General features: G+C 37.1%; 7 protein-coding genes and 1 long non-coding RNA gene across 13 annotated transcripts; 4 read left to right on the top strand and 4 right to left on the bottom strand.

Annotated features, from left to right (window-relative positions):
* Positions 1-9,939: 9,939 nt before the first annotated feature.
* On the bottom strand, positions 9,940-19,690 carry LOC126975586 (snRNA-activating protein complex subunit 3). 3 transcript variants are annotated; one of them, XM_050823539.1, is made up of 7 exons: positions 19,149-19,283; positions 18,493-18,635; positions 18,189-18,402; positions 18,006-18,107; positions 16,532-16,684; positions 14,801-14,986; positions 9,940-13,671 (listed from the first exon to the last, which is right to left on the bottom strand). In XM_050823539.1, exons 2-7 carry the CDS (start codon positions 18,501-18,503, stop codon positions 13,345-13,347), a joined length of 993 nt encoding a protein of 330 aa, XP_050679496.1. In that variant the 5' UTR covers positions 18,504-18,635; positions 19,149-19,283; the 3' UTR covers positions 9,940-13,344. The 3 variants fall into 3 exon arrangements, with proteins under 3 accessions (XP_050679496.1, XP_050679495.1, XP_050679497.1); XM_050823538.1 differs by lacking the exon at positions 18,493-18,635 and having other exon boundaries at positions 19,149-19,689; XM_050823540.1 differs by lacking the exons at positions 9,940-13,671; positions 18,493-18,635 and having other exon boundaries at positions 14,841-14,986; positions 16,521-16,684; positions 19,149-19,690.
* A 4,848-nt stretch (positions 19,691-24,538) lies between these two features.
* LOC126975591 (immediate early response 3-interacting protein 1) lies at positions 24,539-27,515 on the bottom strand. The gene is made up of 3 exons (XM_050823544.1): positions 27,357-27,515; positions 26,112-26,213; positions 24,539-24,729 (listed from the first exon to the last, which is right to left on the bottom strand). The coding sequence occupies exons 1-3, from the start codon at positions 27,442-27,444 to the stop codon at positions 24,674-24,676; spliced, it is 246 nt and encodes an 81-aa protein (XP_050679501.1). The 5' UTR covers positions 27,445-27,515; the 3' UTR covers positions 24,539-24,673.
* A 10,584-nt stretch (positions 27,516-38,099) lies between these two features.
* Positions 38,100-47,364, top strand: LOC126975587 (zinc finger RNA-binding protein-like). The gene is made up of 7 exons (XM_050823541.1): positions 38,100-38,239; positions 38,428-38,567; positions 39,999-40,174; positions 42,251-42,383; positions 43,939-44,032; positions 44,779-44,905; positions 47,063-47,364. The coding sequence occupies exons 1-7, from the start codon at positions 38,190-38,192 to the stop codon at positions 47,348-47,350; spliced, it is 1,008 nt and encodes a 335-aa protein (XP_050679498.1). The 5' UTR covers positions 38,100-38,189; the 3' UTR covers positions 47,351-47,364.
* An 11,090-nt stretch (positions 47,365-58,454) lies between these two features.
* Positions 58,455-63,675, top strand: LOC126975589 (spermatid perinuclear RNA-binding protein-like). Its single transcript, XM_050823543.1, has 4 exons — positions 58,455-58,577; positions 59,459-59,554; positions 61,245-61,350; positions 62,001-63,675. The coding sequence occupies exons 1-4, from the start codon at positions 58,470-58,472 to the stop codon at positions 62,072-62,074; spliced, it is 384 nt and encodes a 127-aa protein (XP_050679500.1). The 5' UTR covers positions 58,455-58,469; the 3' UTR covers positions 62,075-63,675.
* Positions 63,676-71,993: 8,318 nt separating this feature from the next.
* LOC126975517 (alpha-tocopherol transfer protein-like) lies at positions 71,994-93,854 on the top strand. 3 transcript variants are annotated; one of them, XM_050823455.1, is made up of 7 exons: positions 71,994-72,048; positions 74,210-74,345; positions 76,112-76,265; positions 79,190-79,294; positions 80,999-81,146; positions 81,712-81,928; positions 92,563-92,732. In XM_050823455.1, the coding sequence occupies exons 2-7, from the start codon at positions 74,216-74,218 to the stop codon at positions 92,715-92,717; spliced, it is 909 nt and encodes a 302-aa protein (XP_050679412.1). In that variant the 5' UTR covers positions 71,994-72,048; positions 74,210-74,215; the 3' UTR covers positions 92,718-92,732. The 3 variants fall into 3 exon arrangements, with proteins under 3 accessions (XP_050679412.1, XP_050679411.1, XP_050679409.1); XM_050823454.1 differs by lacking the exon at positions 92,563-92,732 and adding an exon at positions 82,330-82,767; XM_050823452.1 differs by lacking the exons at positions 71,994-72,048; positions 74,210-74,345; positions 76,112-76,265; ... (1 more) ...; positions 80,999-81,146; positions 81,712-81,928 and adding exons at positions 84,678-84,794; positions 85,816-85,960; positions 86,626-86,779; ... (1 more) ...; positions 89,443-89,590; positions 91,218-91,434 and having other exon boundaries at positions 92,563-93,854.
* A 1,063-nt stretch (positions 93,855-94,917) lies between these two features.
* LOC126975505 (poly(A) RNA polymerase gld-2 homolog A-like) lies at positions 94,918-112,203 on the bottom strand. Its single transcript, XM_050823435.1, has 10 exons — positions 111,830-112,203; positions 111,449-111,745; positions 109,821-109,988; positions 109,059-109,177; positions 107,962-108,136; positions 106,698-106,829; positions 105,738-105,866; positions 104,541-104,679; positions 99,212-99,315; positions 94,918-97,437 (listed from the first exon to the last, which is right to left on the bottom strand). The coding sequence occupies exons 2-10, from the start codon at positions 111,732-111,734 to the stop codon at positions 97,298-97,300; spliced, it is 1,392 nt and encodes a 463-aa protein (XP_050679392.1). The 5' UTR covers positions 111,735-111,745; positions 111,830-112,203; the 3' UTR covers positions 94,918-97,297.
* A 2,378-nt stretch (positions 112,204-114,581) lies between these two features.
* On the top strand, positions 114,582-125,387 carry LOC126975502 (uncharacterized). 2 transcript variants are annotated; one of them, XM_050823432.1, is made up of 3 exons: positions 114,582-114,600; positions 114,676-116,346; positions 118,027-125,387. In XM_050823432.1, exons 2-3 carry the CDS (start codon positions 114,847-114,849, stop codon positions 118,150-118,152), a joined length of 1,626 nt encoding a protein of 541 aa, XP_050679389.1. In that variant the 5' UTR covers positions 114,582-114,600; positions 114,676-114,846; the 3' UTR covers positions 118,153-125,387. The 2 variants fall into 2 exon arrangements, with proteins under 2 accessions (XP_050679389.1, XP_050679388.1); XM_050823431.1 differs by having other exon boundaries at positions 114,584-116,346.
* Positions 117,284-119,177, bottom strand: LOC126975531 (uncharacterized). The gene is made up of 2 exons (XR_007731743.1): positions 119,053-119,177; positions 117,284-117,502 (listed from the first exon to the last, which is right to left on the bottom strand). It is a non-coding gene; the product is annotated as an uncharacterized LOC126975531 (long non-coding RNA).
* Positions 125,388-144,179: the final 18,792 nt, after the last annotated feature.

The following is a 144,179-nucleotide window of genomic DNA, read 5'->3' as shown; positions in this document are numbered from 1 at the left end:
TATATGATAGCTATGTGTGAGCCAGTAAGTCGACGATACTTTTTAGGCGCGTAGCACTAATAGTACCTACTGTTTTTGTAATGGTCGAATCCTGCGAATCTTGCGCTTCAGATCTGACTTCGACAAGCGAGCATCCTCAACGAACAGTTTCTTGCACCCGTTCTTCACAGGTCTGACGCAGTCATTTTAAATGGGTGGTACCTAGTTTTTGACGTAGGATATAGACGTAGGATTCAAAAAATGTTTTGAATCCTATTTTGAAACAAAATATTTGAATTGGACCAAAGAGTATATTTTAACATTGTATGTTTAATTGCTGTACCTGTAGCTTGAGATAGATATGAACATGAACCTCAACTGTTACTAACACGACATTATCTAATTGCCTAAAGCCTCATGTTTGTTCATCGGTGCGGTTATCCATCTTTTGAACATATTTTAACCTAGTTTGCTGCCTCCGTTATAACTAGGCCATACTAGAACATGTTACAAATTTGATAAACAATATTTAATCGTGTTTGATAATTTTTCACTTTAATCAATCTACGTCTTAAAAATAGAACTTAGAAATACACTTTTGAGAAAGATGAATCTCTTCATGGTGTTTATATATCCACTGCTAATTCAAATTCTCGTTCAAAAGCATATAATTTGAAATATTGAATAATAGAGTGATTTGATAGAAATTTAAGACAAGCACGTATACATCCCTAAACAGAGAAACACAACACAAGATCTGTTATTCAGTGGAACATGGTATAATAGTTTTGTACTTAGTGCTGTTTAATAATTAAAAAAAAAACAATGTAGCTCTTGCAAAAGTTCTCACAAAAATATCAATTTATCTTGTAATTTTCTTACCAATTAGAACAAGCGTATTGCAACGCAACAATATTACATTAGTTAATATAATAAATAATCAAAACAGATAATAATAAAATAATTGATATTTAAATTCTCTATATTCTAAAATCTATATAAGTACCTACATATTGACGACCTGTATAGCCGAGTGGTTAGCGATCCTACCTACTAAGCTAGAGGTCCCGGGTTCGAATCCCGGTAGGTGCAAGCATTTATATAATGAATATGGATGTTTGTTTCCCAGTCATGGATGTTTAAATGTATTTATGTATGTTTATAAGAATTTATGTATGTTTAAGTAAGTATATTGTATTAAATATATCATTGTCTTGTAACCCATAACACAGGCTATATATATGCTTAACTTGGGGCAAGATATTTTGTGTAAAAAGTGTGTCAATATTATTATTATTATTATATTGTAAAGTTTATCAAAATACAAAAATTGTCTAGCAGTAGTTGTAGTTATAGTTACATAATTTCGCAGCGCGAAGCAAATGTTAGCGAAAGATTTACAATGTGTGTACGAGTGTGTTGATTACAGCTATGTATAATATCAGTTTCGTACATAATAACGTTATCACTGAACTTATGTTACGATTCTAATTCTATAGTTATTCTATTGTTTTATAATGCGCTTCTTCTTGATATGAAATTAACTAATCATCATATGTAGACCAGTGTCGATAATTTTTATGAAACCAAAAAAAAAGTAGTACTATTTACATTTATAAACAGATTTGATTAATTGTAATCCATATTATTGCTGCTACGAAATAACATGTATGAATTCTCTATGAAACGCCTTTTGATGGGCTTAAATTTTCCAAACATTTACTATAGTAATTTATATTTTTTTTTTGCACTATCGGACAAAAGAGATTTTGACGAACAGAAAACAGACATTTTTTTTTGAAAAAAGCTGATATTCTGACGGGTTCTTTTTCGATATTTGAGTCAAAATAAGGTGAAAAAATAAATATTTCAATTCTAATAAAATACAGTGTATTTGTGACATAAAAAGGTAAATTTTCATCAAATTTCGTGGAAAAAAATTAGTTTCAGAAAAGATAAAAATAAAAAACCAAATACTTGGTTTCCTCACATAAATTTTGAGGTTATATGAAATCATTGTTGTAGATCTTTTTATTACCTACAACTTTGCTATTTAACTTTTTCCCATAGGACTTGCAGTTTTGCCGGAAATCGAGATAAACCGTTTTTAAGCCTAAAACACCCCCCCTTTTCAATTTCCCGACCTCAGATCGCCCGTAATTTATTTTTCCTTTCATTTTTGTTATATTCTCTTCCGTTTCCAATGGGTTTCATTCTACTTACGAAAGTAAGTTATGCATGTGGTAACTAAGGCAAAGTAGTGAACAGCAGAGGGGAGGACATTAAAAAAAATCCTCAAAATTATTTAAAAATAGAATAGTAACTTTTTCTAAAAGAACCCCTTTTTAAAGAGGTTATGAGTTTTTAAGTCAAATACTTAAAAACTTCGGCTATTATGTGTTCTGCTAACTTTATCGCAAAATACCCATGCAAACGCACCGGGGCGTGTGGATTTTGGTGTAAAAATAAACTAAAACAACTCATATCAGAATGATCAAAATACACCACGCGAACCACCGCAGATCATTCCAGATTTGAACGTGGAATGATCATTAAACCCATCCAGAAAATTAGACCACTAAGACTTTAAGGGCACAAACCTTAAGAGAAACCTGGATAGAAGATACTAATATCTTTAGTCACTCAACGATCATTTCCCGTGCCGGTCTCAATAGCTGGTGAGTAAAACATCTCCATCAGTATCAACGGTATAACAGTGCAAGTTGAAGACTTATAACATATCATACACACATACACATAATATGATACACAGAAGAAATAAACTTGTGAACTCCATGCGCTTGTGGGAGTCCCCTTTCTAGGTGTAGCTATCAATTGGGGCTTACTGTTGTTTCCTAATACTAAATCATCAGCGACACTCATTTCTAAGAGAAAACATCAGAACAGTCATTGCAGATTCGGAAGATGCATTTTTAACCCCATTTTTGATGAGGAGAGGAACAACGAATAATAAAAGTCATAAAACTCAAATAGTTTCCCTCATTACATAGTTCAGGTGATTGCAAGAGATTAAATTATTTAATAGTCGATTGCTATACCAGCATCGATTGAACCTCGTCTTTGAGTTGATGCTATTATCGCAACGGAATGAAACAAGCTTAGGATTCTTGACACAAAATGCGACAGTCATTGTAAAGTTTATGGTAGTGGCGCGGGCATTCAGCGCAACGAAAACATTGTAATTGGGTCGCGCTCGACTCGCGTGCCGATCAAATGAATCTACGAATACAATATGACTGTAGACTGTTAAGTACGCTATATAGATTTTACGATTTAGATGACGAAAACATCAATTCGGATACTTTTGCCGTGAATACGTTTTCTTCAATAGTAGGAGGCAATCCAGAAAATTAGTGATTACAATATATGGATGTACAGTTTGGTGTTGTAGCTATAGAATATTATCTATCATCCACATCTAAAGCTGAGTTATACATATATTTTAGTTATACTCCATAGCAAAAACAATCGGAGTTGTAACGTTGAGTGAGGACTGTAATTTATTGCACCTCGTGGAAGGGGAGGGATTTTCGCTGCATCACATGATATGTTGGACACTTCCAACAAACATTGCTATGCAGATGTCAGCACGGGTCATCACCCGAGAGAAACCGTACACACGGGCCATGCCGGTTTCTCTCGGAAATCATCGATCGGTGCCTGAAGAAACTTGTGTCTTCTAGTTCGAGTTCTCTCTTGAGAAGGTCGTGGAATAGGGTAAATTGAACCTTGTCCAATTTAACCCCCGGAAGACTCAAGTTCTCAGTTATTTGGAGGGCAATGTCAATTGGCTTCAAAGAAGCTGGGCGTCAAAAATATTTCGTAGAGACGTCGCTTCACAGTGTGTTTTCTACCGCATTTATAGAGAATGTTTGTATTTGAAAAGGCAATTCCAAAAGCAACCTAATGATCACACCAAGATGTGACGGTAGTGCCAGGAACGTAAAATAGTGAAGGCAGCTCAGCGCTTGAACTATCGCATCAGTAGGTATCTGCAGTGAGAGTGTTTTGCGATCCTTGGAAATACCAACGGGAAATACTTTATGGAGTAAAATACGAACTGTCCTTCACATCCATAAAAAATGAACTTTGTTATGTTATTATAATGTTAATCGAAGAGGGCAAGTAAATGCCATGCCGGATATTCAAGGAAGAAAATCCGGAGCTTTCGGTGTAGTATCATCATCATCAGGCGGAAGACGTCCACTGCTAGACAAAGGCGTCCCTCCAAAGATCTCCATGACAATCGGTCCTGCGCTGCCCTCATCCAAGTTATTACTCATATTTCGCTGCATACCTATTCCTTGAAAATTCTAATCAAATTTCTTAAGCCTTCGTGAAAACTCACATAAGTGATGATAGTGTTTTAAATGACCGCTAAACCCTAATTAAGAAGAGATCCAGCAAAATATCTCCGGGAATCGATTCTATTTGCGCCACAAAGTAAACCAAGTACCTAGCATTAAAATATGAAATAACAATTATCTACAGCTCATAGCTTTAATTTGATTATAAATTATAATAAGTATTTTTTGTGAAGAAGTTGTTTGAGCCATAAGTTTGACAAATCCCAGCCTTAGAGCAATGATTTCGAAATAACTAAGCCTAATGAGCCCTATTAATATGAAGTCGTTAATTAAGGCACGTCTACATAACCCGGTCACAGTCGGTTTCTGGGTCCCCGATGATTTCTTAACGTGTTGATAGTGAAGATAGCACTAGAACAAACAACCAACAAACTGTACCAACAAATACGACGTGACTATATCAAACAAACAAACTTATTAACCTTGATAAAATGAAAAAAAAATACAAACATAGGTACGTATACAACGACTGTGTCCCAGAGGAGTATGCAAATGTGACGACTTTCCGTGCCATGGCCTCAAACTTTTGTTGATATTGGTATTCCTGACCTGTCCCCCTTTTAATAGTTCCACGACCTAATTATGGAATGTAGCTGCGTGGTCGACTTTTCCTATACCTGCTAACATATTTGAAGCATACACTTGTGCAGTGTTAACAGTTGTATCGCCATGATGCGTCCTAAGGGTCACAACCGAATGGGCCTGTACGCACGAAACACTTTCCCACTTAAAACCGACGTGAAATAGCGGATTTGCCTCTGTTTTTAAAATCCCGCAACGTATCTCTTGATGTTGCGCATGTCCATGGGCGGTTGTCTCCTTCGCATCACATGAGACTCACGTTTGGCGCAAGAAACAACATACCAAACCATATTCCTAACATGGAGAATAACATAAAAATACTATTTACAAACACAGACTTTAAATCTATATTTTAAAGAAGGAAGTAAAATTAAAAATCTTCTTGCAACTTTTTGGAGTAGGGTAGGAGATAAAATAATATTTATATTTTATAATTTGCAGGTATCTTATTATTTGTAAGTAGGTAGGTAATGTGTATTCCGTAATTTTTGAGTATATTTAGATCTATTAGATAGGTCTCTATTTGGGTAAGTATATCAAGTCCAAAATTATCTTTAATTTAGATTAATCTCCCTGAAGTCTTATTAAAAACCTTACATAACAGTTAAAATTAAGACATTTTTGAACTTGTTGAACTAGCCTATATTTTATACTTTATCTCATTTTAAATAAAGATCAGAAGTCGGTATTTTCAAAAAAAGATGACTTTGCAAATAGTGACGAGTCGCAAGTGTTTCTAATAAGTAGACGACTGTAGGTAACGGGAATGAACACGTGTGGCACAGGACGCGTCGCCCCCGCGGAACACCTGTCTTATCGCAACAATTATCTGCAATTGTAACTATTTCTGTCGATTGCCAGCTATTTCTCACTGTTTGCCAGCTAGGAGGTCTTTTATTGTTGTATACTTAAGCATACAATCAGGAGCCCACGTCCATTTCCGTCGTTGCAATTTATCACGGATTACTTTATTATAGTGTTGTTGACAACTCCTCTTGCATATCAGGGATAACATTAAGTAATATGTCCTGTGTTTAATATTAGAAGCATGTACCATCGACAAAATTCATTCATGACTTTGCTGAGAACATGTAAAAGTACAAGTTTAATAATTTCGTAAAAATATGTTTATTTTTGTGCGAAAAAGATTGTATAAAATTGGTGTACTAAGTCAGTGTGTATTATAAATGATACCAGTTACTTATGTTCATGCGAATTTCAACCAACTTGTTTAAAGACTTATGTAGGAAAATGAAGGTGGGTGCTTTGCATGAAGATCAGTATGTGTTCAGGCAACCTGAACACAGTGCCTGTGTTCAGGTTGCTCAAATATAAGTCTTTTATCTTCCTATTTTTTATCTATCTTCTTCCAGATCTGGGTCTATCGTAAAGAAGCTTGCCTAGACGATCTAGCGGAAGACGCCTTGTCCAAGATATATCTGCTCCAATGAAGTAAAGAAGATCTTAGTACACTTCAAGTGGAGATTCGAATTCGAATAAACTGACATAAGAAATTGTCAAAATATATTGTTGCATTGTTTTTGAAAATACAATTGTTTTCCATGAAAATTATGGTTTAGGGCTTACATCATTTATACGTCTAGATAGACTATGTATGACAGCTGTGAATACGTCGAAAAAAAAATTATTGAAATAAGCGTTACTTTGCGGAAATCCATAATTATTAAAATGATTTGAGTTTTCTTTAGTGTTAATTCCGCCAATATTTGTCTTTAAACAATTCGACACGTGTTTCGCCTCTACACGAGGCATCTTCAGGAGGTGTTGTCCCGCCAAAATCTGGCACGAGACTCAGCAGTGCCGGAATTAACACTAAAGAAAACTCAAATCATTTTAACGTCGAAAAAAATTTAAGTTGACAGTTAAACTCTATTTTGAGCAATCCACAAACACTAACACAAAGTGGCACACAAATCGCGAGCGTAACCCCTCGTTTACACCAAGGAATTATACACGTATTTGACAAGTTTCATGCAAATTACAAATTCAAGTTGTATGCAATGTTTTCAAAATACAAAAAGATAATACTTGTCGTAGACAATATTTGTATGAAACTTGTCTGATGAAATAAGTTGTCTACATGTATATGATCTCATGTTTTATACTTGTTGTAGGCTTGTAGCTAAACTTGTTTAAGACATGTCAGTGCAGAAGTAAATGAATTTGACAACACAATTCACTACTGGTACAGACAATAGAAAGTGAAGGTACTGAGGAACTTTGCTTCTTGAGTGCAGTATACTTACTTACATCATATAGAATGAAGGAAATTCAAGAAAACCACGCAAGTACTGGTCGCGATCATTTTTGAGGAGACGACAACAAAATTTTTTTTCCTTAACTATCGTTCCTTATTGAATGATTTAAGAATAGAAGACAGAAGTGGATTCATAAATTTTGTTTAAATAAGACCAGTAAATTTGGAGAATTTCCGTCAAAAAGTTGCACCATACTTTTCAGAGCAATTATTTTTTTATGGAAAAGGAGGACAAACGAGCGTACGGATCACTTGGTTATAAGTGATCACCGCCGCACACTTGCAACACCAGAAGAATCACAGGAGCGTTGCCGGCCTTAAAGGAAGGCGTACGCGCTTTTTTTTTGTTAGCTGTTTATTTGAGATTTCTAGCAACTGGTGACTCATACTTTTCTTTGTATTTGCATCGGATATCAAAAGCAAAAAGTAGTCAATAATGCTTGTGAAACAAATGTGTTGAAAGAGTATCTTAATGTAAGCCAAGATATAAAGTTTGTTTCTTTGACCACTCCAATTATATTCTTCTTTTCATCTTTTAAAAAAAATGCGGTTTGTCTGGTAAATGTTTAAAACATCCAACAAGCATGGATAGAGTATAAAACTTGTTTTAAATAAGCAGTATACATCAAATTTAATAAAATTAAGAATACTTGCTATAAACATGCGGGTATGTTTTATGTTGGTGTGAACGCTGTCAATGTATGAGACTGTATCAAACATGTCTCAGATCTATATGTGAATGTGTTTTATACTTGTATAAAAACTTGTTGGAAACAAGTGTGAACGCAAGAATACAATACATGTTAAAAACATATAATTATGTTTTGACAAGTAAAACAAGTATTTGACTTGTTTCTTGGTGTAAACGAGGGGTAAGACGAAGCATTGTCACGCAGACTGAAGTAGTAAACCTGGCCAGTTTTCAACAGTAGTCTAACAGTAAGAGGCTGTATCTAGACGTATAAATTATCTACGGTTAAGGTTGTACCTTTTGTATTAGCGGCTTAAAGATAGTTGAGTAGGTACCATCGTACTTCAATTCTTTTGCTCCTTTGTGACCAATATAATATTCAAGTATTCTAAATCTGCGTCACTATTCGTAAAGTACCGTGTAAAACTATAATGGAGCACAAACACGCATGTCGGATATTAGGGGCGGTACTGATGTCTGAATTAGTCTGACATCACATAACATTAAATCTTCATTAGTTAGTTCTCTTTATTTTCCAATTCACGTAAATTATTGTAGGCTGGAAGGCCTTAACCTAAAAGATATTCCCGACGCTAGATCAGCTTACAAATTAACACATGTACACAAATACGGCCTTACAAGTAAACTTGGATAAAGTTATACCTGATAATAAACCAAGGATATTCAAAATGTTTACTATATCGCTGACAACACTGCCAATACAATGATAATTCTGAAGTTTTCCGAATGTCAAGCAGCCTTGCAAATAAACGCGGGAAACATTATACGTCCGAAAATAAACAATCATATGCAAAACGTAAACATTTTACATATTATTGGTTTATTCCTAGGTATAACTTTATAGTCTGGCCAGCGGGTCGTGGCAGTCGAAATAGCGGGAAATAAAAAAAAATTGGGCTCGCAAAACTGAAAAATTATGTAAAATTCGTTTTGATACTTTGATTGTTTCTGAGTTTTCTTGTCTTGTAATAATTCATTGACAAGGTAAACAAAAGGTAATGTTTGTTTTAGTAAAAAGGGAATTATTAATCAAATTTTCTAATATTCATTATTATTCGGTTTCATAAACAAAATCAGATTCCAAATATTTAATTCCAATAAATATCATCCGAGCGGCATATAAGCGGTTCAAATGCAGTACCTGAAATCCTATCCCCTCTCTTTATATTAATCTTCTACATTTATTTCGTGATCTGTATACTTTTTTCAGTCTTCTGGAGTTACCTCTGAAGAACAGTATTTTATTTACTGCTCTTTTTTCGTGGTCCACTCCTAAATTTCTGCTGGCAATTTTTCTTTGAAATTCAATAGCATTGAGGTCACAGTGATAAGGAGGTAATTTTCTCACTTCATGACCTTACTGTTTCAACAGTTCTTCTGCTTCATATAAAGGTGCTGATTTATTCTCTTAAACAAAGTATAGTAGTTCAATAATCAAAATGGTATTTTATTTTCAGCAAGCCATTTCTGTATATCAGATTTAAAAAAAAATTACATAGGAGCCTTATGAAATGTCAATCAATATTCAAGACATGATTCCAACTTAATTTCTTTTAGAATATGGACTCTTAATTGTCTATGACATAATTGTATGACGAGTGGATATGTCTTATTTTCGATCTAGTTGTAATATTTACGAAAAAACAATAGAATTAGCTACCAAAAAATATCTCGAGGTCTCACGAGCTTTTACAATACCTACTTCGGGGGCATAGAATATATTACTGTTACCCACAGTACAGGCTCTGCCTAGGTTGTGGCCAAGAGCCAATATTATTATTATTAGGTACGTGGGTACGTGTTTGATTGATTTATTACAATCTTTGTTCTTGATATCACACCTAGTGTATGGGTCAACGAATGTTAAATGATCACCGCCACCCAATTTCTCCTGCAAAAAATCTCATTCCACATTGGTTGGTAAGATAATATTTATAACTGAGAGTTAGTACTACGAATTTCTATATATGTAGGGAGTAATTTAAAATAAAACCACTAGATATTATTTCTTGCAATTCTTTTAATATCAATTTTACAGCTATTTATTTTTGCAAGTTTTCGCATTTATTTAATGTTTTTTGCTTTAGCATGATGAAGTTTTGAAAGGTATTCGCAATAAGATTTAACAAAGTTGATGAAAAATATTCGTATCCTCACTGGGGTTGTGACACTAATAAAGAATTAAAGGATGGTTTTAAGAAAAAATCTATAATGAAAGAATTTAAAAAAACGAACGTGCTTTAATATAAATATAAACATTGTAATGATGCACCGCTTCGCTTGAAGTTTTACTGTAGGCAATATTACGCCCTATCATTGATTTCTGAAGCGTGACGTCATAACCGGCCGCCATGACACTGAGCTTTTTCGGGCGTAATTGTAAGCAGATCTATAAAAATTAATAATAAAATAGTAAACGTGTATCAACATTATTAAAGAAGAAAACAAATCTGTCATTACCTATTGTAAGCATTCTTAGATCAGGAGAGTGCGCACTAGTTCGGATTTAGGTACGATTAATTACTGCGATTTATAAAACGATATAAAGTTTCCAATAATACTCCCTTTATGGAATGAAATAAACTCGTTGTTGATAAATGACCACAACTGAAGCTTTACAGGTACGTCGATGACTTTCCATAAGCGTATTTCGGAGGTACTCATGTCCTATCGTCCTGGAAACATCGTCAAGGGACATTCAGTTTGTTTGTATGTGAAGAAAGGTCCCTAAAAATCGCAATGTGGTAACCAAATTGGGTACGAACAAGCTGCGTGCCTCCAACTCGCCAATTATACGAGACATTCTATTGCCCATAAGTGTCAGTATCGTATCAGCTCGAACCATTAGGTCGTGTGTAGGGGTGTTTCCAAGTCCCACCAATATTAACCCGCGAGCACTCGCGCTATGAGCATTTTGCTCACAGCAAATTTAAAACACGCGCCATTTTGTCAAATTTATTCGTACGTACATCGTTCATTTGGTAGCTGTGTTTTATTCCGTCCCCCACCCCTGTATGCAGTTCACTTCTCGCCAGTGTGCGCCAGTCACTTGGACGAGGTGGTTTGTTACGCCGTGTACCATCAGGCGGCGTTTTGCTCATCGCGCGGGTATCGACGTAAGTACCTCCTTTTTTTTACTCATGACTTAATTTTTTTTCATCTTAAAGACAGTTTAACTGCTACTTTTATGTAATATTATGATTTTACATTACTGAAATAGTAATCTATTATGTATTTCTATTATAGATGGATCGTGATCAAAGAGACGAACAAGTTTTTCCATGGTTGATGGAGGAAGATTTAGAAGACATTGAGGACCCGTCTTTTAGAGCCGATGATATTGAAAGCGATAGAGACAGTGAGCACAGTCATCATTCTACTAACACCGAACAATCGTCATCGGAAGTAGAAGGTGAGGTTTCTTCAATTTCACTGGGCAATCAGCTGTGTTACTTAGGCAAAGATGGGTGTACAAAATGGACCTATAATCCACTTCGTTCCAATGTGAGAACAAGAGCTCACAACATTGTCGAAAAACAACCAGGGGTAAAACCAGTGGCTAAAAATGCTAACACTATAATGGATTGTTTTCTCCTCTTTGTGAGTGAAGAAATGCTGACTGATATAGTTCGCTTTACAAATATCCACATTAGAAAAATCAAGGACCAATTCTCAAGGGAGAGAGATTGCAAAGAGATTGATATTGTAGAACTAAAAGCCTTTATTGGTATTTTGTACATGGCTGGTATAAAAAAGATGAATCACTTAAATTTGAAAGAGATGTGGGACAAAGATGGCACGGCACCTGATATTTTTAGAGCTGCTATGAGTCGCAATAGGTTCCTTTTGTTGATGAGAGCTATAAGGTTCGATGACATAAACTCCCGCTCCGAAAGGTCAAAGTATGACAATATTGCTCCAATTCGTGAATTATTCGAATCTTTTATCGCAAAGTGCCGAGCCAATTACCAAGTAGGAGAGAACGTCACTATAGATGAAATGCTCGAATCGTTCCGAGGACGATGCAAATTCCGCATGTATATAGCAAACAAACCAGCTAAGTATGGTATAAAAGTATATGCTTTGTGTGATTCAAAGAATTTTTATACAAGTAACTTAAAAATTTACCCGGGAAAGCAACCGAACGGTCCACACAAATATGATAATACTGCATCTGCAGTGGTGAACCTTTTATCACAAGATATTTTGAATACAGGCAGAAATATTACGGCTGACAATTATTTTACATCGATTCCACTGGCCGATGAATTACTAGCTGCACGGACTACTATCGTTGGTACACTTAGGAAAAATAAAAGGGAAATTCCACCATTTTTTCTCGACATCAAACAAAGACCAAAACCTAGTAGTATCTTTGGTTTTCATAAGAGCAAGGTTCTGGTGTCTTACGTACCAAACAAAAAGAATTAAAAAAATGTTCTTATGATAAGTACACTTCATAACGACGACCGAATCGATCCAACTACTGGAACTAACGCGAAACCCGAAATTATCACCTTTTATAATAAAACGAAAGGAGGTGTTGATGTTGTGATCGACTAAAAGAAGAGTATTCTGTGGCAAGAGTGGCATGTAGATGGCCGCTGAGATTATTTTTCACGATCCTAAACATAGCCGGAATCAACAGTCAAATCATTTACAAAGAAAATACGGGTATAATCATCACGCGCAGAGACTACTTGAAACAACTAGCTCTTCAACTAATACAGCCACATATCCAAAGAAGAAGCACCTTCCAAAATATTTCATATCCTCTGCAGCAAGTGATCAAACGTTTTGTACCAGAATCTGAGTTACCAGAAGAAGAAAAACCAAGTGGTATCTGCGCGGTTTGCCCAAGACGCAAAAATCGCAAGACCAAAAAGAGCTGCATTTATTGTCAAAAATTTTTATGTACCGAGCATAGTCGTACATTATGTGATATGTGTAAAGCTCGCGTATATGACGAAGATTAATTATTTATACTTAGTTTAGAAGTTTTTTATTTTTAATTTTTTTTTTCATTTTTTCCGTAAGACTGCCTTACAAGACTGGCAAATTAGTTCCTATGATTGTTAATTAAAATAAAAAAGATTAATATTGTTAAATTTTTCAATATATATTTTGTAGAATAAATAATGTGTATTTTATTTAATAAAATATTTTTTTATTCATATTTTTGGTAAAACTTGCATTTATTGACATTCATAAACGTGAGCAAAATGCTCTACACGCGAGTGCTGATGTAATTTCTTGAGGCGCGAGTGCTGGCGGGTTAACAGCTTTTGTATTTCCTTTCGTGAGACTACCATGAGGTGGCGTGTTCGCTTCTCCTGTCCGATAAAAACGTGTGGATGACCACAATACATCCAAATGATGAGGATTGTAGGCTGGGCGGCAGCGGGTTACCGCGCCATCGGCTTGAGCACGTTGAAGTCGAAGTAGCCCTTGTAGGCGAAGGCCTTGAACTCGCAGATCTTCTTGCCGTCCTTGTAGAGGTAGCGGCGGAAGCACGTGTCGCAGAAGAACGTGGGGTCGAAGGGCACGCGCTCGCAGCCGCCCACCAGCCACGTGCTCGCGAACTCGGCGCACGACGCGCAGTACACGGTCTGCGAGCTGGTGAGCTGCGTGTGGTGCGGGTACAGCGACGGACGCAGCACGTCCATGGCGGACAGCAGGCGCACCACCGAGAACGTCAGCAGGTGCTCGCAGTTGCCCTGGTGCACGAACACCTGCAAGGCGCCCGCTGGATCAGATCACTGGACTTAAAGAGGCACCAACAACACATTCAAATATTATTGCCGCTTCTGTCTACGCGATTTAAATGCAACAGTATGAACTAAACCGCCTCTCTTGCACGCAGCTATTCATTTCACCGTGAAAAATTGTATATGTTCAGAATACATAGTAATTTTTATAAAAAAATGTTTCATCTATTGGCTTTAGTTAACCGACCTCATCAGTTTGCAGTGAAAACAAAAGATTGAAATAACGCACAGTTAATCCTTTAGTATACGTATCTGCCATCAGGAGTGACTCTACATTAGATAAAGAAACACGATGGTTCATTGGGTAATACTGCAGCGGATGAACTGGCGAGGCGGGGCTCAGTGACTGGTTCCATATTGCCACTACCCTTCAGTCAAATACATCCATGGATGCACTTATAAGCTAAGAAATTCCCTACAAAATGCTCGATTGGCATATTTTAAAAGTGCTGGCAGTCGAACGATGCTATAGCTGTACTATCGCCCAGACTGACACGTCGACGCGACAACTTAACTAACTTGGACTTAATAAGCACAAATTCAAGAAATATATTATCTAAAGCTTCTTTGACAAGGAAGGCTTATTATAATATAGTAGATTATATAGAGGGTAATGATGCATGGTTATTGTCTGGTCCTGCGCAGGCCACCTAAAATATTATATTAAATAAGATAAGTTGTTATATGATTTAAAAGATGGGCTGGGACTTTCTTATCAGTTCTTCTCCCCGTCTCATAGCCCCTTTACGAACTGATATAGCTTCATGACGTTTATCAAGTGTTATTGCAATACGATATTATTATTCTATTCTAAACACGATATCGCATATGGTCACAGTGGCCACGTGTCAAGTTTTGCTTGAAAGAAAAGAGTGATGCCGAAAAGATATAAAAAAAAGAGACATGATTATGAAAGTGCCCAGTTCCAGAAACATTATGCGCGCTATATACATAGCGGAACAAATCAGCGTTAATAAATAAGAATTTCACATTTATGCTATTGTTTGTAACTGTCACCACATCTCGAAGTTCAAATGAAATCGTCCTCGGTGTAACCTAGTGTCAACTGTCAAGTGATGAGAATGTAACTCACGTCAGGATGCCCCAGTCTGACGTCGACGTCCCGGAGACGTGTGGTGTTCATGCTGCGCGTAAGGAAGCGCCCGATCTTCTTCCGCTCGGCCCAGTCACGGACCACGCGGCTGATGTCCTTGCAGCCGGGCCGCTCGTCCACGTAGAACGTGTTGCTAATGAACAGGAACGACGACGGGAAGATATCCTAACGACATTATTTATTCATTACCTACTCTTATACTGCGAAATTTAAAAAGACAATACAAAAATTGTTTTGCGAAACTTAAAATGACAACATGTTATAACAAAAAATATTATGTTTATTGCTTTTCAAAATACTCTCCTTTACATTTTAAAAAAAAATTCATGGGATCGAACCATTTTTTAAAACAGGAGGACCACAGATCTGAAGGCATGTTTTCTACGTGCTGATTGACCGCTATCACTGCCTCTTCGGAATTGGTAAAAGTGAAACCTCTCATCAAATCTTTGATTTTGGGGAAAATACAGAAATCAGAGGGTGACGAGTTGTACTTTTTCGGAAGCTAAAAATGACTTAGTTTTTTTGGTCGTGTGTGAAGAAGCGTTATCATGATGGAGAAAGCGGCTTTTTGGTCGTCTTTCGCGAACTTTTTTAACACCCTGGGTTAACAAATGGTAGAATTCTACTTGGCATTAACACTCTTTTGATCTTCAAGTGGAATTGTGCAGATGGGACCCATAGCTAAGAAAAAAAATGCGATCATTTTTTTACCAACGTTTCTCGCCTGCCTCACATTTGTTGGCCTGTTCTCATTTTCAAACAACACAAGAATGCTGTTTTTTTTCGGGTTCAAAACAATAAATCCACATTTCGTCTCCTGTGACAATGTTATAAACAGCATTAGAATGTCCGTGGTCGTACTTCATTAGCATCTGTGAGCACCATTCCACCCGAGCCCGCTGTCAGTTCATGAGGGATCCAACGACATCAAAGTTTCCGAACTTTCAATTCGTCGTGTAAAATTTTCTGAATTTGGCTCATACCAATCTCCAATAGTCCTCGTATTGTCTCATAAGTAATCCGCGGATTTTCTTCAATTAGCCGCTTAACAGTAGCCACATTATTTTCGTTGACAGCAGTTGAAAGCCGCCCTTCACGAAATTCGTCATGTAAAGAAACCCTACCTCTCTCAAATTCAGCAAACCATCGCCTCACGGTGCTCAAGCAAGGTGCTTCTAACCAAAAGCATTTAGAAGACGAGCGGCAGTCTTGCTGAGAGAGAGAACTTTTAAAATCATAAAAAATTATCACTCTAAAATATTTTCCACTTATCCCATTTGCGTTGCGTACGTAGAAATTTGATGTGTGATAAAAAATAATTGACAAAGGATTTCCCGCCAATTGTTTTTTTTTAATTACTAAGAAAAAAAATTGTTCAAATACCAGACGATTACTATTACAATACGATTAACAGAAGTGCAAAACTTTTAGTGTGCCCCATGTATTACAAGACATTGTGCTATGACATCAATTTATTGAGCATACATAGAATACAATAGAACGGCTGTTTTATAATTTATACAAATTTTAAATAACTATTTCACGCAAATTTTCGCATGCGGTATTCTCCTTACAAGGTAATGCTTTTAGTAATAAGACCTTTGTAACTGAGCATAATTAAAAATGTAATATTGTAATTACCACTGGTGAATATGAATAAATAAATAAACCTATTATTTTTCCCAAATCCCCGCACCTGCAGGTTACCTTGGAGCAGGCGGCCGGGATTTCATCCGGGTTCTCCGACACGTCCACGTTGGCAGCTGAATCGTTGGGGCAACTGATGCGGTCCCGTAAATCGGAGAGATAATGCCGCCCTAATAACACCAAGTCATTGCTGAACACGGTGTAACGGAAACCCTGAAATATAATTACATAATTGCTTCACAACATAAAAGACGAGTTACGACATTTTTGTCAACATCTCCAAGTAAGATGGATGTATTAGAATTATTTATGGTTGCCTATTTTGTGCTGAGCAGTTTACTTCCACACTTGTTTGTGATTCAAGAAGTCTTTAATGGTATAGTCAGGCCTGTCTCACTACGCGTTTAGGTATACGAAATCGTAATTACGTGCGGCGTCCTCTACAGCGTAGGCCCAGGTAGTAGGGACTCACGAGCGAGCACTGACGCACACGCGCGATTTGATGTCACCCACTTTACAGATGCGACCGATATTTTAAAAATGGAGAAACATTAACTAGCAAAGCATATTATAGGTCATTGTGATCCAAATTTCAATTTATTAAGCTTCCTAAAGACGCTGAAACAATCTAATTTAAAGTCATTATTATTATAATGAAATTACCATGCATGATGGCTACCTATTTATTTCCTTTATACTAAGTAGGTTTGATTATGTAGTGGTCTTCATTACTATTGGCAACTAATGTAGGTTTGACAACGAAGAATATTAATTAAAAATTACGATTACATACCTATTTTATTATAGAAATAACTGAGCTATTTTTACAAGATGACCTTATACTAGGTAGGTACAGTTGTAGGTAAAGATGGCAACCCTAATGTCGTAAGAAGAGGTAAGGGTCATGCGATAGAAAGAGAGGCAACTTCTAGGTGAACAAAAAATGTAGGCTAGTAGAGCTATGCGATCAGATTTACACCTTATTGCATGAACGCAAGAGTCTCTATTTCTTTAACTGATTTTGCGAGTGAGACTTCCATACTTGTACTAATTAATATTTGTTGGTATAAATAATAGTAGCCTTTGTTGCATAATTTTTGTGTGATGGTCAAGTTAAATTTGTTCAAAGGAAGCTTCGAAATGGATATATGTATCAAGTTGTAAATACCTTGCCGATATATGTATCAAGTTGTAAATACCTTGCCCCACGAACATGTCAGTCACTTTTCATAGCCTGTGGAGAGTAGGCACCAGTTTATTCTTGTTCTAGTACCATCGAAATCTTGCGGAAATTCGACAGAGCATGTATATTTAACAATCCAAAAGAGTGTAATGAATACTATGTAATTTTCTTGCTTCTTTGTATTTGGGCTCAATCATTTTCAAATTTCCGTCAAGGTCTACATGAATGAATCTCTAAATGATTTGGCTTAACATTAGGAAAAGACTTGTACCAGATGAGAAATTAGGAGTGCATTCATAGAAATAGATCATAGTACCATAACTCTAGTAACAATAATAAATATATGCATACCTGTCTCTCTTTTAGTGAGCAGTGGAAGGGTCTATATAGCCTTACTTGATATAATACATCCTTTCCCGGCATCAATAATTGTTCAGACTCTGTTGAGTCTTCCTAAAAATTAAGGTCATCACCTTAGATTAGATTAAATAGATCAGACATATTATTTTATTTAAAAAAAATTAAGGAACTTACATCTTTTGGCGGAGGTAGTACTCTAACACCCCTGTACTTCAATCTTTTTGAATAGAGGTTATTTCTGTCATTATCGATTCTCACTTTTAGCTTTTTCAGAATATTGAGGTTGGTATCATCATCAATTTTTTGATCTTCATGTGATGAATAGGCAACTGTGGTTGGATAAGCTGTTGGCATTCTTACTTCGTTTCCAGTTAGCAGATGTTTGGGGCTGAAAAATAGCATCACATTAATCCCAAATTGACATTGTATAAATGCAGTATGGCAAGATTTCAATTATTCTTATAATATTAATACAAACCAATTGCACATATAGTAATTCTATAAGGCAAGCTTATTCCACCTATGAGACAAAATGGCTTATGCAAACAGAAAAACTTTACTAATTTCTCCTGCAAACCAGGAGTCACAGGAGTGTTACCGGCCTTTAAGAAATGTTGTATCCTGGAAACAGTACAAATGAGCTTGTTCCTTAGTTTGATTGTATGTGGAAGAAAGTTAGTGGAAAACCAAATGCATGAAATGAAGATGGTGAGGATGATATCCTATTTTGTGGTGTGTCAGAGATGACAGCAATACATATAGAATGTTGCCAGACCAACACTTTGCTATATCCAGACTAAATGACAGGCTTTCTCCCTTGAAAGCCACCACCCACCTATGTGTTAGGAATACCAGAAGATCACCCACCATGGTGATAGCCAAACTGTCGGTCATTGATCAACTCGTGACCCTCTAAGATAACAGTTTTCTGCCTGAACTGGACCTCCGGCGGCAAGTTCTAACAGTGCGAGTTGTCGTGTTTTTCTGTCATTGTCAAGAGAATTGGAGGCATAAAGAGTGCTAAGTAGAAAGTTTTTCTCTTTTGGAGTATGGTTAAGGGTGTCATTGATCATGAGCAGCAGTGGTAAATATGGCTGGCTTTGTCACAAAAAAATAATACAAATAGGTACTCACTTGCAGAAAGCCACTAATTTTTCGAATTCACAATCACGCAATTCCCTACCCACAAATTCCCTGATCTTATTTTCTTGAAATGTTTTTAGGTCTATTGCAGGTTCTGGTTGGCCATGAATTGGCAGTGAATTAAAAAGTTCAGGCAAATTGGAAGCAATAAGTGGAGGTGTCACGAAATCATCCTGGATGTTATATATTTTAGGCCCGTCATCGGGTGCAAAAAGTGGAATACTGTTGCTCACATCGTCATTGCTGGTCTCCTTTTCCAAATCAACATTTTCGGAGACTGATGGATTAATTTCAATAGTGGTTAAGTTCGAATGTTCAGCAACTATTTCTATGTCATGCTTTTCCATAATAAAAGAGCAAGTAGCAACTAGGTATGAGGTTACAAGAAAATGTATTATACGTAACGAACGAAATATATGTGATAGGCAACAAAACAACCTTAGTAATTTCTATTTTGCTTTGGTAAATTCGATTTTGTTTATCAATGAATATTTTTACAGTCGGTTAAATAATTCGAGATCAAAAATGTCAATAATGGTGTTGCTCACTAAAAATAATAACCTTGTCCATTGTGCGTGTCGAAATATAATAAAATATCATTTTAAAAATAAAGTGTAGTCTAAATACATAAAAATAAATATTATATAACGTTTTCTCTTTGTAATATAGCATAAAATACATCCTAAAATTAAAATGTATTTTTTTTTGTGCAAATTTTGCTCTGACACTGGCAATAAGATAGAAGCCCTAAACATTTGGCTCGCGCATAGAAGAAAAACGTAAGTAATTTTACAAAAAGTTGAGAGGTGTCAAGGGACACCCGGATGGAACGAAGTTCCTTTCGGTTAATTAGTGAAGAAATTGTAATAAAATTTTATATATATTAATTTTAAATTGTATTTTTTAATAATATAATTAATTATTAATACTTAAATTAAATGAAATTTTCATTTTAAATTATAATTATTTATATTATATATATATATATATTATTTATATAAATTATTATAAAAAAATTATTAATATACTTAATATTATATTATAACATTTCTTATAATAATTAATATATATATTAATAATTAAATTGTTAATTTATTATTAAATAAATTAATAATATTATTATTAATATAATAATAAAAAATATTATTATTATTTAATATCCATTCATAACAGACAGACAGAGAAACATGCGCACACCGCACAGCTTACAATAGTTTCTATAGCAAAAAGTGTCGTGACAACTTTTCGTAAGATTTTTTTCCGTCTAGCCCCCTTTCACAACGCGCGATAAGGAACTTCGTTCCAATAAAAATCTATTGGTTATAGTGACAGAAACGTAGTGATTATATTCTCTTTGGTGACGGGTCTGACTGGCTATTTTTTGTTTGTTGTCAAGTTTTCTTTATTTATTTATCTTTTTTTTTTATTTAATAAAATATAGTTGTCATAACAAAACGAATCATGGATGCTGCGCTAGGTGGACAGGATATGCTGTCACCTCCGAAAAAAGGCAACGCTATTTCTGTGCCTGAAAAGGTTATGATGAATGCCTTTAGGCATGGTTACAAAAAAAATATTTTAACAAAAAACAACTGACTTCAAAAACACTATTCCAAAACAATAGATATAATATGCACTAAAAAGTATAAAAAATAATTGCGTATTTTTATACAATCTATTTAATTAATCTAATTCTAGTTTCGATTATTGTAATTTTTGGAATCGGTGTCCTTCCGCCACGACCCGCTCTCGCCTCCTCACCTATAACTATATATAGTTATGGGTGAGATGTGCTTGAGTCGTGAGGAGGCGAGAGGATGTGTCCAGGATAGGTTTGTAACTACATACATACGTAGTTACAAACCTATCTTGGATGACACCGACTCTAAAAATTACAATAATCGTTACTAGAATTAGATTGTATAAAAATACGCAATACGCCTCCTTTTTTGAAGTCAGTTAAAAATTGGCCTAAAAATCAGTATTGATCTTAAGGTGATTGCGCAAAGAAGACCCTAGAGATTATCGGTGTTTCTACTGTGACAGTGAGCAAAATATTAAATGAAAACAAAATCACTGAAGAAGTTAAACCACCTCGGCTCAACCTGTCCTAAAAAGGATATAAATATTCGAGACAAAGATGGTGAATTTACTTATTCAGCAATAAGATGAAAAGCACATATCTCTTTTACAGAAGTGAACCTACAGTAAACAAAGTTAGTATGTTAAGTGTTAATTTATGTAAAACTTAATCTGTGATAATTATCTATATTGTTATGATAGTTTGGACATTTGGGTATTTCCTGTATGTTGGCTACTCTAGTCTATTCTAAGTTATTCGATTTGGGTGATTAAAATATTAATAATGATTTAAGATTATTAAAGCTGTAAACTCTGATCTTGGTATGCCTGATATTGCAATGCACACGATGAGAATCGTCCTTAAATATATAAATTTTAAATATGCTACCCACAAGCGCCGTAGCAGTTTATGTAGCGGAGAATTGTGTATCTCCCAAAAAACTGGAAAGTGAATGTTTTGCTTTTATACAATATGGAGATTTTTATGATTACAGTTAATAATGGTAAATACTTTTACAAGACGAAAATGTGGTTTGATACTCAAATTAAAACTCTTTAACAAGAGGGGTTTGCCACAGGCTGAAAAGGTCCAACGAAAAAGGAAGGCGTCTTATATTATGTCATATAGGCAACGAGAACGGATTTGTAGATGGAGCATTATTAATGTTCGAATCCAAAAAAAAAAGCGAGTCTTCAACTCGCTCATTTTGAAAAGTGGTTTTAAGGGATACTGTCAAAGCTAAAAACCAATTCGGTATACGTTTAGATAATGTTCCTTACCACTCCCGAAGGTTAGAATAGAACCCCATAACTGCACTAATCATTGAATGGCTCATATCGAAAAATATAAATTATGAAGAAAATATGATAACAGCTCAGTTATTAGAAATCGTAAAAAGAGAAATATCAAATTAGCAAACTATTGCTGAGAACAAGTTGGCTACGGAAAATACAATTTATAAGAGTAACCAATTCCATCCATCCATCCATCGTCATCGATCTCTTCAAACCCCGAATCAGAGAGCGAATATTAATAAAGAAAGTATTTCTTTATGTTTAGTAAATATTATCAAATAAAGACATTTGTAAAAAAAAATATTTTTTTGAATGAATGAAAATGTTTTATGAATTAAAATAAGTTTGCAATAATTAAACTACTGATACTAGAAAAATGTTGATAGCCTCTGAATTATCATGTTGACAGTGACATTGCTTCACATTTTTGATCACGAATAATCGAAATTCGAATTACATTTCCGACTATACTTAGTTTAGTTTGTTTTATTATTTATTCATTTAGATATACGAATAACATTTATAAACAAATTATGCAAACAAACTTTAATGTTATCGCTCTAACGGAGACCCGGCTTAATTCGGAAATAAAAAATGGTGAATTCATAAACTCAAATTACTGCATAATATATCATAGTGATAGGTCATGTTGTACTTCATCAAAAACGATGGAGGAGGGGTACTTAGGTACTAAATGGCATAAAAAAAGACATTCCCTCAATACGCGTTGAAGTATGGGAAACTGATTGCGAAGATATTTATGTGTACTTCTCAATTTAAATAATAATAACTACATCCACCTCTTAATCTTGAAGTGTTATGGAACCATCTGGACAAAGCTAACAATGCTATGAGCATGGTTGATAAGGTTTTAATATTGGGTGATTTCAACTTACCGTTCCTTAAATGGCTAAAACAGAAGAAACTTATCGTAAGGGGCTACTAATGACAATAACTAACTGGGATATACTTGTATCGATTAATAATAATAATGCCTTTATTACAGTTAACAAAACATAAAAATTTACTTACTAACTAATACACATACTATAAAACATTTTAATTAATTAACTTTATCGATAACATAGCGTTAAATAATTTGTACCAAATTAATCACATAGAAAATTCTGATGGAAGGCTATTGGATCTGGTTCGAATGAATATAGGGAATGCATATGTCAATAAAACTTTGGACATTCTGCGTGAACAAGATAATAGGCATCCTGCGCTAGTTATAAATATTCCAGGTGACTACAACAAAATTGTAAGCTAATTATGCAGGGTCGAATGGAACTTCAGATTTGCGCAATGTAGTAAATGAAGTCGTGTCATTGTTTTATCAAATATTGTATGATGTTCGAGAGAAATTTATACCAAAAAAGAATCCTATAAAGTCCAAATTGCCACTGTGGATTAGTGTGTCTTTAATAAATAGAAGACTTGCTGAAATAGAAAAACTCTGTAAGAGGTAGATATCCTAAATATAATAATCCAATCGATATGATTTAATTTGAAACTGTCCATGTTCATTGTGTAAAGCTTTTTCATATTTGCTATAATCAATACAAAAGTTCAATTGAACAGGAAATAGCTAAAACTCGAAGTGCATTCTGGCGCTACATTAAATCACAAAATAAAAATTCCACATTACTTCCAGTGACTATGATAGCGACAACACATCTGTTGAATCCGGGTCTGATATTACTAATCTTTTTGCTAGCTAAGAACTCTTCACAAAACACGCCCAATGATCATTTCATTATTAATAGTAATGCTATTAACAAAATTACTATAAATAAAAGGGAAGTATTAGCTAAATTAAAACAAATAGATATTTTTAAGGGTTCTCGCCTCGACAGTTATCCTCCTGTTTTTGTTAAGTGTTTTAGTTCTGCTATTGCTTTACCATTAAGTATTATTTTAACCGCTCTTTGGCTGATGGATGTTTCCCAGATGAGTTGAAAATGGACGAATATTTCCATTGCACAAAAAAGGGAATAAGGCAAACGTAAAAATTATGGGCCAATAGCTATTCTATCTTGTTTTCACATGTCAAACATTCCCTTTCTGTTGATCAACATGGATTTCTACCAAGTCGTTCCACTGCAACAAATTTAGCATGTTTTTTAGCAGATCTTTGCGCTGGGGTGATGAAGTAGATGCAATCTATACAGAATATCTATAAAAACTATACCATTTTCGAATAACGGTTCACTCCTCAGTTGGTTTCAGTATTACCTAGCAAAAAGACTTTAGATTGTGTCAATGAATGGTTACGATTAGCAGCCTTACTTTGCTATGTCTTGCGTTCCTCAAGGCTCTCACCTCGGTCCTATATTATTTTTAAGTTTTATCAATGATATTGCTCTGAAATACATTATTCAAAATTTTTGTTATTTGCCTAGAGTTATCAGGTGTACAATAGGTGATATCATAGCTGTTTGGTGTTTGATGACATATTTTTATGCTATGTTATGCAAAAATACTTAAATAAAACTACAAAGTCAATATAAAATTAAAAATATTTTATACATATTTAAAAAAATACAATAACCTTATAACATGTTGTAGTCTTCTATTGCAACAATAAAAGTACAATTAGAGGTCTAGCACTCTGTGTTTTTTCATCATATTACTTATTAACCTAGGAGCAATTTGAACAATATTGTTAATATATTCAAAATGATGAGTGGAACTGTAAAGAAAAAATAGTAGCATTAACATAGTAGTAACACATTGTTTAGTTTTATTAAACTAACTAAAATCTATGTCTATTATCTAATCTAAAATTTAGGAATTTGAAGAAAATTTTTACTCAAGGGGCAAGCCAATGCTTTAGATGATTAAATGGCCAACTTTACTATAGTCAGATGGGTCGAGTCGATGCTCTCGGTAGGATTGTAAAATTGAGGCTACATGGTGTATCTCTGATTTTATGATCTAGTGTATCTTGAGACAGTAGATCTCGTACCTTTTATAGAGAGCTCTAATATATAAATGGTGCCAACACAATAAACTGGTGGTTCATGCTGAAAAGACCGTCCTGGTGCTTTTACTAGAAAGCAGAAAAAGGATGGCCTCACATCCCCTTAATATGTAATAAATAAATAACCTACACCGTTTTCCACTAAGATAAAATATCTGGGACTGACATTATTGTGCAAAAGGAAATATTTGCCTGAAGTCTGGCTATGTGATCTGGTGCAGGAAAATTACCCAAATAATGTAAATTAACGAAGCTAGACATCCACTCCCAAACTCGCTGCGGCTGTTTGAGTAAACCTTACTGAGATATCCTGTAGTAGACATGGTGAGTGAAGCAATGTTTCCGAAATTCGCGTTCATCAGCAACTTTAATATTGAATTTACCTCAAGAGAGCCCTGTTTATACAACTGAATTACCTTGGAAAACGAGAGCATATATAATAAATATATTTATATATACATATAATAAAACAAAATCATAACTCCTAAAAAAGCAGTCCACAAACTATAATAAAATCATCCACAAACACAAAAATATTCATAAAATGAAAACTATGGGGCCAAACTATGTTTATGGGACCAAATGGCAAACATTCCGCATCAAACTAAAGAAGAATCACCAAAATCGGATCATTTACGATCATAAATCAACATACATACATAAAAAAATAACCAATTGAATTGAGAACCTCCTCCTTTTCAAAGTCTGTTAAAAAGTAGCATTTATTTGGGTTGGGTCAAAGTTTAATTCTTCATTGAGATATGTCAGCAAAAGATATTATAAGATTCATAAAGATATGTCAGCTCACTGCAAAAGGTCCAAAAAAAATCCATGAAAAGAATCAATCTGAGCAATGAGCTATAGTTAACTGGACTACATGTCAGAATACAAAATTCCAACCATATAATGTTGTCATCTGGCTTTCTACAACCACACTCTGTGTGAAATACCTTGCCTTGCACCACCACTTTGTGGAATCAATTACCAGCTGTAGTTTTCCAGATCCAATATGACTAAGGGGTCTTTTAGATTACAAGTTAAAGGCCGGCAATGCATCTATTTGCTGCTTCTAATATAAACACATTACTTACTTCTAGTAACAGTCCTTATAGAACGAACCAAATTTAATATTTGAAATTTGACAGATGATTGATCTTCAAAGCCTTGATTCTGTGTGTTAGCTCCCCATCCCACTGAAACAAGAGATGTTGTAAATTACCACCAACTGACAGGCCACAATATGATGATTCTATTCTATTCTTCCTAGTGGCTTCTGTGGAAGGGGCACCACAACTCGCCAATGTCACGTTTCAGAATATGATGATCCTAACATCTTTATATAAAGGTAACAATATTGTCAATATAACCTAGGGACTTGAAATGACACATAGGCTGTTAAAATAACAGACAAGAGGATGAATTTTCATTAGAGGATTTAATGCTTCAGCAACATATCAGGGGTGAGGAGCTGTTACTCAATAGATATCATGATGCACATAAATATTTTGTATATATGTTTTTAATAATGCAAAACTAGTGAGCTAATGAAATATTTTTAATTATAATTTAATGTTTAAAAATTAAATTATGAAATAAATGAATCTTAATATAGCAACTATGAATGATAACCTATTATTATTAGGCAGACAGTTAATCTGGCAAGAACTGTATCTCAACTTTCCTATACCAGATCCAGACACAATCTAAGATAGGCCATATTTATACACATTATATTATGTTTACACATTAGTGAGTAACAGCTGTATGCTAGTGTATGATAATGTTTGTGGTTTTAATGTTGTGTACCACTATAATGCAAGTTTAAGCCCTTTACATCGAGCTATTGTAATATATATCAATAGATTATTACATTGGCCTCATGTGAATTAGGCTTATATTTTTGGCACTGTAATATAAAAGACAGAGACACATTCAGAGATGACTGATGAAAGTAAATTGACTGCATAAATTTATCAGGCATATGTGTTAGGCAGTGTTGGAAAAGATCAACCTGGGTGTAGATCACAATTCTGTTGGAAGGTATTTCAGGGGCACAGGTAGTAAAGCAAGAATAAAAGTGTATGATGGGTTTCCTGCATAGAAGAAGAACCATTACAAATGGACATCCAAAACTCTGTGTAACCCTCTGGAAGACTGGTGTTATTGTTTATTTTCTGTTTACTAAAATACTTAATAATTTTAGTACATATTTACAATAAGTATAAAATCTGATTTGTATCATTATAATATGTAATAAATACTATACTAAAAACTTTATAGTTTCTAAATCTTAAATACATAATCTAAAACTATACAAAGATATAGAAGTAGCTTACTTTTTTGCATAAACCTTTCTTCATGGAGAACACATACAGCATTTAAGCATAGCAGTGAAGCTTCAAAGAGATTCCAAAGTGTTATCATGATCGATAAGGTGCAACTGCTCTTAAAACAATTTTGATTTAATTGCTTCCAACTATTACAAATAAAAAAATCTATGGACAAAAAACTATTTCTAGAAATAACGTATTAAGTATATTATATTAAATGCCAATATTTCTGTTCTCATTAACTATTTTAAATTACCAATTACAATTTCTATTTTTTTAACCAAAAACTTTCTGGTAAAGTAGTTAGTTAGAGTCGAAGTAAACTTAATCACTTTGTTGATCGTTCAATTTGAGTAAAGTAATAGTGTACTCAGTTCTGTAATCTGTTTCTGTGCAAGTACTTGGTAAATGGGAGCTTAAGCTTCAATATTAAATTCTTCAATAATATTTAAATAAAATTATTCTCACTGAGCCAAAAAACAGCTGGGCAGTGGCAAAGAGAATATGATCACTCGTGGGCACTGGGCAGCGGCTTCAGGCTTGTTAGAGTTATCGTCACGTAAGTGTTCTGTGGGCAGCGGGCGCAAAGAATAAAGGTACCAAAGAAGATGTAAGTAACTAAATACAACATATAAAAGGCGGGATTCACTGACCTCTATGATTAAACCACTGGGCAGGCTGTTCCATATGTTTGACAGCAATTTTTTTGTGCCTATTTGAAGCGCCACTAGCGAGCGTCCAGAGAACAAATTTTGACGTCTGTGAGAGAAGCGTATAGTACTCTGAAATATTTTTGCATTTTGAATTAATTTCCTTCGATTTCCACGTTATTCATACTTCAGGGATTATATAAAAGATATAAAAAAATAAGGTCGTGTAAGCGGCGCGGGCGCTACAAAACTGAAAAATCATTCCAGGCATATTGTACTCTAGGTCATATTTATTATCAAAAATTGGCATTTTACGAATAATTTCATGCCGTATTTATTTTTATTATATTAACTTTCAATTATGTAAGCAAACATTTGTAAAATACGTCTGAATAACGATTGTTCTTGTTTACAATTCTCATTACTAGTGCTCGCATCATATCGAAAGTTTCCTTATCGATAGTATAATATCAGAACTGCATTTTGACACAGGTAGTGAAGCAAGAATAAAAGTGTATGATGGGTTTCCTGCATAGAAGAAGGTTGGCAAACCCTTCAGATTCACTACAAATGGACATCCAAAACTCTGTCTAACCCTCTGGAAGACTGGTACTATTGTTTATTTTCTGTTTACTAAAATACATAAGTAAGTACATATTTACATTAAGCATAAAATCTGATTTGTATCATTATAATATGTAATAAATACTATACTAAATTTAAAGTTGACAGCATATATCCTCCCCAACGAACACACATACCTATATTATTATTCACGCCGGTTTTCTGTGCGAGTATGCAACTTAATCCGAACGATTCTAGCCCGATCGTTCTGTCATCATAGGACGACAGCATAACTCTCCCACATTCAAAAACCCATGTAGTCACTCACAACTCACAAAACAGTATGTTCGTGAGTTTAATCATACAAAAAAAATTATCTTAAGGTTTATCCAATTTATAATTTGTTAAAATTATTAATCTAAAAAGTATCAGAAAGTATAATTGCGAGTTATTCCCAATTCAATACGTATTTCTTTCTTTATTTTGTGTGTTCACTACTTTTATTTTATCGCGAGTCTTCTGGGTGAATAGATTGTGTTTGCCTTTCGAAGAAGCTAAAATGGACACTTATTCACTACTTGACTCTTGCAAATGTGTAAATTTTTTAGTTTTTTTAATTGTTATTGCTTTTTACGGTGTATTTGACATTTATTTTTTCTGTATGGGTCAGTGTTTTAAAAGATACAACACAATTTTGAATATAACGAGATAACTAATCAGTTAGTCCGAAATAAAAAAGCGTTCGTAAAAATGAACATAGTGAATTTTTATTCCGTCGCAAATTTATTTATTTATTTAAGATTACCTACAGAAACTACAACATACATTCCACTATAATTACAACATACTTAAAAAAATGATAATTGCAATTCTACTTACAGGCAATCGGACATGCATGAAACATAATTTTATGACGATTGTTTGTCGGCTATAAAATAATAACAAATTATATAAATCTAATAAATATTTTACATTTACCTCTACACATATAAAAAGAAAAATATATAAGAACATATTTAAATTAAATTAGTAAATAAAAAAACACATACTTTTTTGACGTTAATTGTCGGCTAGATACTAATAACGTATTATATGAATCTAAAACATATTCTACAACTATTTCTACACAAATAAAAAGAAAAGTACACTTAAAGAACAAATTTAAATTAAATTGAATTATGGTTAATGTCTTAACCCTCAATCCTTGAAGATAGATAATTGTATGACCGCGAAAGCTTTACTAAAGTTGAATTGGCTCCAAGCCTCGTTCTGCGGAGTGGGATTTTAAACAATGCAGTTGCCTTACGAGGAGGTCGATGGGGAATATTGATGTCAAACAAACTCAAGAGAGCAGGACACTCAATTTTACTGTTTATTATTTTGTACAGAAAAATCATATCTAAGTATAAACGGCGGGATTTTAATGAAAGGGTTTGAAAATGACGCAAACGATCGTTATACGAGATCAAGTCTCGTACGTCAGGCGTACGGTAGGTGAGGTAGCGGATTATTTTCTTTTGAAGCCTTTCAATCCTGTCACTGTGGATATTATAGTCAGGGCACCATACTTGGGAACAGTATTCCAACTTAGATCTCACAAAGCTTTTAAATAGGGCTCTTATTGTGGATATTTTTCTAAAATCTTTGGCGTTTCTCATTACAAATCCTAGAGACTTAGAGGCTAATGCAAGGATGTTGTCAACGTGCTCAATAAAATTAAGTTTAGAATCAAGTGTTACTCCCAAATCGCGTATGCTATGGACTTTAGGATACTTTCATTTAGGATACTGTATTGACTAATTATTGGATTGATCTTGCGCGTGAATGATACATATATGAAAGCATTTGGTTGCATTTATTTATTTATTTATTTAATAGGTACACAACAGAATTACAACAAATACATAATAAAAAAATAAACTATCAGCTAAATACAAGATAGGCTGCAACTCCACGAGGGTGTGTACTCAGCATGTTTAGCATAAATTAATAACTATGCAAATACAACAGTAATAGCGATTTTAAAACTAGTTTTAGGTAATGTAGTATTATAAAAGAAAAAGATAGAGAGAATATATATTTGGACAAATAGAAGTGAATAATTATGGTAGTTATATTAAGATGCTTTTTTAAAAATTTAAACTAATTAAGGAATTTATATAAACTAGATTTCCATTTACAAACAGATGAACTGTGGATGTCAGGTACTTCACTGATTTCGAGTAGTAGTGCATTGTATTGACGACAAATTCTACAGATAGGGTTATGGAAGGATACGTTATTATTGCAGAACGGAATGATAAAAGGCTGTTCATGTCTTGAAGACCGATTGGGAACTCTGAGATGAATATTCGACAAGAGGGAAGTAGAAATTGTGCCATCCAGTATTTTGTATAAAGTCGTTAGGCCATGCAATTTGCGACGACTCTCGAGGCTCAGTAACTTGAAGTGAGATAGCCTTTCCTCATATGTAGTCAGCTCCCTTTTTAAACCAAACCTAATCGTCAATACGCGAAGAAGACGTCTTTGAATAGACTCAAGCATATCAGTATATGTATTATATTGAGGTGACCAAACAATGGAGGCGTACTCGATTTGGCTCAGGATTAGCGATTTATAGAGTAACAGTAAACTATTTGGTGACTTGAATTCTTTAGTAGCTCTGCATATGAAGCCAGATAGCTTATTACATTTCTTGGCTATTTCTTCATAGTGATATTTAAAAGTTAGTTTCGAGTCAAAAGCCTACCTAGATCCCGTAAAACAAACTTCCGCTCAAGTGGTATATTATCAATTTTATAGTCAAACAAAATTGGGTTTTTAATACGAGTGAAAGTTATAATGGAGCATTTTTTTATACTCAAACTCATACTATTAGCACTACACCAATCGAGTAGAGTATCAAGATCCAATTGTAGATCAATACAGTCACTAACAGTTTTAATTCGACTAAAAATTTTAAGGTCATCCGCATAAAGCAGAGAAACATTTCTTAGCCTAGGGATCAGATCATTAATATATATAATAAACATCAATGGGCCGAGATGGGATCCCTGAGGAACGCCGGATATTATAGAGACTCGTCGTGAGTAGAATCCCTTTAGAGCTACTAATTGACTACGATTGGATATATAAGATTTTATCCAACGTAAGAGGCAACCATGCAGACCCATAGTCTCCAATTTACAGGCCAATATTCTATGATTTACTCTATCAAAAGCCTTTTGGAAGTCAGTATAGATAGAGTCAACTTGACCATGATCGTTGAAAGCTCTACAAATAAAGTCTGTATATTCCATCAAGTTACTGGCGGTTGACCTTCCTTTTAAGAAACCGTGTTGCTTCTGAGTGATATGCGGGATAAAGTGGTGGTATAGGTGGTCGTAAACTAAGGACTCTAATATTTTGGCAAAACTGGATAAGATGCTCATAGGCCTATAATTAGTACAGTCGCTAGGGTCACCCGATTTGTGTATTGGTATGATGTGTGCTTCTTTCCAAGCATGAGGAAAAACACCAGTTTGTATAGATTTGTTAAAAATCAAGTAAAGAGGGTCTATCAGAGCCTCTGAGCAATGCTTAATAAAGTAGGGAGGAATGCCATCTGGCCCAGCTCCTTTATTAGGATCCAATGCATTGAGTTTCTTTAAAATATCCTCTTTAGATATGTGCACTGAAAATAGAGGATAATTAATAGTAGGCTGACTTGATAAAGAATCGTTCATGTACCTATCTGGTTCAAAAACTGATGAAAAATACTCGGAGAAGAGTTCGGCTGCGGCTTCACCACCAGTTGCAATTTTGTCACCAAACTTAATGGTCTCGGGGATTGACGGTCCAAGTCTTTTACTTTTAATATAAGAAAAGAATAGTTTGTTTGAATTATTAAGCGACTCTTCCACACTTAAAAGGAATGAGTTATAACAAGCCTTAATCAGAGCCTTGGACCTAGAGCGTAATAACCGAAACTCGTCGAAGTCCCTCGGATTATTGGTTTTTTTATATTTTTTATGGATACGATTTTTCTCTTCTATACAGGCTTTCAAAGATTCTGAAAACCAAATAGGATAGTTCAATCGACCTATTCGCTTATATTTTGTGTTTCTTTTTATTGTGTCGTTAAGTATTTCATAAAAATATTTAACACTCAAGTTGACATCACTATGGCTTTTATTAAGTTGTAGTATACAACTTTTTGTGTCACATTTACGAAAGTTAGGCACCATAATAGATTTGTTTTGTATATTTTTAATATTGGATTCAATAGACACATCGATCTCAATGGCTGGGTGGTGTCGGTCGGGCACACATAATGGGGAACTCTCAGATAAAGATACGTCTGTCAGATCTGTCATAAAAAGGTCAAGAGTACGATTATTTGAATTGCGAACATAATTATATTGCGACAGGCCACCCACCTCCAGTAGATCAATAAGTAGCGAAGATTTGGTATCGTAGGCTTTACTAGGGCACAGACGAAGAATGGAAATGTTATCGCACGACCATGTAATACCAGGCACATTAAAATCACCGAGAATAATAGTTTTAGAATTGTTTAGATTTAAAAGCGTATTACAACAATTATCATAAAAAGTGCGACATTGAGTGACATTTAGATCGGGAGGTAAGTATACAAGGTATATATTTAAGTTAAATCCACGAGGTCCTCGGTTCTCTCGTACTGTTATCCATATATCCTCTAATGAGCTTTCAAGTTCGGGATGTCTTATTGCAAATAGATTTTTCTTAAGTCCAAACAGAACACCCCCACCGGATTGCTTTGACAAACAAGTAGATTCGCGGTCTCTACGAAATACGGTATACCTGTCATCCACAAATTCACTATTAGAGAAAGAGCTATCTAGGTTTGTTTCGCATAAACAGATAATATCATAATTCTCAATTAGGATATTTTTGTACAATTCCGTTAATTTACTTCTTATTCGGTTAACATTCTGATAAAATATTTTCATAATAAAAACTGATATTAAAAAATCCAAATAACGTAATAAACGTATAACCTTAAAACTAAATATTTATACAAAACAATAAGTAATATATATCACAAAATTAGCTTCTCAAGACTCATGATATCTTTAATGTAAATAGCGGTTGAGGTGTCGTCTTTTCTTATATATACTCGGCCGAATTTAACCCATACGTACTTACATCCCTTATCCTTAGCCAGATGTCGCGCGGCTGCATGCAAGTCCTTACATTGCTTTGAAAGGTGTTCACCCACGAAAATAGGTATTTTATCTCCACTAACTCCGATGTGAACGGAATTTAGATGATCCATCGGATTACCCCTGTTGTATCTCTTGACGCCTGATATAATTGCATCACGGTGACGTTCAGATGGAAGTGTTACAAGTACATTTCGAGGCCTGTCAGATGAGGGGTTAAGTTTGGCAATTCGACGACACGAGCGTATATCACTGTCCGATATGGGCATTTTTATTTGTTCACAAAGCTTCTTAAACAACATGGCTAAGTTCTCATTCCGGCGCTCTGGAATACATTGAACCTCTAAGTTACAGCTCCTTGAAGCTTTTTCGGATTGACAAAGACGATACTCCAACTTAGCCATATCAGATTGTACCTTGGCTTTCTGTGCTTCGAGTTCAGTAATTCTCTTAATAGCCTGATCAAGATTTGTTCTTGTGTCTTTTTGTTCTTTAGATATAAAGTCTGTAGTTTCAGTAAACTCTTGTTTAATTGTTTCCACAACAGCTTTCACAACAGCTTTCACTTCAGATTTCACTTTTTCCTGAATTTCAAGGGAGAGTGTAGATCTGATACTATCTAACTTTAAATCAATAAGCTCACTAAATTGTCTCATGTTGATTGTAGCTCTTGAATCAATATTGAGTGGTTCACACCCATTATTCGAATTAATTGATTTAGAAAAAGAGTTATCAAGTGAGTCATTGCTTGAAATTTTGCCATGAGAGGGTTGGGAAGCAGGCAGTGATTGAGCCGAAGCCACTGGAACATTGTTCAGCCTATGTCGCGATCCTACGGGAGTATCATCATTTCTAGTTCTACGAGTAATATTTGCACATGACTCGCAGCGCCACGATCGATTCAGTTCTCTAATATTTGACTTAGAATATGATGACGAGTAATCAATGCATTGGTAGTGATAGCACGCTTTACATGCAACACATTTAAGTAAGTCAGACTGGCTGACAGCTTTCTTACATCCCAAGCAGTTCATAGCTAATTAGCGGTAAACACAGTATCGTAACTTATGACGTAGACGCGGAGTAGACATTGAGCTGCATGTTGCTGATTATGCACCACTGAATTAAACGATCGATATCACTTTGTAGTAGCTGAGCATCTGCAGGGTTTCTAATCACTCGTAATAGTTTGAGATCATCGGCAAATAAATATACTTTTGAAAATTTAAATATGTTACTTATGCTGTTAATAAAGACATTGAAAAATAACGGTCCGAGCACTGATCCCTGAGGAACTCCAGATGTTGCAAGGTAAGGTTTTGAACTAAATCCATTAAGAACAACAGTGTTGGGTCGCTTACAAAGATAAGTTTCACACCAGTTTAACAGGGTATCAACAGATATTAATATATAACAATCCCAAAATTCTTTGACTGTGTTAGTAGCAAGTTGTGGTTAACTTTATCAAAAGCCTTTGAAAAGTCTGTGTATATTGCATCTGCCTGCTGATTGTTGTCTAGTGCATTAATTACTTCATTGGTGAAGCTAAATAAATTAGTATTCGTTGATTTACCTTTGATAAAACCATGTTGATGAGGAGTAAAGTTGTTTTTGATAGCTGTAGTGCTCATCTACTAGGCTTTCGAAAACTTTTGACGCTACGCTTAAAATTGAAATTGGTCGAAAATTAGACACGGAGTTATTGGACCCTTTTTTAAATATAGGCACAACTTTTGCTTCTTTCCATTTGTCTGGAAAAGTACCGGTGCTCAAGGAGTAATTATAAATGATTGCTAGCGGAACCGAGAGAACTTCAGAACACCTATTAAAGAAGAGTGGAGGGATATTGTCCAGACCGCCACCTTTGGAACAATCAAGTCTTTTTAGTTTTTTAGAGACGTCACCAGCAGTAAGATATATATTTCCAACATATGTCTAAGGTTCACTGTTAGTTAGGGTTATTCTATTATTTAAAGTTGAGCTATTGTCGTAGACGGAAGAAAAATGAGATGCAAAAAGCTCAGTGATATTTTGAGTGTTAAGAGGCTGTAATTGTACCTAAATTCATTGTGGAGGGATAGTTATTAGTGCTCCTACGCAAGTTCTTAATATGAGTCCAGAAGTATTTGGGATTATTAGCTATTTTTTGTTCGATTGAGCAAATGTAATTATTGTACGAGGTAGTTATTAAGTGGTCACAATCTTTTCCTTAATATTGGAATTCAATGCTATCCATTGGGTTATTGTATTTTTTTAATCTTTTGTGACATTTATTTTTCAGCCTAAGCAGGCGTATGAGATTAGGTGGAAACCAAACAGGATATTTACAGCTGCGTGGTTTGGTTTTAGGCACGTGCTTATTAATTACAGATTCTAGAATTATATAAAATTTTTCAATCATTATATTAACATTCGTGCATTTGTTCAGTTCTTCAAGCCAATTCACTTGGTTGAGGTTATTTATAATATTTGTAAAGTTAGATTTGAAGAAATTGTATCTGTATCGAGATTTCATGAAACTGTTGTATTTTGGTAAGCTAGTACGTACATTAATATGAAGCGGATGGTGATATGGGTCTACATCCCGCAATGGAGATACGCATTCAGTTACTGTTACTGTATGTTCATTGCCCAATACGAGGTCGAGAGAATTGCCCTTAAAATTTAGCACATCATTACATTGAGTGAAACCACTCACTTGGAGAAAATCAATAAATAACCTATTAATGGCAGAGTTTCCATTGTTGATAATATTTTTGCTACCGTCTTCAGAAAAACACGTGATTGATTTCAAATTTAAATCGCCTTGTATTAAGGTGGAGTCTTCATGCGATTCGGGAAGGGAATCTAGAACCATATTGACATTTTCAATAAATGCTTCAATTGTTGTCTTGCTAACAGGTGGTGGAAGATAAATGCCACATAAATTAAGTTTTTTTATTCCTCCTATACTGATTGAGACCCATAAATCCTCATTATTACTTTCCCATTCAAGCTGCCGTTGAGACTGGAGCAGTTTAGATACAGCTATGAGAACTCCTCCACCCGAATTTTTATGTTTCGCTAAGGCAGAAGTTTCGCGATCCCTTCTGTAAACCACATATCGATCATCAAGGATTTAGGAATCAAAAACGCTACTGTTCAGCCATGTTTCAGTTAAGACAATTAGATCAAAATTATTACAAATAACTCGCTGTCGAAAGTTTTGTAGAGTACAGTTTAGACCTCTAACGTTTTGATAGTAGCAACTAAGGGATTTGACTTTGTTTGAATATAACTGAGGGATAACCATTCAAGCTAAGCAGTAATATTGTTCAGGCAATCGGAATCTTTAATATACTTATAATTAGAATTAGGACACTTACGCATAAATATTTTACCGTTTTTGACCCAAACAAATCTGTAATTAAGTTCTCTAGCTTTTATGCGGGCTTTGGCGTGCAATGTTTTAACTGCAAGTGGCAGATGTAAATGGGTTTTTTTTCACCGCTAATACCTAGATGGCTTGTGTTCAATTTGTCTTCGTTGCACTTCACTTTTCTATTGAAATTTAGAGCAGCGGCAAAAAATGAGTCACGAATCCTAGGGCTAGAAAACTTCACGAGGACGGTTCGTGGTCGAGAGGATTCCTTGTTAGTCTTGGCAATTCTTGAACATGCAACTCCGTCCGTATTGGATAGATTAAAATTTATTGCGGTAGCAAGTTGATTAATTGTGATTGGTAGACTTTCAGTTTTGAATTCAGGGATGCAGTGAATTTCTATGTTTGCTGCACGGGATTGTGTTTCCATAGACACTAATCAGGTTTCCAAAGCCCTTACTACTGTTGTCAGGTTTACGTTATCAGTTTGAAGCTGGATTATTAACTTGGTTTTTTCAGACAGATCTGTGACAGTAGCTTCGTACTTCTGCTCGAGAAAATTCAAGGAAGCTGTGATGCAGGACACACAGGACACAAATTATCATAGAATCAAAGTTGAAGCCAACGATTTGCCGCTTTCGCGCATCGTTCCAGAGGTCAATGTTCACTCTTATCACCTTTATTAATATTTATCTTGTCTGAATATTTCACTTCTTCAATTTAAAGTATTTTTATTAAATAATTAATTTTGCGATACTTCTGTGGACAAGTATTCTTTATTTCTATTTATTTGATATTTTATGCAATCCATACTATATAATGCTTGTGAGAACGTATTTGTTCTTTTTAAATTTTTTTATTTTACATTTTTTTAAATAATCAATTATCAGAGTTGGCAGCACTTGTCGCCATTATCGTTGTTTTTTGGCCTATGGACTTGCATCCCGTGCCACTAAATAAATTAAAAAAAAATTATCGTTGTTTTATCTGTCAAAGACCAAACGCCGGTGACTTGATGTGTCGACTCGTTTTGCACAGTGAGGAATTTTTGTTTTATCGTGATTTGACTGGATGAATAATGGCTGCAAATAACTATTTTGGGTTCACACATGGTGGAACCCAATATGGGTAAGTCGAGTTTTATGAATTACTTGAGATATTGATTAGAAGCGCATTATATCGTCATATAGCCTGGCACGCAGCCTGGTAAGCATATTCTGTGTAATCAAAATGGCGTCTTATTAGTATTGATCCCTGTTAATTTTGTTAAAACCTGGAGTATTAGTTGTTTGAATCGTGTATCATGTAATTTTTAGCGCGGCAACAGCCAGTGCCGCTTACGGCGGTCAGACAGGGTACGCTGTGGCGCCGGCTGCGACAGCCGCGACTTACGGGACCCAGCGTGCTGCAGCCACCAGCTACGATACAGCGTACCAGGCAGCCGCTGCTACACAAGGTATGGCGTCAAATTTAAGTTTCAGATGCGTAACAATACATTAGTTTGTTTATATCATACAAACAACTCTCTGGCTTATCAACAAACGACGCCCATCATGGGTAATTAATCAGCTTAAGTGTGTCTTATATTTGTTGGCCATATATATAACAAATAATTTTTAAATAAGAACAATGTATTAATATAGTAAGAGATTAGGGGAGAGTTGGCATGAAAGGGATATTTCTGATATTGAGGCCCTAGCAAGTGTTTGGGACAATATTTAGAGCGCATTGGAGTTGAATGGGAGGCCACCATTATTATACTACTGAAATAAAATGCACTAATTCTCTTTTCTTTAATCTTAGTTATTTAACTCTAATTTTTGTTTTATCCCAATAATAGTCTATATTGAAAGGGATACAATAGTTTATAAATGGGACAGTACATAATAGCAAGGAAAATCAGTTTACACTGTAAAAATATGATGTATGTATACAATAATAACTTAAGTATATTTCATAATCAAAAAGGTGACTGGAATTATCATTAGTAAAAACTGTTTTTAATTTTGAGACACACTTATAACTTTCATCTGACAGACTAGCAGAATTAATAAAATTTTACCCCTCTATTATTATATCACTTATTAGCTGACCTGACAGATTTTGTTCTGTTCATAATTAAAAAAAACTCTTGCGGGTGGAATTTTGTAAAATCTGTTCTTAGTTGACCTCTATTTGGCGAATGGAATATTCCTACCAAATTTCAAGTCTTTAGCTCTAATGGTTCCAGAGTGTGTTCCATAGTGATGAGTGACTAAATATGTGGAAATCTCTTATATATATATATATATATATATATATAGATTTGTTGTTATTTGCTTACATATGAAGTGATAATTCTGGGTCTTCTTTTGTTCTGGATCAACAAAATACTGCTACACATGACATATTTTTAACTTTTCAATACATTTTTAAGAAAACCAATGAAATTTTTTCATGCACCAAATTGCAATGTTTTGACCAACTAGACTGACTTGGTGTCACCCAAGCTGACATAATTTACATGGACAGTACGTTGCCAGCTTTTTTTTAATTAACATAAGGGACGAGACGAGTAGGACGTGCAGGTACTTGGATGGTAATTGATACGCCATACCCATTACAATACAGTGTCTCTCAGGATTCTTGAAAAACCCAAAAATTCTGAGTGGCACTACAATTGCGCTCGTCACCTTGAAACATAAGATGTTAAGTCTCATTTGCCCAGTAATTACACTAGCCACGGCACCCTTCAGTTCGAAACACAGTAATGTTTACACATTACTGCTTCACGACAGAAATAGGCGTCGTTGAGGTACCCATAATCTAGCCGGCTTCCCGTGCACAGGAGCCTTACACATAGGACACATAGTTTGAGTGGCACCAAGTCTAACCCCCCGTGTGCCAGCAGCGGCCCACGCGCACGCGCACGCGGCCGCGGCCGCCGCGTCGGCGTACGACGCCAGCAAGAGCGCCTACTACCAGCAGGCCGCCGCCGCCTACCCCGCCGCCGCGCCGCAGACGCAGCCCGCCTACGACACGGCCGCCAAGCCAGCCTACTCCACGCCCGCCACCTACGCACAGGTAATATTTTATTTTATTTATTTATTTATTTTAAGCAAACTTTACAGCGTTTCTATTCTACAGATTAATTCTATAAACTATATACATGTATTGCCTTTAACAAAGTTTGGCAGATTAAATTATAATGAAATAATAACGCTGACAAATAAATGGTACGTAATTATATAAAATAAAGAAGAAAAAATCCTGAATAGTGTGTGCTTGTGATACATGATTATTAAATAGATATGTGTATAGTGTGTATGAATATGTGAGAGTGTTATGAGTTGTGAGTAGTGTGTAGTATTCAGTCTAATGGGCATCGTTGTCAGCTTGGGACATGTGCTCGATCACTGAGTTAATAAATTTATTATGGCTGATGGAAAAAATGTCAATATCTTTAATTTTTTTTTCGTATAAATTTACTATCCTGTGCAAAACAGAATGTCTGCCATAATTAGTACGCGGTTGACCAACGTCGAAAAGTCGTCTAGTCCGTGTATGTGTATATATCACATTCATCATCAGCCGGAACATGTCCACTGCCGGACAAGGCCTCCCCCAAAGATTTCCATGGTAAATGATAGGTACACAACATTTAAAAACTCAAAGTAGAGTTACGGTGAACATTGTGCAAGGATAATTATTGTAGAGCAAACTCTACAACTAGACACATATCTCTGACAAGTTACGTTGTTCAGCAATCATTTAATATTCTTAAAACTTACTCATATTAAATTCATTTGTGTGGTAGTAGATAGTCGATTGATTCGAAACAAATACCTGCATAAAGCGGTTAGCATTTTTCATGCTCTATTTGCGAATGATGATACATCATCATTTTTTTCACCATTATCCCCCAAAGATTTCCACGACGATCGGCCCTGCGCTGACCTCATCCAACGTATTCTGGCGATCTTGTCCCGATCGTCGGTCCGTCTTGTGGGGGGCCTCCCAACACTGCGTCTTCCGGTACGTTGTCGCCATTCGAGGACTTTACTGCCCCGACGGCCATCTCTCCGTCGAACTTTGTGCCCTGCCCGCTGCCACTTGAGTTTCGTAATCATTTGGACTGTCGGTAACTTTGACTCTCATCCGGATCTCCTCATACCTGATTCGATCTCGCAGGGAAACTCCGAGCATAGCCCTCTCTATTGCCCTCCGAGCGACCATGAGCTTTCTTATAAGACCCATAGTTAGCGACCACGTCTGTATACCGTACCATAAGTCATTTCTGGCAACACATACTGGTTGAAAACCTTTGTCTTCAGACACTGTTATGGCTTCCAATCCTGCTAGATGTTGGATTACAGGCGCGGAATACGCGGGAATTGCGGGATTGAAAAAAACTTGCATGCGATGCAAAATAGGATAATCTGCATGAAATAGTATTCTTAATAACTTAATTTGTTAACTGTTTCGTGTTTTCGTGAAGTTAATTGATATATTCTTTTAAGGGTTTGTACGTGAATGAATGTTTCATACCGCCCACAAGTGTGGAAGCAAAAAGGGCATTTTCTGCTGCTATATTGCGTCTAAAATACGCAGTAGTTTGGCAGACGACTGTTTGGACGTGTCGTGTTTTCTTTGCAAACAGTTTCAGTTTCAAACTTAATAATTTATCACTTTAAAATGTATTGTTTTTTTTGGGTGATTTTTAATTTCGCTTGGTGGAGTTTTGAAAACGATTTGTTTTGTTTTGATTTGCTTTTTATTCAGAATTTGTTATTGTTTTTTTTTTGTGAAAAAAGCAGTGTCATTTGATTGATGTTATTTTAATAGTAATATAGACGTAAGTAAATGTGGAGTTGACAAATTCATTGTTTTAAAATATGCATATTTTAAATATTCGGGATCCCGCAAATACCGAGATTAAATACAGGCCGCGGAATTGGAAGCCCTACACCCTGTGTTATTTATATATCACATACTCTTTAAAAGTGACATGCATTATAGATGCAGTGACATGGTTTCATCGTAATATTATCTGTGTGTACAAATATGAAGTATAAATTGTTGAGTAAATGATAGTCAGTAAAAGTGTCACAGTTTTAATGTTTAGATAAAGACCAAGTTGAGTCGAGGTGTGTTCCGCAGAACAACATCATAATCCAGGGCGGCGGTCGCGGCGGCGCCGCCAAGCCGGCCTACGGCAGCGTGTACACGGCCACCACGGCCGCGGCGTCGTACCCGCCGCAGTACACCGCCCCCGCCGCGCAGACCCCCAAGCGTGAGTTACCACCTCATTCTGATTCAAATACACTAAATAACATTTATCTACACCCATGCTTAAATCCTCTATTAAAGATTCCGAAACAGTTAGCTTATTGCCAACATTAAAACACCATCATCCAAACGAGTGTTGTAATGTTGTACTGAATTTCATAACAACAGTCCTATATTTTTTTTTTCGATTCCTTTATGCGCAAAGAGTTTCAACAGACAGCCACATTCTTAATGCTCGATGCGTGGTATCTATACGAATTTCAAAATAACAACATTTTCTTTTACTAGCGTTCCACACTACCAGAACGTCGCGCGCCGTAAAAAAGTAGGTTATTCGAATCCCCGCCATTTTTCTTCGATGTTTTTATTGTTTAGTTTACAAGAAATGAGCGATTCATTTAAAATCCTGCAAAAGAACATTATATTCGAGTGAATTTTAATTATTGCAATGTAAATTACTACTTAAATAAATAATTATTTCATTAATACTTAGTTATTTGTATATAATCAGTATTTAATGATATTAGGTTACTACTAGGACTGGTGTTATAATGTTAGCAGTAAGCTAACTTTTCCAGAATCTTTTAGAGGATTCATATTCTGGGTGTAGATAAAGTCTGGTATGCAAGTGTTGATAATTAGATATTAAAACACTCATGTGATACTATTATCACACTCAGCTTCGATATATCAACATTCATGTTTTAATACCCCTTATTACAAAACAGTTGCATAAATAACTTTTATTTTCTTAACTTCACTGTGTTATATTCCCATGATTCTAAATCAGTGGTGACAACTTTCTGTTGTCCACTCTGGACATAGCTGTCTCTGGCTTCTTTTTTAATTATTCTCTATGATTAAGGTTCTGTAAAAGACAATAGCAGAGATCCGCTTACTATTTGATAATACTGTATTGAATTGCCTACCTATAATTTTAGTAATAAGTAAAATGAAATTTTTATTTCCAACAAATATATGTGTTATATTATTATGTGGGTTTTCTGTGCGCTTCAGATTATTTTGTTTTGGAAACAACATCCAGACATTTTTACAAAACTAAAATCTAATAACAAGCCTCCACGTAATATGTTTGAATGCTTTGTCAAAATAAAAATTCCATGAAACATTTTAATGCAGAATATATTTAATAAACCAAAAAATTATTATAAGAAGTTGTTAGCATGAATAGTTTCATTGTTTTTAATAGAGAACAATCTTAGGTATTTAGTACTATAGTTTGAAGTGTAATGACTAGCTTTCATATCTTCTAAAAGCTTTCGGGTTCGACTCCTGTTTGCTTGTGAAAGAAACATCATCTGCTGATATGATATTGGGGCAATGAACTGTTATTATTATATTCAAATAATTTGCACTTTTTGGCTTCAGTTTTTAATCCTACCCAAACCTTGATGTTTCACTTTCTGTGTCTCTCATGGAAGGAAGTATGGGACAGCGCAACAGTCAGGCCTAAATTAGACATGATCAGTTATTTATTTTGTATTGAGAAGCGAGTGTAGTGTGTAGTTCGCACAATGAGAGCGATGGTGGTGTTATAGCGGCGACTAACAGGACCACCTCTGCTTATGATACAGCGCTCTACAACGCAACAACCATGTACGTCGCGCAGCAGACCAAGCCAGCCGCACCCACGTGAGTTTTCTTTCCTTACTTATATTCTACATTGTAATGGGATATGTACCATAACCTTCACAAAGATTTGTTCATGAATTGCAACCCATTCTTGATAAATATATTAACTCGGTTTTGTTAACCTCAAAATAACAAAAATAATGCAGTATCCTATTACAATTCATAGCATTGAGAAATAGTAACGTATCATTGATAAAATTTTGTGTGATTTTTTCAATTCTCAACCGTACTCGTGTAAGGCATTGACTATAAAAACTCGACAAGTAATTTTGGCCGTCCTCTCTTTATGTTGCTGAAGAGAGTAAAAAATGGAAATCGAAATGTGCAATGTCAGAGCTATATAGCAAAAGAAAAAGGATTAACATACCCCCCAGACAAATTATCATAATTTTTGCTGAGTAGCTAAAGATGTTTGGTCTATCGTGATGAAAGACCTTTTTTTATTTGATTTTGACAGACCACACGCCATCGCGTAGTCTGTGGTGCGTAACCTGAGACATTCGGCATTATGCCCGTTGAAGTCACCCAAGACTTTAAATTCAGCAGAGTGGGGACGGGACCCCCTACCTTGATTTCTTGTTAGTTCCATTCCAAAGCGTGGCGTGTAAAGTTGTTTGTTTTTCTTTCTTCAAGAGCCACAAGATTAAAAAGATCCAGGCTTAACATATTAGCACCTAATTACATAGGCTTCTCTTTGAATTGGTGAATAATATAAGCCAGTACAATGTAATATGTTCAATGTACAGCGGGGGTTGGAAGAGCTACAACAAGAGCGGAGTGGGTGCCGGGCAAGCGCGCCGGCCGAAGCCTCCGCCCAAGGCGCAGCAGCTGCACTACTGTGACGTGTGTCGCATCTCCTGTGCCGGGCCGCAGGTGAGGGGGCCGAAACATACAGGGGTTGGGACAGAAATCATGAAATAGGAGTAGTTGTATTTGTCAGCATGCGAGTTATAAACTTACACTGCGGCGCCACTTGCTGCAGCTAAACAGTATTGTGCCTAGGGGCGTGCATATCATATACATATAGGTAATTAGGCAGTGCCTACCTCGTTATGAATCTACATAAATATAGCACTAGTGTTAAAGTTAATTTAGTTTTGTTTGGTTCTGTTATTTTATTACTAAACTTCTATTGAACACCTACTCATACAATTTTTCCTTACGCTTAAGCTTTGCTTATTCCAAAGCTCAACTACGACAAATTAGATCTACAGTGCCTACCTTGATACGAGGGCTGCACTAAAAGTATCGGGAATGGAATTTTTCCACTGTTCCTGTCATATTTTAATCTTTTTAATTGAAAACTCCTTGGTTTTTAAAATCGAATACCATTTATTTATTTAAAATAAGATTATCGGTCTTGTCACAAGGTCTTTTCAAACTTGTTTAGTCGTTGAGAAAATGGAATTGACTCGAGAAAATTCTAGAGCGATGATTTATTATGACTTTCGAAGTGGTTTAACACAAAAACAATGTGTTGACCGGATGATTTCTGCATTTGGTGATGAAGCCCATCGAAAACCACAATTTATCGCTGGTTTGCTGAATTTCAACGTGGACGTGTCAAGCTCAGTGATGATCCCCATCAAGGTCGTCCAAAAACTGCAGTCACCAAAGAAAACGTTGATGCTGTGCGTAAGCTGATTGAGGAAGATCTACATGTGACAAACTGTGAAATTCAGGCAACTTTAGACATTGGCATGAGTCAAATACAAATAATCTTCATGAACAATTAGGTCTAAAAAAGTTGTTTTCCCGATGGATACCGCATTTGCTCTGTGAAGAGCAAAAAGCGGCTTGCGTTATTGGTGCGTCAGAACTCTCGAAAGATTCCACGCAGGATCCTCAAATGCTGTATACAACATCGTATCAGGTGACGAATCCTGTATATACACGTACGAACCCGAAACAAAAAACCAGTCACGCGTTTGGGTGTTCGAAAATGAGTTAAAGCCAACAAAAATTGTTCGCTCACGGAGTGTTGCAAAAAAAAAATGGTGGCCACGTTTGTCTTCAAAACCGGCCATGTTGCGACTATTCCTCTTGAGGGACCAAGAACGGTTAATGCAGAATGGTATGCTAGCATTTGTTTGCCACAGGTCGTTTCTGAACTCCGTAAAGAGAACTGCAACCGCCGCATCATCTTCCATCACGACAATGCGAGTATTCACACCGTTTTTAGAGCAAGAAAACATAGAATTATTAGACCATCCGCCGTACAGCCCCGACCTAAGCCTTAATGATTTCTATACTTTCCCTAAAATAAAGAATAAATTGCGTGGTCAGAGATTTTTGTCACCTGAAGAAGCGTAGGCGTTCATAACGCCTACAAAACGGCCATTTTGGACACCCCAAATTCCGAATGGAATGGTTACTTCAATGATTGGTTCCATCGTATGGAAAGATGTGTCAAAATTCGCGGAGAATACTTCGAAAAGCAATAAATTCATTTTTAAATAGTAATGTTGTGTCACTTCCTTGATTCCCGATACTTTTAGTGCAGCTCTCGTAGAAAGTAAATGCACGCCTCTGTTTGTGTCAGACCTGTTTGTTTCGATGTGACATCGTGTTGCTATACAGAGTGGTTTTGAGAAGGGTGGTGATAGCCAAGTCGCGAACAACGAGACTTAGAGGAAAGTCGTGAAGGTAGTCTTGCCCTCGATTTATAAGAAACCAATAAATGCATATTTAGTTTTTTAAAATATCTTGAAATTTTGACGGAAATCGATCTGATTGATTTAAAAAAAAATCCTGTATTATTGGACCAATGGGCTCTGTTGCTGATAAGTATCAAACTTTGCATAGAAGTGAATTACTAAAATAATTCGGGTCGAATTCCGTCAAAAGTTCAAGAAATTAAAAAAAAATGTAGTTATTTGTTTTATACAAATCGAGGGCATGAGTCCTTTCACGACTTTCCTCTAAGTCTCGTCAGCACCGCTCCTCTCAAAAGATCACCCTGTAGTATAGTTTTTCCTCACAGTCTCGTCACTTTATATCGTTAAATGGTTCCCCATAATCGGTACTCAGACCTACAAGGAGCACCTGGAAGGCCAGAAGCACAAGAAGAAGGAGGCGGCGGCCAAGGCGAGCAGCAACGCCGCGGGAGGTCGCGGCGCGGGCGCGGCGCTGCGCTGCGAGCTGTGTGACGTGACGTGTACGGGCGCCGACGCGTACGCGGCCCACGTGCGCGGCATCAAGCACCAGAAGGTCGTGAAGCTGCACACCATGTTGGGCAAGCCCATCCCCTCCACCGAGCCCACCAAGCTGCAGCCAGGTACACACTTGTGTGAACATGACGACTGTGTGAACAGTTAATACCATCGTCAATTGTGGGGCTGACCGAGATTTGATTGAGGGCAAATTGGCAAATTATTCAGTATTATTTTGTATTATGCTTTTATGGCACTGAAAATGTGTAGAAAAATAGCACACTGAACCTAAAATTATGTTATTCTCAACCCATTCAGAATATTTTAAATTATTTATTTTTGTTATTAGATAGTTATATTAAAAGAATAAAGAATTCTTTAATGGTCAGTTTCTTGGGATTGCAATAAATAATAGTAATATAATAGTTTATCGTGTAAATTTTATAGGGCATAATAATCACAGTGCAAACAGCCTTGGGATCAAAACTATTTAGAAAGGTTACGTTAAAATAAGTATGACGATGTATTACAAATATTTAAAAGTATCTTAATTTGAGATATGTAAAATCGTATTCGCTAGCTACTTAACATGTATATATATAAATTTAAACAATTTTAATTAAGAATAAACTAACAATGCTAACAAAGATGTTCCACAATAATATTTGGGAGCATGTTTGTGCCGACCGTGCTGAGCCCGACCAAGGCCCGGGCGCCACAACGTCATATCTGTATCGCGACCGCCCGCCCGCCAAACTAAATTATTAGTATTCTTTATATCAATCGGCTAAATCAAATTTTCTCGCTACAGATATGGAGTGTGTCACATGGGCTTTTTATGTCTTTTGAATCTAAGTATTGGCTGTTAAAATATAAAATACCGCCATTCGACCCTCACAATAACGGTCGATCAATTATATTTTCATGAAAACTGAAAGATAGCGAGACCTGATTTTCTTCGGGATTTTAATTTCCTTCCGTATCTAAATACGCACAGTTAACGAAAGGCCCACCCCAAAGAGAAAATTTGATGTTTCCGTTAGAGAGCGCGGCGGTGGGCGGCGCGGCCAAGATAGCGTTCGTGGCGCGGGGCGGGCTCAGCACGGTGGGCGGTGACGGTGCGGCGGCGGCAGGCGACGAGCCCGACGACGACGACGTGCAGCCCGTGGGGCAGGACTACATCGAGGAGCTGCGCGGCGACGACGGCAAGCCCACCAGCTTCAACTGCAAGCTGTGCGACTGCAAGTTCAACGACCCCAACGCCAAGGAGATGCACATGAAGGGGCGGCGCCACCGCCTGCAGTACAAGAAGAAGGTTGGCCACACCCACTCACTCACCCACTCACTCACTCGCCGCCGCCGTCCGGTGATTACTTAGTAAAAGGTTTGAGGCGGTCGTCGAGCCTGGCGACCCCTCGGGGTTGCCAAGAGTTCCGATTGTCGTATGATTACAACTTCATATGAGGATGGTCATCTTACACTTTGAGATTGTTCCAATTTCTTACATATCACAAAAAATAATCAAAACTTTTTAATTACTGTTTTAATTCATTTATCTCAAAAATTAAACGTGCTAATGTCAAAAACACATTTTACCATCGACCACTACTCCCAAATCAATTTTATTTTAAATACAATTTGTACAATCTGATGCAAGAGTCTCCAAACATTTACACTTCCACTTGTGATTTCTGATGACACAGATTGTATGTTTCATATTATTATTTAATCTGCTGCGTCAAAGAATTTTATACTTTCTATTCGTATTTTAACACTTAGGTTATTTTCTAGTGTTAATTGGAAAATTATATTATAATATTTTCTGCAAATTAACGCCTAATTCAAGATATTTTCTAAACTACAATAGCATAACTACAATACATATATTTGCCATTGTTACATTTGTTAGACAATATTATTTAATAAGTTATGGCACTTCAAATTCGAAGGTACTTTGTACTGTAGCTTTCATTTCACTAGTGATAGAAAAAACTTAACTCTCCTTAATGTTAAATATTCTCTATTAGTGAACAACTAAACATTTCATAAATTTATTAAATACATAAAATTTGGACTTAGTTCTGTTTAATTGACTGTTCAGTGTAATTCCTAAGCTTTGATTGTTACTATTGTTAATTTTTCTTATGCAGGTCCAACCAGACCTGGAGGTGAAGGTGAAGCCGTCCATGCACCAGCGCAAGTTGGCAGAGGCGAAGGCGCAGCGTATGATGGTGCGTGACGAGATGTGGGCGCGCCGCCGCATGCACGAGGTATTTCAGCATTAATTTCTTTTACAAAAAAGACAAATTCACTCATATATGCAAGAGACAAAATATATCCAATATATCCTTCTATTATAATAATACATCTGTGATAATATTATGCAAATGTGAAGTTATCCTTCGCATGAAGGATTTGAAAGAAAATAAATCAAAATGTATTTTTCTGCAAAACATTGAACTGTTTAAAAAGCGTAGAATGGTTCTCCGCCTTACTGCCGCATTGTCCGTTCACAAACATCGGCTCCGAGAGGAGGAGAGCAGATTTTTATCATGTTTAAAACAGAGTTTTGAATCATTGTTGGGAGCGGCAGACGATGTCGGCTCGTGGTGGTCCCGTGCCCCGCGCCCCGCCGTGGAGGCAGGCATAGGTCGCTGGTTCAGATCCGGCTCGAAGGACCACGGTGTATGGTGTTCTGATTGCCGAACAGATTAATTTATCGATTGATGCTCGAACGTGAACTGGGGGAAAATGTGGAAACACGGCACGCGCCAGCGCAACCGCTGACAGGGCGCAACGTGATGTGCGATGTTCCACTCGTACAATTGTAATAACGTTTATTTTTAACATTTCACTTTTTTGTTATTGAGAATGCTTGAGAGCAAACCTACGCGCTTAGTGTGAAATAATAAGAGGAGCCGACCGACTGCCTCTGATGTAATAATTGCTCGCGCATTCGACCGTTTCCGATTGCTATCTAAATGAAATTTAATAAATACACAGTACAATTATTTCAGTAAAACAATATTTTAAATAGAGTCGTAACATTTGCCTGGTGTCTGTGCTCTTTGTATATTTGACAAAATTTAATTGGTAATATTTAATTGAATTCAATGTAATTGTGAAATATTTTTCTTTATTTTTATTTCATGGCTGATAGTAGACTTATTAAAAAAAATATTTTAACTTTATCTAGTGGAGTTGTAGTAGTTGGTGACTTCGTAATTAATTCTGTCAGGGAATGGAGGAGGAGGAGCGCGCCTACTGGGAAGGAGGCGCCGACTGGTGGCCGCGGGGACCGCTGCCGCCGCACATGCACCATCACCATCACGTGAGTGTACACGTCCATGATATCACAGGGAATCGTTACACCTTCATCAAAGCAATCTAAGCTTTAGCCTTTCCCTGTATGTTTGTAAAAATTATAGTAGTTGGTAACCATTAAATTCTAATAAAATGTTAAATTATTTCAAATTACTTACATCTAAAATTGACACAAATTGTCGATTGTCAGTTATACTTTTTCTTTTGAATGATGCTCTATATCACGGTGGTAACACTAACGCTAATGTAGTCTGTCATGTGTCACGCAGGGAATGGGCATGGGGGGCTACAACAATGTAGGTCGCCGGCCGGAGACGTCCGACGACCGGCACGTGCTCGCCAAGCACGCCCTGATCTACCCCGAGGAGCAGGAGCTGCAACAGATTCAGCGCTGCGTATCGCACACCGAGCGGGCGCTCAAGTCGCTCTCGGACGCGCTCGCTGAGCGAACCCACAAGGTGACGTCATTTTCCTTCATAGAATACCAGCAGTAGCATCGGTACCACCTTGAGTTGTAGTAAGAAGGTCTGCATTCTGCAGCATATATTATTCAGCTCCTATTAGTTCACAACAAAGTGAAGGCAGAAGTTATTTTATATATTTAAAGTATGCGCTTTGATCATAGCAGGAATTAATTGTAATATTGATTTACAGAATCAAGCTGGCAAGGCAGGTGTTAAAACAGAGGAAAAGAAAGATGACAAGCCGGAAGGCAAGGAGGACGGTCGGGACAATCAGTTGTGAGTGTACTATCACATAGATGTCCAAAATTATATCTATAGATATCTGTAGTTGTATTCAATTTCTTTATTCCCCAGATTTATTTCAGGGATTCCCTGAATTACTTAAAGATTAGATTACTTTAAAACAAAATTTGCACCATTGATAATTTCCTTTGTTGGGACTCATGATGGCGGTTGAAATAAAATATTTATATTAAATTTTATATACAAAAAAATTATAAATGTTATTTCCATGAACCGGAGTGGAAATCATGAATGAAAAGTTGTGAGATGAAATTTACAGGCCAATGTCTATTATGTTTGGCCAGGTTCTCGTTCATGGGCGAAGGAGAGGGCGGCGGGTGTGCGAGCGGCGCGACTGCGGGCGCGAGCGCGGGCGGGGCGGCCCCGACCGTGAGCGAGGCGGGCGGCGGGCGCGCGCTCAAGGGCGTGATGCGCGTGGGGCTGCTGGCCAAGGGGCTGCTGCTGCGGGGCGACCGCGACGTGCGCCTCGTGGTGCTGTGCCACGACCGACCCACCGTCACGCTGCTCAAGAGGGTGGCGGCCGACCTGCCCGCGCACCTGGCGCGGCTCAAGGTACACCGACAGCTATTAGCTACCTTATATGTTAATTTAACTTTTTTTATGGCAGAGGAGGACAAACGAGCGTACGGGTCACCTGGTATTAAGTGATCACCGCCGCCCACATTCTCTTGCAACACCAGAGGAATCACCCAGCTACTACTACTACTGCTTACCCAGCTAGGAATGTAGTTATTAACCACCACTGCTTGAGAACGATTATTAATGTATGGTGTAAACCATCTAAGCAATTCACCACTAATACCAATGTCACAGAGTTTAGATAAAAGCAGGTTATGGTTAATTCTATCAAACGCTTTGCTGTAGGCTGTGTATACGACATCGACCTGTCCACCATCCTCAATAGACTCAATTAGTGAATTGTTCAGCAGCACTAAATTGGAAACCATTGAAAACCCTTTAATGAATCCATGCTGGTTGTAGCTCAGGGAATTCTTTAATTACGGATATATATAACTGTAATCCCACTTTTCGAATACTTACGTTATTATACACAATTTAGATATCGGCCTACAATTAGTAGCATCATTCTTTGGGCCCTTTTTATATACTGGCGTGATAAACACCGTACTCATCCAACTGAGAGCACGCAAACTCACATGATGTCTTTAAGTCTACTAAAAGGTTGGCAATCCCTGATTCTACTTTAAAGAACAACTTTGTTATATTGTGAACACACGACTAACGATGAGTCACTACGCAAAACCAATAAAGACACTTGATATCTCCGTAGCGGCTTGTATACAAGAGGTGTTGCGTTACGGCTGTATAATGCAAATTCGGCCAACGACTTGAGACACGAGGCGTATATTGATACGCCGTAAAGACAGATCACGTCGACGTCCGCTTCTAATAACGTTGAAAATGTGACTGACCTATTTTATTGGTATTTATTTAGTTCTATTCACGTAGAATAAATTGTACTGAATAATGTCGAACGTTTGGATGAGAACAGGCAATGCTAGGCATGTATACGAAGAGCCATATTTTGTCATGTGACCCGCAGAGCCCCGGCGAGGACAGCAAGTACCGCGTGGAGCTGCTGCCGGCCGAGGGCGGCGTGCAGGTGTCTGACGGCTCCGTGTCGGTGCTGGTGAGCCTCACGGCCGCCGTGGTGCGCGACCCGCCAGGTGAGCCCCGCCCGCTGAGCCCCGCCCGCTGAGCCCCGCCCGCTGCCGGCCAGACTTTGCTGCTCGCTGCTCTTGATAAGCGCCAATCACCTACTTATTCAAATAATTGCCATTTGATGCCCATTTCCCATTAAATGCTGGAATTGCCATTGAATAATTTAGGCAGAATGTCTTGAAAGAATCCGGTTATATTTTTATTTTGTACCTAAACTATTTGATAGTAAATTACTCATTTTATAAATTAGCCATCGAAAAAGCAATATTAAATCTGATTAGTCTATATATATATATTTTGTTGTACTAAGTAAAGAATTGCAATAAGAGCAAAAAGCGAGTAGCGATGTCCTCAGTATATACAGGATGCCGCGGCCGCGGGCTAGGCGCGCTCGCCCCACGCGCTATGTCCCAATAGCTTGGAGGTTCCCAACAATCTATCTCTGGTCTGGGGATGGAAACGACACTGTCTTTGCCGCACTTGTCCTTGTGAAACATAGGCTACGGATTACCATGATAGTGTTAACATCGTTGGATACATTATTGGGAACTGCCACTGCTGGTGCCCTGGTATTATTCACATGAGCGGGCGGCCAAGGCCGTCTAGGACGCGGCCGCACCCGCCCAACTCCTCCGATAGAACTGCCCGAACAAACTATCTATAATATTAATACTGCATTCTCATTTCAATATTTATAACCCTGTTTAAATAAAAGTTTTGTTTGTTTTAAAGGAGATAATTTGTTCAAAGTTTACCGCCCGCCCGGGCATGTGTTGGATGGTTATTTTTAGGTGTAGCATAAGGAGCGAGAAGAAAAGGCTTTTTGATCATCCCGTGATAACATACCACCCGCGACCCGCTCGCGGTGGTATCCACCCCCCTCGAAACGGAGCAAACATCGCCCTGCCGCATACATGTGCAGCATTATAACATTAGGTTGATTCATTACAGACCTTTTCATTGTAGATATTATATCAATGGGTTACACTTTTGTTGAAACACGAGTTTTTAGGGCCAAGTAGGTAGTTATTAATGGTAAAATGTGATCTGTTATGCATACATCAATGGGATAAGCATTAGAGAGAGATTCATTGAAAATTAGAGAGAGAGTGAAATATGGCAGGTCTCCGGTTGAATGTGTGAGTGGCGCACAGAGTGGGGTAGGCGGGGTAGGGTGATGTTTGCCCCGCGTCGAAGCCGCCGATGGTCAAACACCCTTTGTTGTCGCCAGAGGGCGGCGACGTAAAGCGAGACGACAAGGACGTGCTCCCGCGGCAGAAGTGTTTGGACGCGTTGGCCGCCCTTCGGCACGCCAAGTGGTTCCAGGTACATTTGCCAACATTACATTTGCGCTCCGCCGCGACCACGACCATACCCTCATCCAATTATTCATTATAATACATCGCACGCCTCGAATTCGCGACATATTTCCCCGGTGATATCGCTGTGATTATTGTTACTCGAATTGATTTTTATTACCTAGTTTGGCTGAGGGCTAAGATCGTTGATTCGCGCGGCGGAGCTTTATGTGCGTAATATTTCTATTATTAAACATAATCCTAGTTAAGTGTTGGCTTTTCGAAACGGCAAGCACTGTCAAATGTCAATACAGTAACAGGCAGGAAAAAAATAACATAAATTTAACAAGATTTATTGCGCACGTATTTTAGTCACATGTTTGCTTTAATTTTATTTTTAAATTTAAATATTTGAGAAGTAGTTATAATAGTTATAATGAATATATAATATTTTGAATTAAGTAAAGTTTCCCGTCCTTGAACATGTGGCTACAAGTGCTCGCCAGTCTGCGTTTGTGCACTTTCAGAGCCTACGGGAAACGGAAGCGCTCTGGGGGCCAACGGTATTCCGGTCAGGCACAATTAATGTTTGCTGATATCGTTGGTGTAAATGAAAACCCAAGACATACTTTTTCATTTCAATGTTTCAATAAATGTGCCTTAATTTTTTTTAAAGAGTGATTAAAAAAATTCTTGTCATGGGTTTTTATATATCAGTAGCAAAATTATTGTTTGCGATTTTAAGAGCGTAAGCACGAAGCGTAATGTCGTTGATTTAAAACGGGCGGCGGATTGAAATCATTTGTGTCGCAGGCTAGAGCGGCCAGCCTGCAGTCGTGTGTCATCATCATCCGCATCATGCGTGACCTATGCCGCCGCATCCCAAACTGGACGCCACTCAACCCCTACGTAAGTAAAGTATATTTATCCATTTTTAACTACAATAATACGTCCTCTTTTCGGTGGCTGTTTAATGTAATCCTGTATACATCCTTACACGAAAATTGATGATAAGTCAGCCAACTATACTTCCTTTTTATCTCAAGACGCGCTGATCACAAAAAAGTACCTAAAAGAACGGCCATTCCTGTGATACCACTTAACATCAGGTGAACCTTACAGGTACGCTTAAATTAAAACAACAGATTTCAACTTAAGGCTATAGTCCTAAAAAGTAACATTTTTGCGTATACCGTATCCGAAGAGGTATAATTTTGTTCGGCGGCCATCTTGGATTCCAAAAATGATCCCATAATCGTTCTCTGCACCCTCGAGAACCTCGGACACGATATCCATATTGCGGAAATCATAATTATGAGCGGCGGCCATCTTGGATTTTAAAAATGATCCCAAATTCGTCCTCGACACCCTCGAGTACCTCGGATACGATATCCATATTGTTGTTATCATAATTTTGCGGGGCGGCCGCTTGGAATTAAAAAAAAACCTGCACGATACAAGGCTAGTAGGGAAGATGTTCTACTTACTAGCGGCCGCGCGCTTAACCTGCACGATACAAGGCTAGTAGGGAAGCCCGAGAGTAAGAAATACTCTGTGTCAATCGCTCTCTCCCTTGAACAAAAAAGTCTCAAATTTCCGTGACGTTCTTTTCCGTTTCATTTGTTAAAAAATTACCCTCATGCGCCTAAACAAGTTTCACTTCAAAATGCATAAAAATATCACAGCACAGCATTTCGTACTCTCGCGCAACCGTTTTTATAAAATATTACGCGGTCCTTCCGGGGTGGGGTCGTTGACCCGTATCGCTCGACTAGTGTCTCAGCCATGCCCGCGTCGAACGTACTCGTATATCTAACGCTATAGATAAATACGTTCGAGTGATTTTGTCAATGTTATTATGTCAAACACGATCTTTCTAATTCTATGCATATTAAATTTGTGATTATTTAAATTTTTCCAAAATTTTTTGTCGGTTATCTTTATTTACTTTTAAACGTCCCACTATTAGAGTAAACAAAACAAAAAATATTCAAATAGGTCAAAAACGTCCCACTATTAGAGTAAACAAAACAAAAAATATTCAAATAGGTCAAGCCGTTTTTTGGGTTTATGCGAGACCAGCGAACGGCAATTGATTTACGTACTCGTCCCGTCCCGCCATACGTTATGCTAATAATTGTGGGTAGGCGATGGAGCTGCTGGTGTCGGGAGTGATGCAGTCTGCGGGCGTGGCGCTGTCTGCGGGCGAGGCGCTGCGCCGCGTGATGGAGGCCGCGGCCAGCGGGCTGCTGCTGGAGCACGGGCCGGGCCTGCGCGACCCCTGCGAGAAGGAGCTGGTGGTGAGTACCAGGGACTGGCTCCATGTAATATGGTTGGTGTCGGAGTGAAGGAGGCCGCGGCCAGCGGGCTGCTGCTGGAGCACGGGCCGGGCCTGCGCGACCCCTGCGAGAAGGAGCTGGTGGTGAGTACCAGGGACTGGCTCCATGTAATATGGTTGGTGTCGGAGTGATGGAGGCCGCGGCCAGCGGGCTGCTGCTGGAGCACGGGCAGGGCCTGCGCGACCCCTGCGAGAAGGAGCTGGTGGTGAGTACCAGGGACTGGCTCCATGTAATATGGTTGGTGTCGGAGTGATGCAGTCGGCGGGCGTGGCGCTGTCGGCGGGCGAGGCGCTGCGCCGCGTGATGGAGGCCGCGGCCAGCGGGCTGCTGCTGGAGCACGGGCCGGGCCTGCGCGACCCCTGCGAGAAGGAGCTGGTGGTGAGTACCAGGGACTGGCTCCATGTAATATGGTTGGTGTCGGAGTGATGCAGTCGGCGGGCGTGGCGCTGTCGGCGGGCGAGGCGCTGCGCCGCGTGATGGAGGCCGCGGCCAGCGGGCTGCTGCTGGAGCACGGGCCGGGCCTGCGCGACCCCTGCGAGAAGGAGCTGGTGGTGAGTACCAGGGACTGGCTCCATGTAATATGGTTGGTGTCGGAGTGATGCAGTCGGCGGGCGAGGCGCTGCGCCGCGTGATGGAGGCCGCGGCCAGCGGGCTGCTGCTGGAGCACGGGCCGGGCCTGCGCGACCCCTGCGAGAAGGAGCTGGTGGTGAGTACCAGGGACTGGCTCCATGTAATATGGTTGGTGTCGGAGTGATGCAGTCGGCGGGCGTGGCGCTGTCGGCGGGCGAGGCGCTGCGCCGCGTGATGGAGGCCGCGGCCAGCGGGCTGCTGCTGGAGCACGGGCCGGGCCTGCGCGACCCCTGCGAGAAGGAGCTGGTGGTGAGTACCAGGGACTGGCTCCATGTAATATGGTTGGTGTCGGAGTGATGCAGTCGGCGGGCGTGGCGCTGTCGGCGGGCGAGGCGCTGCGCCGCGTGATGGAGGCCGCGGCCAGCGGGCTGCTGCTGGAGCACGGGCCGGGCCTGCGCGACCCCTGCGAGAAGGAGTTGGTGGTGAGTACCAGGGACTGGCTCCATGTAATATGGTTGGTGTCGGAGTGATGCAGTCGGCGGGCGAGGCGCTGCGCCGCGTGATGGAGGCCGCGGCCAGCGGGCTGCTGCTGGAGCACGGGCCGGGCCTGCGCGACCCCTGCGAGAAGGTGCTGGTGGTGAGTACCAGGGACTGGCTCCATGTAATATGGTTGGTGTCGGAGTGATGCAGTCGGCGGGCGAGGCGCTGCGCCGCGTGATGGAGGCCGCGGCCAGCGGGCTGCTGCTGGAGCACGGGCCGGGCCTGCGCGACCCCTGCGAGAAGGTGCTGGTGGTGAGTACCAGGGACTGCCTCCATGTAATATGGTTGGTGTCGGAGTGATGCAGTCGGCGGGCGAGGCGCTGCGCCGCGTGATGGAGGCCGCGGCCAGCGGGCTGCTGCTGGAGCACGGGCCGGGCCTGCGCGACCCCTGCGAGAAGGTGCTGGTGGTGAGTACCAGGGACTGGCTCCATGTAATATGGTTGGTGTCGGAGTGATGCAGTCGGCGGGCGAGGCGCTGCGCCGCGTGATGGAGGCCGCGGCCAGCGGGCTGCTACTGGAGCACGGGCCGGGCCTGCGCGACCCCTGCGAGAAGGTGCTGGTGGTGAGTACCAGGGACTGGCTCCATGTAATATGGTTGGTGTCGGAGTGATGCAGTCGGCGGGCGAGGCGCTGCGCCGCGTGATGGAGGCCGCGGCCAGCGGGCTGCTGCTGGAGCACGGGCCGGGCCTGCGCGACCCCTGCGAGAAGGTGCTGGTGGTGAGTACCAGGGACTGGCTCCATGTAATATGGTTGGTGTCGGAGTGATGCAGTCGGCGGGCGAGGCGCTGCGCCGCGTGATGGAGGCCGCGGCCAGCGGGCTGCTGCTGGAGCACGGGCCGGGCCTGCGCGACCCCTGCGAGAAGGAGCTGGTGGTGAGTACCAGGGACTGGCTCCATGTAATATGGTTGGTGTCGGAGTGATGCAGTCGGCGGGCGAGGCGCTGCGCCGCGTGATGGAGGCCGCGGCCAGCGGGCTGCTGCTGGAGCATGGGCCGGGCCTGCGCGACCCCTGCGAGAAGGAGCTGGTGGTGAGTACCAGGGACTGGCTCCATGTTATATGGTTGGTGTCGGAGTGATGCAGTCGGCGGGCGAGGCGCTGCGCCGCGTGATGGAGGCCGCGGCCAGCGGGCTGCTGCTGGAGCACGGGCCGGGCCTGCGCGACCCCTGCGAGAAGGAGCTGGTGGTGAGTACCAGGGACTGGCTCCATGTAATATGGTTGGTGTCGGAGTGATGCAGTCGGCGGGCGAGGCGCTGCGCCGCGTGATGGAGGCCGCGGCCAGCGGGCTGCTGCTGGAGCACGGGCCGGGCCTGCGCGACCCCTGCGAGAAGGAGCTGGTGGTGAGTACCAGGGACTGGCTCCATGTAATATGGTTGGTGTCGGAGTGATGCAGTCGGCGGGCGAGGCGCTGCGCCGCGTGATGGAGGCCGCGGCCAGCGGGCTGCTGCTGGAGCACGGGCCGGGCCTGCGCGACCCCTGCGAGAAGGAGCTGGTGGTGAGTACCAGGGACTGGCTCCATGTAATATGGTTGGTGTCGGAGTGATGGAGGCCGCGGCCAGCGGGCTGCTGCTGGAGCACGGGCCGGGCCTGCGCGACCCCTGCGAGAAGGAGCTGGTGGTGAGTGCGGACTGTTGATAAAGGTGTGGTTGAAGGAAAGAAAACGAAAAAGTGAAATTCTTCAAAAGTAACTCTTCTATAAAATTAAACTCTGAACTAAACAAGCATTATTTCCAGAGAATATTTTGTGTGGTTGCAGGACGCGCTAGGAAACCTATCGGCGCAGCAACGTGAGGACCTTACTGCCTCCGCGCAGCAGTTCTTGCGCCAAATCGCCTTCAGACAGATATACAAGGTAATTTGCTTCGGCTAAGTAAGTAAAATAGTATAGTAACAATATCTTATTATATTTAATTATTTTTAAAGGCCTCCATTGTAAGTTTTGAGAGATTTTGTTGCATCACTTCTCATAGATTGTAATTAGACTAGTATAGAATGGGAAAGCTGTAAATATCTCTCTGAAGCTGTAAATATAGCTCTGTCCCTGAGTTACGGAAAGGGGCATTTATAATATATGTACTGATGATGACATAAGAAAGGGTCTCGGTCTGAAATTACGAATTATTGACCAATTTCAAAACTGCATCATTGCTAGTCTTTGAGAGGATCATATATAAGCAGTTGTATGCTAACTTAAAAAACACCTTTAGTCCCTTCCAACATGGATTTCTGAAGCGTACATCTTCTGTTTCTCATCTTTTACTTCTCAACAGTTATATTACAGACTCTATGGATAATGATATGCAAGTCGATGTAATCTACACCGACTATAGTAAGGCGTTTGATAGTATCGACCACAGTACATTATTATGTAAGCTAACTCAGTCGGGAATACGGGGCGACTTGTAACGATAGTTCTCGTCATACATAGATAATCGTTCGCAAGCTGTTGTACTAAATAACTACTTTTCTAGTAAGGTTCCAGTTCCTAGTGGTGTTTCCCATGGATCACTACTTGGTCCACTTCTTTTTATGTAGGTGATATAGATTCCTGTTTTTAAGTCTTCCAACTTACTTTCGGTCGCTGATGATAGAGATTCTCTGCAATAACATCTATCCTTGACATGAATGATCTTCAGGAGGATCTTAACCTCCTTGAGGAGTATTGTCTTATTAATAAATTAGAACTTAATCCATCAAAATGTTATACCCGTAAGATTAACATCCTACAAACAAGTTAAATATTAAAAGGTCAGGTGCTCTCTAGATGCAATGGTACGAGCGATCTCGTCGTTTACCATGACTCTTAAGTTGCTATTCAATGATCACATTGATATGATAGTTTTATAGGCTTCAAAGGTTTTACTAAGCGAATTTCAAAGAATTTAATAATATTAAGACTATTCAGATACTATTTTGTACTTTTGTTAGAAATAATCTGGAATATGCTTCACAGATTTGGAATCCTACATATAATACGTATTTTGACCGTCTAGAATTTGTTCAGAGGTGATTTTTAAGACTTTTTGCTTTAGACTTAAGGTACCTTACGATTCTAACAACTATGTTGAATTGTGTAAAAAGTTTTACTTCTTACCACTTAAAGAACGGCGAGATATAAGCGAGGTAGATTATTAGATATTGACATATTTGCTAAAAGCATTTCTAAGGCAAGGCAGTACATAACCCTCAACTTTTTAATTATGTATTGTTTTCTGTTACATTTTTTTTATGTATCTTTATTGGCATGAATTTGAGCCGTACCGAGCCATAATAGTGTTCACGTACGTTTACCATATTTTATATTATTTCTATTAGTGAAAACCTGTAATTGGCTGTCTGTTACTATTTGAGTATCTACATAAATTGTATTAGCTGTTTGTTTTCGTTAAATAAAATATTCTATTTCGGGATATCCCTACTTAGCATTATTGTTTTGTCAATAGCTAAGAAAATTATATCTAGAAGCACTTCACTCGTACGATTAACACTTAAAGTGAATGAACCATATTAAAGTTATCACGAGGTTGCCGGTTGTTACACAGGTGCTGGACATGGAGCCGCTGCCCAAGGCCAAGGCTGGCGGCGCCTGGAAGTTCCCGCGCAAGAGGAGGCGCTCCAACACCGACGCCGACGGAGACACGCCTAACGGTCCGTATAATATCGCTTTATCACTTACCATTAGCAAATCTTTGACAAGTTACTTCCAAGTTTTAAAAAGGAATGCCACACATCAAGTTTATGAGGATCGCAATGGAAGTGAGTGGCGAGGCGACAAGGTGGAATGCGTGCCGCCTGGCAGGGTTCGAGTCAAACAGCTTTTCTAAACATTTCCTGATTCACTCTTCTAAACGACGCCACACCTCTCAGCAGCGGAAGTGAGTGATTCAAGAGGTGTTGCATGCCTTCAGATCGTTCAAGTTGCTACTGTCTATATGTGGCCGTACTTGCGCGTGCGTTACAGTAGCTTATTTCGCGACCTCGAGAAGGGAGAAGCTTCTTGCGGAATTAAACCGCGATTTCCCGAGAGAGATATGGATTGCCGGTAAATACAGTATCCCCAGACATCTACACAATGCAATGAAGTGAGGGAGCTAGTGGTCCACTTCCAAATCCCTCGGGAAATCTAGGGGTGAGACAGACAACAAAAAGAAAGCCGATCTTCGGGGTACTCTACTCGTCTCAAACTCAGGGTGAGTTTGAGACTAAAAGATACCGCTCACCATCCCACCATGTGTTTAAGTATGCCAGAAGATAAGTAATATTATGCCATTAATAAACGTATTGTATATTTTTGGCAGGTGAGGGCAAAATAGTGAAGACAGAAGTAAAAGCCGAAGGGGCGGAGACTTCCACGCCCGCAGTCAAGAAGTGAGCCGCACATACGCACTGGATCACGTTCGATCGTACATCCTTCATAAGTCTAGTTACTTTATTATATCATAAGTTAATTCTTACTCCAACTCAAAATGTTTTAAACGTTAAGTAGGCGTTTGACGTGGCGCTTTTGTATTATCTATAAGAACCCTAGGTTATATTTAAATTAACTCCAAAGGAATTAACGACAACAAACACGTGAGTATCGTGAAGCGATATTCAGGTATTTACTTTATATAATAGTTTATATATATTTTTTTTTGTAAATAGACACTAGTGTATGTCTATATGAAGATCGGTTACCCGCAGTATATGTTATTTAGATGTTACTGTAGTACCTACTTTAGCGAGTAGTATCGCGAAAATACTGATATTTTTTGAATCGTCTGAAAGTTTGGTGTGTTCGTGCGATCCACGCGAGGCTGGCGTTCCATCCCTGCGTGAATCTCACTGAATATTATATTTTTGTCAATGATTAGCAACAAAAACTGTCCAGTACTAGCAACAGTGTACGTAGCGCTAGATTAGCGTAGTTTATTGTAGTTTAATTAAGGGGGCGGGGGGCTGAGTATGTGGAACTTACCGCCCAGATTCTATATTCCCTTTAATACAACCCGACGACATTGTGTGCGGTATCTCTTCACTAAACACTAGCTCATGAGTTTATCATATCTTATTCAGAAGTTCCTAACTACAAGTCGAACCTCGTGTAAACGAGAGTATTCTTCGCCATTCACAATTAACGTGCGAGCTATTTCCAAATTGTTTTATCCAATTGCTCCATATTGAAATGTTGTTTTTTAAGAAGTTAGCCATTTCGTTTACCGCCTCCCAGCCCCACAGCGCACAGCCAGAAAGGCTACAGTTGTAAAGCTGTCGTGCGTTGGAGTCCACACTGACAACAATAAGTTAGGTAATCTGCTATTTCGTTATCCGTGTTCGCTACTCTGAACCGCTTGTCTCGGGTGTCAGATCATTAGTTGGTCACAGAATGTCCATCGTCATACAAATGTTAAGTGTGTGACTCCTGTCCTAGACTTGTTATAGACAAGGTTATAGAATAAGGTGCCGTCTTGGGACGCAGTATTTTGACTTATCCTTAGTTGACGTCATAGTATGTTTTTCTTTTAACATTTTACGTTGAAACAATTCAAGATGTTAAATCGATGTAATCGTGAGATTTAGTATCTCCGTCAGTTTATCGCGTTACAATATTATTTACATAATATTAACACTCGTTAGCAAGCTTTGGTTTGTTACGTATTAAAAAAAATTAAGAATTAGGCTATTACCATAATATCGAAATGGTAACTCGGAAACCTCGTGAATGATGTGTATCAATTAATATAATGACTGTTGAATGTCTCCACACATTACCCATCATTCGTAAACAAAACTTTGAAATTGTAAACTTTATCATTGCGATATTTAGAATATTAGTAAAGTAAAATTATATTTATTTTTGACGTTATGATAACGTAAGGTACACAGGTACCTTATACGCACGATCTATCAAAGATATATTACCTAAATTTTTCCTCACAAAACGATTTTTGTAACTTGGAAATTATATTAATACGAATAAAGATAAAATGCAAATGCTTGTTTTATTTTCCCCGAATATCTCTTGTGACTGTGTAATAAAGGAGTAATTAAAAGAGAACATACGAAACCAGTGTGCTATATTAACGCTCGAGTGTCATGATCAATGCAGGCGCATTTCATAAGATAACACCAGCATACAGGGACAACGGTAAGCTAATTTTTATAGAAAATGATTCTCATATGTGAGCGTCTCCAGGCAGTGGCATAACATGAAGCCAATATAAAACGTGTGCTAACAGGTCAAAATACCTATCGATATTTTTTCCATACAAAAAAGTATCAGCGGAAAGTACGCAACGACACGAACGCCAGCGTTCACTGCCAGCAAGACGTTCACCTGCCTGGTGGTGAGTGATACGCCTTGGATATTAATTACAAAGCAGTGCCGCTCAGAATCTTTATTGAACCTAAGATTCTGAATGGCATCTCGATTTCATTCGTGACTGGTGATGATTGCTATCATCTTGTCCCCAGTAATTTCAGTAGCTACGGCGCTTTTCAAATCCAAATACGATGTGAATGCTTGCACTAACTCACAGCAGCATCTTAATAAAAGAAGCCACCTAACAGTTATATTATAGTTGAAGAACACGTCGAAAAATATAACTGTTAACTTCTATTTTCAGCAAACTCCCGCACTCTAAAACAAAGTGACTAACGTGTCGCGCGTGTGAGACGTAGCTGTCATGCACACTAAGAGCTATTACGTACTGTCGACTTGTCGCCGGCGACTCGGTCGCTGGCAAACAAGTCGACACTGTAACTTACTACAGTTTAAATTTTTTAAAAACTATTACGTGTTTACGCACTTGGTCGTCGGTCGCCCAAGAGACTGGGCGACTCGCCGCGACGTGGCGACGCACAAGCGACGGCCGGTCGCCGGCGACCAATAGGAGCACGGCTTCAAATGGCAACACTGCGAGCAACTGTCGTAACGACCGGACGTCGCGCACAAAATTGGCTCAGGCTTGCGATACCGAGAAATTTATAATGGAAATACAATCCCGAAAAGCTATTTGGGACAGTAAGTGATGAATATTCTAATCGTGATTTGAAGAAAAAACAGTGGGAAGAAATAGTGGAGTTACAACATAGTTGTGAAGAACACAACATTTTTTGATGATGCTTGTTACTAGATCTAAATTAACATTATAACAATAGGTCTGTGAAAAATCTGCCATTTATTTCCTAATATGCCGAGAACATTGGATATAGCGTCGAGCACGAGAGAGCCTATAATTAAATATTATTTTCTTTGTTGTTAAATTTTATCCACCAAACGGTCGCACAACTTTGTCAGATTGTCCAAATGCTTCGTCACCAACAATGACAAACGGTACTAGTATAGGATTTATAGATGAAATAGGCTGATGTTCCGGAACTTGTAAATCATTATTCATTAGGTTTTGATAAAATGTTGAATGTATAAATATAGAAGAATCGCTATCCTTTCCATAGGAACCAACATCTATGTATACGAACTTGTAGTCAGCGTCACAAATGGCAAGCAAAATTATAGAAAAGAAGTGTATATAATTATAACACACTGATCCACTATTGTAAGGTCTTATAGTTCTTATATGTTTACCATTTATGGCACCTATACAATTTGGAAAATTGGCTCGTAAATGAAAATCTTTTGCAATAATATAATATAATTTTAACCAATATTCTGTTGTAGGTTGTGGTCAACACGTCTTTCAGTAAAACCCATATAAAACGACAAACTTCTCTTATTATCTCAGCAATAGTAGAAATCCCAAGACTATATGAGTAATGTAGATCTACAAATTTGCAGCCACTTCCAAGATATCTGAAATAAAAAAAATACATGTTACATATAATTTATTTACAGGTCAACCACTTCAGCAAAAATCGAAAAATATAAGAAGCTGCTCGAGAAATAAGAAGAATGAAAAATACCAAAAGTGGGTCTGCTGCTTCTCATAAAACTCCCTATATTTATTTTAAACAGCTGTTGTTTTTGAAGATTACTGTTGGTAATTTAAACACAGAGAGTAGCATTACGGAAGAAGAAAAGTCGAAAACTGATCAAGAACCTTTAGGGCCGTACTCTAGGGAAAATATAGTGGGAAGAAAGAAGATAAAACCTTCAGATGATGGCACAAGATAATTATTGGAAACTTTAAACAAATGTATTGATACTCGTAAAAATAACGCGGATGTTTTGGAACGAGATGAGGACAGAATGTTTCTGCTGTGCCTTTTATCGTCTTTTAGGAAAATTCCCGAACACAAAAAACTAGCAGCGAAAATTCCATTAATCACAATGATCGATTCATTCGGAACCAATACGCCAAATAACGTATATCCAAACTCCGTTTGGCGTAAATATTATTATGAGTTCGAGTATGAACGTGGCTATTTCACACCGGAGGCTGGGTCTTCTACAGCACCAAGTCAACAATTAAGTCAAACAGCACGGTTATGTTCTGAAGCACCAACACAACAGAATTACTATACTCTACCAACTTCAGTTCCTTTACCGTTCAGAGTCGCGAGTTTCTACTGCCACTTCAAGTGCTTCACAAGATTCTGATTTTTTGGACTTATTTTGAATCTTTATTTTATTTTTATATAGTATTGATTTAGTTAAACAATAAATAAATACCAAATAACACAACACACAACTTTTAACGGATTTAGGACGCGGTTTATTATACATATTGATTTTATTAATCCCGACGTTTCGAACACTTTACAGTGTTCGTGGTCACGGGTAACCTAGGATGTTATCCGTCTTTGAAATAACTTGTAACTGTAAAGTGTTAGAAAAACGTCGGGATAAATAAAATCAATATGTATATTAAACCGCGATCTAAATCCGTTAAAAGTTGTATTATGTGATATGAGTGTTCTCGTAAATATAAGAAATTAGTAACTATAACAATAAATGCATAATGTCAATATTTTTTTTTTATTTACTGAAATTACAGCATCAATGTTACAATATTTACAATTTATTTTTTAACTAGCTGACCCATGACAGTGAAATCTCAGTAACACTGACATAGGCATGGTAGTGCCACTGCAAGTCGAGCAAGCACTGTTACTTAAAGACTCTGGTTTTAAAATAATAAAGTTTTCATTTACCTTAGTGTTACAATTATTTTTCCTTCCGGAGAAAAACATGGTCGCATATTTGTATCTGTGCCAGTTATATATGGTTTCAGAAGAAACAATAGCACATCAAACGAACGCACAGACATTCTTGCGTAGTTGAAAAATTTACGAGGATATTTTCTCACGTCTTCATAAAATATTTTAAACATTCCTTTTGATCTCCGTTCTTGTAACAAAGGATGTACCCAATACTCTCTTGATTTTCTTTTATTTTTATTTCTCTTGATTAGTAGCGCTACTATAGCAAGTCGACAGTGCGTAATAGCTCTAAAGTAATAAACCTGTCCTGTTGCCTAACTGCAGGAGACTGTCTAGAGGTATAGATTATCTAAGATTGATGAGCACGTATTAGCATCACAATTATTATACAAACGAAAAATAACTTCGTTTCTATCTTCATCTACACCCATGCTTTAAATCCTCTATTAGAAATAAGATTCTGAAACAGCTTATTGCCAACATTAAAACACCCAATGTTCTGATTTTTCTTCGATATTTTTATTGTTTTGTTTACAAAAAATGAGCGATTCATTTTAAACGCTGATTATTCGAGTGAATTTTAATTATTGCACTATACAAAATGTAAATTACTACTAAATTAAATAATTGTTTCATAAATACTTAGTTTATTTGTATATAATCAGTAATGAATTATGTAAGTTACTACTAGGACTGGTGTTTTAATGTTAGCAGTAAGCTAACTGTTCCAGAATCTTTTAGAGGATTCATATTCTGGGTGTAGATAAAGTCTTGTACAAATATGGATTTATCACACTCGGCTTCACCTCGTGTGATAAATCCATATTTGTGTTTTGATACCCCTTATTACACAACAGTTGAATAAATAACTATTAAGGATGAGCTGTAATGTACGTGGAAGGAGGCTAAAGTTATTCCTCTACCAAAAAATAATAACCCTATTTCATTACAAGACTATAGACCCATCTTCAATCTCCCATTACTATTCAAAATCCTTGAGCGACTTGTGCACAAACAACTTCATGATTTCTTAAAAGCATGAGATCCTTAGTCCCCTTCAATCTGGTTTCCGTCGTGGTCATAGTACGACTACTGCTCTAACTAAAATCACCGATGATATCCGATTAGGAATAGATAAGAAGCAAGTTACAGTACTTGTGCTTCTGGATTTTAGCAACGCATTCAACACCGTTGACTACGAATTATTGGTAGTTAGGTTCTCTTAATATTTCTCCAACAGTAACTAACTTACTAGCTATCTGCATGGGCGCAAGCAGCGGGTCGTTGCAGATATATCGTCCAGCCTCTGTAGCTTCACTGCTGTTATACCTCAGGGTGGCGTTTTGTCTCCTCTACTATTTTCTGTATTTATAAATAATATTACTCACCGTTTAACTTCTCTATATCACCTGTACGCAGACGACCTCCAACTTTACTCTCAATGCACGTTTAATGCCCTTAACCTTGCAATTAATAGTATAAACGATGATCTAAACGTGATTAAAAGCTAGAGCCGTTGTTATGGGCTTAATATTAATCCTAAGAATAGCCAAGCAATCATTATCGGAGATAGTTTCTCGATTTCCAAGATTGACTGTTCTGATACATCTAAAATAACCTTTGATGGTATCGGTATACCTTTCTGCAAGGAAGTTAAGAGTTTAGGCTTATATCTCGACGAGAGGCTGTCATGATCTACCCTTGTTAAGGAAACCAGTCGAAAGTTTTATGGTGCAGCACATTCACTAAAACGTCTTACAAAATTTTTACCCATACCAACAAAAATTATGCTAGCTCAAGCCCTTCTCCTTCCTATTCTTGACTATGCGGACGTTACTTATACTAATCTCACGCAAGGCCGACTTAACAAACTTGAACGCCTCAAAAATTTTGCCATGAGGTTTGTTTTTGGTCTACGTAAATATGACCACATTTCCGAATATCGTAAGACGCGTATTCTGGAGGGGGCAAATCTGCGCTGACTCGGGGCAAACAGAGCAGGAGGCTCAAACCACCCTCCTCCACACTCGCTGTGGACTTTTGCAACATCAGGGGGCTTCGATCAAATTTAAATGCCGTTCACTTTCACCTGGAGACGGCGAAGCCGGCCCTGCTCTTTTTAACCGAGACACAGATATCCTCCCTGGCTGATCATCTCACCTTTCCTACCCGGGGTATAATTTGGAACACTCCTTTATACCACGGGCAGGCGTGTACGTTTACGTCAGGGAGGATGTCTGTTCTCGACGCCTTAGTTTTCTTGAAGGACAGGACCTATCCATCATCTGGCTGCGTGTAGACTGCGATGACCATCCGCGAATCTACGCATGCCTGTATAGGTCCCATAGCGGTAACGCAGAGACTGACCGGCTCCTCGAACACATCCAAATGGCTACAGATTCCGTGTTGGAGCAGATCCCCACTGCACCATCGTGTTTCTTGGCGATTTTAACGCCCACCACGCCGAATGGCTAGGCTCACGTACCACCGATCATGCAGGGAGATCTGTTCACGACTTCGCCTTAGCATATGGTCTGACGTAACTGGTTATTGCGCCAACGCGAATCCCAGATGTGCAAGATCATACACCTTCACTGTTGGACCTTCTGTTGACCTCACATCCGGACGGCTACCTAGTTTCCGTTGACCCTCCTCGGGGATCGTCGGACCACTGCCTGATCCAGAGCACCGTGCCGATCACGCGCCTAACACGGCCCCGCTTCTTAAGTTGTCGCCGCGTGTGGCACTATAGTCCTATAGGTCAGCAGAGTGGGACGAGATGCGGTGCTTAAATTATATTAAGCGTGCTCAAAACTTAAATTCATTCAAATTCATGCTTTCCAAACACTATTTCACAAGCATATTAGATGCTATGTAACTGTCAGTGCGTATAATACTAATATCAATTTGAAGTTATTGTATTTATATAGTATTATGTTGTATTTACTTTTGTATAAGTATAGGTATGTAAATTAACTTTTTTTTTCTTTTTATTTTTTACATTAAACATAGGAATGTATGTAATATTATTGTAATTATTAAATAACTTTAATTAAGTAAAGGACTATTTACAGACGTTATTTTCAAGATACTTGTTATAATTACTTATTGTATCCTGTATTGTTTTTTGGGTTGTCTGGAAGAGATCGCTTCGAGCGATAAGACTGCCCATTGCTACCTATAATAATAATAATAATCTTTATTTGCATTTGAATAAGGTCAGTTTTACAATCGGTCTTATTTTATTAAGATTACGTTTCTGTATTCTACCTACAAGGCATGCAAATATATGTAGTATAACATTTTATTTCATACAAAATTGAACCTAACCATTAAGTATAATACACTTAGCAATACAATTATAATTCTAATAAAATAGTCATATTCATGTCAAATTTCCTTAAATTTAAATAGTCATTTATTGAATAAAAACAAATTTTTATTAGCCATGTTGTTAATCTATTCTTAAGTTGATTACATGTCATGTCTCTTAAATGATCGGGTAACTTATTATATATTTTTATCGCCATGTAATGAACATTTTCGTGGCAGAGTGTCAATTGACATTTGGGTACAAGTAATTTGTTTGAGTATCGAGTGTTCCTAGAAGAGTGATCTTTCATTTTGGTGAAATATTCCGGGTGTTTATGTACAAATACACACATTGGGGAGTGTTCCGAAGAGCTGTTTAACCTGATTCCTGCCGCCGAATTCCACCTTCGCACGACACGCTACAAGTTAGGATATCATCCTCACCATCTGGATGTGTGGCGGTCCTCCACAGTGCGGTTTTCAAGGAGATTTCTTCCACGTACTACAAAGCTGTGGAATGAGCTTCCTTGTGCGATGTTGATACGACATGGGCGCGTACACCTTCCTCAAAAGCGCGTACACCTTCCTCAAAAGCCGGCATCACTCCTGTGATTCCTCTGGTGTTGCAAGAGATTGTGGGCGGCGGTGATCACTTAACAACAGGTGACCCGTACGCTCGTTTGTCCTCCTATACCATAAAAAACACACATATCCCAAATATACAAAGAGGGAAGTGTTAATATTTTCTTTTTGATAAAAAGTGGCTTGCAGCTATCCATCCAGTGTGCATTGCATATTGCACGGATACATTTTTTTTTAACTCTGAAAGCGCGAATTGCGTCCGAAGAATTTCCCCAAATGATGAGTCCATAGCACAGTACGGATGACACATATCCGTGGTATGCACACACACGGCTTGTTCTGATACTGTCTGTCTTATTCTCCTAATGGCAAAAATAAACCTATCCAATTTATTACAAATGCCTTCAATATGTTGCCTGTAATTAGCTTAAAATCTTTTTTTATTATTACTATAAATTTTTATTTTTAAATCTGTATGGTATGCAATAAAATGTCTATCTATCTAATGTTTTGTGTACACATGGTGTTAAAAAAATTCCCGTACTACATAGGAGTACATCTTAGGCGTAGTATCAAGTAGTTTTTTTTGTTTGGTTGATTTGATTTGATCTACTTGCTGCTATGGAACCCTTCATGGGCGAGTCTGACTCGCACTGCAGCTTTTGTACATATAACTACAACTTTTTCTTTAGAACTGATTTATATTCGTTTAGACTCTAAAGAATTTAGAGGTAAGTTCTGTATGTCAACAAGGATCTTATTGTAAAAACGTACATAGGCCTTTGAATGAATTTGTGACTTTTTGAAGTCCGCTTACGCTTGTGGGCAACATCAAATGCATCACTGCTTTGGTCACCCGCAACCGTCTGAAGATCATCACTCCGAAATTTTAACCATTTCGGAGTGCAATTCTACCAAATCACTTTTTATCTTTTGTTTTTTTTTTTTTCTAATACATTCAAAATTTCCCTATCAATATCCTCTCTCTCATGTAGTAATTGCTCACATTCTGCCCCGGACGACTTTAGCTCTTTTAGAGCCTGATGAACCTGGTCTTCCAATAGACGGATAATTGTTTGGCGGGCTTTCATTGTAAAAAAAAAATATTAAGTAAAACAATGACTAAGCAACCACCAAAGACAGGATAGAGCAATATAAATGTAAATAGTGTCATCTAAATTATAAAGCGCTTTTAGTGATAATTAATATTAAGTTAATAATAATTATACTTAATATAAAGTTTAATAATTATGCTATGTCGTCGTGCATAGAACTAGTTTTACTCACAAGGTCGTTGTTTTCGATGTCCCGCGACGACAATAGTCTGCCGGCAGTGTGAGATTTAATACGGTGAGTTAAATTAATAAATTTATTAAATACTAGTTGACCCGACAGACGTTGTTCTGTATATAATGAATATTTTTTTTTAATTTGTTAATTTTAATATTTCACATCATTAAGAATTATTTCGTAAAATATGCACCCTGTTGTTGTAATGAAATTGTTTCACAGCAGAATTGTCAAACCGTGCGTCAATAAATTCTCTCATAGAAAATATGTCCATACAAAACAAATATCGGACGACGGGGGACACATTAAAGGAAAAACAAAATTGTTGTTTTTATTTAATTCCGAACACTGGACTTCCACAAATAATTCAAGACCAAAATTAGCCAAATCGGTCCAGCCGTTCTCGAATTTTAGCGAGACTAACGAACAGCAATTCATTTTTATATATATATAGATGTTGGTAGTTGCAACGTTTTAGTAGCCCACGGCCAAATATAATGTCGAGAGAGAAGTATAACTCGGGAATCCAATGATCGGTGTGTTATAAATTCATCGGTTCAGATATAGAATAGCAAAAGAGGGAAGCAGAAAATAAAAAGCTAGCTCAATCTCTGGTTGACAACCGATTCATTTTCCTGTGGTCTATCTAGAATAGTAGGTAATGTGAAAACCAAAATGTGTGAGTGCAAATAGCTGCTCTTCCTGCGAAAAGTTTTTAGACAGAGCTGCAGAACTAAAGAAGTGTCCGAAACAAAACAATCATATAGGTATCTAAGTTCTCGTAAGAAACGTTACGTCGACAGTCTTTTCTCTCATTTAGGTACCTTGCAAATCCGACTACCACAAACAAGTCAAAATTTTCGGGTTAATATATTATAATGTTGCTTTCTATCAGTTGCATAATTTTCAAAATCGGTTCAGTAGATCCAGAGGTAAATATAATATTAGTATATATTACGGTGGTTGTGTACACAATCATACCTACTACTGCGAAACTCTTATCTCTCAAGGCTCATAGCGCAACTGTGCCGCTAAGAATTTTAGTTGCAGTCAAAAACCCTGAGCGTTGCACTGTAAAGCGTCGGTGGCGTATTAGGTCGTCGACTGTCAACATGGAACCCGCACCCAAGCCCTGCTTTGATCCTCGCCCGCCACGCAAACGTATTTTCGGTATCCCAATTCATATGTACGTCTATTAGACGCTTTATAAGGTCAGCAACGCTCTTGTGATTCCTGTGGTGTAACAAGCGAGTATGGGTTGCGGTGATCATACCATCAGGTGAAACGTATGCTCGTTTTTTCTCCTAAAAATAATTGGTTGTCTGTAAAGTCAGTTTACGGACGATAACTTTCGTTATAACGTCATAAGAAAAGTGCATTAAGACGCTGTCAACACCAAAATGGCCTTGAGGATTCGGGATTTTGGTACAACCCCTAGCCTTGCCTACTTGCTCCTAACGCTATTCATAAATCTTAAGTGAGCGACGAAAAGCTTAACTATTCGCATTCGGCTAACGATCGCGATAAGACCATGGGATTTAACTCCAGTAGGCTTCCCAAAGAGCGTATAATAAAATAGACAGGACATCAAGTGGACGCAAAGTTTGAGTTATGTAGGTACTATTTGTAAACTCGGCAGCGGTTTAGGCATGAATATTATGTTGATTTCATGTTTATAATTGAAGACCCATACGAGATAGAACCGTTTTATGACCATTTTAATCCGAGCGAGATTTTTAAGCCGAATAGGTACGAACAATTATCTATGTATCGGATGCGTCCACGGTCTTTGAAATAATATGATGATAATAACATATATATATATATTTTTTATGTACTAGAACAAACATAAATTTAAACAAAATTGGGTATTGTCAGCATATTAGGAAAAGTTGTTAAATATATTTTTTACACCTGTTTATTTTAGCTATTTAATATTTGAATTATTACCTAATAAGAAGCTATGTTTTTAAAATTATACTAAAGTACCTACTTGACAAATGAGCGCCAAATCAACAAAAAATTATGTTAAAATTTATTTTATGGTCAAACGAAATTATCAACAAAATTATTGATGTAGGCATGGTTGTAAAGTAATAAAACTTATTCTTTCAATAATGAACCTTCATACTGCCCCATTAGTTTTTTTTTGTTACTAATCAAAAATCCAATAGAGTAATGAGATGATAAACATCGTTATACAGTCATCATTTATTTCCAGTGTAAAATGCCGAGTGGAAAGGAGTTTCTTGTGGAGGAAGAGTATAAGAAGGGGACCGGCATAACGGAGGCCGACGTCAGGAAGCTGCGGCAATGGCTGAAGACGCAGCCACATCTGCCGGAGAAGTATATCACAGGTCTGCAATGTTGTTGTAGATTTAATTTTAAATTGATAGCACCGACGTTAACCCAGGTGCACACGTTTTAAGCACCATAAAAGCGTAAACTTAGAATGTACTAGCGTGTGGATGACCTGACAGCCCGATAAAGCGTGACAAATTTTTATTTGTCAACTAGGTGACCCAGCAAACGTTGTATTGCCGATATTGAAATCGCGATATAAAAGTAACTGTTGATCGTAGATGGGTGAAAATTTAAAGATGTATATATTTTTTAATGCTGACTCATAATCAAACAAATTAAAAAAAAAGTCAAAAAAATAAAAAATAAAATTGGCGTGGACCACCCTTAACATTTAGGGGGATGAAAAATAGATGTCCGATTCTCAGACCTACCCAATATGCACTCAAAATTTCATGAGAATCGCTCAAGCCGTTTCGAAGGAGTTTAACTACGAACACCGCGACATGAGAATTTTATATATATTAGATGTTTGCTTTAGCTAGTGGTTTAATTATTAAAATACTAAGGAGCTGATTCCAAGCATGGCTAACTGTTTACAATTCATTGTTGTTAATCAAAATCGGTTACAGTAACAATAGATTCGCTCACTTGTTCTATCTAGCTATTCTCCGTTAGAGATGTTCTCTCTCGCATGTTTTCTTTGTATATGAATAAACCATACGCATTTCATCAATTGGATCTTAATATCGGCTTGAAATAACTGTATAACATCAACTCCTTGAGCGCATAGGGACTCACACGTTAGATGTCAATGATAACCAGTCATTTGGCCGAGCTAAAACATGTTATACCACCACAGTATTATTTACATAATTAAATGCATGAATGTCCAAGGTCTACATTGCATGTCTCGATTTAATTTAGCTTTTGTTGCAATTAACTTTTTTTGTGTGAGTCCAAAGGCCGAGTTAAGTCACGGCTTGTAGTTATTACTGATATGCCTGAGCTTTGAGTACATTTCCCATCGACGTAGCATCTCCATAGGATCATTAGGTTTTCTGAAGACATATTGGTTTTGTAAACGGGGTACTATCTTGGTTAGTAACTAGTTCTTCAAAACTTGATATAGACTTTCTAAAATATTCTAATGTTAACCACATATTTTCAGTCTTGGTTTAAATATATGGATTCATCCAAAACTGTTCCTGTTTCTTTTTCATTCGTTACATACGTAGACATGTGTCCGAGCCCTATCTTTGTCAAAATACAAACGTGCGAAGCTGTGGTCACATTTAGAATTCTGTCAAAAAATGCCGGGAAAACATCAATAATACCTTCAGAGTATGCTCATCAAAACATTTCGCTTTTTCCAGAATTGAGCTGTTAAGTTCTTGTCGCGAATTCACTTTTATGTCTTCTACCGATTGAAAAGGGGTGCCACGATGTTGTCATTCGAGATTACGAAAAAGAAAGAAGTAGGTTGGAACCATATCTGGTGAATAAAGTGGTTGTGTGGTGGTATTGTTGAGTTTTTGGGTCACAAGTTTCTTCATTTATTTATTTTTGTTTTTCGAGAATCTACAGCAGAACAGAACAACTTTATAATAGAAATTTTTGTAACAATAAGTTTTTATAAATATAACAAAGTATACTTGGTTCCCGTCTGTGTTGGAGCGATCTCTAAGTTGTCGATATTATAGCATCCCTGGCTTTGTTACAAATATGAATGAAATAACGATTTTGGCTTAGTTTTGGAATCTATGGTTCTCATATCAAATGTTATCAATAGGATTATCTTAAGGCTGTGATTACGTTTCAGATCTTGACCTAATCCTGGCGTACCACGCCTGCAACCGCAGCAGCAGCGTCACAAAGGAGGTGCTAGATCTCCACTACACCCTCAAGACGCTCTTCACTCCCTACTTCCGGGACAGATGTGTGGACGATGATATTGAACAAACATGTTCAAATGTGTAAGACTAATAATAGTAAGATCCTCTGTCTTGTAGCCTGAGATTATCCCAACCTCGAGCAAAGACTCGCCCATTTTTCTATTTTTTTGATAAAAACAAACAACAAACGAGGAAAATAAACAGCCGTGTGCTTTTCCTGATGGGAAGTGATCAGCGTACACCGCACATGGAAGTTCATTAATAAAATTGTACAGTATTGTAGTAAGCACGTGTTAAAAGGATCCTTAAACACCGCTGGTGAAGATAATAATTATTAAGTAATTCCTCACTGCTACAAAGATTTTAATTTCAAACAAAGCAGCAACTGCCGATAGGCTTTTTTCTTACAGATTCAAACAATATATACCGAGGTTTTGTCACCGGTGAGAATATTATACATAGCCAATTAATCTCCTCCGTTATATTTTAAATCATAATCACTTTTAACAGCACTCTACATACAGTCGTGTCTGGTCACCTGTTAAATCGTGGATGCCAAACTTCCGAACCTTCAGGGGAACATGCAAACTTAAGCACTTGGATTGGATCATACCAGTACCTAATAAATACAGTACGAATTTGCTGTAATTTTTATAAGTATCAGTAGTTGCTGTATGTATGGTATCAATAAAGTTTCGGTAACAGCAGTCGGCGCGGCGGGCGACCTTCGCGAAAATTGTCAGAGAGATTTTCATGTCCACGTCGGATTTCACTGAACCAGGAATACATGGAGCTGCAAGATGGAGCTTTATCACTGAATGATTATTATTTAAAGAAAGTCTCTGGCAGCTTTCTTGTTGACCTAACCCCCCCAAATCATACAAAATTATAGCACGAATATTTTCTCGAGTCCAATTCATTGCACTACACAACATAGAATAACACAAAGTTAAATGTAACCTATTCCCGGAGTGTTCTATTTTTATATACCGTAATGTTTTGAACTAATTTTATTATATATGGCTAGTCAGGAACTTTCAATGTGGCCCACGTGTATACAAATGCTTGATTTGTTGTTAAAAAAAAAACAAAAAAAAACATATAAGTTCTCTCAATTAGTCTTCATCAGATAATTTTCTCAATTTCCGAAAAATTTAAAGAAAACTCATTAGGTATTGCAATAATTGCATAAAATTTCATTCATTTAAATTTTGTTATGATTATAAGATACGAGACAAGCAGCACGTTCAGCTGACGGTAATTATTACGCCCTACTCATTACCATTCAGTTCTACAATGATCTAAAAATGTTTTATATGAAAAAAATGTGATGAAGGTTGTAATAGATTAATATACAATCAAAAATGACCCACCGAAGCGGGGATTAACAGCTTGTATAATATACACTGGCCTTCAAAAGTAAGTATCACACTTTTAAAATTGGGATAACGGATAATTGGAATACTGTCGAAAAAAAAGGACTACAAAGAGAATTTAATTTTGTACCTACATAAAAACTTTATAGTCGGTAACCTTCTTTTAAGAATTGGCTGAAAAAAAACTTCAAAAACAAAACCATTCCTTTTTCAAAGTGGACGTTTCCGAATTACAATTTTACCATTCACATTTTTCTTTCTGTTTTAAATTTTTTTCAAGATCGATGGGTCTTGTTTTAAAAATTTATTCTAAAAAGCACATAACATTTATTTATCATGCCTCTTTCAGTTGAAGAATGTGCTAGGATCATGGCTTTTCTGGAACTAGGCATCAGTATGCGTCGCACTGTAAGAATGGTGGGTGTGACGGTACGAACGGTCCAGAAGGTAAAGCGAAGGTACGAAGAGACTGGACACCATCTGAGGAGACCTTGTAATGGCAAACCCAGGTGTACCAGTGCCCGAGAAGATCGTTATATTATTTCCACTGTGTTAAGAAATCGCCACCAAAATGCAGTTGAAGTCCAGCAACAGCTACTTCAGACCCGGAGGGACTACAATACAGTGAGAAGAAGACTTGCTGAAGCAAATTTGAAACCCCGAAGACCAGCGAGTGGCCCAAAACTCGAGAGACAGCATCGAGTAGCGAGACTGCGATACGCCCGTGAACACATGCAGTGGGATGAAGAAGAATGGTCAAGAATTTTGTTTGCAGATGAGTCTCGATTCTCCCTTTACACTTCTGATGGAAGGCGAAGTGTTTACAGGCGACGCGGTGAGCGATACCTTCAAGCCTGCATCTCAGAAAGAGTCCAATACGGTGGAGGCAGTGTACATGTATGGGCGGGCATATCTTCAGAAGGTCGCACAGAGCTAGTAGCCATAGAAAATGGCACCTTCACTGGGCAAAGATATGCTCAAGAGATTCTCAATGAGTATGCAGGGCCGTATTTAGCAAATATGGATGATGGATCGATGCTGATGCATGATAGTGCCCGGCCACACAAGGCTCATATCGTACAAGAGTATATTCAGGAGGTCGGTATCAGAGTGATGGCTTGGCCATCAAGAAGTCCTGATCTCAACCCGATTGAACACGCCTGGGATGAGCTTGGGAGGCAAGTCAGAAATCGCAGACCACCATCTACTACCCTCAGGACACTAAAGCAGGCCCTGGTAGAAGATTGGGTGAATACTCCCCAACATCGGCTCCGAAACCTAGTGTTCAGTATGCCAAACCGGCTCGAAGCTGTAATCAGAGCTCGAGGAGGCAATACCAGTTATTAAAAATTAAATAACATGTAATACATTTTAGTTGAATTTTTTTACACTAAACTAAAAATGTCTATTTTCGTTGTTTTCTTTTTTAAGTTAAAAATGTTACTAATGTATAATTTTAGTTTCTAAGAATTAAAGCCTATAAAATTTGCAACAAAACGTTTTTAATCTTAAATCTCTACCTTCTATAGTTAAGAAAAAAAATTAATTTGAAAAGTGTGATTCTTACTTTTGCAGGCCAGTGTATTTGTTTTATTCCTGAAAAACTTAATTTTCTTTTACTTGTTGCAGTTTGTTGATGCCGCTGCCAACTAGAACTAAAGAAGGAGATGTTATCTTTTTTGCCAAACTCGTAAATCACGATCCCAAATATTATCACTTCCAAGAGACTATCAAGTAATTATCATTTATATTTATAATACGATGTAAATTCTACAGTCCGTTGGATTCACGTTTTTTTTATGAAAAAGGAGGACAAACGAGCGTACGGGTCACCAGGTGTTAAGTGATCAACGCCGCTTACATTCTCTTGCAACACCAGAGGAATCGTAGGAGCGTTGCTGGCCTTTAAGGAAGGTGTACAAGCTTTTTTTGAAGGTACCCATGTCTTATCGTCCTGGAAACACCGTGCGGATGCTCATTCTACAGTTGTAGTACGTGGAAGAAAGCTCCTTGAAAACCGCACTGTGGGGGACCGCCACACATCCAGATGGCGGGGATGATATCGAAATTTGTGGCGTGTCATGCGAAGGTGAAATTCGGCGGCAGGAATCAGGTGAAACAACTCTTTGGAACACTCCCCATGCTAAATGCGGAAGAAGATACACCATAAAGCGAAGTCTCAACGCCAAATGATCCAGCCGTTCACAGAGCACTGGCACACTCCCCGACAATTGGAGCTGCTCTTCGTTGCACGCGGTCAAATGGATCAAGCTTATACTGGGGTACACCAGACCAGAGATGTCAGCAATACACCATATGTGGCCTACATACGCTTCGTAGAGCTTCGAAGCCAATTTGGCTTTGCCCTCCACATGACCGCGGGATTGGCAATCGCTCGAGATTTCGAGACCCAGTATTCCGATACTAGGCGAGGCTTTAAGGGAAGTGTTGTCGAAGAGTGGCGATACGACAAATGGGTTTTTAGTGGTAAACGCGCAAACTTGAGCCTCTTGGTATATAAATGCGGTTTAATTATTTCTTATCTTGGATAATTGTTTGTATTGGGTTGTTGCAATAGGCGTGATATAGCAGTACTTTAGGTACGAACCAAATGGAGTTGGTCCATTATACATCTATCCATACATTTAGCAATATTTTATTCTCAAGAGGAAGGTCAAATACGCGCAAAGAGTTGCTTTCTTTTTGTGAATATGTGCTTCTGCCATGTAAGTCTCTTTTCCAAATGCTAACCAATATTTTAGCTGACCGGCTTAACTTCTACGTTCTTGAGTGTCACAAACGGATGCATGTTCCTCTTTAAAGTCTGAATACGACATGTACAGGTTTGGATTTATTCGCCTTTATCAGCCATTTCTCGAGCCAGTGATTTATTTCACTTAGATCTTTTTGTAGTATTTGTGAAGACGCCATCGAATTTCTATGAGAAGCTAAGATTGCGGTGTCGTCAGCTTTGTACCGATGTTAATTGAAATTTATGTAGGTAGGTCTGCCTGAGGTGAAAAGTAGGTTGAGTATTAATCCGAATCGCTTCCCTGGGAAAACCTGCTGCAATAGCCTGCCCTAACCTACGGACATAGTTCAAACGGGCTTGTACATTCTGTATTTTAAGCGTAGAGCCTCGTGCTGTACTCGATCATGTATTTCTGCATCTTCAGTGTTCTGGTGCCTTGTGAGTAAATATCAGAATTTTAGTGAGTACACCAACTATGTTAACTAACCTTAAAATAATTGTATAACTGTTGGTTCTCCAAATAATTTTTATGTATTAGACTGCGGTAGGATATGCTTTCTTACCAACCGCGTTAATAATAATGAGGACCTGGGATCACCTTTTGACAAACTGTCAAAATAGTAGTTGCGAGCAGGTAGCACCAATGATTGGCATTTTACAAATTGTATTCAAAATTTATGTTTTAGAGCATTGTTTTTGGTGATCGACGTCTGGCAATATGAAGAAGGAACGTCTCCCGGCCTTCACCTGGTCCTAGATTATCAAGGCGTCACCTTGCGCCACCTTGCTAATCTCGATCTTCTTAATCTACAAAGATTTTTCTACGTTTTACAGGTATGGTATTGCGGAAATGGGCTTCCATTTCCGCAATAAGAGTTACTTTTACTTTATTTTGCGAATACTTTTGTTTAGGTTGACAAAACATATTCTTCTAGTACATACAATAAAGATGCAGCTGATCTTGTAATAATATTCTATTTCTCATTTGCTCACCAAAAGAATTTTAGCCAGCTTAAGTATGATACTGACCCTAGTATAAGTCACCGTCACTCATTGTGCAAATATCACAGATCGACAAGTGCCACAATGCCACCTATTACAACATTCGATGTTTTGGTTTTAAGGGCTCTCAGTGACGCGCGTAATCAGGGTACCCCATAGACATTTGAGCTTTCAAAAGTCCAATCATTCACCAACAACGACTACGTAACGTTCATAGCGTGCGTCCTAGTTGTCTCATAAAAAAGTTTGAATAATGTAATTCTCATTATCAATTGTGATAGAGTGACATGCCTCGTACAATTCATTATAAATTTCATAATCACTTTCCGCGACATTTCAATGTAGGTCATCATCGTAAATATAATAACTAAATTTATAATTTTTATTTATTTTTCAGGAAGGTATACTACTTAAATTGAAGGGTTTCCATTTCATAAACGCACCTCCTTTTGTCGACAAAGTTTTGACGTTATCAAAACCGTTTATGAAAAAGGAATTATTAGATAAGCTCAAGATCTTCACAGCTGGCTCTAAAGATCTAGAGAAATACCTTCCGATTGAAGCATTTCCTAAAGATTCCGGAGGAAACTACAAGAGCTCTCAAGAATGTGTTAGTAAGTAGAGTTCGTATGATCTTTTTATTAAAGTATTAGTCCAGAATGAATAAAAATAGATGAAGCGAAAGCACATAATGTAATAAAGTTTTATCATTTCGTATCCACTTGGAATTGTGATACGATGATATAAAATACCACCGATGTTTTTCTGCAATGCTGTGGTAGTAAACCTTGACCGGTCTTAATCCCAATTTTGTACAACTTCCTTAATGAGGTATTACTGAAAATTACTTATCAGAGTGGCTTTTGTAGTCACTTTTGATGTTACATTTCATAAACATTATTTTGCAAAATTTATTATTGTAGAGAAGAAACAGCACAAGCAAATGTCCTAGTATCCTTATTACAGTGGCAATAATAAGGTAATACGGTTATTATAATGACACTCGTTGTTTCAGAGGATGTACTGGCAATGTTACGACGTAACAAACGTTTCATAGAGGAAGAGAACAAGAAGAGAGTCACCGAGTCCCTGCGACCTGGCAAGCCCAAGACTATCGGTGATATCTTCAGTGGTGTGGAGGGTTCCTTCAAAAAGCTTGAGATTGACTGACTCAATGACTTAATGCCGAAGGATAAACTGTAAATGTACGCTATGAATATTTTGCACCAAACATATATAAAAACGCACGTTTTATAAAGCAAATATAAGTATACAAGATTCGAGCAAGCAATGGAGGCAAAAGCGATGAACAATTAAAAACTATTAGATGTGATAGTCCTGAAGTGGTTATTGAAATTGACACAAATTCATACACAATGAGGACAATATTTATAATTTCCGATTAAAATTCATTTAATTTCGAAAAAAATTTACAAATAAATGTTAACCCATACTTGAAGTTTAATTTTTTCTACCTAAACGAGTCTTAGGACTATGACTGTTATAACACGCCGTGATTTTTAGATAATAAGACTACATACATTTACAGGACTGTGAATCATCGTACTTACGATGATTACCTACGTTATTCGAATCTCGGCGAGCAATACTGTCATCCAAACAGCTAAACTTACACAAAAAACCGATCCTATTATGTATTATGCTGACGTACTACGGTACGATTAACGCGTGATACCTGCCTATCTATACTAATTGAATGAATGAATGAATGAATGAAAACTTTATTAATAACAAACACAAACCACACAGAATAATACAACTAAAAAAGACTTAGAGGTAAAAAAATAATAATTAAAAACTTATACTTAGCATAAAAATATACAAATGATAAAAAAAAAATTAAACAAATGTATGCATAATATTATAGCGATTATCTTAATTTAAAAGTACTGTGTAGCAGTTATTGTTATCAAAAGGAACTGACTCAGCGTCATGCTGCATTGGAATAATACCAACACAGCGCTGATTTTCAGCAGCCCCCAGGTGACCCATTGAGTAACTGCTATTGTTAAAAAATAAATTTAGTTTTATTAAAGGTTCCATAATATTATTTTTAAAGATGATAATTTGAAATTAGCTTCTACTTGTTCAGAATATTACATAAATATACATACATACATAAATATTAAAATAATAGTAATTTTAGAAATATTTGCAGAAACAAACTAAAACTTCGATCCCATTATGTATTGTGCACAAAAATCGATTTTGTGTCGAATTACGTATTAAAAAAGGCCATAATATGTCGGACTCAGATCGTTATCCATTACCAACAAAAAACCTCCCATATGGCGGTACCTCAAAAGGTGTTCTACCGAAACAGGGCGAGGGCCGTTGAGGCCTATAGCTATCGGGCGCGAGAGTTCTAGTAAGGAGACTCGAACCCCGGCCTGACTGTGTGCTCAATCTTTATGTTCCACTGTAATATTGTGGTGAAAGCAAAGAACGCCGGTTTTCTGTGCCAGTATGGACGACTACTCCGCTCGAATTTGACCCGTTAGTTCTATTGTTGTAAGGCAGCGTGATTCTACCTCATCAAAAAAGTCGCCTCTGTGGCTTACCACACCCAAGGATCAGGGATGTCCCTTTTCATTTTATGCCCTGGCAAGAGACCTTTTATAAATATCACTAGTGACGACCAGCGCGTCACAGTTTCAAGAGACTGTAGACTCAACGCGTTCCCGAAATAAGGGCCTTGACCAGACAGGCGGACGTATGAACGGACACCAAAGAGATCCTAAAAGAGTTCCGTTTTTTCCTTTTGAGGTATGGAACCCTAAGGATTATGATCATTGCCTGGTTGATCATGCCCTTTTAGTTTTGCTGTGAGTTTGAATAACTTTTGCCCTAAAGTTCACAGTTTCAGAGATATAGGCCAAAAAAAAATTTTCAAGAGCTCTACCTGGATCTGCCAGTATTTTGTGATTTTATGCTCAGTAAGTGACCCTAAGCATTACAAAAAAAAAGTAGATCGAAAATTTTGAAAGACGTTAAACTCTATTTTTAGTTGCCGAGATAAGTAGATCCTTGATTTAGCCGCAACTGTTGGATTTTTTCTTGCTGACCGTACTTCCTAGAACTGTCAGCCAAAGTCTGAGTTGTTGACGGACTTTTAATACAACTTTGTAGTTGTACACAATAGCCAGTAATTATACTAAAGTAGTAGGTATTATATGATATTTAATAACCTGTCTCTGGACTTGGCCTCATCTTCGTATAATTATTTAATTACATATAATTTTCCCAAGTAGGTACTTATCTGTGACACCGGAGTATTGTGAAGTAAGGACGACTCAATATTGTAGGTTTCTCTGTGAGTGCGGATAGAGGCGATAGTCTCGTTGATGAAAAACCCGCTCTATTTTTAACATTACAAACAGAGTAATTTATGTGTTAAAGCTTTGCTGTTGTTGGTGCTTTGTTGTGTTTAAATAGGCACCCAGAACCCGGGAAGTAAATGTAAGAAATTTTGTGTATTAGTTCTTAAATTAACAAATCGTAGACGTTTTGGAGTGAAGCTTTTATACGGACCGACCTAAGCGTGAGATTTGGATTTGAGCTATACTCGAGAGCGTCCGACTATGGGTCCGTTACACGATATAAATTCGTATAGTATAGTTTAGACTACAGAGGGTCATTTCGTTACGTTATTCTTAACGGTTTCCAAAGTTATTTTTAAAAAAATTAAAAATTATGTTTTTTTAAATGAAGAGTATTTAATACCTTAGTGTTATTCTTATTACTTTACGTACACCTATAGCAGTTGTTAGCTGTCGCATCGGGACTACTTTCAGTCCCGATGCGCTCGTCTTACGTTCAGTTTCGGTTTTCATGTGCGTCCCGGCTACCGAGTAGGTATTGAACGACACTTACATTTACAGGAGGTACCTACCTACAGTGCGTCTGATTTTTATGATGAACGTGTATTGTCTTAGGGTGACGGGCGCAGTGTGATGTTATCGGGGTCATATCATAATATATTACACCCTTGGTCGTTTTGTATGTATGTATGTTACGTCACTGTTATGGGTAGCCTATGGCGTTTGGCATTATTATTATCTACTTCTTGTGCTCATTTTATTGCATATGAAAGAAACTTACCTAAATTATAGTGGATGATAAAATAGTTTAACTAATGAATTTAGTCACGGCAACGAACCACCGCTTTTCAATAAAATAAAATAAATTATAAGTAGGTAAGTACCAATTTTTATTTAATATTAATTAATTAGTTTCATAGCTACGTGAAAAATAATAAATAAAAAGAAACACTAGGGTTTTAATTTTTTGTATGCGACGACGTTCTGTAACTAAGTGAAAAGACGCTCGTGGCGTCATCCATTGCGATGTTCGTCTGTGGCACCCATCGCAACCCACACCACTCATTTTTTGACCCTTCTTAAGCAACTGTTGCATAAAATACTATTACAGTTTGTAAATCATAAAGAATTGGTATATTACACTCGTATAAATATTGAAGCACAGACTCACAATGCAGAAAGAAAGAGAAGAGTTTCTTGTGGAGGAGGAGTACAAGAAGGGGACCGGCATAACGGAGGCCGACGTCAGGGAGCTCCGGTTATGGCTTAAGACGCAGCCACATCTGCCGGAGAAGTATATCACAGGTTTGTGAGCTTGTAATGTAAACACATACATCTGGATCCTTGGCCAACCGTTTTAGCTCGATATCATAGAGCTTCCTGAAGCGTCACTTTTGGTTAATCCCTTATTTATTGAATCTTTCCTACCATATGATGAGGTGGCGCATCGTGCGCTATAAATAAAATCCGTTCTATGACTTATTTGTTATATAATATGAATAATTAAATTGAGAGGTAAGAAATCGCTATGCCTCTTGTCAAACTGTGTTGTTCTAAATGTAGCCGTGGTAGATAATAAAACGCCATATGCAGTCTATCGAGTGAACACCAACCACTGCAAATATTCCAAACGTTTTAAAATGTTTTTTGGAAGAGGAAGAGAAAAAAGATTACTAGTCACCTGTACCTACTGTACACCACACATCACAATCGCTGCAGCTTCGATTTCGGCCTGACGTCAGAACGTTATTGAGCGCCTCCTTTTCGCTTCTTTAAATATTTGTGAACGTCGGTGTATGTGACGATGCCCGTTGATGATGAGTTATTGAACGTACTTACCACTTCAGACAAATTATACTCGATTGATATACCAAACGGAGTCACGGATGCGAAAACAAAATAAGCGAATTTATTATAATAAATATGAAAAAATGTTATCAAATCAAAGTTATTTGTCCAACACCTTTCAGATCTGGACTTAATCCTGGCGTACCACGCATGCAACCACAGCACCGGCATCACTAAGCAGGTGCTGGATCTCCACTTCACGCTAAAGACGCTGTTCACGCCCTACTTCGGGGACAGACGCGTGGACAATGAAATTGAAACAACTTGTTCAAATGTGTAAGACCTTGTTAACATACGTACCTATATTGGTATTGGTAATGGGGCTCCTGTTTCCGCAATTAGACCACGAAGTGGGGCCATGTTGGTTGGTCACCCCACCACATTCCAGGATTACATGAGTGACCGCTTCATCCTCGGCTAGACAACTCCTGCACTTACGAATACGTACTCTGCGGTATCCTAAATTTGAAGCTATTTAGATATATGATCGCAATGAACTTTTTTATGATACCTAAGTACCTATTTCAGACGACAAGATAATAAAGTTACTGCATAATATAATCAACCAAATTTAAAAAATTCTAATGAAAATACTAGAAGAACGATCTATCAGTTAAAGTCCGTTAAAATAGGTTTAGGCTATTTAAGAGAATAGTCAAAAGACAATTTCTGGTATTTTTTTATGGAAAAGGTATTAAGTGATCACCGCCGCCCTCATTCTCTTGCAACACCAGAGGAACCACAGGAGCATTGCCGGCCATAAAGGAAGGTGTACGCCCTTTTTTGAAAATACCCATGTCGAAGCGTCCCGCAAACACCGCACAAGGAAGTTCATTCCACAGCTCCGTAGTACGCGAAAGAAATCCTCTTAAAAATCGCACTGTGGAGGACCGGCGGGTGGTGGGATGATATCCTTACTTGTGGCGTGTAGTGCGAATGTGGGATTCGGCGGCAGGAATCAGGTGAAACAGCTCGGAACTTGGAACGCTCCCCGTAATAAATGCGGTAGGAGACACACAATTAAGCGACGTCTCTACGCAACGCCAAATGAACCAGCCGTTCACAGAGCACTAGGTCCCCGACAATTTGAGCTGCTCTGCGTTGCACGCGGTCAAATGGATCGAGCTGATATTGGGGTGCGCCAGACCAGAGATGACAGCAGCACCATGACCTGCGCTTTGTAGAGCGCTAGAATGTGGGCCGGCTTGAAGTATTGCCGTGCTCTATTAATGACGCCCAGCTTCTTCGAAGCCAATTTGGCTTTGCCCTCCAGATCGCCACGGAATTGGCAATCACTCGAGATTTCGAGACCCAGGTACCACAACGGCGCCTATTTCTGCCGTGAAGCAGTAATCTGTAAACATTTCTGTGTTTCGGTCTGAAGGGCGCCGTAGCTAATGAAATTACTGGGCAAATGAGACTTAACATCTTATGTCTCAAGGTGACGAGCGCAATAATTGAAGTGCCACTCAGAATTTTTGGGGTTTTCAAGAATTCTGAGCGGCACTGCATTGTAATGGGTAGGGCGTATCAATTACCATCACCTGAACGTCCTGCCCCTCTCGTCCCTTATTTACATAAAAAAAAAGAGCAGCTCGAATTGTCGGGGACCCAGTGCTCTGTGAATGGCTGGATCACTTGACACTGCGTAGAGACGTCGCGTCGCCTCATTGTGTGTCTTCTACCGCATTTATCACGGGTTGTTCCGAAGAGCTGTTTTACCCGATTCCTGCCGCCGAATTCCACCTCCGCACGATACGGCACCAATTAGGATATCATCCCCATCATCATCCAAATGTCTTTTTTTATAATAAAAATATATTTAAGTCATTTTTTATCATCATTCTTGTCTAACTCTTAATTTCTTTAATTTTATTGTGTTTAATTGTTCAGCTTTGTTATTTTTTTTCACACTATTGTAAATGTTGTTTACGCCTGTAAAGATATGTCGTACTATCCCTTGTGTACTTGCTAAAATTTTAATTGTATAATGATATGTTGTTGGTGTAACTAGTTGAATAAATAAATAAATAAATAAATCTGGATGTGTGGCCGTCCACCACTGTGCGGTATTCAAGTAGCTTTCTTCGACGTACTAAAAAGCTGTGTGTAAGGAGCTTCCTTGTGCGGTGTCTCCGGGACGATACGACATGGGTACCTTAAAAGAAGCGCGTAGGCCGGCAACGCTCCTCTGATTCCTCTGGTGCTGCAAGACAATGTGGGCGGCGGTTGTCACAACACCAGGTGACCGGTACGCAAGTTTGTCCTCCTTTTCCATAAAAAAAAAATAATACATTGCGCAGAAGGGCACCGTTCGTATTATAATTTATGAAGGGGTCAGTTAAAGCATAAATACCTAATGTAAAAAAATACTAATTCGTTCACCACAAGACAATGTATTAATTTGTTCCAGTTTATTGACCCCGCTCCCGACCAGAACCAAGGAAGGACATGTTATACTGTACGGCCATCTCATGAATTACGATCCCAAATATTTTAATCTGCAAGAGATTATCAAGTAAGTCTTGAACAATATTATTGTTCTTATGAAGGGTGCTTTTTCAGATCGTTCGCTTATACCTAATAGCAACGCTTAGTTTTAGACTGATCGTTCAGATTCCCTGGAATCTTCTAAGTCATAGACATTCTAATTATTTGGGCTAAAACAATATTTCTAAAGTTCCCAAAGGTCCTTTTTAAAGGTCTCAATTGTTTTTGTAATTAATCGAAAAATAAGCATCATGGGGTGAACATATATTTTTCTATCGTGTGCTTAAGTATGTTGTTCCTATATTTCGAGCGCTCATACGAGTAGGAATTATATACAGACTTTTTAATAGCAATTTATCACAGTAAACATAAGATGAATTAAAATTGACCTAAAAAAATTCAATTGGAATAAATTTGAGTATATTCAATAGCTTTTGATATGTTTCCAGAGCCACTTTTATGATAATTGACATATGGCAACACGAAGAAGGAACATGGCCTGGCCTGCATCTAGTAATTGATTTCCAAGGAGCCACCTTGCGACACATCGCTAAATTTGATCTTATTAATATACAAAGATTTCTGTACTTTTTACAGGTATGTGACAAATCATTGTTATTTAATAAAAACCAGTGCCGGATCAAGCGCGGGGCCACTAGCAAATTCTGTCAGAGTCCATCTATATTGGAAATAGTCGGATACCGAGTGTCTGACGTGAATTGTCTAATGGCCGTTCCCAATATTCAGTCTATCTCTTACTTGAGATAAAAATCGTAACTATCGTTGACTTTTCTGTCCCAATAAACTTATCGACGGTAACTCACCTTATCAGCACACGCCATCTGTCAATTGGACGACATACAGCTTACCAGCGATAGAATTTTGTATGGAAATTGCAATTCACGCGACCCAATATAAGGCGATAAGAATGACTTATCGGGTATATTGGGACAGCTTCAGATTATTGAAAGCTAATTACTGACAGTAGAAGGTAGTAATTTATCTCTATCTGTAGATAGTATATTGTGAACGGCCGTTAGTAGGAAATGTTGTAACGTTTCACGATTTGTGTCTTAAATTTCGAACAAGCAGAGATGTGTGGGTTTAAATATTTGGGGCCCCCTTTCGCGCGGGGCCCGAAGCAATTGATATTGTTGCTACGTGGGTAATCCGGCACTGATAATACCTAGAATATAAGTATGAAAAGATACTTATATCGCCAAACGACACAGTCTGGGTATATTCTTGCTTTCAGCCCTTTAATATACCCATATTAAAATATCATCATCCTGAGCATCTAAAAACTGCTGCATGTACCACTGCGACTTATGATGCATTATATTCGAATCAGTGCTGTCGAATAATCTTTCATATAAAAATAGGAACAAGGCTTGGCGTTATCTTTTTCTAACTTCCATCCATTTTTTTAACTCCCTAAGTTTGTGACAGAAAATAATAGAAGTATAACGCGTGCGTTACCTTGATGGTTATATTAAATAATTTGGGTATTTATACTCTCTTAACTAATCTTGTCATCAACAAGTAACAAACTTTCTTTCAAAAAATGGCACCGATGGCACTTCAAACGATAATTTCTGTTTAAAAACGCTTTTATATTGTTTAAAATCAAAAATGCTATTAATGTACCTATACCTTTGCAAAAACTCTATAAATGTATGGTTGCCTTGTCAAAATAGCTATAAATATAATGGCTTGTCAAAAACTCTATAAATATATTATAATCCCTTGTCAAAATAGCTATAAATGTATACCTTTTCAAAAACGGTATAAATGTATGCCTTGGCAAAAATGCTAAAACTTTGAGGAATTCTCTCAAACACTCATAGATGCCATTAACAGGTCCGATCTAAATAATTGGACAATACAGACAAACGTAATTATATCCGAAGTAAGTATAATATGTCCGAAACCCTTCCAAAAGAAATAAAATGATTCGACGTACGACCTGCAAATAAAAAGTAATATTTTATAATTCAGATAATTATTAATCAATTAATAATATATTATAAATAAATATACATATAAAAATAATAATATAATTAACAGCAAACATAATTTCTGGATTCCAAAGATGAATTTGATTGAATCAAATTCTCAATTGATATTAAATCCTGTTTATTCGCACACTTCGAGCGTTAGGTATGTGACTAAAAAATATATATAATTTCAGTGATTAAATAATCAAAACTAATTTGTATTTAAGGAAGCTATTCTACTGAGATTAAGGGGTTTACATTACATCAATGCACCGACCTTTATCGACAAGCTGTTGGCGATGGTAAAGCCGTTTATGAAAAAGGAACTACTGGATATGCTCGGGGTGTATCCTACTGGCTCTGAGGATCTTCCAAAATATATACCGTTACAAGCGCTACCAAAGGACTTCGGCGGCAATTACAAGAGCTCTCAAGAATGTCTTGGTACGACGAGTCATTAAATTATTAAAGTCTTTTGAATTATTTTAGGCAACATAACTTACGTAGGTAACTACCTCAATTGAAGCTATTCATTAATCAAAATTTATTGATTGAGGGAAACGAAGACAAACAAGCGTACAGCGGGTGACCAGGTGGAAATGACCACCGTCACAACCCCAACCGTTGCAACACCAGAGGAACAGAAGCGTTGTCGGCCTTTTATGCAGGTTTACGCGCTTATTTGAAGGTACCTCGTAATAATATATTTTCATGGGCACTCCACGCAATGAAGTTTAGTTAATAGTTTGGTAGTAGGTACGTACTTCGGCCATAAATAATATAAAAAAAATCTTTGGTTTTGGAACTCGTCATGCTTTAGGTATTATCACGCCAATATGGCGTGTCGCATGCTTGTGTACTGGTCTAGTGATAAGTACAATGAATTCTTCTGTGTTTAAATTTTCCTTCACTTGCGCAGAAATCTTGTCCGATACCAAAATATTTTAAATCGGGAAATGAATATAGCAGCTACAATCATGTGGCTATTTTATAAGACGACTTACGACTTAAGAGAATCCATTAGATCGCCAGTGAAGATTTTTCCCATGGAGAACGAGCCTGTTTCAATTGATAAATGTTGAGGCATTTATAGGATTGTATTAAGGCCAATGGTGATTATTTTCAATGAGTTCTATATGTTTTATCCATATTAATGTTGAAGCTAACTGATAACAGTAAAAAAGATTATTTCTTTCAATACATTTTAACAAGAAGTAATCAAAAGGGTAGGTTAGATCTTGGGTGTAAAATCATATAAAAACAGCATACCACGACAATTCTGGCAGTCCCGCCCAAATTCAGAGTTTGGGATTTAAAGTGAAGGTAGACTCTCTCATAAATTGACAGCAACTTTTCCAAAATTTTCACAAATTTATCTTAAAGATAAATTAAGAAACCCTTTATTTACTATTTTGCTGATTTTGGCATTTCGTTTTTTTCTTGTGCACTGGCAGGCGCGCGTACACTTAATAGATCTAGATACTCCTATGGTCCACACTTATTATCGAAAACATTTCAAGCAGACTATAGGAGAATCCAGAGTGACCATAACTCTCATGAAAATTGTTTCAGAGGATGTACTGGCAATGCTACGACGTAACAAACGTTTCATCGAGGAAGAGAACAAGAAGAGAGTTACCGAGTTGCTGCGACCTGGCAAGCCCAAGACCATAAGCGACATATTTAGCGGAGTCGAAGGATCCTTTAAAAAGCTTGAGATTGACTGACTCAACTGAGAAGTCCGTTTTGCCTGTTGTTCTCATGCGAAATAATAAATTGTAATTAGATAGTTTGTAGATATGGTATAACTAAAAGATGCGAATTTTGTGTTTTTGAAATTTATTTGCCACCGAAGTTACAGGAGATATTAGTTCCAAACTTCTCGTGTCTAAGATCAGATTAGGAAGGACCTCCATCCAGCCATTTAATAGATATCAAGTATATCAATCTTTATGTTGGTATAAAAAAATATAGCGCGGGTAAAAACTCAAACGGAATTCAAAAGTTTTCGCAGAGACAACCAGAGGTTAGGCCAAGTGCCTAAGAAGTATAAAACTTACAAGACTTACATATTTCCAGTAGGTTTTCCGTGATGCACGAAGTCAAAACCTCTTTAATTTTACCTATAAGTCTATAAGAAAACATTATAAGTAAGTGAAAAATAAGGGCTCCTTTGGACGTAATGACGGCTAGATTATGGGTACCACAACGTCGCCTATTTCTGCCGTGAAGCAGTAATGTATAAGCATTATGGTTTTTCGGTCAGAAAGGCGCCGTGGCTAGTGAAATTACTGGGCAAACGAAACTAAATATTTAATGACTCAAGGACATGAGCGGAATTGTGGTGCCACAGACAATTTTTGGATATTACAAGAACCTTGAGCGGCACTGCATTGTAATAGGCACGGCGTATTTTAAAAAACATTTTTAAATAATCATAATACTCAAGTCTTGACAGAACAATAAATAGTCGACGTGTCTATACTTTGGATATTTTTCCAAAAACCGTAGGTGATAAAGGGAGTTGCACACAAAAATGCAAATTTTAACAAAATTGTCCGTCTGTCTGTTTTCTTAAACACGCTAATCTCTGGTACTACTCGACAGATTTTCATTAGACTTTCACGAATGCCTTCCGTGTAAATCATGGAGCAATATTTAGGCCGTATTCGATCAAAATCGTTGCACGGAAAAAACATATTTGTGTAGGGATTCGCGGGCACTACTATTAATAAATAAAAAATACTTTTAATCATTAATCCATTAAACTCTATACGCCTTCTCGCACTTGCCTACCCAGCAGAAATAGAATTTTCTAGCTTATTTTAGCGACCTTCCAAATAATACCTACTTACCCATTCCGTGCAAATTAATGCACTCCTATATTTTTGTTACTGTACTTTTACCAATATTTAATACTTGAAATAAATCCTAACCAATCTGATTGTATTTTAATTACTAGTATTGTTTGAGTCAAGCACTGTACGGTCCAAATTTAGGTATGCTGTTGGTGTCACGATGCGATATGATTCGAGGTTAACTTATTTACAGAGACGGGTTGCCCTTCGGCTTGGTCATCAAGGCAGTCCATGTAGTTACCGACTCTGTCTTTATTCCAGAATGTCCATCACGGGTCGTAATGTACACCACGTTGTTTACCTGCTAGGCTGCGATTCCTTCATCGTCGCTGCCATTATTATCGCAACGTTCGTTTCATATTTGTTAGTGAAGATCAACCTAACTCATTAGAAAAAATATACACAAAAAATATCATCATATGAAGACGAAGGTTTTCAACCAGTGATGACTTACGGTACGCAGACGTGGTCGCTAACTATGGGCCTGATGAGGAAGCTCAGAGTCGCTCAGAAAGCAATGGAGAGGGCTATATGCTCGGAGCTTCCCTGCTTCGAATAAGAAATGAGGAGATCCATAGGAGATACCAATGTCATCGATATAGCCCAAATAATTGCGAAGCAGGGCACATAGTTCGACGGACAGATGGCTGGTGGAGCAGTGATGGACTGTGATCTGGTCAAGATCGCCGGAATACGTTGGATGAGGGGAGCGCAGGACCGATTATCGTGGAGATCTTTGGGGAGGCCTTTGTAGGCCTCAATGGGCTGATATAACAGCAGAGAAAGAAAGTAGTGTGTGGCAGAAGTTATAGAACACTAGATGTGAAGGGAGCGTCCCTTATATGTATTAAGGCCAAATCTCCCAAAGTAATCCTATACTGTACCAATGGAATTAATAATGCCAATTGGAGATTGCATACTGATTGGTTTAGTTGGTTCTAGGAATTACGGGTGCAAATGAGTAACCCTGGTTGAAAGGTGGTCACGATGTAGTAACAGTTAGACACTGAGTATTGCCAACGATCCACAAGGAACATTCCTACATTAAGGACGATTAATAAAAGATAAATTTATGGCAGTTTGTATATAATTTAGAACTATAACAAATTTTGTACATAAATCATGAGCTTATTTCAATTTAATAAAATGTAATGTGAATGCGAGTGACGGCCGTGGAATGGCGCCGTGTAACAAAAGCCGCTGTTTATTCGCACTTCATTTTATTAAATTCAAAGTGTCATTAGTTACAATAATAGTTATTATTATAATATATTAAGGCCAAAAGATACGGATAATTCCAAAACATTAGAGCAACAATCTCCTACTGGCAGTGATCGTTCTCACATCCACCAACAATACAATACATTATATATACATTACAAGTCCAAGATAAGTGTATCACTTCAAATTTAAATACAAACTGCGCTAAAATAATAACGAAACCTTGTGAACAATTTTTTTTAAACGATACTCTTGTTGGTGGAACGGTCGACAAACTCAATGAGCTCAGAGCTGAGTGTCACCCACTCAATACTCCGAGGAGCTCTCTCAATAAGCATTTTTCTGCAAGAAGTCAACATACAAATATAACTGAATTTTTTGGTCTTATGAAACTTTTTTTGTTTTTTTTTGTTTTTATTTTTAACTTTTTTTTATTTTTTTCCAGTATATATTTTTTTATTTTTTTAAGATTGCCTTCTCTTTCAATCAAAGATCTCTGATGCTATCATTATTTAAACTTTACTTACTGAATACAGTTTTATTGTGTATTTTTATTGTACTTTCTGCCGCCGTGAGCGCGACAGTTGCCTCACACGTAAAATCAATATAAAACTTATATCAAAAAATACAAAGTAAGGCCAGGAATATAACGTCTATGTAATCACTGAAAACGCTGTGGGCTAAACAATATACAAGACAACACGACACCCGTCTGTCTGTATCATTAACAGTGACCGCTACACATAATTAAACTTGATTAATTCCAACTTTATTTAAAAATGTTTTATATAAAAATAAAATTCATTTAATTTCATGCTATGTACCAAACTGAATACATTTAAAATACAAAATAGTTGTTGTCGTAATTACAGTGAACGTGGTATTATTGTAAAATATTTAAATATTCAACTCTATAATAGATATAAAAGCTAATGTATAGATAATAATATGAGAGGTTACCGGTAAGTACAACAATGTGATAAAATTCTCAAACTGGCATATGAGATAACAATTCCTACATTCTTTACCATTTTAAAGATATGCATTGTTTATATTTAATCTCATTGGTTCTATCAATACTGTGTAACGTAACAAGTGAAGCGCACGCAGCCATATAGCACCATTCACAAATATAATTACCTCAGTTCGTGTGTATATAGCACCAATTATATTATTAAAGCACGAATATAAACTTCATCTTGTCTCGCCGAGCGCTACGGAGGCTAGTGAAGGGCTGGGCACACATTGGAATGTTAATCTGAGGTCATCGTTAGCAAGGACTGGGATTTGGGTGGAAGCCCTCAGCGACTAACTCCATTTTTCCTGGCACTTGGCGGGCAAACAGACTTCGCCAAGCCACAAACAATTCGAGCAATATGTAAACATTTACAAGTTTAAATATATCATCTTTTTCTCATTTACTCTTTACGCACACCATAAAAATAACTACTACATAAAAATATATACACAACACGACGCTAAAACATGCCAACAATATTGCCTTTCATCCTTACTATGTACAATGTTAAATAACTTATAAATAAATAATATAAATACTAAAAACGAATGGGGCGTTATTGATGCAGAGCCGCATGCTGTGTGTTGTGAGTTCAGTCTTACTGGCTCGATGTCACTGAGTGTTCGGAGCTCACACGAGCTTTGAGCGCGGATAAACATTGTGGGTGACAATGTGTCCGCAGTTCAAAATATCTCAAGCAGATACATAATCCAGGGACAAGTCCTACACCGCCTTGACGGAACATCTCACGAGTTGCTAATTGCAGATCATCAGTGAAATCCGAACACGGCAGCTAATCTTTGGCAACATCAGCTCAACTTTGGTGTGACTACAGCCCTACTTTACAAAATAACTCGACTCCATGACACTATGTGATTTAAACATATATTATTCATAGTGACAATTCTCATAAACACTAAAACAATAAGTAATAACAAATAATAAAAATCTCAGTGTCAAAGTGAAAATGAATAGGAACTAAGAGTGAGTCCCGCAGTGACGCGTGCGTGTGTGGGTGCGGCGCCGAGCAGTGTGGACGCGCCATAAGTACTATGTGTTACAACTACGACGTATAATAAAGGGGATCAGTCGCATATCACAGCCCACGTTACTAGTTGCGGTGCTCCGGCTCTATTTGGGACTGCGCCCTCGGATAGTTCGAGTCGCGTACTCACGGTGAGCGCGTCACTTCACTGGCGTGTGGGCGCCATCACCGCGCGGTGGGCCACGCGTCCGACAGTCTCAGGCCGGCGGCCAGGCGTCGGTAACTGTCGCGGAAGGCTACCACGATCTTCTCGAACGTGTCGGGGTCGTACACGGAGCGGGCCGTGTTCGACAGGTCGAACGGCTCTGCGAGGACAACCACACATACTTATATATAGGCGTAAGAGATGGGCTCAGACTTACATACCACAACCTCAGCTAAACAAACATCGATGGGAAAACTATTTACAATAAAAAATTGTGTACTTTATTACGTTCATTCCTGCAGTATAAATAGCACGGAAAACGATCGAAATTAATTCAAAATGCAAAAATACTTCAGAGTATTGTATGCATCACTGGCAGCCATTTGTTGTTTACGTCAAAATTATTAGTTCTCGAAAGTGACGCTTCCAATTGGCACATAAAAATTGCTGTCAAACATATGAAACAGGCAGTCCAGTGGTATTTATACAGGTCAGTGGTTATTAATAAAGTCGAAGTAACGTTATTCCAAATTTAAAACTTTTTCTGTGGTACTTATAAACGCGAAGTAAAGTTATTCCAAATTTAACTTTTTGTTATTATCTTACCTTTGTCACTACAGAATTACATGACAAACAAGAAGTAATTTTAAACATGGAGTAACATTACACTGAGTTTATTATTAAGGCAGGTTGAGTGTAAGCTTATCATAATCTTTGATTTCGTTTCTTTAGTCATTTGACAGCTGAAATTATGCTGAGTTTAAGCTAAGACAATGGAAAAGTCAAATTCGCGTTATATCACGCTCAGGTAAGTTGTATGTAAGTTCAGTCTGAGCAAAGTCTAAGTTTGCTCTATCAGGCTTAGACTGGCCATAAATACTGTTACCATCATAGAATTACAATATATTAGTGCATTGACAATTAAATCGTACTTCGTACTTGGTGGACACCAAAGCGAAGCGGATAGAGGAGAGGAGACGGGGGGAGAAAAGCCGCGAAGTTGTCATGTTATTTCAACCAAAGCAGATAGGAGATGTGAACTGTGCATAGCGGAGATGTGAGCTGTGAGAGATCGAAATCATGAGATTGAAATTAGTGATGTCTAAGTCAGGTCCGTGAATCAATAACGCTTTTGGGTGCGCGATCACTCCATTTCAACAGATGTTAAGGGGAGAGGAGATGTGGAAATAACGAAATCTGATTCGTTATCAAAATACATCTCCTCTCCTCTCGCCTTAGCAGTCAGCCACGCCTGGAATTAGCTCCTTAGTATATTTGAATATTAAACCCTAACGCTCACATTGACAAATCTAAACTTACAGTACTAGTGGAACACTGTCATGATTGGACGAACCTTTTGTGTTACGATTTACTTCATTTGCGACTCGAAACCGGTGGTGAATTTTACTATAGATGGCATAAAAGGCATTTATTTTCTCAAAATTGATTCCTTTACAATTATTTTTGCCGCTTCAAATCCGAATAAGGGGCGCAAGAAATTTACCCAGCATTCTTTTTTGGACTCTTTTTAAAATAATATACAATATTGTACTGTCATTGTTATTGCTATAGAATAATTATACTCTAATACCAGGCTGTCCGATCACTTAGATATTCAGCTGTGGAGTAATAGGATTTACGACAGAGCCATTTTTTTAATAAAACATTTAAATTTATTTATATAACATAATGGCTGAACAGTGGCTGGGACTTTAATATATAAGTGTATAGATTTACCCTGAAAGCTATAATGTATCTTATGAAGCCTACTAGAATTAGTTACAAGCAATCCCCTATTTCTAGTGTTATAATAATGAAAATCACTACTTAGAGCGAAAAGGTGACGATTTTTGTGAATGTACATTAAATTTTCATAAATGTACTGGCTATGAACATTGAAGGTTAATTCAATTAAATAAATCAGTGGGGGTTACCTTCGACACAGATATGTTTCCAGTAGTAGGGGTCGAGGTGCGGGCGACACTCGTCCAGCGGTATGCGGCGCCCCGACCGCACGGAGATCACCGTCTGCTCGTACCTGCACCAAACACCAATATGTAACATTTAAAACATCTTCATCATCATCATCATTTCAGCCTCCCTCAGAAAGGCCTCCCCCCCAAAGATCACTACGATCGGCCCTGCGTTGCCCTTATTCAACCTATTCCAGCGATCTTCACTAGATCTTCGGTCCATCTTGTGAGGGGCTTACAGACTATATACTTAAGATGGGCTGCAGTCAAATAGCCATTTCTGCAAGATTGGAGACAGACCTCTAAGAAATTCATTTCATATGGGGCAAAAATTAATTTCAATTGCTCACCATAAATCATAATCCAGCAGATTCAGTTTATTCAAATAACTGTCCATTAACGGATTTTATACTTATTTGTTATTTTTCGAATTTGTTTAAAGATCTTATAAGACCAGGAACTAAATAATGTATTGTTATGTAAACAACTACCTTATGACCAGCTTTTAAATAATAATAATAATATAATAATAAATTATTTATTTCGACCAACAAAGGATCATAATGTGTTAGTAACAAAATACCTTAAAACCTAGTGTTAGTATAAGATATCTTAAAATCTAAACCTTCCTAATCTAGGACAGGACCGACTTGTCAGCACATGTATCAAACAGCAGTGGTTCAGGTACTGACAATCGAACCTGTGAGAAAATGCCCTCAGAATACCATTGGGGCTAGCCCGGACCCTACTCAACAGGGACGTACACTGCTTACGCATAGTCGCGTAAAAACAATCTACGCGTGCCTCAGCAAACATCCCCAACGCGCTGCAGTAACGTGGCAGCCCCAATAACATTCTGAACGCATTATTATACTGAACACGCAGAGCATTGTACTGCTTCTGTGCATAGTCGACCCACAGACTGCTCGTGTAAAATGAGGTGCAGTATGCTTTGAGTGTAATTTTTACTGGCACGGTACAGCGAGCAAATCTGCGGATGATCATATTCGCCCTAACAGACAACGCCCTGCGCTCTCTCTCGATATCTGCATCAACTTTCAAGTCAAACGTAACCACATGCCCTAGGTATTTAAATTGATCCACTCGCTTCAGTGGTGTCCCATACAATTTGATTGTCGGAATAAGGGATGGGAGTGGTTTCCCCTTCGCCTGAAAGACCATGCACTCGCTCTTTTTTACATTATAGATCAGACCATGACTGCGGGCATAGTTTTCACATATCCCCATCAGTTTCCTCAAGCCACAAACAAACGCACTCAACAGCACCATGTCATCTGCGTAACTAATATTATTTAAACAGACTCCGTCAATATGACAACCGACACGTGTGCTGCTGAGATCACCCATCAGTCCATTAATGTAAAGGTATGAGATTAGGCGAGGTTAGACCGCCCTGCCTCACCCCACACTCCAACCTATACGGTCTAGAAAAGCCTTCCGACCATCGCACGACATAGATCTGGTTCCGATACCAAAACGTGAAGGGTTTTATGTGCTCGTCAGGCATACTCGTGTTCCTTAGTTTTTGCCACATGATATCATAATTAACCAGATCAAATGCCTTGGACAAATCGAGAAAGCAAGCATTATTGTTTGTCGCTCTGAGTAATTCCTGACAGTTTGCTTCAAGCACAAAATGGCAGACTCCGTGGACAGGCCGGGTCTAAAACCAAACTGATTGTCGTGTAAGTTGAGGTATCTGTCAAGTTGCGTACATAGCAAACCGTCAAGTACTTTAGCAATAATGGTAGCAAGAGAAATCGGCCTTTAGTTGGATTTATCGCTAATATCCCCGGTTTTGTTTTTAACAATTGGTGCCACCACAGTTTTCATGATTGCCGCAGGTAGGTATGAATGTCTGATACATATGTTAAATAAATTTGCAAGCACGCTAGGCAGATGAGGACCCGCATATTTCAGATGTTCAATCCATCGTGGCCAGGAGACTTTCCCCGCGACATAGAACAGATTACCTTAGTAACGTAACTCGCTGTAAATCGGATACCACCCCACTGACCACACATTTCCCCATCTCCCCTCGAATATGATGGCCCCAATGGCGATTTCACTGTAAAGTGATCTTTGAAAACATCAGCTTTGAGGCTGTGATCACTAACTCCTACAATGCTTACCGGAAGGCCCGGCCTACTATTAGACTTATTTGTAGCCTTCCAGAATTCTCGAAAATCATGGTGTGAGTGATGTGAAGCCAGAATGTCCATTCTGATCTGCTCGCTATTATTTTGGCACCACTTTAAGCGCGACTTAAAGACACTCCGGCTTCTTTGCATATCTTCATACACATGACCCGCTGTTGGTTTACCACACTATATCCACATCATAAAAGCAGACCTGGCCTTCCGATGAGCGGTTGAACATACCTATTCCATCCTACCACAGGCCGCTTCCTCTTACACCTAACAACGTTACTGGATTGAGAGGCAGCCTCCGTTAAAGTAGTAACAATAGTATCATACACTTGGTCGATAATATTTAAATTATGCATAATTTTACAACCACTATCACAGAGATTTTCATTTACTGGTTGTAATGTACTCATACATAATTCACTATATAAGCGCACGTCTGTTCCGGGTTTCTATTTCCCCACAGTACGTTATTAAATTTAATGTTGCACGATATTTTCCGTTTTATATAATCTAAATTAGTTTCTATAATTAATGGATAGTGGTCTGACCATAACACATCATATAGTACATAAATATTAACATCGTTAAAGCAGAGCTTCGTAGTAATACAGTGGTTTAGCCAGCGTCTCGACCCGTGAGCCTCGCTAACAAAGCTGTACGTGTCCGATGCTATACCCAAAAGCTGAACGTCCGCACAGGTCCATTCTAACTCATTACAAAAGGATGTTAACTCATTATAAAACGGTTCGTTCGGATGCGCGTTAAAGTCCCCGAGTATATAAACCGACTCAATGTTTTCGTTATTAATGATAGCACTCACCGAGCTAAGGCAATCCGTAAATTCCGGGAGGTTTATCACTGTATCCGATGGCATATAAACACTAAACACTAGCACTGATCTTTGACCTAACATGATTTTTATAGCACATAACCGCGGGTTATCACACTGCACTACGGACATATTTTGAAAGACACTTTTCCTCCAAAGCAAAGCAACCGTAGGGCCGGCCACGCAGCAATCCCGCCGCCGTATCCACAGCGGTTGTACCGGTACACCAAAACTCCCCATTAATATTGTTGAGGGACGGTATATCATGAGGTAGAATCCTCGTTTCTTGCAATGCCAAAATGTCCGAGGTCATACATAACTGTCTTACACTTTCTAATGAGCGCTTTAGCCCCTTACAATTAAAATTGGCTAATTTTATGTTAGTCATTTACAAGGGAGCGTTCATGGTGGTTTTGGACACACCGTTCGAGGCTTTCTGTCTGAAGTTAATAAAACGCCTAAATATGACACCCTCAGGCCAAAGCTTTTCATCTAAATATATGGATAATTTTGTCTCGGGCACAGAGAATTTATATGCATTATATTCCTTTTCCTTGTGAATAGAAAGTTTTTCTGGCACGATAGTTTCCTTCATTTTGTGGAAAATATATTCCGCTATGTCTTTCTCTGTTGTGTTCTTATTCACCTTCGTTAGAAAAATCGGTACATATTTTATCGCTGCCCTAAAACTACTACTCTTATCTTTAGAGACCCCCGTTTTGCCTATATATCTAAAGGAGCTGGGCTTAGCTTTTCGGCGCTGTACCGTTATCCATTCACCTCCAGTTTTAGCTACCTCAGCAAAGGAGGCACTAGCTCGTTGCGGCTCCAGCTGATTTGTGCGATCAATCGTATCGTCCGATGACGAGTTCAATAACCCCACTCGCCCCGCGCCGCTCTCTTTGCGGGGTTCAACCGGTTGATACGTAAAATCTTCGTTAATTTTCTGGCTACCCTCATTATAACTTTTATTTATATTCGAACAACAACTATAGTTTAAATTTAAATTACTATCTTTTCTAGTATCATGGTTCGAATGGTCACCTTAGTTCGAAATAAAACTTTGGTCTAACTAAGACATAGGTCCATGCGGGCTGCTGTCGCGATACGCGCCCCTTTTCATATTAACTTTAATAGCTGTGAAATGGTTGTGAAATCGGTTTAAAATTAAGACTCTCCTTTTTTATGTCTTGGAGTTGTTTCGTGGTCACTTACGATTCTTTAATTGTCTTGATATCAGCCTGAATAATGGCCATGTCTTTGAGGAATTTAGAAACATCAAGATGGTCGAATGTAATCGGTGGTAGCTTTTCAAGGTCCCGAGCCACAAAAACCGGCAAAATATCTGGGTCAACGCTTTTGAAGAGGCTGATGATATCATGTAATATACGGTTCTCCTTGTCTTTGCCTTTTCTCACTGGTCTACGAAGCTCACATGGCAGGCATTCCGTTAAGAAGTTTTTCGCTTCTTCAATCTGGCTTATTGAGAAGTTCAAAGCACATATTCTCACTAAACTATCTTCGTCTGCAATAGATAGCTTATTTTGAATATAAGCTAATAGCTCACATACAATAAGATTACATCTGTTACACTTTAATAACATTTTCGTAAAGAATTACAGCTAAAAGATCGCTGTAACTGACGGATGACTACCACGCCGCGACCGTCGCGTATCGATACGCGCGCAAGACTGTATAAAGGTTTATAATTTATTAGAACTTAAGGACAGGCGCGCCTACAATTTGACACAAATACGACTGTATCGCACTTACAAATATGATAACGTACTAAATTCCCACGAGTTCTTACTGTCGTAGAGCTCAACTTTTTGCCACCACATTATGTCGTACAAACGCAGGCAAACGCTTGCCGTTATATCGAATTGGTGAAGCTTATAATTTAAATTTTAATCATATTTATCAAATTGATTGTTTAAAAATCAAAAAGTACAAGCATTGAAATCGTAACTAATAACCTTTTATATTGTTTAAAATTTATAGTTTTTGGTTTTTCACTCTCCTTTTTTTTGTACCTATTACATTTTCACCTTTCTCAATTTTTATAATTAATCTGTGGTTAACGGTGCTGGTGGCACATTTAGTATTACCTTATTATGTACTTTAGTTAGTAAGATCTAACGTTTCACTGTTTGTGTACCTCAATTAATAAAATATAACAATGAAGACCGTCAATTTTTTTATTAAAAAATACTGAACTCAAATCTTTAACAAACGAGTTGGATAACTGAAAAATTAATATTTTCAAGTGTATCGACTGTGTATTACTCACGGGAAGTCAGCGTAGTAGCGCAGCATACTCAGAAACAGCTCCCCCAGGGAGGCGCGGTTGTGTGAGCGGCGGACGCCGGCGCGCACGTGGCCGCACATGACGTCACTGGCGCGCGGCAAGATGGCGGGGCTCGTGCCGCCTGCAACAGCGCGGCGATCGTGTAGCTACTGATACTGATACGGACTGTGTTGCTACTGCTTGCCACGGACAGACCTCAAGAACCCTCTAGTAAGGGGTTTCCAGGTTGATACGATATCCTCTGTTGTTATAAGATATATAAGAGAGCATGACCGCCGGTGTTCACAGTAAGTACCATAAATTTGTCTCCCATAAAAAATATGATTTAGATTTTTGGTTTGTTATATCTATACCAGAACTTTAACATAGAAATTGATTATTATTACGGGTATAATGTGGTACTTAGGATATATAATATTATGTTAATATTTAAAAAATTTGATTCATTCGGGAATCAAAGACCAAAACGAATTAGACGCAACGTGGACAGATTGACGTATGTACTAAAATTAGTGTCAAGTGACAATGTGTCAAGAGTTTCTTGCGGCCTCCGGAGTTCCGCCGCGACCACTATTCAATCGGCATCAAATTAATAAAATATATATCATGAGTACCCGTCATAATAATTACTATCTCGTTTGTATTCATTTATTCAAGGTGCAGCGGCTGTTGTTGACCAACATTAAATTACTAAACAAAATAATTGAAAACTAGTTTTTTTTTATGAAACTTCAGCTGATGGTAATTGCGATGCCGCTTAGAATTTTGGATTCAATTAAGAATACTGACCGGCACTGCATTGTAGTGGCAGGGCGTAACATTTACCGTTTTCGACGAACGTCTTGTTCATTTCATAGTACTCTAGAAATAAAATGCTTCATTTTTTTCTCAATGTAAGAGACGATACGATCAGCTGATGGTAATTTATACGCCTTACCCATTACAATGCAGTGCCGCTCAGGATTCTTGAAAAACCCAAAAACTTTGAGCGGCACTACAATTGCGCTCGTCACTTTGAGACATAAGATGTTAAGTCTCATTTGCCCAGTAATTACACTAGCTATACGGCGCCCTTCAGACAAACTTGCTTCGCGGCAAAAAAAGGTGCCGTTGTGGCACCCATAACCTAGCCGGCTTCCTGGTAAGTCCCCACTTGTTCCGGGGTGTCGTAGTACTCACACTGCAGGAAGTGCACCACCATGAGCGTGAGCGCGTACGACGACAGCGTGCGGCGCCGCGCGTCGTTGATGTGATGCGCGCGGGCCCACAGCTTGCTGACAGACACCAGCGGCCGCACGCGCCAGTCCACTGGCAGACAACACAGGCATTACGTACTTGGCTGGAACAGATCTTTTGGTGATTTGCTCCAACCGATCAGATCAGGGAACCTATTACCAAAATCGAAATACGAAGTTTCGGTTGACGGATCGTACATTTTCCTATTACAAGCGTTTCAGATCCGAAAATCGATACGAAGTTCGCAATTAGACACTTTTTCTTTCGTTTACCTTACATTATGATCGTAACTACAACTTCACTTTTTATGGTTATGTCTATGGTTCCGAAACGAAATCCGTCGGATATTCGGATCCGAAGTATTTTGGTAATAGGATTTAAGTCGAAGTTCGTCGTTCTTTCGTTTCGGACCGAAACTTCGGCTTTCGATTTTGGTAATAGACCTCAGGTCCCTAAAGACACGATGCGTTAGTTTCACTGTTAACGCAAGAGATCAGAGAGAAGCGTTCCTAATAATTAGTATCGACTCCCACAGCTGGGTGTAAGTGTTATGAGCGATACATTCCATTAGCAGTTAATAATGGCAAAGAGGATACGTCTATGATTTTCTGATATGTTTTAACTATTTCACATGACCGAAGACGATGAATATCACTAAATACAACAAAGTCCCCCGCCGCGTCTGTTTGCCACTACCGGACATTAAGTCTAAATGCGATTCTTTATCCGCACTACGTAGATATAAAAGCAAAACCACATTATGCAATCATCTGGCAGCTGTATTAGTCCCAAACCTTCTCCACTTCAATGTGCAACAACACATCTCTTCACCTGTTGTATTGAACATTTGCTAATTCATTCGCCCCCTCAAATATAAAGAAAGTGTAAATAAAGTTGTCTTACTGGTTGAGAGGCAGTACAGCAGATTGGTGTTTTTGATGCCGACCACGTTGTTACAGTTGAGGTCGACCTGCACGCCGTTCCTTGCGTCACGAAACTTAAGGATGGGCACCTTGGCCTGGATCAGCTCTGCGTCTAGAGCATAACATTGGTTTTCAAAAGCTTTAGAACTATAATCCTCGTATGGAGAGGTACTAACACTACTATTTCCTCTGCCCAACGTGAAAAGCGCAACTTTGTGTATAATAAATAAAAGCCGCGTGTGTTCACTTGGTTACATGCCAGTTTCTTGTCAGAACAACTGATTGTGGCCGCAGACCTCACAAAAGATATCTTCTACTGATATATTTTTATTCAGTGAACCTCAAAATCATTATCCAACCCAAAAGTAAGGGCTGAACTCTTAACTATGACCTAAACTATAACCAATGACTAATTATATTAGGAATACAAGAAATACAAATGATTAAGTTTTCTTTAGTGTTAAAAAAAAGTTGAGTCTCGTGCCAGATTTTGGCGAGACAACACGTCCTGAGGATGCCTCGTGTAGAGGCGAAACACGTTAAATTGTTTTAAAAACAAATATTGGCGGAATTAAGACTAAAGAAAACTTAAATCATTTGTATAATTATGGATTACCGCAAAGTAACGCCTAATTCAATACATACAAGAAATAATTACGTCAGAAATAGTTCTGTTATAATTGTATTGGCACTATGGAGTAGGTACCACAATACAATTGTATATTTTTCATCTATATAAATCCAAGTGCAAGCCTTCACTTAATAATTTATATGATTTGGAATATCTTATCTTGCCCAATTGATCCATTATATTTTTGTTAGAACAGAACGTATCCAATTTAGTAAGATTATAAAGCCCGACCGTACTTTTCCAAAATTGTTTCCAAATTAGGAATGTGTAATCACATCGCAACAATTTAGTTGGCGTCACATATACAACATAACTGATTGATGCATTTAATATTCTTCTTTCTGTCAAATTCAGACAGCTCAGAATCATTGATACAGTCTTTTTCTTAATAGTATATATTATGTTGTCTTTAGAGATACACCACCCTTTAACCGGCCTGCTTTATCAAATTCTACTTCAAGAATTTTAGAATACAATTTAGTGTGATCACCAGACTCAATAACCTAATTTGAGTGTTTCTTATGTGATAAGCAATTTTGAGGTTTTATACATACTGTTGGCAAAAAAAAGAAAAACAACAATTTAAACAGCAATTCATGTTTTTAGCACCTACCTGGGTCAAATGCTCGTATGTACGGCAGTATGAAGTCCAGATTTGACAAGGCGTGGGCGCGTGGCTCTTGGGACATCGCGCGCACGAACAGACACAGGTCCATGTCGGAGGACTCCAGACCGAAGCCGGACATAGTGGACCCCACCACATACAACCCATACCGTGGAAATATTGACTGTAAAAACGCCAACTCTTAAACCCAAAGTTTAACAATTATTATGGAGTAAGACTTAATTGAGCGTGTATTGTATATGATCAGGCAAATGTATGTATATGATAAATGGTTCTTAGTGGATATTGGCTTAGAGAAGACTGTAATAATTATTTATGCAACTGTTGTGTAATAAGGGGTATTAAAACATGAATGTGGATTTATCTCACGAGGCGAAGCCGAGTGTGATAATAGTAGCACATGAGTGTTTTAATACCTAATTATCAACAGTTGCATACAAGACTTTATCTACACCCAAAATATGAATCCTCTAAAAGAAACAGTTAGCTTACTGCTAACATTAACAAATATATTAAGCTTACCAGTCCTAGTAGTAACCTAATATAATCCATTACTGATTATATACAAATAAACTAAGTATTAATGAAAGAATTATTTATTTTAGTAGTAATTTACATTTTATATAGTGCAATAATTAAAATTCACTCGAATATTCGGCATTTAAAATGAATCGCTCATTTTTGGTAACAAAACAATAAAAATATCGAAGAAAAATGGCGGGGATTCGAATAATCTACTTTTTATTTACGCCTCGCGACGTTCTGGCAGTGTAGAACGCGCGTAAACAAAAATGTTCTTATTTTTAAATTCATACAGATACCACACATCGAGCAATAAGAATGTGGCTGTCTGTTGAAACTCTTTGCGCATGAAGGGATCGAAAAAATAACATAGGGGTGTTGTTATGAAATTCAGTGCAACATTACAACACTTGTTTGGATGATGTAATGGTTATTAGAACATTGGGTGTTTTAATGTTGGCAATAGGTAAGTATTCTACATAACAGTTAAGAGCAACAACCTGTCTTCATCTTCCATGTTGCACTAGTGTCAATCAACCTGTGTATTGTATTGAATACATTACCTTGATAGTGATGTATAGATATTTCCACAAGTTCATCTTCTTATGGAAAGTAGCTTCAGTCTGTTGTGATTTCACAAACTTGTCCCATATATCCTGTGACAATGAGTCCCATTTTGATCCTGTATATCAATTAACAAATTTTAACATTTATTTTTTGCACAATAATATTCCGAATAGTATACCTTCAGCTTCTACATTTCAGAACTGAGTAAGTAATTAATGTTTTATAGTCTAATTATATTATTATACACCAACAGCTGATACTGGTGGATATTTATTGTTTAAACATTTTGGGATTAGTGTAGATAAATGTATTTTTATGCAGGACATTTTTGTTTTTTATGTTTTTATGGATAAACCTATTATAATTCTAATTTTTTTTTTATACCTACGCATTATACTTTTAAGTGGAATCAATTTTTTTATCTGAATGATTACATATCATTATTTACATGATGAGGCACTTATCCCAAATTATCTGTGACATGTCCTGTAAGAATGTCTTCTAATGTAATATTTTTTCAGACTGATCATACAGACTGTTGTTCTAAGGCTGGTTTTTTTATCTATTGCCAATACTCAATTGTAAAGAAAGGTTTTATCTGTTGAAATACAAATATTTTGACATGGTGTGGCAAGACAGTAGAATGCTGAGGTATCAGCAACTATGCACTCACTGGTGATGGTTAAGAAAGGGAAAAAAGGGAACAGCTGTGGTATCCATGTTGGTGGCATCTTATGTCCGTAACAGTTACAACTTACCAGTTAGTAAGTCATCCGGAGTGTATTTAACTTGAAAGGGGTATGATGCTGTGAGAAATCTGTCAGGGGCAATACGACGCGGCTTCTGATCACGTCGGTTCCTGGATCTCCACTCTCGACTCACTTTTTCCGACCCTGTGCTATTTGTATCTCCATTTGTGTTACCACCTATTAATTAATTTATTTATTTATTTAAAATATCACTAAATCCACAGAACCTAAATTAGGTTATAATAATACTATTTCGTAGAACTTACTTCTAATAACAGATTTACAATATTTACAATAAGACACGGTATTTCTGTGTGTGTGATTTGGTGAGAGTGTGTATGTGTGTGTATTTATTTGTGTGTGTGTGTATGTGTGTTTGTGAATTACTCTTAATTTAACCTTCCTTCAGATTTTTATTAACACTCCTTATAAAGCAGCCTTTTCTGTTATTAAAAAGTTCAGTACTGTTGAATTGTTTATTATAGTTGCATAGAGTGCAACAGATTACCGAATTTTCATAATAATTTGTGTGACTCAGCGGGACTTGGAATAGAGACATGTGTCTAGTGCGAACTGACGGCACTCGCAATTGTATCAATAGTTTAGTTAACTCTGTACTGTTGATCCTACCATGAACTATGTTATGAAGGAAAGAGAGATCCAGAACCTTGCGCCTCTCCTCAAGTGACATCTTGTAAATTTTGTTAAATGCATTGATTAAGTTAAATTGATTTGTTGTTGGTTTTCAAATATGGTTAATTATTCAAAAGTTTTTAAGGTCTAAAAATACTCTGGTGTTAAGAGAATGGGTGGTCACAACCACGGGGTGACCTTTATGTAGAGCTAAGTGTGCCCATCCATAAAATAAGGTTATGCCCTAAACTCTGTCTTTGTTAGACTCCATAACTGGGCCCTCACTAACAAATAAATTATTAAATTTGCAATATTTTTTTTTTGTCAAAAGCTTAAAATATAACAATATTAAATGCTACTCCATGCTTAATACAATACATGAATGAAAATTCACCCAAATAAATCCATTTCTGTTATTAGCAGGAACAAACATGAAAGACAAAATTATTGTAATATCATTTGTGTTAAAAAATATGTAACAGCAATAGATTTGTCAAAATTCTGTCATGTAGACAAGGATCCGTGACCACTTTGTAGATACTCCTAATATTACAACTATGTCTCATCTGAAACTATGTGATCACCACAACAATTATTAGTTACTCATACAAAACTAGAGTATAAGTGAGTGAATTATTACTGAAAAAAAAAATTTTTCTTAAAGATCAATGTTTAAGTATTTAAAAGATTCTTTGACATCTTTTTATTTTCATTTAAATTATAATACAAACTGTTGCAATGCAATGGCTCTAGCTATAGGTCACAACAATTAACAATTTTAAGTGCACTTTAGGATTGTTGATGCTTTTATTTCTGTATTTTTCCCATTATTATTGTGTAGATTATAGAAAAAATTGTGAGATTATAAAAACCCTAAGAAGTATGACTAAATGTTACTTTATTTATTGAAAGGAGCCATGTGGTTTATAATGGGAGTGGTCGCAATAAATGTTTAATGAAGGTATTTGTGAAAGACAGAAAGCAATTTTGAAAACTCTGATTACCTTTTTCACTTGATTTATTAGACCCAGAAGCATTGCTAGAGAGACTGGAATCATCTGAATCATAGCCAAAAGCTGTATTTTCGCCCTTGATGGGTCTGCGATCTCGGCGCGGCTGCCACCGACGCTGCGTGCCTTGTCTTGGTGACATCGAACTGTTTATCCCACCATTCAACATATTATAAGGATACTGCCGATTTTGTCGCTCCATTTGCATATGGCCCATATTATAAGCCCCAGAACCTCCAAAACCGTTGCTATGGTACAATGTAGACGCTCCTTCATTCATGATGTCTCGATCTGTAAGTTCATAATAAATAAATTTATATTCAACAGACCTAATTTATAGCCGGGGAATTCTATGGATACTCGGTATCTACTCACCTGCTTTTTTACCAATGATTGACTAAAATGGCGTGTAATGTCCACAGCAGCCTATTGCGTCATGCTAATCGCGGTTTATATTCATAAAGTACGACGTCGAAATTGTTTAATTTTCACTTATTTACTAGATATCACCGAAATTCGAGACGATCCGTCAAAAGCCTATCCTTGTAAGTCGATGGTTGTCTGCTCCAACTATTAACATTCAGACAAATGTTCTAGACGCTTCGGCTCCACCGTGTGAATACTGAAAAGAACTTTATTATAATTCGACGCCGTGAGTATTAATCTACCCACAAAATAATATAACTTTTAATAAGTGAAAAAATTCGCCATGACTTTTTGATGGATCCAATATTGGGGTAGCGACATCTGGCGTCTTCCTACTGAAAGTACACGTGACGTCTTTATTTTTTATTCAAAATTTGTGGCATTCCATTTCAGCCAGAAATCTTGGTCTATTAGTTTACAAGGATTAAGTATTTAAGCGAGGCTGTGACACGCAAAAATAATTACACTGTACACGTACGAGATTACAAAAATTGTTAGGAAATAAAAGGACGAAAACAACATTTTGTGTCTTTGGCAGTGTTTCTATATTGTTTATTGGTTGCAAACCATAACTTGCGGCCAACACGTTGATTGAGATCGTAATTTATTGTAAGTTTTTCTTTTGAGATGGTAATTAAAGTATGAAGTTAAGTGGTGATTGAGTGTTGCACACATAGCACATCGAAACATGGCGATATGTGTTACTCATGACTGCAAAAGCCAGATCGAACAGAAATCATTTAAGATAATCTTTCATACATAAGTTGCTTTAGATAAAATAATATAACTTCCTTTCTAAAAAGATTAATAAAATAAGAGAAGTAGCATATTAATACGTGATAAATTACATCACAGTATAAATAATTACTTGTGCTCATAAAAATAAATTGTTATCACGTTATTTAAATTGTGCATTAAAATTTGAAGACACAAGTTTGAATTCTCAGGAGTCAGGACTACAGGTTAATTATTATAACAAATTGTACGTAAGCGTCAATAAGTAATGTATATGAAATTTAAAATTGTAGTCTCTGTAACTTAAGCAACGGCCAGACCTGCGCGATCAAAGTGACTGCGAAGTGGGAGGGTCAGCCGTGCAGCTGTCGCTTCCCATGATATATGGCGCCGTACACACCTACGCGACTACAACGTGTGAACGTATAGATTCGGGTCATGGTGCTACATCGCGTCCCGCTTCCTGCTTATTGACTCGCACGTGTTGCCGTAGCTTGAACTGTTATTGTTATTGAAGTGAAACTTCTTTAGGCGCATGAGGGTAAAAATTTTACGAATGAAACGCAATAGAGCGTCACGAAAATTTAAGACATTTTTGTTCCAGAATATGAGAAGGTTTTTGTTCAAGGGAAAGAGCGATTGACACCGATTGAGGAAGAGTATTTCTTACGCGCGGGCTTCCCTACTAGCCCTTGTATTGTACAGGTTTTTTTTAAATCCAAGATGGCCGCGCGCAAAATTATGATTTCAACAATATCGATATCGAATCCGAGCTTCTCGAGGGTGGAGAGAACAAATTTGGCATCATTTTTTAATCCAAGATGGCCGTCGCGCAAAATTATGATATCAACAATACGGATATCATATACGAGCCTCTGGAGGGTGCAGAGAACAAATTTGGGATAATTTCTTAAATCCAAGATGGCTGCCGCGCAAATTTATGATTTCAACAATATGGATTTCGAATCCGAGGTTCTCGAGGGTGCAGAGAACGAATTTGGAATCATTTTTTACATCCAGTGTCTATATGTGCCAATAAAGTGTCACGAAAATGTGGCTTTATCCAAGAAGAGGGAGAGGGAGAATGAGACCGATTGAGATAGAGTGAGAAAGGGCGAATGTAGAAAGAAGCACATGGCACCTCTAGTAACTAGAACAACTGCGTAGTTGTTCTAGCGTTACTAGCATGATATCATGCGGATTTAGCGCGCAGCCGCGAGTAAGTAGAACATATTCTCTACTAGAGTTATATCGTAAAGGATCAGCGCGCGGCCGCAAAAACGTAGAACATCTTCACCACTACTTTTGTATCGTGCAGGTTTAGCGCACGGCCACGAGTAAGTGAACATCTTCCCTCCAGCGTCGTATCATGCAGGCTTACCACGCGGCCGCGAAAAATTAGAACATCTTCCCTACTACCGTTGTATCGTGCAGGTATAGCGCGTGGCCGCGAGTAATTAGAACATCTAATAATTTCTAATATTGACAAAAACATATTTTGGTTTAGAGAATAGATTAGTATAATTGATATAAACGAGATTTAAAAATTAGTTTTCCGAAGAAGTTTCACTTCTAACATATTGTGTACTTTGTATCACGCCATTTCTTATATTATTTGAATTAAACAGTATATAGCTGTACCTACCCTATGGTTTCACCCGCGTATAGTAAAATTTTGTCAAAAGGTACCTATTTTGTTTTGAAAATATAATAGTCTTTACGATTAGTCTTATTTGAACTTCGTATATTTTACTAAACGTGGCCTAGTATGCTTTTTTATAGAAGAGGAGTACAATCGAGCGTTAGGGTCGCCTGGGTGTTAACGTTCGATACCTACCTGTGAAATATGAACTGTCAAATGTCAACACATTGTCAAGACTCACGTCACAAGTATGAGTATGATGTTTTGAGTTTTGACATATTATGAGTATTGAGTAATTGAGTAGTGAGTACAAGACAGTAGACACAAGTCACAAGAACTATGAGTATGATGTTATGAGTAATTTTAAAAAAGATTGCAATTTTAATAACTTTCTGATTTATTTTTTTGGAATTTGCAGCTCAGTGAATAAATTAATCGTTATAAACATTATACACAAATTTATCAAATCATGAATTTATCATGTGATTAGTGATGACGTTGAAAGAAGACAATGTAACCTTTAAGTTTTATAAAAACAAACTTTGTTGTTTTGCTTTAACATTCTTTATCACTGTAATAGTGCGCTGATATGTCACATTTTGGAGATTTTATGGATGGCGTGCCTGTTAAGATTTCAGAAAAGTACAAACGTCCTCCTAAAATTGAGTTACCGTATAGTGTGCAAGAGTGTCCTTTGCGAGCGAACAATGTCGTCGCAAACGCTAATTATTGCTCAACATTCGAGCAAAACGTACTCAAGAAACTCAAAGAGCTCAGGAGTGCCAAAGAGACAAAGAAAAGCGAACGACGTCATCGCTTGCAGTTGCTTGGGGAGGCGAAACAAAAAAAACTTGATGCGATAGCAACAGCAGAAGCAGAGGAAAAACTTAAGCAATTAAGCGTTTCTGAGGTGTCTTACCCGAGCACCGAGGAGATCAGCGCACTCTCTCCTGATGACAAACTCGAAGCCAACTGTGATATATCTGTTGCACAAGATAGCCCCAAAGCTAATGTGCCAACTGACATTGATGTTGACTTGGTTTGTAAAAGTAATGATTCTCAATCGAATATTTTGCAACCCATACAAGTGTCATCTAATTACCAACAGTGTAATCTGCTTGATGATCCAGATCCATTGCAGGAGATCAAAATGAATACAAAAATTGTGAAGCCTCAATATTCACAAAATGTAGCTACTTTAACATATAAAGATTTTGAAAATGATACTTCCAGTCCCTTTGATAATGTTGAACTTAAAACTATTAATGAAATGGAATTATTAGCACAGGTTTTGCAAAGCCACAAAGAATCAGTTACCAGTTGTACTGGGTCTTCATATGTCGACCAGACATACCCTGGCTTCTCCAACTGTTCAACCCAAGCACAGGTTGAGGGGATGACATATTTGCCTACTGCATACCCAGAACAAACAGTTCAAGGTCAAAATTTTATGTATGCATCACCACAGCATTTTCCAGTTAGTAATGGTTACTATGTCCCATCAGAACCACTTCGTGAAAATAATATGGCCGCAGATAATGTATATGTGCCAAATTATCAATATTATGTACCCACTCAACCCTTTAATGTCTCAGATCAATTTTATAATCTGCCAACTACATCATCAAACATAGGTCCTGTATCCAATGATGTACCATACAATATGCAACAACAATACTACTTTCCACAAAACAATCATTACTCATACACACCTCAAAATTTCAATGCCGGGAGTCAAACAATTCAGGCACCAATAAGTGCACCCAGCTCTCAAAATATGGTGAAATCCCGATCGAGGAGTGTACCGGATATTGTTAAAGAATTAAATGAAGAGTTGGCAACTGCAAAGTTGAGAGCTAAGGAGATATCATGGAATATTAGTCCGGAAGCTCCTGTGAATGTTCCACAGCCAACATCTTCAACTAGTGGTAAAAAGGTAGAAAGGAGAAGGAAATCTGAACAGCTCCCCAACCCATATGATAAGTTTCCTCCAAAACTGCAGAATATGTGTCAACAGATTCATGGCATGGGATTTCCTCTAGACAGAGTGGCAAGAGTGTGTAGTCTTGTTGGTGATAATGATAAAAAGGTAATCTTAAAAACATTAAAAATTGTTGAATCACATACTATTTTATATAACAGAAATGAAAAGAGTGTTCTGGCGTTTTAGATAAGTGTACACACTTTTTCAAAAGTAATGTTGTATTGTCAGAAATTACCTTGTGCTAATTATCTAGTCTGGTTGTTGAAAGTAATTTTAAAACCATAATAAATAGACACAATAAATTAAGGTCAGTCAAAAACTATAAAATACATACTATCTATATATATATATATGAGAGATTTCCACATATATAGTCACTCATCAGGATATCTCTCGAACCATTAGAGCTAAAGACTTGAAATTTGGTAGGAATATTCTTTTCACCGGGTAGAGGTCAGCTAAGAACGGATTTTACGAATATCCACCCGCAAGAGTTTTTTTTTAATATTTATTATATGCTAATAACATACTATACTAATAAATTAAATGGATAGGACATTCTTGAACATATTTTCTGTTTTTGCATTTTATATTTTTGTCTTTTAATAAAATCTTTGTGTTTTGGTATGCTACTAGGGGTTGCTGAAATATTTTGAGCCTAAGGTATTAAAAATGTATAAAATTTTTATTTTTGTATGTGTGTATTTCTTACATTATAAACAATTTGTTATTTTTTAAATAATAATAATATTGACACACTTTTCACACAAATTATCTTGCCCCAAGTTAAGCATATAGCCTGTGTTATGGGTTACAAGATAATGATATATTGAATACAATATACTTACTTAAACATACATAAATTCATATAAACATACATATACATAAATACATTTTAAACATCCATGACTCGGAAACAAACATCCATATTCATCATATAAATGCTTGCACCTACCGGGGTTCGAACCCGGGACCTCTAGCTTAGTAGGTAGGATCGGTAACCACTCGGCTATACAGGTCATCGAAAGATAACACTTCTGGATTAATTACACAAATTTAATTTATTTCTTACATCCATAAAGCACTTTTTACCTAGTGAAAAAATATTTGCAATCTTTGCCTAGAAAATATTGTCAACTGCAGTCTTCATCTCTTTGTCACTAGAAAATAATCGCTGGGGGCTAGGTCGCTAGGTCGGTCTGGATGGATGTTGGCTTTTTGTTGCAGCCAGGGCACACATTGATTGACCAGATGTTTTGTCCTGCAAAAACAGGATTTTACAGATTCGTTTCTTTAATCCCTATAGCTTCAGCTATCTGCCTCAACTTAATTCGCCGATCTTCTAGAACAAGTTCCTTTACTTTTTAACATCTTATTTGGTAATGGGGGGTCAGAAACTAATAACACAATGACGCCAATGACATTAAATTACTGCCACACTATCTCATTTACCTTTTAGACTTTCTTTTACTCGATACTGTTGTGTAGCACCTCCTAGTGCTCCGTATTGAGTCCTTCATTTTATGCCAGCAGTAAACAAAGTGCTTCCTCTACACTAGAGGCTTCACTCTCTTGCAAGGTTCGTTCTCGTCCATAATAGAGAGCTGTGCGTCCGGACAAGGCTTTAAGTTGGGAATGTTTCTCACAAGCCAGTCTTTCTTTATCATCTCATGTGACCAAAATCCAGCCTGGCCTGTGTGAGAAGGGGCGGTGGTAATTTCTTCCCATTGCTCATTTTTAACACTTTTTTTTACATGTTATAATGTTTTATGTGTTACATTACAGGTGATTGAATGTCTGCTCATCTTGGGAGAGCTGATGGATCTTGGTTTCTCTGAAGGCCGGGCCTCCACAGCACTAGCAAAACATGACTTCAATAGGGAAAAGGCTTTAGATGACTTGGTTTCATAACAATAGTGATCTTATCTGTTGAGATATTAAAACAAGCCTTGTTATGTGGCAATAATCAGGCTAAGAAATACGAGCTGCTCTCAGGAGTTCAAGGTTGAGACTGAGGTGATGCTAAGAATATAATGATACTCTGCATTATAAAAGTTAAATACATATTTTATTTTATTGTTATTAGATGGATTATAAAAGTTCTGTTTGGTTTTTGTAATTCGGTTGTATATAATATGTACGAATTAACTTGCCTTTTTAACAAAATATTTATTACTAAGTACTGATCAGTAGAAATATTCATTGAGCACATAAATTATTTGGAATATTGTCACATGGACGTGATTAGAGTTAGACAGAGGGTTCAGTCTCTGATAAATGATCACTTCCTTACACAAACCACAACTTTAAACAAGTACTGGTGACACTTTCTGATTTTATTGATCCATCAAGATATCTAGATTAAATCCACCCTAAAAAAGTTTATACATTTAATTTATTTACTACTTCCTATATATTATTATAAACTGCATATCAATTTCAAGACTAGGGAATTGGGAGACTCAATCTCCCAACAGGCCAAAAGGCTGTGAAGGTTAGCCGTTACATTCATGTCACATTACATAGTCCTACATACAAATAAATATTTTTAATTTCTACACAACATTTATTGTTACCCAAGATTTTTTTTTATGAAAATAAGGGACGAGACGAGCAGGACGCTTAGTTGATGGTACTTGATACGCCCTGCAAATTACAATGCAGTTCGCTCAGGTTTCTCGAAAAACACAAAATCTGAGTGGCACTACAATTGCGCTCGTCACATGTCTCAAACATAAGATGTTAAGTCTCATTTGCCTAGTAATTTCACTAGCTATAGCGCCCTGCAGACAAAAACACAATAATGCTTACACATTACTGCTTCACGGCAGAAATAGGCGCCGTTGTGTATCCATAATCTGGCTTGCTGGCTTGTAACACATACTTCAATAAATTTTTCGGAAATCCATAATTATCCAAATGTTGTGAGTTTTCTAAGTGTAAATTCCCTTAAGATTTGTACACGTGGTTCGCCTCTATACACGAGGCATACTCAGGTGATGTTGACTTGCCAAATGCGGGCACGTGATTTGATTGAAGACAAATCTTAGCGGAATTTACACTTAAGAAGACTAACATCATTTGGATATCAACACTAAGAAAAACCCTGAATAAATTTTAAAGTGATTATCTTATCACATACATTTTGAATATAAACAATGTTTTAGATAACAATGTAATATGGTTTTCATTATTTGTACAATATGTGGCAGTATGGAATGATGACTTGACAACCGTAGTTACCAGATATGACATAATTATTTATATTATATGTACCTACATTATTAAGATGATGAATCTGTTCGATACTTTGCATGCCGAATTTCTGCAAATTTTCAGAGGAAAGCTTATCTTGTGGAAGTCAGCTAGTAATTGTTTCTGGATGCGGTTTTAATGAGCTCGATTGTAAAAAATAAAAACATTAATTAAGAACACGGACGACAAAAAAAATAAGGACTCCGTGTCACCTTACATAACAGTGAGGCACCAAAACAAGCCAGTAAACGTGTAAATACATAGCCCCACGCATACACTTATACTAATACAAGCCGATCGGCCGCCATTATGAGATTTGCCATCGTCTGTGACAGATCAGTTTGCGTCGAAATAAAATGTCTTAAAAATGCCGTCGTGCGTTGTGAAAAAGTGTAAAAACAATACTATAAAAGTATTTGTGGATATATGATTATTTAATGGAGAAAAAATTGTGTAACTGGTATACCCCGTAACCTCACACACACTAGCATAAAGGTGCTTCACTTGCTAATAACACAGCGCGGAGTCCTTCTTTTTTTACTAGTCCGCGATTAAGACTTCAAATCTTAGCAATTGAGAATAGATTTATAAAATTATTTGCTTAAATGTACAAATTGTAAAAATGTTTATTGTTAATGCACCTATTTACTATATTTTTATGTTTTAATGATGATAATTACATATACCTACAGGTAATATATATGCAAAAAAAAATTACAGCTTGAGCGCACAGTCCATTGGCCACTATGGAATGTACTTAATTTTACTTATATACAAACTTAACAATAAGTGATCTAAGGTTTTCAGATTTGATTAATTCATTAATATTCATTTGGTTAAGTTTGTACCTTTATCTACACCTATGCTTTAAAGATTCTGAAACAGATGTTCTAATAACCATTACATCATCCAAACGAGTGTTGTAATGTTCTACTGAATTTCATAACAACACTCCTGTTTTTTTTTCATTCCCTTCATGCGCAAAGAGTTTCAACAGACAGCCACATTCTTATTGCTCGATGCGTGGTATTTGTATGAATTTCAAAAAAAGAACATTTTCGTTTACGCGCGTTCCACACTACCAGAACGTCGCGCCCCGTAAAAAAAAAAGTATGTTATTCTAATCCCCGCCATTTTTCTTCGATATGTTTATTGTTTTGTTTACAAATAATGAGTGATTAATTTTAAACGTTGCAAAAGAACATTATATTCGAGTGAATTTTAATTATTGCACTATACAAAATGTGAATTACTACTAAAATAAATAATTGTTTCATTAATATTTATTTTATTTGTATATAATTAGTAATGAATTATATTAGGTTACTACTAAGACTGGTGTTATAATGTTAGCAGTAAGCTAACTGTTCCAGAATCTTTTAGAGGATTCATATTCTGGGCGTAGATAAAGTCTTGTATGCAACTGTTGATAATTAGGTATTAAAACACTGTGATACTATTATCACACGAGGCGAAGACGAGTCACATTCGTGTTTTAATACCCCTTATTCCACAACAGTTGCATAAATAACTATTAACAGCTGGCACATAGTATTTTATTTCAATAATATTTTTCTGTTGTTCCATATTATGTTCAATAGTTCCAGTGGAATATAAGACAATGAACCTAATATATTATAATATAATGTGCGTTTTGACTTGTGACTTACGTTATGTTGCCGTCCCACCCATTTGACTGTGTGCCCAAATTATTGTTCTCGATTCTCATTTATTCTGTAACTCAATATTTAAAGTGAGAATGACACTGAACTAGGTTGTTTAAGAAATATCAAAATGTTCTGTATTGCTATCCAAGCCTTTGTATAAGTTTAAGGATAGGTGGCACTATAAACTGCTGTGAAAATTGTAAATGATAATAATTATAATGATAGTTATAATATATTTACAGAAATACATTATATTTATTATAATTTTAAAGAGCAATTTATGTGCAATGTTCATACAAATATAACATTAGTTAACTAAAACAATAGGCCACTATTGCTTATTAAGTTGTGATAGTTATTTTTAAATTATATAATTATTTGAGAATATAGTTTGTGAATTTATTGGTATAGGTAAGTGGGAGGCTAGTTGTAACAATTATTAATTAGTCAATTGTGAAGTCTATGGTCTGAGAAGTAATGTCTATGGTCTGAGATAATATTCTCTTGTTTCCCTGCCTCTAATAGTACTTGATTTTGCCATGGCGTGTCTGACAGTGCTGATTTCGTAGTTTATATTCTTTTGGTCAGTCTCAACAGTGACGTGTTATTATTAGTATCGCAGATGTGTTTTTTGAATTTTATTAGTTATCCAAGGAGATTAGCTACCGCCAATACAAACTATTATCAGGAAGCCCGCGTAAACCAATTTTTGACGGGATATGGGCGTGGCGTCATTGACATGATGAAAATTAACCGATTGTATCGCTTCCCGCCAAAAGCGGTATGACCAGGGGCGTGCATTGGTTTTCTATTAAAGTAGGACCTGTAAATCTAACTAGTCGTAGTTGAGCTTTTGAATATGCAAAGATTACTTACCGTAGGTACCTATCTGGTATCTGGAGCGTCAGGAAAAATGTTATGGAGTGGGTGTTCAATAGAAGTTTGGTTCTAAAATAACGGAACCAAAATAAAATAAATTAATTTAAGTTTATAACGAGGTAGGCACTGCCTAATAGCCTATATGGTATGCACGCCCCTGGGTATGACATTCTGACACTGTATTTTATACCACGAAGTTCAAGTCAATTGTGGCGGTCCTCCACAGTGCGGTTTTCAAGGAGCTTTCTTCCGCGTACTACAACGCTGTGGAATGAGCTTCCTTGTGCGGTGTTGACATGGGTACCTTCAAAAAAAGCGCGTACACCTTCCTTAAAGGCCGACAAAGCTCTTGTGATTCCTCTGGTGTTGCAAGAAAATGTGGGCGGCGGTGATCACTTAACACCAGGTGACCCGTACGCTCGTTTGTCCTCCTATTCCATAAAAAATAAAAATTGTATTTCGGTATTGGTAATGTTACAATAAGCTTAGTTTTGAACCACTATTCGTTTCCACAAAACGGACATGTCGCCATTTTGTCGCTTTTCGTTTCATGTTGTCTGAATACTGACTGAAGTCTGAACGCACAACAAATGTCGTTTTGTTAGAAGAGGTCACTAATTGATCTCTGCGCGGTTCGAAGGGAAAGCTTCGCAGCCGAGTTTTATTTTTTAACTTCTCTTTAAATATCTGTGATTTTATCTAACATCGTAAAAGGTTTATATGAATCTGTTACATATGGACGCTGCTTAGTGCAGTGTCCGTTATATACATAATAAATATTGAGAGGCAAGCTGTACCTTGTTACCTACATACACCTACCTTGAAAGTTGAACTATGGAACGCGTCGGATTCGCCGCAGTCTAAGGTCTCCAAGGTCATCGATATCTTGAGATCATTTAGCAAATTTAATTGTTTGTCGATAAAAAATATTTAGTAGTTACATATAACTGCTTAATTTATTGACCACACAAATAAATAGATAATCGTAATATAAATAAGTGTTCGCACATGCACTTAACCACTCCCTGGTTCACTAGCTGTGGTTACATAACAAAATTATACAAATATTCACTTGCCGAGAAATTAAGCTGTTACTACTAGCCTCTCGCCTACCTAATACATAAATAAACCTGAAATGCCGTGTGTAGTTCTGTTCTAAATTTTTAAACCATAGATTATAAATCTAAATAGTATTAGTACTACCCCCTTATTCATAATGGTCCGCTAACTTTAAACAGCCGCTAAGGAGTTTTTTTTCTCATTCTGACTTAGGTCAATAGAAGAAGACGGAGTGAGAATAAGCAATGCTTTAAGTTAGCAGACTATTATGAATAAGGGGGTTAGTATATATCAAAATCAGGAGCTATGCGATTGTACATTTACTAACCAGACGGTGCAGACAATATTCTTAAAGCAAGTCACTATCTGTGTTGCCAAATTATTTAAATGACATCAATTAGTATTGTATTTAAATATGAAATGATAATCTTGCTCTTCCCTTGCCGTTAACTGCGCAACCTAGGTATGTTTTGTGAATAATTGAATACTGGAAATCGAACACTGCAAATATTTGTAACATAAACCTTCAAATGAATTACAATGTTTATAACTAAGTACAAAAACTATAAATATTGAGTATTAGAACAATACAATATTTAAAAACATAAAAATTTCTTCCTGAACGCCTTTTAAAGAGGACTAACAAATACGTCACCAATTTGATTAATTGTAAATTTGTGTGACTTAGGAGCAATTAATGCCAAGCAAATAATGACTTGTCAATATAAATTGGTTACAGTCAAATAGATTGTCTTACTTTTTTTTACTTACTGTTTCTCCGTTACTGATGTTCTTATCTTTCGTATATGTTATGTCCTAGACTCTAGAGGGATCCTGTCGTATTAGCGTCTGCGTGACGTCAGCAAGCAGTCGTTAGTTTGCAAACGAGACTTGTTTGGTGGTTTTTGAAGTGTCTGCATCGACCTTGTGACGTCATTTATATAGTGGTCCGACCCCTTTGAACTTGTGGCGATTATACGCAAATGTTAAAATCAGTTAAATTTCTCAATGAATTAAATCAGTTTTTACAATCAGCTCAAGTAAGCGCATGCATGCTATCAGTCCATGAGAACAGTAATGGCCTAACTATATTCTTTACAGCATTAAGTTTAAAATTTAATAAAACCTGGGTTGTATGAGTGATTTAACAAATTTACATTAAATAAATAAAATCGCTTTTCACGGAATCAAAAATGTATTTAGACCACTCTGGTTTTATTGGCCTAATATTCAGTTCAATGTGCGAAATTATTTTAGCTCCCCCACACTCCTGTAGACTCCGAGCTCAGACAAAGCCCTCTGTACTCTTCAACTCTGTGCTACAACACTATACTATATACACTTAAAAATAGATATTATTTACTTACCACCTTATTCATAATGGTCCGCTAACTTTAAACAGCCGCTAAGGAGTGTTTTTTCTCATTCTGACTTAGGTTAATAGAAGAAGACAGAGTGAGAATTAGGAATGCTTTAAGTTAGCAGACTATTATGAATAAGGGGTTTACTGTTTTGGTAAATGTTTTGACACTGAGCGTTTGTTTATTTGATGATGGTTGTTGTTGACTATGTTTTAAGATGTAAGTGTAGTTTTCTCCTGGTCTTCGAAAGGTAATAAAAAATAAATTTACAGTGTAATCTTGCGTCTTGTGTCGCAAATAGCTACATATATATTGTTTTCATATATCATTAATTGATTGTGAAGTTATAATCTTTATAAAGTATTTAAAGATTTATTTTAAATGCACTGGGGGATTATAAACGCGACATGATTTTGTGTCAGGTGTCAGCGGAGATCTAACCTACGGGCTGTTCCTCGATAGGACATAACAGATGCCGAGACGGTCCACTTAGTAGTAAGTGCTTTCGGAAACCGGGTGCAAAAGTGAGGCGCTGCGGTTTAATTATTGTTTGAATATTATATAAATAAATATTTGTGATACTCCCGTGTAAATAAAAGTTAGTAGGCATTGAATGCGATGTGTGATCGCGAAGTAGCCAGGGTTCCGTAGTAACTATTGGCGATAGCATACATTGTATCGTTTCAAAATGCAAGGGGCAGTGTCCTGCATTATTTTACCCATATTTTTTTCTATAAAATGTCGGTTACGGAACCTTGACTTCTTATGTATCGTTCGTCACACACATCGTCACACTCGCGAGCTGCTTGCTTGTGGGTTGGGCTGATTGAACTGGGCGTTGGGCAGTGTGATATGTATGCGTAGAGAAGTTTGTGTAAATTGCATATACTTAGAATATACGTAAATATATACGATCTATTTTCAACATGACTTTTATCTTCATTTTTTCTTTTCACTCCTAAACCAAATATCCATTATAAATTCATCATTAAAGGGAGAATGGCATTGCTAGCTTCTGTATACGATAGTTATAATAGCTCATTGGTATCTAGTACTTACATTATTTTTAATAGTAGCAGTATTAGGTACAATAGAGATGTATGTAGGAACAAACATAAACTTGTTTTGCCTACTACTCGGTTGGGTCAAGTTAGTAAGTCTTTTGTTGGGCGATGTATATGCTTCTACAATATGATCCCAGAAAATGTACAAAACAAATGTGTTACGAAATTTAAAAGAATTGTTAAAAAACGTTTGTGTGGGAAAGGTTATTATACCATAAACGATTTTCTTAATTATTATGATTAAAGCGAACACCCTCAGGCTCTTTAATTATTAATGTTTATTGTACGATATTACATTGTAATCCATATTTTATATAAAAAAAAAAGCCCGCTGAGTTTCTTGCGCCCATTCTTCTCAGGTCTGAGGCAGTCTCTTTTGAATGGGTGGTAGATTTTGACGTTCAATAAGTGATTATAAATCCTATTTTGAATAAAAATATTTGAATTTGAATTATGTGTATATATGTATATACACAGGTATGTACCGACCATATATTATCATCTTTGTGGTAATCACAAAATAACTATATATATACATCTATGACCATTCAATGCATAGATTATCATAATATAAGTATATAGTTATAATATGATACTGGATGCGTACTCTTTTTAACCGACTTCAAAAAGGAGGAGGTTCTCAATTCGTCGGTTTTTTTATGTTTGTTATCTCAAAAGTTTCAACTGGGTGAACCAATTTTGATAATTCTTTTTTTATTTGAAAGCTGGTGCTTCCCGTGTGGTCCCATTGTAATTTAGTCCAGATCTGCCATGGCATGGCATCCATGAGAAAACCATAACAGTCTTAAATTTGCTTTAATGTGGATGATAAATTTACATTTATTTTTAGAATTTTCATTGCTGCATTGAAAAATTTATCATATCTACAAATCTTTAGACAAATTGTTGGTTAGTGTACTTCAAATTCACTAAAAATCTAAAATTTAAAAAAATAACAACCGACTTCAATAGCACTATTCCAAAACAATAGATATAATATGCACTAAAAAGTATAAAAATAATTGCGTATTTTTATACAATCTAAGTAATTAATAGAATTCTAGTTACGATTATTGTAATTTTTGGAGTCGGTGTCATCCAAGTTAGGTTTGTAACTACATACATAGTTATAGGTGAGATGTGCTTGAGTCGTGAGGAGGCGAGAGAGGGCCGCAGCGGAAGGACACCGATTCCAAAAATAACAATAATCATAACTAGAATAAGATTAATTAATTTATATATATATGTGATAATTCGAAGAATTAAAAAAGAAAAAAAGAAAAATTTCGAGGGGGAGAGAATTCGAAGAAATCCTGTCCGAAAGCTCTCCTAGCCTATTTTATCTAGAAAGATTAAGATAGCACCTAGAAACATGTCGCGTATTTTAAAAGATGACTTAGGACTTGCGGCCATTTCTTAACTGATTATTTAAAAAGGAATAGGGTGGTAAAATCGAAACAACCAAACAACTACTAAAGCAACGCACGCAAGGGGAGGTCACAGAAAAATTTGACAACTGAGCAACATTTTAACAAACAAAATGACCGTATTTATGCTCAAAGCTCTAAGGAAGCTTCCCGATTAGTCGACAGAGTGCAACGTGGGCACTATCCGACTTCAGTGATATTTTGGTGGGGTATTAGCTATGAAGGCGTGACTGAGCCATACTTTTGTGAAAAGGGTATCAAAACATCGGCACAAGTGTATCAAGATACCATTATTGAGAAGGTAGTGAAGCCCCTTAACAACACCATGTTCAATAGCCAAGTATGGTCCTTCCAGCAAGACTCGGCGCCGGGTCATAAAGCTCGGTCTACGCAGTCTTGGTTGGAAACGAACGTTTCGGACTTCATCAGAGCTGAACACTGGCCGTCGTCTTGTCCCGATCTTAATCCGCTGGATTATGATTTATGATCAGTTTTAGAGAGTACGGCTTGTTCTAAACGCCATGATAATTTGGAGTCCCTAAAACAATCCGTACGATTGGCAGTGAATAATTTTCCCATGGAAATAGTGCGTGCTTCTATTGATAACTGGCCTCAACGTTTAAAGGACTGTATTGCAGCCAATGGAGACAATTTCGAATCAGCTTTTTATATATTTTTTATTGTTTATATATATTTTATGTATTAAACTAACACACTGTAAAAGTAATAGGTAAATGTTATTTGCGATAATATTTTTTTCTTTCTTTCAGTATTTATGGCAAGACTAGGTACATATTCGAAGTGAAAACTTGTTTAGGCGCTGCAAACTTAATTTTGTTGGTATTCAATGAAACGGAGCTGTCACGCTCGGCTATGTAACGCTCGTTCAGGAGTCCACGAATTTACCAGAATAATTTAAACATGCAATTCGTTTAAGGCCATAGTGCCACAGCTTCCTGACCAGCTTGAATGTTGAACACAATCAAAAGTCTTAGATTATTCATAAACATTAAAAAAATAATTAATAGACATAATTAAGTAATGAACGATAAGGATTCGTACTAAGAAAATAGAAATATAAAATACTTAAAGCACGCGGCACCAAGGAAGTAGAACATCTTTCCTACTATTTTACATTTGACTACACTATTTGCAAATTATTCTTAATTAAGTAGTAGGCAGATTGAAACAAAATAATTCTTATGTTCAAATGTGCTAAGCCTGAAACATAATATTCCAATGTAAATAATGTAGACTTTTTATAATTAAGTACAAGGGTTTTAATGTGCCGCCGGCCTCATGTCGGTAACGTTTTGTCTCAAGTTTTGTTTTATTCGTAATTATCTCGAGTTCGCTGAACGATCCTTGTTTGTTTTTATTGTGGGGTCTTGCACCCTTCTCGAATTTCAACAGTAGGTAGTTACCTACTAAGTATATTTAAGTCTTATCTTCTTACAAACATTATTTTAACTAACATCGCTCACTAAGTTTCTTGTGAAGTTATTCACAAAATCATGTTTGTTTTTAAAGTAAAAATTATGTTAAAGGCACATGTACCTAATCTTAATAAATAATTTAAAACATAGATTGCATCACCCTCAGAATACACCCGCATGCGGCTTCTTAAAAACAATGGATATCTTAGCTCTTTTTGAGGGTTTGGTACAGTTTTTATTAGAAACACTGTCGAGTTGTTGAAATTTACATCAAATAGTCTGAAACTATGTTATGTAAAACCACAAGTTTTTCCATTTATATATATACATATATATATTGTCAAAAGACAAACAGAGCTGTTTAAACTTCTAAATAAAGCCATTTATTATTGTTATTATATAACTTACATGTTTTTTGTAGTATGATCACAAATTATTCCATCTATAAGTAATAATATTGACGTAATGATGATGTAAGTGTGTGGGTACAAACTATACCGTTTTTTGTGTCGAATGTCTTTTTTCTGATTTGGAGTTTTTTTAATTAAACTAGCGGTACAATTTGATTGATAAAACCGAATACTGAATAGATGTAACATATATTTTATCGATTTATCGTAATATGCGAGAGTGACAGAATGTGTTGGCGGAATATTTCAAAATAAATTACTCAGGTTATATCAGACAGACAGATTGATTGATCTAAATGCAATCCCATGCTAAGTTGACGAATATCAGCATACTTACGTAATTTTATATAAGGCATTTGTCCATCTTTGAAAAGGTGAAAATAATTCAAACAGCTACAGCGGGTTAGTAACTTATGTATTAGCTAAACCTATCTATGAAGTAAACATTAATTATTTCTTTGTTGTGAAATAAATTGTGCTTAATCGTGCTCAATATATTTACTACGTTATGCGTCAAAGTCAACGATTAGTTTAGTAGATGTGGAAAAATAGATAAATTGTGTCTTTAATTGTATGCTTCAAGCCTATATAGTATCTCCCTTTGGTTAAATACTTTAAGCTATGACTACTGCATAGTTAATACCAATAATTAAAATAGTATCTAAAAAGTCGTCGGCGATATTTGAAATGTGTCGTGACCCTTGAGTCCCGGTGCCATGTGTCTTGCAAATGATGCCCCCAGAGATCAGACCCTCCTGTCAACACATGTGAATATGTCTTGATTTTTTTGTTCACTGCCATCATAATACTTGCTTTCGTTTTTGGTCGTGAGAACTTAAGGAGTCAGACAAGGGCGACTAGGTATGTACTCAAAAAATATACAAAAACTGATTACATATCAAATCGAGAAACGAGCTATATATCTAAGAGCTTGCAGATTTGAAAGTTTGTATAAAGAGTTGAATAACAATTTCATTTGTAGGTATATAGATTTTTTAGGTGTAGGATCGTTGCGGGTGTCTCCAGAACACTATGACGGTTACATCACAATCTGATCAATACCGAACAAACATAGAATATTGAAGTTATTCACAAAATCATGTTTCTTTTTAAAGTAGGTAACCATTTATATACCAAAAGGCACGTGTAATTTTAATTAATAAATTAAAACATAGATTGCGTCACCCTCAGTATAAACCCGCATGTAGGTTCTTAAAAACAATGGATAAATTAGGAGCTCTTTTTAAGGGTTTGCTTCAGAGTTTTTTTTTGGAAACACTGTGGAGTTACAAATTAGCATGAAATAGCTACGGTCTGCGTTGCCTTGAAGCTATATTATGTAAAACACAAAGTTGGGAACGCATACGGAACCAACATAGAACATTGCTACAAGCTATACGTTGCACATGGTGAAATGGTTCGACCTGGTGCTGGTACAGAGATGAGAGCAATAGTCCACCTGTGGTCGGACCTTCTCTGTATAGAGCGGTAGAATGCGGACCGGTTTGGGGTTGGACTTAGTATCCTTATTATATAATTATTGACTTTATATCCTTAGTATACAATTATTGTTTTTTTTTTTTACTGGCTTTACAATTCTGGGTTCTAGCCTTTTAAGTTAAAAAATTATATTTGATGAAGCCGTCCAGTCTATCCCAAACTATTTCTTATGTTTCATTTTACTGTTTTTCATTTATAATTGACAGTTATTAGCAAGTTTTATGCCTCCCGCCGCCATGACAGCGCTCATCTACAGTTTTATTTATGTGATTTACCCGTTTTAGGTTAGAATGATTTTTCGTTATTTTCTTAAAAACGGTGCATTACTCTATAATAAGAGTGGTATCATTATAATCGTGGGCTAAAGCTCTATCAATTACAATATTTTTACCTCCTAGTTCGGAACGGGATACTAAGTCTTAACCCCGGTTTGAATTAGTGCCTCGCTTTGTTGATGATCCCCAGATTTTTTATGAAATTCAATTTCAAGTCTTCAGATAACTACAGTATTGGCGATCGATCAAAAATTTGAGACCTAATAGTCCGACATCAGTTAAAGCTATAAGACCAATGGGATTATTCTTGTGGGTAACGCACAACCTGTCCTTTCAGGGGTAACATCAAATAGGAATCATTTTGCCCCATTCTGCGACCTTCTTAAGAGAGAAGTCGATAGAAATAAGTTTCTTCCTGAACTGGCCGAAAATTTTCCGAGAGAGATCCAAATGTTTTGAGTTTTCTTTAGTGTTAATTCCGCCAATATTTGTCTTTAAACAATTCGACACGAGTTTCACCTACACAAGGCATACTCAGTACATGTTGACTCGCCAAAGTCTGACACGAGACTCGTGCCGGAGTTTGGACAAAAAGACAAATATTGGCAGAATTAACACTAAAGAAAACTCAAAACATATGGATAATTATGGATTTCCGAAAACTAACGCCTACTTCAATACAGTTAGCACACCGTTTTGTAGAACATCGGAGTTCAGCGACTCGACTAATGCAACAGTTTCATGACAAACGCTTCCTTCACAACACCTGCAAGCCAACCTATTATTAGATGCATATTTAGAATAACTTAACCTTATTAGAAATAATCGTTACTTTCCGCTACACCTGAGAGAATACATCAAGTCATGTAGATCTTTGTTTGCGTCTGTCTAGGTATGTACATAAATAATCTCCACTCATTTATTATCCTAATAAGAACTTGACGAAATTCAACTTGATTTCTTGATGAAAGACAAAGACCAAAAAAGCTAGCCAACCGAGACTATACCTACTGACAATACACGCACACATGAACATGTGGAAGGAAGAAAATTGTTGAAACATTAAAATATGAATAAAATATACGAACGTAATAATAACGGATAACCCGTCAACGGGTTGCATCTCATAAACCGCAATAGTTGACTGTTAACACCTGATAGCTGAATATCAAGCCGCAATCACAAAATGGGCGCCACGCGGAAGAAATATTTTTCTTTAACAAATTACGTAATACTCTTGTAATATTATTTATAATTATGTAGGTATTTATAGGCCTTTATTCAGCTGTGGACGTCTTCCATCTGAAATGAGGTATTTACAAAGTACTACATAGTGTTAGAGATAATATCTCGTACGATCGCCTTCTTCTTCTTCATTGATATTTATTCTTAACGACGTACAGAGTTCTTGATCCTATGAGTGTTTTTTCTAAATATATGATATACATCCTACTAGTCCTACTATAATATTATAAATGTGAAAGTTTGTACGAATGTATGGATGTGCGTTTGTTACTCTTTCACGCGAAAACTACTTAATGGATTTTAACGAAACTTTACAATAATATAGCTTATACATCAGAATAACACATAGGCTATAATTTCAAAAGATATAGTGTAAATTATTCAAAATAATACGATAAGTGTCAGTAAGTAGGAAAATAATCTGCAATCTGCGAGGTATTCATGCGTGCGGCACAAAAATTGTAGGAGTTACAAATATTATAATGTATATAATTGTTTATCACACTAATATTATATGTTATGCAGGAAGCTGATACCCTGGATTAACACAAAGGGTTTATATAAGTTTATACAATATATTTTATATATAAAAATAAATAAAGTAAGAAAGTGATTTCCTATTGAACGCTGCGAAAACTGGTATGGATAGAAATATGTTGTGAGGAATTAATATCTACAAAAAAATCACGACATACTATATCTACATACAACTTTACCTATTACGGTTAAGCGAGAAAAACTGATTTTAACCGACTTCAAAAAAGGAGGAGGTTCTCAATTCGTCGATTTTCTTTTTTTTTTCTTTTTTTTATGTATGTTACATCAAAACTTTCGACTGGGTGAACCGATTTTGATAAATCTTTTTTTTCGTGTGGTCCCATTGTAATTTGGCCCAGATCTGAAAATGGCATCCATGAGAAAACCATAAAAGTCTTAAATTTGCTATACATACGTATAGCAAAGTGGATGATAAATTTACGAATAACTCTATTGAGTTGAATAACGCGATATTTCGCGCCAACCGATTTCGATGATTCTTTTTTTATTGGAAAGGATATACTTCAAAGATGGTTTGCTGAGAGTATGGTTAGGTTATGATTACGGAATCCATGACAAAGTAACGGAACTCTACAATTGTTAGGAGCAAATTAACGATACTCGGCAGAATCTTTTTTATGCTATCTGGATATTTAAGTCATCTACCATAACATAGTTATGGTCAAGTAATTGTCATAGTCGAAAATGATGATCAATGGGACTCCTTAACGACTTACAGTAAGGGTGCGATCTGTAGCAGAATTTCTAACTGTCTGTAATCAAATTGCAAAGCACTTACGTTCATTGCTGCATTGAAAAACTTAGTATTTCAAAAAAATTAACAAAAAAAAACAACCGACTTCAAAAACACTATTCCAAAATAATAGATATAATAGTGCACTAAAAAGTATAAAAATAATTGCGTATTTTTATACAATCTAATTAATTAACCTAGAATTTAGTTACGATTATTGTTGTAATTTTTGGAGTCGGTGTCATCAAAGATAATTTTTAGCGCACATTATATCTATTGTTTTGGAATAGTGTTTTTGAAGTCGGTTGTTTTATTTGTTAATTTTTTTTTATGTATGAAAAATTAATAAAATTATAGGATGTTTATTGTTAGGAGGTAAGAACATTTAATGTAGATTATATTTGTCCCTTAAATCAGTAATATCTGACCATTAGTTAAGGATAAATCATAGCATTAGCTTGGTACATTAGTACCAAAATTGCGTGAAACGGGCTGCTGATTAGTCGAAGTACGCGCTAAAGTCCAAGTGTTTTTCAATACAGTAGAACTCCTGTAAATTCAAGCATTTAAATTCGACTTCTCCTAAATCGAATTCTCGGAATTCTCAGTCCCATCGCCTCGAATTTCTAAGAGTTAGCACTCTTACAGTAGCCTGTAGATCGCGCTATGCAAATGTCATTTTCAAATCTATTATTTTAAATTGTTGTTTAACCGACTTCAAAAAAGGAGGCGATTCTCAAGTGGTCGGTTTTTTTATGTTTGTTACCTCAAAACTTTCGACTGGGTGAACCGATTTTGATAATTTTTTTTTTATTTGAAAGCTGGTGCTTCCCGTGTGCCTTCATTTATTAATTTGGTCCAGATCTAACAATTGCATCCATGAGAAAAATCATAAAAGTCTTAAATTTTGCTGTGCATACGTATAGCAAATTGGATGATAAATTCACGAATAACTCAATATCGCGCCACCCGATTTCGATGATTGTTTTTATTGCAAAGGATAAACTTCAAAGATAGTTTGGTGAGAGTTTGGTTAGGTTCTGATTACGGAATCCTCGGAAAAGTAACGGAACTCTTCAATTAAGCGTTTACGTTCATTGCTGCATTGAAAAATTTTGTACATCTGCACATATTTAGACAAGTTGTTAGTTAGTGTACTTCAAATTCACTAAAGATCAAAAAATAAAAAAATAAATTAACAAAAAAACCATTTCAAAACAATAGATATAATATGCACTAAAAAGTACAAAAATAATGGCGTATTTTTATACAATCTAATTCTAGTTACAATTATTGTAATTTTTTCTACGTAAAAAGCGATCTTCAACAAGTAAATTATAAGTTTTATTATTGTTTTTGTGTATTTATCATATTGCTTAGGTAGTTTAATTATTTTTGTTGTATGTTCTTTATATGTTTATCTATATATGTTTAGATAACTAGATAAGCTTAATAATTTTAGTGTAATAAATGACTCGCAAACGCAAATTCAATCTTTCACAGAGCTCTCAACGAGCTAAACCTATGACAATTGCTACACAGCAAGAATCGAAAGATCATGCTGAACAGCGTAGACGTGAGCAAGCAGCACGTCAGGCAGAAGTCACAGCTGGAGAAAGTTCTGTGCAAGTTTATGCCTTACGTCAGGAAAATTCTATCCGCACAGTCACTCAGCGTGCATCAGAGACTCCTGAAGAAGCAACTTCTCGACCTCAAGAAAACGCAGAGCGTATGGCCTCTCAACGTACCGCTGAAACATTTGAAGAAGCAGTTTCTTGGCAATTACCAACAAATTTTACTGAATCCCTTATAACTTGGGCATACGATGTTACAAAAGACACATTCTTCCTTCATTTCTTTGATACCGGGCGTTCAATCAATCATTCAATTATTTATTTGTTGAATAAGGGTCGTACAGATGAAATAATACACAGTAAAAATGCAATTATTAAGAAGATTTAATTGAAATTTTCCATTAATATTTACAAAAGGTCGAGAAAACATAAATAGGTTAGATGCAGGCATAGTATTTTTGCTGCTTCATAGCGTCCACGCCGACGACGTCTCGAGCATCAGCTAGTAGGTATATATTTTAAGCTCGTAACCAGGTACCTAAAATCCGTCACATTATTTATCTCATTATAAATCTATGAAGTGGATTGTGTTGACAGATAGTATCGGGAGGTTCAATAACCCAGTGGCCAGTGTCTTCAAGTCAGTGTTAATAATCGCCTTGATAATGAATTCATTGCCTTGTCTTTTTTAATTTGCGCTTTATTTAATTATTTTCTACGTATGACTTGTAGATTACTTTCCTTTGTGTTCTTTATCTCTCTGGAATATGTATCTTTATGACATTGCTATACTATCTTTATATACTTCTTTTTGTATCTTTATTGTCTTCGTTGGTTACCGGGTTCCGTAGCTAAGTACATAATGGCAGGTCGCGACACTGCAACTACAAGTTCGTTATTTCAACTTTCTGGAGATCTGTAATACAAAGGCTATTTAAATTATACATTTTATTGTTTTGAAATTTTATTAAAAAAGAAGAGTTTCTAGCGCCCATTCTTCTAAGGCCTGAGGTATTACTTTCCGAAGGGGTGGTAGTTTAAGGGTAAGCTTTTGAGGGATATTATAGCATCAATTCAAGGCCAACGGGTGTCCAGCCTTGACTACATAATATCTCGGCACCTACGTAGTTACGTACATAAGAACGGCCAACGAGCTATTGAAAGGTCTCAGTTCTCTTTCTCTTGCGACGTTATACTTCATTATTCCTTCTATTGGACTACCTCAACGATGTATTTGTTAAGAAAGGTATCAAAAGAAATGTTCGGTGCACGAATCTTTAACTCACACTAACTTCACTCACACAAATTACACTCAGTATTCCTTTTTTTACCAAACGAGTTCCAATGTACTGTTATACATTGATACATACATACATTTAATCACGCCTCTTTCAAGTAGGGGTAGGCAGAGACCACTTCTTTCCACTAGCTACGATCCTTACATTCTTGTTTCGCTTCGTGCACTTTCATTATTCCCTTCATACATGCTCTTCGGCTAAGGGTACTATTGACCTGGCCTTTTTTCAAGACGTCCCGTTATTTGGTCTTGAAACGTCCGCCTAGGTCTACCCCTTCCAATACATTAATTCACACTCGCCTTATACACTTTTTTCGTCAATCGTTCTTTATTCATTCTTCTGACATGGCCAAAATATCTCAGCATACCATACTCAATTTTTGTCACTACATCTTCTTTCAGACCACAACGTTTCCTTAGCTCACTATTTCTTATCCTGTCACTAGTTTAACTACTATCATACTTCTTAACGCTCTCATCTCAACTGCATTTATTCTGCTTTCATCTTTCTTCTACCATACCCAAATTTCACTTCCGTAAACGAGTGTCGGAACCAAAAACCTCTCATGCACAGCCAAACGAGCCTTTTTAGACACCTTCCGACTGTTCATTAAGGAGTGCAAAGCTCCATTCACCATGTTCCCTGCATTCACTCCTCTTTCAATATCACTCTCACACTTTCCATCTCTTGTAAACTTTGATGCAGATACTCAAACTCATTCACCAGTTCAATTAGTTCATCTCTAATCACGATATTGCAGTCTGTCACTGCCTCATCTATTTCAAACACCATCACTTTCGTCTTCTTTACATTCATTTTCATTCCCTTTCTTACAAAAGTTCCACTCATAGCAGTTACCCTCTCCTGCAACTTCTCGGCCGAAGACGCAAGTAATAATAAAATACTTGGTCAGAAAACATAATATGACGAGTAACTCATTCATTCTCAACCCACTTTGTATTGTAAAAAATACTCACTTACTTACTTTTACGTCAATTTGATCCATTTAGTAACTGATTTGGCACCCCTAAAAGTTTGTAGTTATTTTTTTGTAATTAAACTACATAAATAACTACTTATTAGGATTATTTTTCAGTTGCCATGCCACGTATTTTTAACTCCGTTGAATTGAAAGTTACCTATAACATTATTATTTTAATATCTGGAACTGCTAGAAACGTCAGAACTGCTAGAAATTTCATATTTTTACTGTATTTTTCAAATCTTGATTAGTAATCTATATTACCTACATCTTATTATAAGTTGATATTGATCGCTCAGTGCAGCGCTGTCATCATCTTTCTCTTTCATCATATTTGTCTATTATTTTAGCTCGGATAGAATTTTAAAGTGATAATCATCAGTACAATATACAGTAAATATGTATCTCCTCATACTATACTACCTACAATAACTAGGTACATATCTGTGCCGTAATCGATCTCCAAATCTTATCCATTATAACGTATTAGCCCTGTGTATAAATAAGCTTATGTCTATATTGATATATATTTTCCGGCTCATGTTATCTTTTGAGCCCTACTATAAATATAAAATCATACTATTATTAGTAATTATTACATATTATTCTATATTGAGTAAACGTACAATATAAGTTATGTTTCATCAAAAAAAATCCATAGCATACTACAACCGATGAGAAGAACAACAACAAACTAACTGGCCATTATTAGACGTCATGATGACTAATTTTGGATACCTTTTCTGTAAGTTCGGTTGGTACACGTAATGAACGCATATAAATCATGGAAGCGGTCCTGTCATACTATCTACCGTTAAGTATTAGCTCCAAATAGCGTCACAATACAGTAAAATCCGCTTGAGTTGTTTGGTTCTAGACGAAGCTATCCCGCTCAAAGTCACGCGTGGCGAGTGTTGGAACTGCTATTACATTTGACTTGGCACCGACTTAAACCCTAACAATAGGTAGCACGTACAAATATCAGTATTTTATTAACACTAAAGTTATAAGATTTGCATAAGAGGTGTATTAAATTAAATCTTTATTAAGTAATATAATACTTTTCAGTTTTTGAAGTCGGTTTTCTTAAACATAGTTTTTTGTTACATTGAAATATTGTGAAGAAGCAGAAATAATTAAAACTTTCAGATCCTTAGAAATGAAAAAAACTGCTGATATATGGGGCATATCTGTAAAAATAATAAGTTCTGTTATTGATGTCATAGCACCATATCTAGCACTAGTTTTTAATAGCTTTATTGAACATGGCGTGTTTCCTGACCTTCTGAAGTATAGTAAAATTACACCAATATTTAAATCGGGACTCACTTCTGACCCGAATAACTATCGCCCTGTTTCGGTGTTGCCGACCCTTAGTAAAATTTTGGAAAAAATATTTTAAGCCAAATGCTTACTCACTTTAACACTTATAAGTTACTTCATATAAAACAATTTGGCTTTACTAGGGGACGCTCGACTACGGATGCAGGTGTTGAACTCATCAGGAATATTTTTGAGGCCTGGGAGGAATCACAGAATGCACTTGGTATCTTCTGTGATTTATCTAAGGCTTTTGATTGTGTTCAACATTCAACGCTGGTCAGGAAGCTATGCCACTATGGTATAAGAGGATCTGCACTCGATCTTCTGATCTCATATTTAAATAATAGGATTCAGAGCGTCGAGATGAATGGCAGGAGATCTCCTGGGACTCCTCTCGGTATGGGGGTACCACAAGGGTCTATTCTTGGACCCTTCCTCTTCCTAATTTATATAAATGATCTACCTAACCTTGTAGAAAAAAAACACAAGGTGGTATTGTTTGTGGATGACAATTCACTTATATTCAAAGTGAAACGAAGCCAAGTTTTATATGACGAAGGAAACAATGCTCTATCTGACATGGTGTACTGGTTTAGCGCCAATAACTTATTGTTAAATAATCATAAAACCAAATATATTAAATTCACCGCGCCAAATGTCAAAAATGTAGATGCGAATATTTTATTAAATGGAGAGGTGGTAAAACCAGTGGAATCTGCTATATTTCTTGGCATTACTCTTGATTCCAAATTGCAGTGGGGCCCCATATTGAAGGATTGGCGAATAGGCTTAGTTCTGCAGCATATGCGGTTAAGAAAATCAGACGGTTAACTGACATAGATACGGCGAGATTAGTATACTTTAGTTATTTTCATAGCATTATGTCGTATGGTATATTGTTATGGGGCAGTGCGGCCGATATTAATACTATCTTTGTGCTGCTGAAGAGGGCTATTCGCGCGATTTATAACCTAGGTCCTAAAGAATCATTAAGAGAAAAATTTAAAGAAATAAACATTTTGACTGTTGCTTCTCAATACATTTTTGATAATGTTTTGTATGTTCGTAAGCACATTGAGGAATTTTCTAGAAACTGTGACATTCATATTGTTAACACGATGAACAAACATAAACTTGTTATGCCTACTACTCGGTTGGGTCGAGTTAGTAAGTCTTTTGTTGGGCGATGTATATGCTTCTACAATATGATCCCAGAAAATGAATAAAACAAATGTGTTACGACATTTAAAAGAATTGTTAAAAAACGTTTGTGTGGGAAAGGTTATTATAGCATAAACGATTTTCTTAATGACACCACGGACTGGGATTAAAGCGAACACCCTCAGGCTCTTTAATTATAAATGTTTATTGTACGATATTACATTGTAATCCATATTTTATATATAAAAAAAAGTCCGCTGAGTTTCTTGCGCCCATTCTTCTCAGGTCTGAGGCAGTCTCTTTTGAATGGGTGATAGATTTTGACGTTCAATAAGTGATTATAAATCCTATTTTGAATAAAAATATTTGAATTTGAATTGTTTGTTAGACTGACAGGTAGCCTAAGAAATTCACTTATCGGCAAACGGGTTAATAATAATATATGATCAATCTAAATGAAAACTCCTAAAAAAGCAGTACATAGACTATAAAAAAATTATCCACGTAAACAAAAATAGTCATTAAATGAAAACTACTGGGTAAACTATATCAAATTTTTTATGGGACCAAATGGCAAACATTTGGTATCAAAGTAAAGAATCACGAAAATTTTATCATAAATCTCAGCGTAATCGGTGAACATACATAAAAAAATACCAATCGAATTAAGAACCTCCTCCTTTTCGAAGTTGGTTAAAAAGAGTGTTAATGGTATTGAATCTAGCCCGATATTAGGATGTGCTTCGTCAGTTATTTTGTCATGCGAACAACGTGATTAACGTGATTGGTTCTCAGCATGACATTATTACCGTAACCAAGGGTAACGGGTTCGCGCTTGACACATTGTCAACGTTTGTCAGATATGTGGACGATGTATGCGTTATGAATGAGAAGATCAGTCATGATAAAAGAAATGGATTTTTGAACAATTCATATTAGCTAGATTAGTGTATACCTTCAAAAGAAAGGCATACACTTTTCTAAAAGGCCGGCAACGCTTCTGTGATTCTGGTGCTACAGGGGAATATGGCCGGCGATGGTTTCATTTAATAATTTTTGAGTATTTTTTATTTTTAAATAATAAATGAATTGTCAATAAGAAATTAACTGTCACCAGAATATTAATAAAAACACAAAACGAACGCACACACAACGTACAAACAAAATTGATATGGTTAAAAATATGGTTGACTAATGTAGAGAAACTTATTGTTACAACACTAAATATAATTTGATATTTGAAATATTTAAATGATTTACTTTATAACAAGCATATAATGTATATTCTGTGAAAAATCGTTAGTAAATTTACTTTTTGTTGAGATTAGTATATCAAGCAGTTTCTTTTTGTAATGTTTGGGTTCATACAAACTCTTGTAAAAATGATTCTATGTGTTTTTCAAAGGCATTAAGTACGTCATTGAACTAAATCGTATTGACAACGAGCCAAATAAATACTCCTGATACAAATTGGTATAGCAGTTTTAGAATGCATCGTGAATTTCTTATTGGATAAAAAGAAATCTTCATTTTTATATTAGAGTGATTGATTACATTTGAGATGTCTTGTTAGGTATCAGTTGTAATAATTTCCATGTCTCTATTTGAAAAACTTTTATCCATAATCTTTACGACTCCTGTCTTGTAGGAATCTAAATTAAAAATAACGTTACATTTTTTTATATAGGAAGACTAGAAAGACTCGAAAAAAATAGAACATTACCGAAAAATAAAACATAGCTCAACACCATCCCACAAAGAGGCAAAATTATAACCAAATCTGTTAGTTACTAAATAAATATTTTAATTCTGTAATAAAAAGTACTTAAGTAAAATGTGCTACTACCTACAGTATGCATAATGCCATCCCTCAAATTTTTTTTTAAATTAATTCCTTGTTTTATCTGTTTTTAAAATCCCGTCCGACGAGGATCCAATCGTATTCACTCGCCTGACCGAGTGCCGGTACAGTTTGTAAGCCCTGCGCACTAACGGTAGTAATAGTACCTATTAGTTGCGCTATTTTAATTGCTTCCATTTTTGTGTCACGTCTACGATTAAAAAAATTGGCAGTTGTAGAGACCGCCGATAGAAGTGAAGTTTTACTATTAAATTTTATAATTATTATTAAAAACTTATTATTTTAGTTCAAACAAAAACACTTTTTCAACAATGAACAGTATACTTCTACACATTGAACGTTTCACTAAATCCATACATTTCCCTTATAAGCTATATACAGAACTAATGTTGAACAATACGTCAGCTGTATAGCTACAGATATACAGATAGATTCTTTCATATCTTAAATTGTAAAATGCGTACTTTTTTTTTCTGTATTAAATTTTCTTCTTTATTCGGGGTAGTATCTCGTCTCGGGCTTCACAATGGGTGAATATTCGCCGTAGCCTCCTAATGAAGATACGCCATTCGCCGCATCGCTGTGTGTATCTAGCGCAGACGATTGCACATGGCGGCACTGTCGGTAAAATGAGGATAAATGTGTTTTTATTAAGCGAATGCTATAGAAAGCGTCCGGCGCTGTTCCGCCGCGTACAGCGCTGTTACTATTTACAGGGATGGTTCGCGAATCCTTGTCGACAAGAGTCGTACCTGTATTGATTTGACGTAATCATTATGCATGCAAAGATAAAAGAGTGCAGACGTGATTTAAAGTTATTATTCTCATTCTTACGACGCCGTACGCGGCTGATAGAAGCAGAGCTGTATAAGTGTGACAAAAATAGTTCAGCGAAATGCGAATGGAGCTGAATAAGTGCGCGTAGTCCCTTAAACACCCGAACCTCTTGTACTTACAATAACAAGGTAAAAAGAAGAAACCCAAAGGGACGCCGCTGCCTCTGGTATCGGGATTCCTGTTTCCGAAATTGGGTTCATTTTTTTTGGGGCCGCTGCTTTTAATTTCCTGGAGACAACGTCTTTGGATTTAAAAATAGTTTAGCAAGCGAAGTTGCGAAAAATTATAATGTTGTAAAAGTTTCGTGAGAAGCAGTTTTCGTGTGAATAAGTATAATAATATGTATATATGCAATATGATCGTTGAGTTAATAATAAAGTGCTAATTATATGGTTTTTGTATCTACCATTTTTATAGAAAAGGAAGACAAACGAGCGTACGGGTATCCTGGTCTTAAGTGATCGCCGCCACTCACATTCCCATGCAACTCTAGAGGAATCACAGGAGCGTTACCGGCCTTTGAGGATCTGGTGGGCAGGGAGTTGCGAATAATACCTTGATCATCATTAGATGAAAACAGATATTATAAGAAATACGTATTTGATAAATAACAAAGTTTGAAATACCATATACTTATTTAAATCATATTGAACAAGATAAAAAAGATAGTGTTACCAATGGCCGTTATACAAGATATTAAAATACTTACGGATTACAAATAAAATTGGCATACAGTTATAAGCATAAACCAAGAATATGTAAAATGTTTACAAATAGACATTTTGCTTACGAATGGTTTGTACGGACTTATAACGTTTCCCGCGTTTATTTGAAAGGCAGCTTGTCATTCGGAAAACTTCAGAATTATCATTGTATTGACAGTGTTGTCAACGATAATGTCAACATTTTGCATTTTCTTTGTTTATCATCAGTTATAACTTTATACCAAGTTTTATTTGTAAGGCCGTTATTCTTTTGCGTCGAGAGATCAGACAGCAGACGATTGAACCTAGATTTATTTATTTATTATTATACAAACTTGTAAACTTATAGTATTACCCAAAGCGTTTACAAGTTAGTCCCAGGAATACAAATAAAAAAAAACAATCATAAAATAATACCTAAAATGTCAAGTTATACAAAATCAAATTACGTATGTCCATAGCGCCAAATAACCAAATAAAATAAGTCCAAATTTTTAAGTCTTGTAATAAAATAATACGTTATCATCATGAATAAAAAATTCAAGTCGGTACCTACTATCTAACATAATATGCAGAGATATAATATTATCATAATAATAAAATAGAAAGTTTAAATAAGTATATATACCTCATTCACTACATAGGTACTATGACTGCAGATAATCTTTTAGTTCAGACGGCAGGAGCATTTTCAAAATTAGACAATAATTTTAATATATAATATAAATTACGTGACACGTTGTTTGTCCGCGATGGGTCCTAAACTAATGAACGGATTTTAATGGGGATTACTTTATGGAGTGCAGTTAGGTCCAACTTGAGAGATAGGATAGTTTTTATTTCAATTTGAGACCCATAATTATTTTTAATTCCAATACTTGTTTTGAATGGACATATTTTCTATTAGAGAATTTATTGACGCACGGTTTGACAGTTTTGCTGTGAAACAATTTCATTATAACAACAGGAAGCATATTTCACGAAATAATTCTTGATGTTATGAAATATTATTGACAAAACTCAGTATTTTATTTATTATGTACAGAACAACGTCTGTCGAATCAACTATATAAATGGGATTAAATCGGAAACAATATCATAATTTAGGATTCCTTTTTCATTTATTCGTCATTTTATCGACAATTTAAGTAAATTTTTGCTGTCCACTTTAATTATTCTACAAGAGTTAGAACTTACCTATGTAAGTAATTGTTTTTTTATTATTTTAATGTAAGGTTTCTTGGACAGATAAAGAATGTTTTATTTTGAATTGATTTTTGAAATGCTGTTAGCTGGCAGAACTGAATCAAACTGCAATAATTTTCCTCA

Source organism: Leptidea sinapis, chromosome 36, assembly GCF_905404315.1.
Source record: "Leptidea sinapis chromosome 36, ilLepSina1.1, whole genome shotgun sequence".
Classification (NCBI taxonomy): domain Eukaryota; kingdom Metazoa; phylum Arthropoda; class Insecta; order Lepidoptera; family Pieridae; genus Leptidea; species Leptidea sinapis.
The sequence above is the reverse complement of the archived record's forward strand: the minus strand, read 5'-3'. Positions and strand labels throughout refer to the sequence as shown.

What these genes read in the sequence shown, in the direction of transcription:
- LOC126975586 (XM_050823538.1), bottom strand. Translation starts at nt 19,504, where the DNA reads ATGGAAAAGCATGACATAGAAATAGTTGCTGAACATTCGAACTTAACC. An exon ending in AAATTAGTGGCTTTCTGCAA is followed by an intron (nt 18,403 to 19,148) that starts GTGAGTACCTAT and finishes GCTATTTTTCAG; the next exon opens with CCCCAAACATCTGCTAACTG. An exon ending in TCAGACTGGGGCATCCTGAC is followed by an intron (nt 13,672 to 14,800) that starts GTGAGTTACATT and finishes GGCGCCTTGCAG; the next exon opens with GTGTTCGTGCACCAGGGCAA.
- LOC126975591 (XM_050823544.1), bottom strand. Translation starts at nt 27,444, where the DNA reads ATGATAACACTTTGGAATCTCTTTGAAGCTTCACTGCTATGCTTAAAT. An exon ending in AGAAAGGTTTATGCAAAAAA is followed by an intron (nt 26,214 to 27,356) that starts GTAAGCTACTTC and finishes CTCTTGTTTCAG; the next exon opens with TGGGATGGGGAGCTAACACA. An exon ending in TATAAGGACTGTTACTAGAA is followed by an intron (nt 24,730 to 26,111) that starts GTAAGTAATGTG and finishes TTTTCTTTACAG; the next exon opens with TTCCACTCATCATTTTGAAT.
- LOC126975587 (XM_050823541.1), top strand. Translation starts at nt 38,190, where the DNA reads ATGGCTGCAAATAACTATTTTGGGTTCACACATGGTGGAACCCAATAT. An exon ending in ACCAAGCCAGCCGCACCCAC is followed by an intron (nt 44,033 to 44,778) that starts GTGAGTTTTCTT and finishes TTCAATGTACAG; the next exon opens with CGGGGGTTGGAAGAGCTACA. An exon ending in TCTCCTGTGCCGGGCCGCAG is followed by an intron (nt 44,906 to 47,062) that starts GTGAGGGGGCCG and finishes ATCGGTACTCAG; the next exon opens with ACCTACAAGGAGCACCTGGA.
- LOC126975589 (XM_050823543.1), top strand. Translation starts at nt 58,470, where the DNA reads ATGCAGTCGGCGGGCGAGGCGCTGCGCCGCGTGATGGAGGCCGCGGCC. An exon ending in CCTGCGAGAAGGAGCTGGTG is followed by an intron (nt 58,578 to 59,458) that starts GTGAGTACCAGG and finishes GTGTGGTTGCAG; the next exon opens with GACGCGCTAGGAAACCTATC. An exon ending in CGACGGAGACACGCCTAACG is followed by an intron (nt 61,351 to 62,000) that starts GTCCGTATAATA and finishes TATTTTTGGCAG; the next exon opens with GTGAGGGCAAAATAGTGAAG.
- LOC126975517 (XM_050823452.1), top strand. Translation starts at nt 85,828, where the DNA reads ATGCAGAAAGAAAGAGAAGAGTTTCTTGTGGAGGAGGAGTACAAGAAG. An exon ending in AATCTGCAAGAGATTATCAA is followed by an intron (nt 89,022 to 89,442) that starts GTAAGTCTTGAA and finishes ATATGTTTCCAG; the next exon opens with AGCCACTTTTATGATAATTG. An exon ending in GAGCTCTCAAGAATGTCTTG is followed by an intron (nt 91,435 to 92,562) that starts GTACGACGAGTC and finishes AAATTGTTTCAG; the next exon opens with AGGATGTACTGGCAATGCTA.
- LOC126975505 (XM_050823435.1), bottom strand. Translation starts at nt 111,734, where the DNA reads ATGAATGAAGGAGCGTCTACATTGTACCATAGCAACGGTTTTGGAGGT. An exon ending in TAATAAATCAAGTGAAAAAG is followed by an intron (nt 109,989 to 111,448) that starts GTAATCAGAGTT and finishes ATTAATTAATAG; the next exon opens with GTGGTAACACAAATGGAGAT. An exon ending in CGCTACTACGCTGACTTCCC is followed by an intron (nt 99,316 to 104,540) that starts GTGAGTAATACA and finishes TGTTTGGTGCAG; the next exon opens with GTACGAGCAGACGGTGATCT.
- LOC126975502 (XM_050823432.1), top strand. Translation starts at nt 114,847, where the DNA reads ATGTCACATTTTGGAGATTTTATGGATGGCGTGCCTGTTAAGATTTCA. An exon ending in TTGGTGATAATGATAAAAAG is followed by an intron (nt 116,347 to 118,026) that starts GTAATCTTAAAA and finishes GTTACATTACAG; the next exon opens with GTGATTGAATGTCTGCTCAT.